Source organism: Diadema antillarum, unplaced genomic scaffold (genome assembly GCF_040938485.1).
Source record: "Diadema antillarum isolate AM-2024a unplaced genomic scaffold, OU_Dant_1.0 seq00000740_RagTag, whole genome shotgun sequence".
Lineage (NCBI taxonomy): Eukaryota > Metazoa > Echinodermata > Echinoidea > Diadematoida > Diadematidae > Diadema > Diadema antillarum.
In genome coordinates, this window is record NW_027271638.1 from 1,433,260 (window position 1) to 1,577,438 (window position 144,179).

The 144,179-nt window shown below is 37.5% G+C and overlaps 4 protein-coding genes across 4 annotated transcripts; 3 read left to right on the plus strand and 1 right to left on the minus strand.

Annotated features, from left to right (window-relative positions):
* Nucleotides 1-39,197: 39,197 nt before the first annotated feature.
* LOC139738422 (uncharacterized) lies at nt 39,198-42,903 on the plus strand. Its single transcript, XM_071649058.1, has 4 exons — nt 39,198-40,621; nt 41,213-41,371; nt 41,888-42,235; nt 42,713-42,903. Exons 1-4 carry the CDS (start codon nt 40,591-40,593, stop codon nt 42,901-42,903), a joined length of 729 nt encoding a protein of 242 aa, XP_071505159.1. The 5' UTR covers nt 39,198-40,590.
* Nucleotides 42,904-70,641: 27,738 nt separating this feature from the next.
* On the plus strand, nt 70,642-93,383 carry LOC139738423 (uncharacterized). The gene is made up of 6 exons (XM_071649059.1): nt 70,642-70,750; nt 72,952-73,041; nt 74,512-74,577; nt 78,459-81,787; nt 92,916-93,054; nt 93,257-93,383. Exons 4-6 carry the CDS (start codon nt 80,767-80,769, stop codon nt 93,381-93,383), a joined length of 1,287 nt encoding a protein of 428 aa, XP_071505160.1. The 5' UTR covers nt 70,642-70,750; nt 72,952-73,041; nt 74,512-74,577; nt 78,459-80,766.
* Nucleotides 93,384-105,924: 12,541 nt separating this feature from the next.
* LOC139738424 (uncharacterized) lies at nt 105,925-107,280 on the plus strand. The gene has a single exon (XM_071649060.1). The coding sequence runs from the start codon at nt 105,925-105,927 to the stop codon at nt 107,278-107,280; it is 1,356 nt and encodes a 451-aa protein (XP_071505161.1).
* Nucleotides 107,281-112,573: 5,293 nt separating this feature from the next.
* Nucleotides 112,574-130,830, minus strand: LOC139738425 (equilibrative nucleobase transporter 1-like). The gene is made up of 10 exons (XM_071649062.1): nt 130,714-130,830; nt 127,916-128,300; nt 122,415-122,538; nt 121,393-121,485; nt 119,426-119,756; nt 118,315-118,584; nt 116,421-116,534; nt 114,442-114,631; nt 113,283-113,406; nt 112,574-112,696 (listed from the first exon to the last, which is right to left on the minus strand). Exons 2-10 carry the CDS (start codon nt 128,263-128,265, stop codon nt 112,574-112,576), a joined length of 1,719 nt encoding a protein of 572 aa, XP_071505163.1. The 5' UTR covers nt 128,266-128,300; nt 130,714-130,830.
* Nucleotides 130,831-144,179: the final 13,349 nt, after the last annotated feature.

Sequence of the window (144,179 nt, forward strand, 5' to 3'; positions counted from 1 at the left end):
GCCCAATAAGAAATAAGTGGTATACTTTATTAATCAAGCCGAAGTTCATGTTTCATGGTATTCGTGTGCACGAACCAATATAGGGGACGTGTGACTCAATGATATCACCACTTATTAGGAAATGATGTCGTTCAACAATAATGAAAGACTGATTTCTATCCGATAGAACTTCCATTATTCTATCTTTATGTCACTCTAGCTCTCAATTTGAAGATAATGCGGTGCTGCCCTTTCAATTAAACTTTGATTCTCTTGATAATCCTATTTCACCTTCAGGAGAATAAGCGTCTTTGAAGAAACTGTGTGCGAATTGTGTCTAAGATATCGACAATGACTGCATATTCTCCGTATTTCCGTGTGAAACGACATAGTACTTCGTACAGCTTTACTCTAACACGGAAGTGGATGGAAAGGACAGCCAATTGAAAATTATTTCTCACGAGTAATGCATCACAACTGTTGCCTGTTAACAGGAATCAAATGTCCTCCAATTACAGCAAAGCAGACCCATGTCATGCTAAAGTTCCAATATTATTATCACTCCGCTAACAGCGAGATTGTCCTGTTTGCTAAATGTATTTGTCTTGTACTTCCTTTGAAATTTAACTTTTATTTCACATTTTGGCTGTTTCACGCCGTGAATGTATTATATTCTGTGTAAAGTATCAATGCAGACGAAAATCGCTCTAACTAAATAACCCTGATGATATATGGCATGACATAACTTGATCTCAAATTTCTTATCAAAACGGAAATCCAGTAATATCAGTGCTGAAAGTGTGATTGTTACAATTAATTCACATCGATCCGTCATTTATCCAAAACTTGTTTAATGTCTCTTTCTTAGCAAATATTAATTATATTGCTACCTGGATGACTGTTTCCTCAAACGACTTGGTCTCTTTCGTCGAACTGAAGGAGAATATAAAGTTCCAATGAGATTATGACAGATTTCGTAAGGTCTATTTTTGGACAGATGGAAGAACTATGAGAGCAGATCAAACAGAAATATTCAGGAAATGTGTAATCAAAGCCTTTAACTTCCTCAGTTTGTTTATTCTTCAATCACTAAATCGTGTATATAAACCGTCTTACTTCGCAATTCGGTATACCGTCTTTACTCGCTACAGGTGCGTTCTCCTCAATAAAACGTGTATTTGTAATTGATTAGTCAGAAAGTGAAACTGTGTGCGAATTGTGTCTAAGATATCGACAATGACTGCATATTCTCCGTATTTCCGTGTGAAACGACATAGTACTTCGTACAGCTCTACTCTAACACGGAAGTGGATGGAAAGGACAGCCAATTGAAAATTATTTCTCACGAGTAATGCATGTGTAGCTATCATCAGGGTTATTTAGTTAGAACGATTTTGGTCTGCATTGATACTTTACACAGAATATAATACATTCACGGCGTGAAACAGCCAAAATGTGAAATAAAAGTTAAATTTCAAAGGAAGTACAAGACAAATACATTTAGCAAACAGGACAATCTCGCTGTTAGCGGAGTGATAATAATATTGGAACTTTAGCCTGACATGGGTCTGCTTTGCTGTAATTGGAGGACATTTTGATTCCTGTTAACAGGCAACTGTTGTGATGTTTTCACGATACCGGATGGTTAGAGATCCATGAGGAAACGGGGAGAATAACAATGACCAACGCCAGCCCAAACACACTTTCTTTGTCTTTTAAAGAAACGAGATCGAATCACCATCTCACTTTCGATGCCTCGCGTTCAAGAGCTCTATGTATATGCACAAACTCCATACAGTATCATGGACGTACTGGAAATAAGAAGAATTTGGCTTATCAAAATTCATAAAGGTCTTGCACACAACTGGATGAGACATTACTGTTCATCATTATATCCATGCACTTGCTGATATCAAAACACATTCCAACACATAAAAAACGCACATGTCTGTGTGTAAACATGTATTGCATACAATTTATTTATGATGTTCATGTGTATAATCATGATATATCAGGACTGTGTGCATGTGTGTGTATTGTGTTAGGTGTGAGTTGTGTGTTAACAAGTGTACTTCAGAATGTTTCAGTGTATTAAATTATTTACATCTATCAAGGGAGTCAATATAAAATGTGCACACAACATTACCATTCATAATTATACAAAGACATTTCAGAAAATCAACCATTAATTATTGATAGTATATAGTCACATAAGTTATGTTTAGCGGAGATTTGTGTACTTATAAACAAACAAAAAACAAGGAAACCATAGATTTAAAATAAGAGTCCTGGAAATAAAGCTTCCCTTGACGTACCCCAAACTAAACGAAGCGCTCAATGATGTAGGCTTTTTATACTTCAAACCATAATAATGATATGGCAAATTGAAACATCATTGCCATTCGAATGAGGAAGGACGCCATATTGATCATTTGACGAAGCCTTTAACAAGTGAAAACATTCAGCTCACAACTTCCCGCATTCGTTAGCCGTGACGCCTTTAGCAAACGACTGCGCATGAGTATAAACAAGGATGTAGAGAGGCGTACTCAAGTCATGCGTTTCTCTGCAAAATTGATCTGTCTCTGCGAAGCATTAGCTATCTTGAATACGGACACATGTAAGTCTTCTCCATATCTGGTTCCAAAGTTACTAGGCAATGGTTCATGTATTTTTGCGTGATATCCTTAACTGGTAATTAAATTATGTTTGGTTCTTACTGCGCTACCAACTTATATCAAACCGTTTGAGGATTGTGTTCGAATACATCATTGTAGAAACTAAATGTACCAACATGTGTGCATGACAGCTTCTATCTCTATTTTTTTTTTTTTGTACCTTTTCAGGTTTGAAGACTCGTTACAGGATAGCGACCATGATGAGCCTACCACTACGTTTAGTTGCATTCCTCACGATATCCTTGCGTGTCACTGGTGAGTCTTTAATTAAATCTGCCTCATCCGTATTTCAGTTTCCAATCTAAGCTTGAAAATAGAAAACCGCTAGATAATAAAGGAAATAAAGAACAAAAGAGGAAGAAAGAGGCTTTATCAATAACACAAGATTTTTTCAGTCAGGTATTTTTCTATGATGCATTTAGTTTGAAATAGAATCCCACTACACCATGCGAGTTATCAGTATAGCATGTTACTTTGTACACAACATTGTGACATAACCATGTTTTGATTTCGTTATTAGATAATGATAAAGCTTGAAAGTGTAAAAGCGAAGAAAGGTATTTTCATTGTTGTCGCGAGATGGTCTATCCTTGTCTTCTTTATCAGGTTTTCTACTTTGTCTAGCTTGTTTTGTTCTTTATGTTGTCTTTGCTTGTTTTACTTGTGCATATACGTCTAATTGACTACGTTTCTTCTCTTTAATATTCCTATCCCCAGATGCAGTGACTCTGACTGTACCGAGTGACCTGACCGCCGATCAGGAAATCACTGCAACATGTACCGCTGACGCTGTGTATAACACACAGACAGCCAAGTGGTACTTGGATGGAGTCCAGATTACGAGCGGGGTTAATACCACGAACACTCTGGATAGACAAGAAAAGCAATACGCTTGGGACGGGACGGCCAATCCATTTCCATAATGTGACCGCAACATTATAATGCAAAATCCTAGGACATTCAAAAATGCAAACATGACAACTGGAAACCCTGTGAAACAAACAACTGTTAGGCAATTCAATTAAGAAAATACGATTCTTGAGGAAAACTGCCAAAAATATCCCTCCTAATGCAGCAATTTCTTCCAGATGTTACAATTACCACAAATGAATCATGCTGACAGTAGTTGGGTTGAATAAAATTTTCGATGTGTCTCTGGGGTAAATTAAAGTGTATACAAAACCGTCATTGATAAACCAACCAGATTCAAACAGGATTTTAATAACGTAATAGCTTCTGTCTATACGACATCATGCTTTTAATTGACACGTGATTGTCACGGTAAATACCTCCTTGCAATAATTATGATTATATACATTTTCCTTCGTTGTCTTCATATAAAACTTCATAATATTATGAAAATGATGATATGCGTAAACATCGCTTTTTCTTCTTTTATTGCCTTCTGTATGATACATGTATATATTATGTAAATAGTATATATGTATGTATATATATATATATATATATATATACAATTTACATTAAACTTATATCTTGCCTATTAGAGCAAACACCTAATAACAGTGTAACATTCCTTGTCATGCATGTGATCAAACATTAATCTTGCTTGTATAATTGTTTCGTCTCTGTCTTTCATAAGTATTTATCATAGGAAACACAGAAGTGCCATTACGTCCGGCTAAAAGACTAAAAAAACATCACCATCTTGAAAGCATCCATTGTAAATGACCTTTGTTTACATTTTAAAGTAAAAAATGAACAAATGAATAAAGTAATTTGATTATCCCACTGGACAGTTAGTCTTGGTTTTTTTTTTCTGCGTGTATTTCCATAAAGAAGAGGAATTCTTATTTTTGTTCCTTGCGCTAATGTAGGTAATATTCATGAGACGGAAATGACCTTTGATCGTAAACAGTACATCGGTTGATACGCATCAATATTACTCAACTTTCTAGTTAGATTTTCCTGTGCAACTCCTGGGACAAAATGGAGGATGTATTCCTTGTCCAAACTGCAAAGGTTCCAAACTCGTCTCATTTTCTAAATCCCCCCGAAGAAGTAATTTTTTAGACAAGTCACTAAAAACCAAAGACAATCCTCAGAGGCAGACATTAACAGGTACGTCAGCGGACGCTCTAAGGATTCAGTAGTGTAAACTTAACAAATTTAGTTCTTTAAGAGAGTGACCTCAATCTGTTTTCACCTTTCAGCCTATGCAGAGAGGAACAATATTTCATTAATATTATTCAATATCTGTTCTTTTCCAAATTTCATTGCTTGTTAACTTGGATCGGCTTCACGTACACGTTTCTGCCATGTTGTGGGAACATTGTAAAAGTGATTCAGGGCAAATTATGACAACTGCACTTTCTGTAGGAAATACTTGTTTTGTTTGTTTAACAACAAAGGGCAAACGAAATTGTTTATGCTGATGTTACTTAGAAAATAATATAAATAATGTTAAATTTTGTCACCTTTCTTGAAACGGTGCGACGGAAGTAGTCTTTGATCGTGCAGGAACCTCTGCATGATACCTATCGTCAAAGCGGAATTTGAGCCTTGTTAACTGGTTTTGTGTCGATTATTTGTGACGTAGAGTCAAGCTTTTAATGTTGGTGCCATAAACGTGATAATGTCTGATCAATGAGGCAAAAGCCGGGAATAACACTAAGAGTTATTGAAATGCAGTACATGAACATTGGACGGCAATGGTAGGAAGATGTTTAGACGTACCTGGCGGACTCCCTATCTGTATCTGGCTATGAGCGTACTTACATCTATTACCGATACTACGATATCGAGAGTGACTTGACCTTCACTTCTAACTCTACCAATCACGGAAAGATTCTCCAGTGCGTGATTTCCGGTACTGCAGAGTCATCTGTCTTAAACGTCAGACGTATGTATGGAAGCCATTCTTAATTCAAACCGCTTTATTACATTTTCATCTTTCCGTCCATAATGACACTCTCTATGTTTATGTTACAATTCAAATAATTATTGGAGAATTCCGATTTGAATATTGGGTGGTTTTCCATTTTTCATGAACTGTATCCTAACGTTCATGGACTATTTGGAACAGATAAAAAAAAAAAAAAAACAAACAAACAAACAAACAACCATGCTGTCAAACTGCACGAAAGCTAATCTACTGAAGTTCGTTCATGCTTTCTTGACACCCTCTGTAAAATCATACAATAATTTGTTGGGTTTTTTTTTTTCTTTTCCTTTTGATATGCAGAGTGCGTGCGTACAACATAGGAAGATGTTTTCGTCACTTGATACAAAAATAATGACAATATGGGGTCCTATTTTCTCTCATTCAACCCCGATACGTTCGTTAATTCCATGAATATTTAAATCTAAAAGAAAGTAATGGAACGGTTAAGCGCAATTAGATGATTGCTCAATATATAGAATGCAAAAAAAAAAAATGTTATGTTAAATTTAAGTAATGCTCTTGATGAATTGCAGCATGAAATAATTTTGGAAAATCAGATGATTAAAATAGGTAATGTAGTCAAATTTCTCGGTTTAACTGTAAATATTAACCTTTCTTGGAAACACCTATAGATTGTATAATGTATCTAGATGTATGTAGATTAATACGGATGCAAATAAATGCGTCTATTCATATCGTTATAGAGATTTCGAAAAAAATAACGGGCATTATAAAAAGTATTGTTCGGATTTCAACATCCAACACAGATGGTCCTGCAGATGATATTATATCAATCAAGTTCGACGATCAAGGAAATGCTGTGGAGATAGAATGTCACGTGCTGTCTCACAACCAACCGTATCCGGCGATCAATTCATACGTCATCGAAGCTGATGGCGTCACACTCTCCCAATCGTCTTCCCCGCGTGCTCGCCTTTCTCCGCCTCCTCGCTGGTGTATCGAAGTTTCATGTACGGCGAGCAACGGACTCGGAGATACAACGAGTGGCGCCATCTACTGCCCTAAAGGTGACATTTCCTTTTTATTTTTTTTTTTCTGAATCTATGTTCTATTTTTACCTCTGTTTTTTCTTTACCTCTTTACTATCTACTTAAGCAATAAAGGACACTCAAAAGAGACATTGATGTCACAAACTACACTCACAACTCATTCAGCTGTTGATGTTCCATTAATCGTTTTGTGCCATAATTTTAGCCAACAGAAACAGCCCTTTAAATGTCAGAGTTAATAGATAATTGATATGAACGTCAAGAATTCGCGGGGGTTTTTTATTCATAAAGGAACTAGACAAATTCAATTTCTGAAAAAGCCAATAAAAGCGTAAAAATGAAGGAAAATGAAAAATCTTCTGTCAAATCCAGATTCAATATAACCAAAAATGGTAGGATTTTGCATTGATTTCTCATATTAAAAAATTGAAAATAATATTTGACTCTTGAATTTGTCTTATGAATTCTTAAAATTAGCTAAACAAAATGAAATAAAGAGATTATGTTTATTTCATCATCTTTATGCCCTTACTATCTATGTCATTTGACGTTTGAGTTGACAGAAAATTCTTATTTCCCCTCTTAGAATAGTTTCCAACTTTGCTTCTGTTTGGGACTATATAGAAATAAAGAGATCGAAAACTTATTCTTGCTATTTCTTTCATGTTTCTCATTGTTTGAAACTGATCATTTGTTATCATTGCTATCTTAAAGGGCATTTCCAAATAAAAGACATCATGTCAATTTTTGCAATTTTTACTTTTGTGGAGGACAAAAACGAATGTATTCACTCATAAAGGTTCCTATATATTGACCCACTAGTTTGAAAGCCAATAATTAGATAAGCTTTAATATGGTATTTTATAATACATTGATTTTCATCAAAATCTTCTATGAAAAACGTGAACTCGAAAAAGTGTTTACTTTCTTTTCTTTGTTGAGTGTATATATGCGTATATATATGTTATATACAAATTAGATAAATATCCTTCGGTACATTTGTGTACAGTACCTCCAACGAAAGGTATCATGTCTGTCGTTGTCGAGGAGCTCGAGATTCGGGAACAAGGAGAAGGACAATTTGACCTTAGTGTAGCATGTAACGTCAGTCCGGAGGACCAACCTTTTCCTCCGATCCACACTTACGCTATCAAGAAGGATGAAGAATCGGTGTCTGCCTCAAAAACTGTGGTCCTTTCACCTCGGCCCGACATGTGCATGAATATAACTTGTATCGGAAACAACAGTCTGGGATTGACGACGAGTACACGCAGATATTGTCCTACCAGTAAGTAAACCGTCGTTAGTTTAACCGTGAATGATTGTCGGTAGACATTATTTTTAGAAAAGCCCCCTCCATGACAAGTTTACAGTCCACCATTAGCGCTATGGACAGGTCTTTCTCAAAATCCATGACTGCTGCACAAGATAGAATTGCCATAAGCTAGGATATGGTGAAAATCAAAACTTCCACTTATTATTACCAGCATTTGAAGGATTGACAATAGTATAGAAGATAATAGGTCTAAAAAATGAAAATAAAACCATATTAGGCACATGCAAATATGAACCGATTTTCACAGCTTGTACCTATACCGACTATTAACAAGCATCAAAGAATCATGCAAATTACTATGTTTGATTTAGACGTCCGTTTGTGTGATAATAAATTGTATAAAGAAAAAAATGATTATCACATTTAGTGTAGCAATGCGTGCTTAATGTGTAATATACAACTTTAAGTGTTAAAAAACAGTTTCATCGAACAGAACAACAACAGAGATACATCGAAGAAAATTAAATTAGTCTCCCTTCTTGTCAAACGTTTCGTCTCCTCTTTCTCACTTTCTCAGTCATTCCCTTTAATTCGATGCCATTTAAAGCAATGCCTGCAATTTTCAAGCAGCACACAGATTTCAAGTGCGTAAGAATGTTGGTGCAAAGATTGTGCATGTCAAGTAAGATTCAAACGTCGCATATTGTGATTGCATAATGGCTATTAATTATTCGACGCAATAGATATGCATATTTGGAATGATTTCATCCCAGATTCACCGAGGGTTGACGAAAGCGACATTGTGCTCGACGAGCAATTCAACCACGGCGATCTAGCTATTGTCAACATTTGTCACGTCAAAAATACAGACCAGCCGTTCCCTCCCCGGGAAAATTACGAGATCAACTCGAGTTCGTCATCAGTCACGCTGTCGACGATAGGTGTTAGGTGTACCGAAGTCATTTGCACCGCAGCGAACACTCTTGACACTACTTCGACCACGGAGCTTTTTTGCCCCTCAGGTAAAACATATTTTATATCAGTCAGCGTCAGGTCCTACTAATCAAAGCATCTGCTGTTTAATTCGTTTTAACATCTTGTAGACTGTGTTTGACCAATTTATAAAAGGCGTGGTAACGCCTTCATCGCGTAGATAATATACGACAATTATCAGCACTTCTAAACATGTTGACCCCCTTCCTTTTTCCCTTTTCCTCTGAGCCATTCAATCACTCTGTCAAGGAGTCTTGCTGATTTCAACGTAATACGAATGGATTGTATGAACCAAAGTTTGACTGGAAAGTGGTCGTAGAGATTCGTGCAAGCAACAAAACTGTTTATTCAATGAATAACAAATTCGAACAAGAAACGAAAGAACTTGATACAAAAACAAACAATGCAAACATACTACATGGTTGTTTGATACGCAATGCAGCTTTACATAATATAATCATTAATACCCCCAACCCAAACCACAAAACATGAAAACGCAACGTTTATCTTCTGTTTATTACCTTTGTTTGTTTGTTTTTAAATACCTCAAGACATTATTTTGGGAACCTACCATAATATTACACATGGGTTCGGGGCTAAAAAATTCCGGTGCTAAAACGCACACTAAAATTGGTTTGCTTTCATCATTCTAATGCATGTAATCAAGTCAGTTTACCACATTCTACATGTAAGACGACAACCTTTTCTTTTTATCAATTCATTATATTCGACGAGTTTGTGTTTCTTTTTTTTCTGATTGATATGGATTTAGTTGAAATAATTGCAGAGTTTCATCGACAACAAGGAGTTCTTTCTCGGCCGTCAACAACTTACGTTCTACTAGTTGTCGTGTTCATTATGTTTGGAAGTCTCTGCGTCACCTTCGTCCAGTGGAGGAAATTTACAATTGGAGAAGAGGTGAGAATAGAGTGAAAAAATACTAGTAAAGAGACACATATGAACAAACAAGTATACAAATTCTTTGACTTCACCATGTTAAGAGAAATGTAAATTCAACGAAGAATAATCATTACAATTTTCTTTAAATCTAGCTTCAGCTTAACTACGAACTAGTGTGAATCAATATCGGTAGCTACATAAATAACAACTTTCAATAGGCGTGCTAGGGTTGCAAGTTACTGGAATTTGATGCTACTGTCCGAGATTTTACAATAAAATGATGATTACTGGGGTAAATCAAGTAAATGCAACGGTCCAGTACTTTGGGTCACTTTGTGGGATACAGGAATTATGCCCGAAGCTCATACCCTGGCATATCTAAATGATCACTATCCTGAGGTTATTCAACCAGGAATAACATCATGTTTCAGACTTCAACGACAGAAACATTAAACCTTAGTCATTTTTTCTGTACACGATCAATAAAGAATTGTCAGGTTATGACATGGGGTTAGCTCACTCTTTACATATCCATATCCACTGTACAAAAACTGTTTTGCAGAAATTAGCAAAAGTTAATTCAGAATGTCATACTTACTTATTTTTCATCCAATTTCAGTCAAATTTTACAATTAAACTAGTAAGATTTTACTTTTTTTATCAGACTAACTTATATTTGGACTGGATTTCCCGTTTAATACTATTGATATTGATAATATAAATACATTCTTAAACATGCATCTTCATATGCTTGTATTCTTGTATCAACGTATCAAAGACAATAGCCTCGCTGTCTTCAACATTAATATATGACAATTTTGTCAAATCATTCGAGTAATGATTATAAAAGAAGTCATGGTTAGTACCCAGGGTTTTACAAATCATTTTAAGTTTGATCTCTTTACAAGTAAAAGTCAATAGTGAAAACTAATAATTGTAAATTGTATCAGGAATGAAAGATGCACCCTTAGTTCTATATTTTCTATGTGTATTTGTTTTTGGTAAAATTCTGTTCATAAAAAAAAAAGAATGCAGAAAGCAACAGAGAAATTGACATTGTTTTTCTTTTGCAGAATTTCTTTATCTTTTTTTCTTTTACAAGCTTAATGAATATTTGACAAATACCCCTAAATCATCTTTCATGATTTTTCTCTTCCAGTTGCATAGTGTCAGCCACCAAACGGACATCGAATTGTCTCCAAGTAAAGAATTTTCGTAGTTCGTCCTTGTTTGTTCTCCAGATCTGCTTAATGGACATGCCTTCCTGCTTCAACTTTCATCGTTTAATAAAAAGAAACAAATTAAGAATAACGTACCTTAATTAGCATTTTTTTTGTGTGGTGGGTATGAATGATGGTAGTGAGAAGGCCGAAATATGTCTCGATTGTTTCTTTTTTTTAGCTACTCCTTTGTAACACATTCTGTATAAGCGAAAAATCCACTCTTAGAGAAACAATGATGGTAAGAATATAATGTTCAAAATTTTCAATCATCCGCAGACTTCAGATTAAATCTTAAATGAAAGATAAAAATATCTTGTATCTTACAACTCTCCTCTTGGTTTGTACGCAAATGTATTGTCTAACCTAGATATTTTTAATCAGTAATTACGCAACTACGATATCTTAAGTAGTTACGTCATTGTATATAGGTTACTTACCACACGTCTAATACTTTACATGTAAGCTATGAGTTTAATCTGTTCAATTTCATGTCAGAGGAATCTATGATACTGAAGATTTGTAAGTAGGTCACATGGGATTTCTGGTGGTAATAGCTTTCATGGCGTGCTGAAAACTGTATTACTACTTTATTTTAAGGACACCTCTACCATGTCTACCGCTCTTCTTGTTTGGTCGGTTTAAGCATATAATACAATTGGGCTTTAATGATTTCATTCTGGAAAATGTTCAAACTTATCTTATTTGAATTTACATGTCGCAAAAGAGGAATTATATAATTGCAAGTTGGAAGAGGAAACAAAGCTAGCTCTCCCTTTAGTTCCTCATAAATGTGTCGCCAGTAACAACATTTCATTTTGTACATGAATTACTATTCAGTCTGAAATGAAATAAAATGAACATGATTCTTCAAAACAATGTGTTGATTGTGTTATTTAGAGATCGCGTGAGGCATTGCTTGATAGAACATACTGCATGGTAACGACGAAACAGAACTTTACATGAAGATGGACAAAACAGCTAAAGAAAATGCTTAAAATAAGTGAATGAACTGTTTCGTAATTCGCGAACATATACATGAAATTCTTTCAAATTTGTATACATTTTTTACGTGTTATGAAATTGACTATTTACAGACACATGAAGATTTTAAAAATCTATAAAGACAATCTCTTCTAATCCTTATGTAAATAAATTGTTATTATCATAATATTTAAAAAAAAATCTTTGCTATGACAAGAGAGCTATGGTTATTCATTTTTTAATACGTGAAATGATCACTCTTTATATAGTACAAACACCATGCCAAATACACACACACGAATGAATATAAATAAATATATATATATATATATATATATATATATGTCTGTGCGTATATGAATATATGTATACATATATATATATATATGTGTGTGTGTCTGTGCGTATGTATACACACACATTATATATATATATATATACATACATATACACATATATATATATATATATATATATATATATATATAACGCTATTTCCAGCCATAAGGGGAATTCGGAATAAATGATAGTTTGAGGTAATTTTGACAAAAAGCATAAAAACAATTTTTAATTAATCAGAAAAATGGCAAATATTCCCCTTTTGGAAAGAAAACTGATGTATTAATATGGTCTCAATGCAGAAGTGAACTGACAAAAGCACAAAATGCATGTTATACCACTAAATTCTGCATGTATGAGAAAATACAACTCTTTTTTTAGAAAAAAAAAGCCAGATATATCTTTATTCCCCCACTACTCGTTTTCAGTGCACATCCAGTATATACACTCATATATATATGTATATTTTTTCTTCTCTGCCAATCTCTCCTGAATTGTATTGATGGTACAGTCCTCAATTTATACACACAATGCCATCCTTGCCCTACTGTGGAGTAGTCCTGAGGAAAACATTGTAAAAAAAAAATACCTTTGGGACGAATTCCTCTTATTAAAGATATCTCGTTTTCAGACGCATATTCCCCCCATGGACGCGTTTATACTTTTTTCGGGGGGGGGGGGTTAATATGCAGGATTTCGTATGTTTTGCTTTTGTGTGTTTCTCTGTTTGTATATTAATCTTTTTTTCTCATTTTCTATACTATGTATAAAACAATCATATTTTGTAACTATTTGGTTAATGAACAACATTGACTCAAGAAGGACAATCTTTGATTGAAATGAGTGACCCGTGTTGAAATAGAATAAACTCAAACTCAAACTGTATTTAAATGTTACACGCCAGATAAGTTCCGAGTGCGAACTCAACCAGATCAAAACATACTAACATTTAAAGCACAAACAAAATACATTCTACTTGACTTCACGAAAATGACAATCTCGTTTTAAGCACTGGTGGTGCTTGGATCTTTAGGAGCCATCTGTCCTGGGAAATAATTCTTATTAACATGTCAATGTTGAGATGTTTTCGTCATATCGGATGACTATAAAGTCAAAGACACGGGAAGAGAAACAATGGTCCAGGCCAACATAAACAAACTTTGCATTTATTGTAAAACGATCGAGAGCAAATCATCGTGTTACTTTCGATGTCTCACGTTCATCTCAGCTCGATACCCATGCACAAACACTGTGACACATGCATGCATTGAAATAAGAAAAAAAAACACCTCCATTTCAGAGTTCACGATGACTTTGAATAAAGGTTATAATGAAACCCTACAATTTGTGTATAAGCATTATGCAAACACACACACACACACACACTGCACACATATGTAAATTTACGATGTATGTACTTAGTCTATACTTACACAGTGGGTGAATACACACAAAATTATGCTTTCGTATTATAGGCATACCGTGTGTATGTAAAATGTGTGTGCTGAACAGACGTTTGTATTTCATTTTTTGTACGTAGTTTTCAGTTCAGTTCAGTTCAAATTTATATCATATTTCCATTTTCTCAATGATGAGATTACAAAATTATTGACAATAAAACAAGAATACAAAATATATACAATCATCAGTCTTTTGATTGAAGAAGACGAAAAAAAAAACATTCTTGACACAAATGTACATGGTCATATCATATGAAGATGTCGCAAATAAGTATCAGAAATATGATGGGGCCTACATAAAAGCTTTAACGTTTTGCATAAAAAAACGAGAGTCTCTGTGTAATTTGCACTAAAGTACTAATATCCAGTGATATTTCAAGGGGAATAAATAGCCATTATCATAACAAATAGCAATAAAACAAGTTCTCGAAATTGCTGACAATGTACCTTGATTTAGTGCAAATTTATGTGAGTATAAGAAAACAAAAAGGAATAAATCAGTACATAATAAAAATCCAGAAATAGCTTGGATTGGAGGGCAAATTCTCGAAGCCAAACGGCAAAATAAGCTTTTGAATAACTCCTATTCATTTCCAGATTTCTGAAATGTAGAAGGCATTTATATAAAACAAACAGATAATCCTAAAACGGCTACAAGGAGAAGAAATCACTTAACGTTTATGTGACAAGTGACAAGTTATATTGTATTTAGCTTTGTGTGCTATACTTCATCCGTTATAAGTTGAGAAAATTAAAGGTCTGTTGCAGCCCCTTTTTCTGTTAAACTTAGCACAGGCATTCCCGACTGTAATCAACACCGACTCTTTAAAGTCGTAATGATTACGCATATTTCATGATAAAGCGCTTTCTTTCAAATCAGTGCAATACATTCACGTAAATTTCAACTATCATATTATCAAGATGCATTAGAACAAAAGGATACGGGTGTTGCGTGCCCTATATAGACTCCCAGTGAGACATTCGCGTCGATAGTCTTCACCTTATCCTGAGATTTCTCTGCCATATGAATATTCAAAGGAATAATAAGGAACAAAATACCGATCATCTGACGAAGCCTATGGTGAAATTGTATTCCAACTGTCACAACTTCCCGTTCTTCTATAGCCACGCCTTTTGTACACTACTGCACATGCGTAACAAGAATGCAGAGAGGTGGGCAGTCGCTATTTTATCTCTATAACGAGCCAAATTGTTATTTTGGAACCATTTAGTGTCCTGAAAACGGACACACGTCCATCTCCTCCTTATTCGAAGGTAATCAGTTAGTGTTGTGTGTATTAGCAGCTAATCAATATAACATTCATTTCTTATAGAAGTTGATAGTAAATTCAAATCTGGTATAGGCCTACCTAATGCACTACGGAGCTACATGTCGGATTCAGAGCTACCAAGTCTCACGCATTCTGCGTGAGACTCAAGCATTTAGGGGCCATCTCACGATCTCACGCATGACACCCATTTTTCACACGCATCGGGCGAAGTCTGCAACTTGGGCCTATTATAATGAGCATAGCTCAAAAGATTTAAGTGATAGTTGCAATTGAAGGTATATTTCCCTTTTGTCTTTCAAAATAAGTAAAAAAAATAGTCACTTAAGTATGCACCTGATCGCACCATTAAGAGCTCAAAATTGAAAAAGCTCCCTACCGTGGGAGGCCACAGGGGGAAAAAAACCCTCCCACACCCTCGCTCGCGCGCACATTCGCATGCCGAGATGCCGAGTCATGAAAATCTCACTCATAAAATCTTGTTGAACTTGGCATCCCTGCGGATTTGTTTTCAGGAGTGTTGAAATATTTCATTCTATGTACTAACAACATGTAAACTAGTTCCGAATGTATTTTTCATGACAGAGGGGAACGTATTATACGTGGTGCAGATGTTTATCATGTAAACAAGGTTACATGTCAGTCGTTATGTGCATTATTACGTGTGAGCTGTGTTGTTGTTTTTTTCTTGATTGTTTATTGCAGCTGCTGAAGGTCTCGGACCCAAGACGTGTTTCCAGATTGACACTTCAAATATCGAAACAACGATGAACCTACCACTTTATTTTATTACGTTCCTCATGGTATCAATGCGTGCCTCTAGTGAGTATTTCATTGAAACTAGCTGGTTCATCCTTATCTACATTTTCCAGTAGGTACCTATACTGACTGTATAGGCAACTAAAAAGTTTAAGAAAAGACACAACAAGAGAGAAACCAGAGAAAATGAATTTCTGTTCTAACAGCCAAAAGAATGGCATTTCCAACACCGGTTGATAGTCATTTTGTCCACTTAGTTTGAAAAAAAAAAAAGTACAGTGTCTGTGCCATGAAGAATTATCATTATGTCATATCACACCTTTTTCATTCCAAATTGTGAGATAATCATACTTCAATCTTAATAGATTTGGATGAATAGAGTGTGGAAAATAATAAGACAGATATTTCAATAAATGTTACTGTTGTCGCGATTGGAATAGTCTAGTTTTGTGATGTTTTATGGCCTTTTTAATATTTTTTCCCCGATGGTGAAAACATCTGATGGATAACGTTTTTTGTTTTCTCTCTCTCTTTCATCTTCCTATCCCTAGATGCCGTGACTCTGACTGTACCGAGTGAACTGACCACTGGTCAGGTAGTCACTGCAAGGTGTACAGCTGGCGCTGTGTTTGACACTCAGGCAGCGAACTGGTACTTGGATGGAGTCCATATTACGAACGGGGTTGCTACATCTAGTCACCAAGACAGACAAGAGGAGCGGTGGGGCTGTGACGGGGGCGCATATACTTATTCACTGCAGGATGTAACATGCAATACGGCATAGACCATCCGTCAATTATATTCCACTCCGCAAAAAGCAGTTCGTACCCTCCGGTACGAGAATATATGAAAGAAAAATGCAATCATCACTATTCAAGATACACATGAAACGTTAACTTCTACTGAACATGATCAAAAGTTTTACAAGATCTCAGACCAATTTTCTTTCCAAAATATTGCATTGACATGTGTTACCTTTAGTCACACTCTGGAAAAGGGGATATATCGTTAGATTTCATGAATGTCTTTGAACTTTGACATATTTCCTGCTCGCGTAGGTTGGTAATTTTTTTTATTGTATATGCGCATACCATTGCAAAGTCTGCAAAGGACTGACACTGATGAACTTCCTATTTTCTCTAGTTTATTGTTTATTTGTGAATTTCTTTTAAAAACAACTTTACGGACGATGTAAGTATTCTTCGCAGCATTTACAAACCAGCTAGAAGATTAAACTGTCAAATACGTAAGAAAGTACAGAAGAAAAAATAGCTTGTTTGGTTTTATACATGAAAGAACGTCTACAAAAATGCGGGTACATAGTATTAGACGTTCTCTATAGATATAGTGACACTGATCTCCAATCATGTATCAAAGATACGTTGAAAAATCCAGTGCGACCAAAAACGGATCGCTTAGGCTTACTGCGACACACGTTATTACCTCTATTATCGATACTACAACATCGAAAGTGTCTGGATCTTCTCTCCTTCCTCTACAAATCACGGAAAGATTCTCCAGTGCGTGATTTCCGGTACTGCACAGTCATCTGTCTTAAACGTTAGACGTAAGTACACACACACACACACACACACACACAAACAAAAAATTGCCTCAAATCCCTCTTTCTGGCGTTTTGTTTCTAGACAGATTGTTTCTATATATAAGCTTAATCTTTCCCTATGTTTACCTTCTCTTTGTCCCGGCCCCGTATACAAACACACACACACACACACACACACACACACACACACACACACACACAAAAGAACACACACACACACTCTCTCTCCTACACACACCAACACACAGACAGAGACAGACAGACACACACACACAGACACACACACACACACACTGACACACACCCTCTCCCGTCAGCTTTCTTTGTCAGAAAGATAATCATGGGGACGAACTTGAATGTGATATCTGCCAGATAGTACAAATATATATTGAGGTGAAGGAGGTCTTCCATACATTTTAAAACGATAATTACTAAGTTCATGGTGGTTTTATCCCCATGGCGATGGATCTAATAAGCCATTCTCAGTGCTTGTTATTTTCAATGTCAGTAGAGTCGAATTGTTGGTGTGTTTTTCTTTTTTAAGCAAAGTGACTTCGAACCTGACATGTCCTTTTCGTGATTTATTCCTTGCTAAAATTGGTATAGCTGTTCTTTTTGTCACTGACTTTGTTGGAAATGAACGGTTGTTGCGACACGGATTGTCGCCCCTACACGGATTGTCGCCTCCTGCTCGGGGCGACAATCCGTGACGGGCGTTGGCGGCACGGATTGCCGCCCCCTACACTGATTGTCGCCTGGCGACAATCCGTGTAGGGGGCTGGCGGCACGGATTGTCGCCCGCCCTCGAAGCACATTTTGCTGGGTAATATCGTTCTGGACATAATCATTGAAATACTAACACATAACTACTTACATGGCTACATCCATGCAAACATGCCATGTAAAAAGTCATGGTGAGGTTTCAAGGAAGTGTGTATGTGCGCGTGCACGTGATAATTTAGTGTCCGTTTGTGCGTATGCGTGTGTGTGTGTGTGTGTGTGTGTGTGATGGAAGAATGTGTTTATTATGTCAGTTTTTTGCGTATGTATTTTTTAGCTGCGCGTGGGGAGGGATACCTAGTAAGCTGCTGCTGGCATAAACATTGATATTGATTTTATCAGCAGCTTTGAATTTGATGAGTTTGTTTGGCAGATTTGTATATGAATTCGGAGTGGAGCTTGCGTGCGGGCGGATGCTGCTTTTCTGCATACGGTCCATTATGTCTTATTTATCAACATTGGGAAATCGTTTCATCAGGAAGGATGTGGTATCGGTTCGGGTGTGCGTCGGTATGTGGGAAGGGGGTTACATTTCGTTATTGCAAAAGTTTGTTATTCTGAAGGTTCATTCGTCCGAAGGCTCATTCGTCCGAAGGGTCATTATTCCGAAGGTTTGTTATTCCGAATTTCATTTTTGGATCAACGAACCACTAGGTATAGGGAATTGTGTGTTTCGGATAAATGAAGCCTCGGAAAAAACGAAACTTCGGAATAACGAACCTTCGTGTGTGTGTGTGTGTGTGTGTGTGTGTGTGTGTGTGTGTGTGTATGTATGTATTTGGGTCGGTGAATGTGGGTGTGGGATGATTTAGGTTTTGTTTAATCAGGGGTTGGTGGGTTGGGGATTGGATTTGAAGAAGGATAGTTATAAATGGTATGACGGATGTTGGTAGGATTTAATATTTAGGATAGATGTAGGCCCTAGATTTGTTTCGCTTTGGGAGGGGAGGGGGTGGTGGGGTTTTTTATGACTGATTTCATTCTAGATTTGTGTAATATATTTGTGTGTGTGTTTTTTTTTTATGTATATGCCCTTGTAAGTAAGAAGGTGTTACATGATCCAAACCAATATATTCAAGGAATATAGGTTTGGTAGGGCCCTATACATGTCAAAACCTTTCTCGTGAAGAAATTATTAGTAGGGTTGGTCTATAATCGAGTTATCTATGTTGCAGTGAGATATTTTGTGGTATAAATTGACAAATGGATTTGCTTTTGTTTCGAATTGCCATTTGTAATTTTTTTTTGTTCATGTTGCACCCAGAACGGGTCGATTTATGAATGATTTGAATGAAATCAATAAATATCAAGGAAAAAAGTGTTGAGTTGGTTTGTTTGCATTATGAGGTTTGTTTGAGTGTTTGTCGGTGTTTGTTTGTATTGCGTATGTATCAGCGGTGTGCAATGGCAGTTCGTTTGTGCTAAAATCAAGTAACGATTGACAAATTTTTTACGGCGTGTGGAAATTATTCGCTCATGCATAAAGCATGCCAAACCTATTCTGGGACAAAGAATAGTGGTATGGACGTTCTAGTTTATAAGACTGATGGAAGAAAATGACTGCAGGGAAAAATGAACAAAGACAAATAACATTTGGGGAGGGTACCTCCCTCGTATGTATTTTCTCTCGGTCTCTCTCTCGCCTAGCCCACCTCACCGCTGATATTTGGTTGACACACCCATACTATTTTTAGATCAACGCTGGTGTGAATTCTTTAAACACGTGCTCATACACTCTGAAGGCGTTTGTATTGCCACAGTAGCGCCACTATATTCCACATACACACGTAAGCATACAGGCACACGTATACACACAGACAAACAAACCACTACCACTATGTAACCACCACACATGCACAATTTCTACATATTATTATACTCCAAACACACACACAAACACACACACACAACAAATCATACACATCACATATCATGCAGCTCACAACACACACACACACACACACACACACACACACACACACACACACATACGCATAACTTACCAGTCATACCCATCCCACCAAAGCTTAAAGGTAGGGGATACCTTTTACAGACCTCCCAAAATGCAGCAAAACATTAAATATGAACCTCAGGGGACTTGTTTAGGCCACTGCTGAGAAATTTGGAAGTCAACAGTTATCTACAATTTGAATAATGCACAAAACTCAACTGCTCAGTAGTTCTGTGTGTCAGCCACACTTAAGCCTTTTTGTTGCAGTCTTCTGTATTTCTTATCTATAAACACAAATCTAAAAGTATAAGAGCTGATGTAATAACATATAGAGTGTGTGGCAAGAATGTATATAGAAATGTTTGTAAGTTTCGATGAACTTTCTTCACAAAATATACATGATGGACACACATGCAGTGCATGGGTCTGCAAAGGTAGCCTAGTAATGTACTGGAATTTACGGTGAGCCCCGAAAAAAATTCAATTCAAAATCTAACGGTCAAAAAAGTGTACTAAATGTTGCCTTCCACTTTCAATACTTTATGGGAGTTTCTAAAATGATACTCTCTTCAACATACCACTGTATTTATACAACTCTTCATTTAAGGCATGCAAATGGGATTCCCTACCTTTAACACCGGAGGAACCACCCCGAGCCCGGGGCGACAATCCGTGACGGGGCGACAATCCGTGTCGCAACAAATTTTTTGCCAACACGGATTGTCGCCTTCGAGGTCAAAAACTGGGAACTGCACAAGCGTCACGGATTGTCGCCAGGCGACAATCCGTGATGGGGGCGACAATCCGTGCCGCCAGCGCCCGTCACGGATTGTCGCCGCGAGCAGGAGGCGACAATCCGTGTAGGGGCGACAATCCGTGTCGCAACAAACGGTCGTTATACTTTTAACATTATAAGGCGCTGTAAGTGTTGTTCATGAATTATTCAAGAACTACAATGTTAATTGCCTAAGAAAAAAGAAAGAAAGAAAGAAAGGACCCGGATCCCCATTTCAGTGTTCAATAGTTTAGCATTTGCTAACCTGGTCTAACCCATCGCTTCGGAGCTTATGATACTACTGTGAAGACTGTTGGGGGATGATTAATCTAAAAAGAATTGATTATCGCACAATAGAACTACAGAATTTACGAAAATCAAAGTACACACAATATATTCAAGTTTATACCGTTTCTGATCATTCAACGTTCATTCATCAAATGACCGCAAATCCTATGGGAAAATAAAGTCATTACTTTTCGTACGAGATGTTTTGTATCTGTTTGTATTATCATTTTTCATATTGAATACGCTCAATATTCATACAGCTTAATATTTGGGTGATGTTACTTCATTTCAAATACCAGTTTGGTTATCTCCCCCAATTCTTTCTAAATTTCTTCTTTACCTATATTTGCATGATAACATAAATCAACAAAACTGAAATAGATAGATTTGCAAATAATCGAATCACTATCTTGTTTAAAAAAAAATGATGATAGAAAAGATTATTTCTGATTCAAGATATACCAAGTAAGCACCTTTTAGTATCTCCTTGGACGAACCTGGCCAAGGATTATGTAAGAATGGTTGTCAGATTCTGAAGAATCTAATCGCAAAGTTAGCCTGTGCATTACTTACTATTCATAGACATTTACTGTAATATTTTCGTATAGATCGTCCGTTGGATGATATCATATCAATCAAGTTCCAAGATCAAGGAAATGCTGTGGAGATAGAATGTCACGTGACTTCTCACAACCAACCGTATCCGGCCATCAATTCATACGTCATCGAAGCTGATGGCGTCACACTCTCCCAATGTTCTTCTTCGCATGCTAGCCTTTCCCCGAGGCCTCGCTGGTGCATCGAAGTGTCATGTACGGTAAGCAACGGACTTGGAGAAACAACGAGTGGCGCCATCTACTGTCCAAAAGGTAGCAGTTGATTCTTCATCTCTATCCTGTCTGAATTAACGTCTTTAACACTATCTCAATCTAGAAGTAACGCACCCCAGATATCTCAGAACGTTAAATCATACATTGGTTTACTGGGAGGTGAACGAGTAAAGTTTAATTTAGGTCAGGTCTTCAGAGATTTATAAATCACAGACACAGAAAGAAAGTAGGCTTGAGAAACCTCCGAAATTCAGTTGTCCTGTGTGAGAAATTTCTTGCCGCCATCGCAACATTGACTGGAGATTTGCGGTGTAAAACATACAATACATGTGTATTCAAATCGTCATGTTTTATTTTATCATTCTAAACTCTAACCCTAGCATTGTAACTGTTGTCAACAGCGCCTCCAGCGACAGATGCCATATCAGTCGTTCTCGAGGAGCTTGGGGATCGCATACAAGGCGAGGGACAAATCGACCTCAATATAACATGTAACGTCAGCCCTGGCCAACAACCTTTCCCTCCTATTCACACGTACGCTATCAAGAAGGATGAAGAATTGGTGTCTGCCTCGAAGTCTGTAATCCTTTCACCTCGGCCCGACTCGTGCACGAGAGTAACTTGCATCGGGAACAACGATCAGGGACCGACAACGCGTACAAGTAGATATTGCCCTACCAGTGAGTATTAGATTATGATCTTCCCTGTTTATAACATTTTGTGAAAGCTCCCTCTGCTCCAAACTTTTCTCTATTCTTTCCCGACTTTCTATGTCGATGCATTAAAATAACGCCTATTAACATATCAAGCAATCGTTACTGATTAGGTATTAGATCGCTGCATTTTCAAGTAACACAAGATTTAATGAGTTATAAAGGTTTATAAAGCTCTGAATCATCAGGCCCCTAGTTATATCAGTGAATTATTGAACTTTAAATCTCAGACTCATGGTCATAATCTCCGCAGTACAATAGATTGATAATGCAGATACCCCAAATCAAAGCCAAAGTTTACCCTACGTGACCGATCATTTTCTTGTGCAACCCCTATAGATTGTGGAGTAGATTACCATTAGACATTCGGAAATGTCAGACTCTAGACAGTTTTAAATCAAAAGTGAAAACCTTTTTTTTTTTTTTTTTTTTTTTAGCATGGGCCTGTTTCTTTTTTACTTTCCATGCAGCACTGTGCAGCATAGGAATTTAAGAGCTCTTGAAGCGCAGTAGAATATATAGACATAGTTTCTGCGCTTAATAAATGATTTATTATTATTATTATTATTATTATATTATTATTATTATTATTATTATTATTATTATTATTATTATTATCATTATTATCATTATCATTAAACGATTGTGGCGTATACGATAATTATAAGTATGATTATTGTATTGTGACATTTCATTTAAATTTGATGTGAATTATATTATTTTGAAATGACTTCCTTTAATATCCACCGGGGGATGATATAATCGACATCGAGTTTGACGAGCGACTGGATAACGACGATCGAGTAGTTGTCATCATTTCTTGTCACGTGGACGAAGCAGACCAACCGTTCCCTCCTCTGCACTATTATGATATCACGGTTGGGAATGTGTCGGTATCGAACTCGAGCTCGTCATCATTCACGCTATCGACACGTCCCAATACGTGTATCGACGTCACTTGTAACGGAGCGAACACTCTTGGCTCTACTTCGACCGAGGAGCTTTTTTGTCCCTCAGGTAAATAATTATGTATTTTATTTGACACATATTAATATTACGTCACTGCGGTGTAATTCGTTCCCAGTAGCTAACTTGTAGGCTGTGTCGGATGTATGTATCATAATAAACAGAGGTAATAACGTCTTCGTTGTGAAGATATACTAAATGCCAGGCAGAACATGGCGTTATCAGGTAATAAAATGAAACAAGCAATCCAGTCATGTATGTAATGCAATGAACATACAAACACAAACACACACACACAACCACGCACACACGCACACACAGACACGCACACACATACACGTACACATAAATGAGATCAGCGGAACGGAATCTAATGGGCATGATACTTTGATTTCCTGAGAAGTAAGAACGTCGAAAATATCTTAGTATGTAATGAATTCGTGCGCCATACTTTCGTATTATTTCATGTGTTTACGCTATCTAAGCTTCACATCATTAATTGACGTCACTATTTTTTTTAATTTTGATTTGAAATATTCTTCAGATCCTCCTGGAGAAATTGTCATGTCACTTAGGTTCGAAGAACAGAGAAAGGGTGCTGCCACAAATATTGAGATCACGTGCCACATTGAACTACGTGATCAGCCGACTCCTCCAATCGACACGTTCGAAATCTCGGTTGATGGCCAGACCATTTCAACGTCATCTAACCCGTCCATGGTTCTAGAATCTCGGCCTAACAGGTGCATCAATGTCAGGTGTAAAGGAAGTAACAGACTCGGCTCAACCTTCGCTACAGAGCTGATTTGTCACAAAGGTATATCAACAAGTGTACCAAACATTCAAATATAAATCAATGGTTAAAATAATCTTGGATGATGTTTCTCTTCCTCTCTCTCTCTCCCCTTTTCTTTCCCTCTCTTTCTTTCCTTGTCAAAGGATATAAGTAATATTTGAAAAATCTGAAAGAAAATATAACATAATTTGAAGAAAGAACAACAACAAATATTCCACACTACCGACTAGGATCAGTATTTCTTGCTTTTTATAGTAATTTTATAGAACAGTTACTGCTTCATTAATCGGTTTGAATACTACATTCTCTGTTCTGTCTGTCCTTATTGTTTTACTACTGTGACAAAGCTTCATATTCGAGCGTGAAATAAGTTACACGAGTGCTGCAGGTAGCAACTTCAATCTATCAAGTACAACGTCTGTTGATTGTCGACAAGAAAACTGACCACAGTCGAATTCGAAAATCCAAAATAAACATTGTTTGATGTCTAACAAGTAATCAATATCGAGTATTTATAGAGAGAATTAAGTCTTTCGTCTCGATGATTTTGTAACAGTGGCCTCCCTAAATTGGTAATCGAGTTCTATCTAGAATTAGAATCAAACGCTGCTTCTCTTATTATACATGTGTATTGGTTTAACTTCATTTTGTGACGTTTTGCCTACATTTCATACGCATAACAGATGACATAATCGACGTCCAGTTCAGCGAGCGCATGGGAATGAACGGGAAAATCTACATAGTAGTTTGTCATATCGACGAGGAGTACCAGCCGACACCAGGTATCCATACCTTCCTCATCACAGCCGATAACGTCACTCTCTCATCCTCCCGCTCGCCGTCGACTGCCTTCACCCCTCGGGCCGACGGGGGCACCGAAGTCTCCTGTACGGGATGGAACGATTTTGGCTCCACCACTGCAACCAAGACATTCTGCCCGTCAGGTGAGCTGTGATAAACTGTGCGTTACCAATATCAATAGTGCAAGTTCATGTATCAAGAGAACTTATGCCGTGAGTGGATAATGAGAAAGTTTATCACATCCATTGTAACAAGCTCACTATAGATGACAGTCTCCCGTACTTTATAAGTTAGAAAATGGCCATCAAATATAAACGCACATACACACATAATAAATTAAACACACATTTTCTGAAAGCATCACCTTTTTTTTTTTAACATTGAAATTTATCTTTTGTTCTCTGCGAATGAAATTACACGCGACATTATATCGTCATGTATATTACATTCCTCTCACTTCATGTGTGATGCTGAATCATGGTTGTTGTTTTCTGTTACCTCAATAAAAAAAAGAAAACAACCCTAAATCATAGTAGTAAATTGCCGTCGATACTGGAATATATCATCGAATACATTGTATAACTAAAAATATAGCCGTCGGTCTGGAGAAATTGCCAAAAAAAGTCTAAGAGTTAAACCATCATAAAAAAAAAATAGCATAATAGTATTTTGATGTGTCTTGTCAGAACAAGATATAACCCAGAATTTCTGATTCCATTTTCTCTTACAAGCTGTTGAAAATCATTTTTGTATGATTGAATGTATCGCTCATAGTTCTCTCGTGCAGGCATGACTTAATCACTTCGTGACACATCAGGTTGATGATTCATTTTGTCAAATTCAACTTTAATTATTATTTATTGCTGTTATTACACGAGCGTATGCATTCAGTTTCACTCATTCATTTAGAGCTAATTTTCTTTTTCCCATCTTGCGTCTCTATTGTGTATGTTTATTATACTTTGCAACCAGTGGAAATAATTGCGGAGTTTCAGCGGCAGCCGGGAGGTCTTCATCGGACGTCGACAACCTACGCTCTCCTGGTCGTCGTGATCATCATGTCTGGCATTATGTGCGTTGCCTTCGTTCACAGAAGGAAATTCACATTTGCGAGAGAGGTACATTTTGCCTTCCATAAGAGTGGCGTTACACTGTCCCGAAATTGATCCAAGATGGCAATACGAATATAATAAGATATCTTCAATTTCACGCGAAGTTGGCTCCAAACGTGCATGGTCGAAAGCCAGTAAAGGACAGAAGCAAGCACAGAAGTTCACATGATGGCACCAGCATCACACACGAAGGCTACACAACGACAATGTAAAGCTTTAAGAAATAACCTGCTTATGAAAGACAAGAAAGACACACGTAGGAAAGACACTGGCTACACAAAGATTTACCACGGTGACCATTCATCAAACTAATGCTCTGGACCTGAGAAACTCCAACGGCGCGACGGCGGCGCGCCAGGGCAGTCGTACAGAGGCTCAATATGCCCTCATTAATGACTCTATGTTGAACCGATCGGAGCCGAAATTGAACATTCCTTCGTCGTCTGTCCATCTTTGCTCAATTTCGGGAGAGTGTGAGGCCCGCTTTAACACTGAACTATGATCTAGTTTACAATTCTTATTATGATGGTCTAGTTTTGGGTGCGATGGGAATCAGGTTTTCATCATTTTTGTGAGGTAATGAAAAACCTCTCGCGAAATATGAAAAATTATGCAGTAATATTGTACTGTTCTAAGAGGAATTCAAAGGTCATTCGATGAAAATTGCTTTTGAAATGGCTGTGACTCTATGCAAATCAGAGAGGTCCTAATAAAAGGTGGTACCCACCCTTTATTACCATCACGTTCTTTTACTTTGTTTTTGAATATGTCAGCCATTACAACAACAAAAAATAACGATTTGAATCAAACAAACTTTATATTCCTCTTGAAATTATATGCTCTTTCATATTTTGCAGGTGGTTTCTAATCATCTCCCAAAAAGTTAAAATCTAAATTCGAAATCTCTGCTAAAACTATACCATCCCTTCAGGGAGAGTTATTCATAGTATCAAGAATCTTCCATCTTCCTTTGTGCCCTTTCAGTCTACTAAAGCAGGAAGTACAGTGGAAACTCGATATAAAGAGGTCTGATATAACAAAGTAATTTATTTGGTACCAACGAATTTATTTCCTTTGTTTTATATTTTCTATTGAATACCGATTTAACGAAATATCAGATATAAAGAACAAATTGCCTTGTTTCCAAGTATCTTATACTGAGTTTCCACAGTGCCTGTGATTGATAACCTATCGTACTTGATGACTCTCCAATTAATGTGGTGAAGAAACTTTGCCGTTATAATGAGCTTAACCGGGAAAATTATATGCGTTAAGATTAAGTGCTCTAGTCATTTAGTACAGTGGACTCCCGTTATAACGAAGTCCTCGAAACTGGCAGTTTTCTGTCGTTATATCAAAATTTCTTTATAATCGAACAAATAAACAATAAAGAACAAAGAACGGATAAGATTGTGTCCTGAATTTTTATTTCGTTGTAACCGGAGTTTCGTTATAACCGTGTTGGTTACAACGGCAGTGCACTGTAACTTTGTCAACACATTATTCTCTCACTATTTTGAGAATCCTCTTCATCAGACATGTGTCAGAGGATTAAATTTACGCCCCCGATATCTATACAATATTGTCATTGTTTAAATGTACCTTAGGATCTGTTTCTCTTTGTCGTTGCAGAAACCGTATCTTAGGATAATTATCTAGCTAGTATTCACCACAATTCTTATCATGGGCATTACATAGAATTTTACCATTGCCGTCTTATCAGTTTCATCTTGATTTTTTTTTTTTCCTGTAATGTCTTTTTAATATAGATGGAGCGTGTTGGCCAATGAACAGACGATGTTCCCGTAGATTCCGCTTGGAGATTAATCGATTGTTCGTCTTAGTGACCGTGGGTTTCTGTTAGACCGCTCTGTGCCATTGTGCATGACCCATTAATCAATAATTTCAGTGGAAATATTTGCGGACAAGTTGCATGTGATAAATTTCCTATAACATCTTTTTTTCCGTCATCATATCTAATTTATAGTTAACTTAGGTTGTACACAGATCAGGCATGTACGTGCATGTATTTGAATAATGACTACATGTAGTAGAGTAGAATTTTTGTTTAAGTGTTACTGCACCTGTTGTCACCATAATTGTATGAATATAAGAAGTGATTGTGAGTTTTGTTTTTATTTTCTTCAGAACCAAACTATTTCATCTAAACGTGATAATTGGCGGTAGAATATTGTTTTACATCACAGATAATCGAATCATGATATTCTCTGTATAATGCAGAGAACACCATATCTTGAAGCTGCTTTTATTGCAAACAAACACACATTTAAATTCAGGTCGTATCTGTGCATGTAATGTTATAATGAATATCTTTTCAGGTGATGAAATTCTGGCAATCAAGATCTAACACCTTGAGGAAACATTAACAGATTTGTTGGTCATTTTTTTTTTCCTTTCCCTCACGGTGGCTTTACAGTAATGACTTTCCGTAAGAGTATGTACTTTGTGTATGCGCTGCATGCATCCTTTTGAAAGAATGGCTATTTGACGAGTATCAATTTGTATTATACATATTGTACACAGAATAAATGACCTTACATCATTCTGTAATTGCGTATCACTTTTAATTTTTTTTCAATAATGTGCTCACTGTGTAATACGTGACTATAAATTACATTGATTTTTTTTTTTTTTTGTCTCCTGTAATAACTTGCGGGACATGGTATATCTTTTACTCAAGAGTAGACGGCTAAAAGCTCACCATGATTGTAATACATGTATTCAACAAGTTTGGTACACCGTACACCTAACTCTCCTTTCATTCAATGTTGTGTGTGTGTATATATATCGATATATATATATATATATATATATATATATATACATATATATATATATATATATATATACAATACACGTATCATTCATATATATACATATATATATATATATATATATATATATATATATATATACTTGTACATAACGAGACTATAATGAACTACGTTACTAGCGTGTTATAATTGTGTGCGAACACGATAGATATTTCAAATGTCCATATCTTATACCAATATCCCGGTTGGTTTTGCAGAAATGGAGACAAGAATTTCCTTTGTTTCATTACATTTACATCTGTTTCAAATAATTTCATACTATTAAAGAATATTAGTTTATACGATATACACATACAAGTAGAAAAAACTAGAAACCCCCATGCCTCATGTAGTCCTTGTTGTTTAAGTCTTTAAAAAAGGAGTATATAAATAGAATAAACATTTCATATGGTCTTTAATTGTTTTGGACATTCATTTCAAGTACAATAAGTATCTGAATATTATAAGTAGGCATGATCTCTTATTGGGTAAAAACTAAGAGCACCAAGCTACGGAAGCTTCAACACAAATACACACACACACACACACACACACACACACACACACACACACACATACAGCCCTCATACACATGTATCTACATACCAATATACAAGCGTATGTGTATACAATTTGTAATTATGTGTATGTGTGTCTCTGTGTCTGTCTGTCTCTGTGTGTGATGATAATATCCTTACGTCTTTCAGTCGCAATTTAATCACTTCCTCAACTTTGTTATTGCCTTGAGTATCATAAAATTGAATTTCCTGCGACTATGAACCATTTGCTCTTAAAATCGCATGTCGCGCAGGGATTTTTTTTTTGCATTTACTTTGTTTTTTATTTTAAATCAGTTAGTTTAAATTCTTCACATTTAACCAGAAGCCGCGATCATTTACAAGTCACATTCACGTTAATTATCGATGATTACTCCAAAAGAAAACAAGCTTCATTTCCGTATAGATATAAGTAGGCACTGAGAGAAAGTATGTCAGTGAAAATGAGCAGAACACATACCACCCCGTGCTTCTTATGTGACATCGTTTGTACTGACTGACACACAAACGCAATATGAATATAAGAGACTAAGTTGGCTTCACTGTGATCTTCCACATACAAGATTGTAGGTACTTTTCGTGGCCCAGATTAACTCTTTATAACGGGGCTCTGTACTGTTATTACTTCTCGGTTTTAATCACTATTTTCTAGATGGATCTACCAAAACAAAACAAAAATACAGCAATTATTAAAGATAAAAGGATGAATGTTACATAATCCGCATCTTAAATAAACTACACATTGTATATGTTTCTGGGAAAGAACATGATTTCGGATTCTCTACTTCTACGGCTTCCAATCTCCAATTTCAGAAATACATAATTGGATTATAAAAAGAAAATTGTAATTTAAATGTGATAATGCTCTTGTATCAGGCTAGCTAATACATACATCACAACTTGGTCCCCCCCCCAAAAAAAAAAGAGAAAATAGTTTGTATCAATCAACATTCAGTCTATACAAACGAAATTATGCCAAAGTACTTGCAAATTATGATTTAACATCAAATCTATAAATTGTATCAATGAGCATGGCGTTTTTGGTTGGTAAAAGTAAAATGGAAACGGTGCAAAGAGCAATCCAAAAAAGAAGCACAATGCAGTATATAGGGACTATAATTTGAACGAAATAAAAAGAGCGGCAACGTAAAAAATAAAAAATAAACATGTAAAAACATTGATACTTCTGGACACTTCTTTGTATGTGTGATTGTTTGTTTGTTGTTGGTGGTGGTTGGTTGTTGTTGGTTGTTGTATTTTGTAGGGGGGTTCGAATGTCAATAATTCACGAGATGAAAATACACTGTAAAAGAATACTAGAAACGATCACACTGACTAAAGATGGAAATATGAGGTGATCTTTATTGAAGTTACCTTAGAGATATTCGACTTTACATACTCGCTTGACACATGTCTGAATCGGATGGTTGAATTACGTTATGTTATGGAGATAGATTGTGCATTGACGAGAAAAAAAAATCGAAAATGAATTTCCAGATAATTCAAAGAAATTCGGAAGGATAACAACTTAAACAAGATTACTCGAGACATACTGTTGTTACATATTTCGTAATGTACTGTCATCGAATAAGGTCAAATGCATCGCATTCTGAGACCTACTGCAATAGAAAATGTACGTTAATACACAAGTATTATAAATGATGTATAAAACCACAAACAGACCACATTACATTTATACATTCAGCACGAATTTCATGACACTGTAAACAGTGATTTTTACCACTTCTAAGAACACTTAATATTACAATACGTCACTAAAATTATTGCACTTATTCTTTATACAATTGTTTTATTTTCTAAGAGAAGCTTTTAATCGCTGAGGACCTATCACAGCCACATGGCAAACGCTATTATAGCTGATGATACAAAGCAAAATGAAAAAACACATGCAAGCATCTACCATGCTCACCATTTGTCCAAATACATAAATACATTGTAGTGGAATATACACGTACGCGCGCACACACACACACACACACACAAAGATATATATATATATATATATATATATATATATATATATACACATATATATTATATATATATATATATATATATATATATATATATATATATACATACAGGGATCGACACTAATTTTGCATAATTGCATTATGTTCATTCTGGTCCATTCAAAAATGTTTCTACAGCAAATTTATGACAGATTTCTTTTTCGTAGTCAAGTTTGACCGTTAATGAACATAAAGAGCACTAGTACTTCTCCTATTTAATAGGTTAACTTCAGTATTTTGTGAAAAATAATGATGTTACTTGGGAAAAGTTCATCTAATGAGGATGCTACATTTATGAACTTGTATCGCTGATGTTTTGATGTTCTAAACTCTTTCAATTGGAATTCTCATGAAAAAAAAATCCCTCAAGAGCTCAAATTTGGTGTCCGCATCACATAGGTATTCATGATTTTTAACATTTGGCCATAAGATTCTAAAATGACCTTTGTTGTCTAAAATTTTTGTTGAATTAATTTTTGTAATGACCAATAGTTTCAAAGTACTTCATTAAACTTGAACAAAGTGATGATGAAATTTTGACCACTATGTTACATTTCGTGCCCCAACCCCATGGAAAGACCCATTAATGATTGGGCATTCTGGTTCCGGCAGAAGATGTACCATAGACATCTCACATATTTTCATTGCCTGTTTTCTTGCCTTCTCTACAGTTAATCCTCTCAGTTCATCACCATTAGTTTAAATGTTTATTTTTTTCCCTCTCAACAGACTGTGCATTGGTTTATTTCAATGGAAAATGAAGAGTTACAAGGATAAGGAACAATTTGCTGCTACACAAAATATAGATGCCATGGCATTTACACCTGCATTCACTATATACTGTATGTCGCGTGCCTGATCCTTGCATTCATTCAGGGGTCTTTAGTAGTTAATTTGATTGTTCATCAACCACTGTCCTATGTACTTACAAACTGAATATCCAGTAATCAGAATCTGCTTTGTTTGCATTTGAAATTGGTGTTGAATCAGTACATGTGTGAGTTAATACACTTAATTCTTACAATGTGAGAAATAGGTGCCCTGTAGTTATATTCATTCTGTACAGGATGTTGTCTGCTTAAACTTGTTTGCCCTTTCACTGACATCAAACATTTCAGCAGTTTTCGGAGAGCTATTCTGGTGCTATGTCAGGATGTATATTAGCAATATGATTCACTGATGATAATCAATACAAGTTTCTACCTGTGTTAAGACAAAAAATATTTTGTCTTGTGTTTTGAAGCTTCACTTAATGAAAATTAAGTCATGTTTAAAAATCAATGAATATCTGCTTTAGAACAAATCATTAACATTATTTTGTTATTTACAGGTAACTCTGCCTAAGTCAGATCAATTAGGACCACTGAAATCTGTTTGCTTGGGTGAAATTCAGCCTAGAAGAGGTAAAAAACTTGTCGCTCATTCTACTCTGAAAGATTGCTTTGAACAATGTAATTATTGGACTTGTGGAAGGTCAACTTACGCAGAGTTAACTATTTGATGTATCAAAATAACTTATCTTTACAGTTCCAATGGACTTGTATGATGACACCCAACAACTCTCGGAAGTCTCGGATGTGGAGGGTGGGTATTATACTGGGTGTCCCCAAAAAAGCGGAACGGTGGATTCTCAGTACCTTGCGTTCTAAAAGTGTTATATTTTTGACATCATTATGAACAGCATCTTCCGCAGAAGACAAAGATACCAAAGTCATTAAATTTTGTTCAGTACTTTTTATTCTACGCCAATTTCTGTAAATGCAGTCATTTTCAAATTTCGCCGGATTTTCGCGACTTATGAGATAATTTGAGAGCGACGCGCGATCCATACGGTGAATAGTGTGTAAGCTCGGTGATCCATGTCAACAAAAGATATAGCTTTCACAATGGGCGCGGGCCAGGAAAAAACAATGTGTGTGTCTGTAGGTGTGTGTGTGCGCGCCCAATATGAAAGCTGTATCTCTTGTTGACATGGATCAACGAGCTTACACAATTCACGGTAAGGAACCCGTGTCGCACCCAAATTATCATCTCATAAGTCGGAAAAAATTGAAACTGACTGCATTTACAGAAATTGGCGTAGAATAAAAAGTACAGAACCAATTTAATGATTTTGGTATCATGGTCTTCTGCGGAAGATGCCATTTCTAATGATGTAAAAAAAAAAATATAACACTTTTAGAACGGAAGGTACCGTACTGAAAATCCACCGTTCCGCTGTTTTGGGACACCCGGTATACAGCAGTTAATCTAACTATCCAAGGAATTATCTATACATTACTTTATTCCATGCTCTGTGTTCTACCAAACGTGTGGTTGGAGATCAATCCATGTATACGTATCGTCATCTTGGCACAAGGCAGATTATTACTCAAGTCTTACAAAATCGATCAGTCCTGTTGGATCAAACTTATCCACAGTTTACTTTGTTTTGCAATTTTATCACCAGGGAACAGCATTGATGCTGAATGATGCAACTAATACAACCTATGATGGGGAACGTGACGATAGTGCTATGGACAGAGGTAGTCCCGTACATGACACTCAGGTCGGTAAATTGTGTCCCAGTCTCATCAAACACTGTCCTATTGCCAATTCTACACATTGAGCTGGTATAACAAAATTTCATGTCGATCTGCTGAGTGTAACTCAATTGTCCCGACATCTTAACTTCAAACTGTACAACACACAGTTGTCGAAAAAGGAAAGGAGCCTTGAGATATTTAAAATATGGTATCTGCTATATTAATTGTATACACGAACAGTACTTTGGGTGTAGTCGGGGTACTATGGATTTGGCCACGTCCGCCGCAGAGATTTTCTTGTGAGCGCTCTACCGACTGCAGTTCTTCTCAAATCATTGTAAAGCATGAAGGTGCATTATTGTTATGCAACGATGCCCATTGGTTTTGGTGTGGGGTAGTTATTGTTGCCATGGCAACACTTTTGTGAAAATAGTTCAGATTTTCTTGTAACCGTCCCACGGACTGCAGTTCTCAGATCATCTTCAAATTTGGCATGAAGGTACATTATGGTAAGGTAAGGACGTCTGTTGTTGGTGTTTGCGGTGTTATCGTGTTATCTTGTGGAAATATTCTAGAACCTGCAACTTCTGCTGGTTTTACCCGATCGTTTTGAAATTTGGCACACAGAAGCAATATTCTTAGAAAGTAAAGTGAAGAGGTCCACATTGTTTTGGATGTGGGGAGAGTCATTTTGCCATGTGGTAACACTTTAATAGGAAAATGATGGTCTCAAAAGTGCTCTACCGCCTACAGTTCTTCTTCCATCATCTTTAGATTGGCATAGAGGTGCATTATGGTAAAGTAAAGACTTCTACCGTTTATAGTGTGGGTGGAGTCATCACCATAGTGATGGGGTGAAATTTTTAGTGGAGATAAATATTTGTGAAAATATTCTAGAACCAATTTTTAACTAATATGAACTATGTGCAAATTGGCACATAGTTCGGATGTAACATGATGTGAAAATCACATCTTAGGGATGGCTGCTAAGCGTTGCTATTAAGGCAAATGGGCAACCACACATTCAGATTTGAATGTCTGTTTTATTGGCCACATAAATAATGAAAAAAATAATGATAATGATAATACCTTTGGAAAATAATTTCATTGTGCCATAGCTCCTGCACTTCTAGGGGATCACGTTGCTCTCACAAAATTCATCTAAATGGGGGATGGCTAACAGGTTTTGGGATACATGAGACAGGTCCCCTAGCCAAATACTCTAGTTATCCATTCGGGAAAACACAGACAAATCTCACTTTTACGATAAGTCAGTGGGAGTTTGATTTGCAGGTTGCTGTATACAAGTTATTCTGAGTTAAAACTTTAAGATTCAGACAAGGCGAGTGCCAAAACTGCAACTTCAGAATAACAGCAAAGTACAGGGTACTAAGGAGCTTGGTATAGTTAGAAAACTCATATCTGAATGAAAAAAAAAAATCAAAATAGGCCAATAGGTAAAAGCATTCCATACACTTTGTGAATGGGGCTAAAATTCCAACACACCACAATGCTGATAGAAATAACGCATTACAATGCTATATGCCACAAATTGGCCTAGTTTGATACAGAACCTTACATGCATTTTCGTTTTGATCTGTCCTTTATATTTCAGGATAAACTAGATGTAGTTCTGATAAAACTAGATCAGATTATTGGAAAGCTGACTTCCCTTGAATAGGGGAGGAAACATCCATCCGGACAACAGCTGCAGAAGAAGAAGGCTCAGGAGAGGGGGGGGGGGGAAGAGGTTGACTTTCACATGCCAGCGGAAACTGAAGAGGAGTTCTTGCACAACGATAATAAATTGGCAGACCCTCTCACACGCCGTTTGGTGGTAAGTGTAAATGTTGTAATTGTTATGCAAAGAAAGAATAGATATTTAATTTATTTATCTAAATTATTTGCCACACATTTTTTGTAACACTCCATTTCACGCCAAGTCACATCCTTGACTTTTTCCTTCAATTCTTGTGCATCTTTTTGACATCAAGCTTACGAAGATCGGTCAAACAGTTACCTAGTCATATGACCTCTCGTGATCTCATGTCAGCCTGAAAATGAGAATTTCTGAGTCTAAGCACTGGGCGGGAATCGAACTCGGGTCCTCAGACTGGGAGTGGAGAGTCTTATCCACTATGCCCCACATGACATTATGTGTAGGTAAATGGAGTAATATCAGGTGGTAATATCATGAAAATGCTGGAAATATCGGTTACACATACCGGGTAATATTGGGTAAGTGGGGTAATTTTGGGTGGTGATGACGCGGAAACCACGGTAACACCAGTGGGTAGTAACGGGGAAATAGTAGACCAATGCTTCCCCGTTATTACCCGCACCTGATATTACTCCATTCACCCGATATTACTGGTATTATGTAACCAACATTTCCAGTAAGGTGGTAATAACAACGTTATTTCGTGGTATAACCTGGGTAATAATGTCTGGTCAATTGAGTAATATCGGGTGGTAACATGAAAATGCTGGAGATATCGGTTACATCTTACTGGGGAGTTATTGGTAAATGCAGTAATATCAGGTGGTAAAAACGTGGCAATGCCGGAAACGTCGTTTACATCACAACGGGAAATATCGGGCAAATGGGGTAATATAGGGTGGTAATAACATGACAGTGCAGGAAATATCGGTAACATCGTACTGGGGAATATTGGCTAAATGGAGTAATATCGGGTAAATACAGTAATATTGGGTGGTAATAACAAGGCAATGCTGGAAATATCGGCTACATCATACCGGGAAATATCGGGTAAATAGAGTAGGCCTAGTATCGGGTGAAGGTAATAACGGAAACTCAAAAGAGGTTCCTTGGTACACATGAAAGGCAAGCATGGTTGGTGGAAAGGGAGGGTGATGCAAATCTTCAGTGTTCCTGTTGACGGACAAAAGATGTCAGATGATGACGTAGACGATAGTGATGATGAAGATATTCCCCTCTCTGCCATAGGTAATTTGAATACATTGTTACTGATTTATTCTAGACCAATAAGTGTATTTAAAAATGTTTCATCTCAGTTTTCCTGTAGATACAGACCTTCATACATCTCAATTAACACTGAATTTGTTTGTATGTATATATGTATTATGTATGTTATTTTGCAGCTGCAGCTCCAGAAACATCAGCAGCTCAGCTACCAGCAGAGAAAGCAGTAGCAGAGCATCTTTGGACAACCGATGAGAATCGCGATGATGATGACATTTCTCTTTCTGCCCAAGGCAATCTTAGTACAGTGCACTCCCGTTACAACGAACACGGTTATAACGAAATTTCGTTATAACGAAGTAAAACTTCTGGTCCCAAAATTAACACCATTAAAGCCTATGGTACAAAATTCGCTTGTAACGAACACGGTTATAACGAATTTTCGTTATAACGAAGTCTTTTCCGAGCGCCACTGACAAAGAAAAACAAAAGAAATGTGCTCCATTATAACGAAATGCGAATTGCTTTCGAAAATACGTAGCGGAAAAAGCATTTACAGGGTCTCTGCACGGGCGAATGCTTCACGTCACTGTGTGTTCGCTCCTTGTGTCACGCACAGTTTCTGAATGGAACTTGCGTTTACAATAATCCCATCCCATTTCACATAGCTTTCGAGTGAATGATGAGTATTCAGCAAACAGAATATGATATTTATGCGTGGTTTCCTTGTTTTCGTTATACAGTTGTATATTGTCTTTGTTCGGTTATAACGAAATTTCGTTATAACAAAAGAAAACTGCCGGTCCTGAGCATTTCGTTGTAACAGGAGTGCACTGTATACCGTCGGCTCAATGGAAAAAGGGGTTAGCGCACCTTCGGGCTCAAATTTTCCAAGAAAATAAAAATTTGTCATTCGAAAGCAGATGGCATGAGCTACATTTTCATATCAACAGATATGTCAAATTCGATCTAATTTTGTAAAAAATCCCAAAAGAAAAAGGCGATAACGTGCCGTATGCACGTCTTTGTGGTAGCAAAAAGGGGTTAACGTGAATGCGCTCTTTCGCTTCTCTTGCCTAAAGCATGGTACGAGAAGCATAAAGGGGTTATCGTTCATGCACAACCACATAACGCTTTCTCGTAATTTCGCTTGCAATGCGTCCTGACAAGTGAAAAGGCGTTATCGTCGTTCTAACTGTACTGACGCGCGCGCGCGCGCCGCCTGAGATGAGCTAGCGCATCGGCTGCATGCTCAATATGCCATGTACATGTACAGTATGCATAATGGGTACGGTTAGTACGCAGAGTCTACCGGTATTAAAATTGACTTCAATATGATATCATTAATTGCATTGGACTGCTGAATTGAAGGACGTCAACTATCTCATACTCCGTAGATCTACCCGTGATCGACGACGAACGTCAGAGTTCAGACGAATCGGAAAAATGGTAAGGATAAACCTTAGTAGATCTAGATCGATCTAAGGGCCAAATCGTGAAATCAGCCACCACTCACCTCGCTCGTGCGCTCGCTCCGTATACAAAGTCGATGGGAGAGGGTAACGGGCAACAGCACTGACGAAATAAACGGCAGTGAATGGACTGGGGACTTATTTCACGATAATGCCGATCTAATTAAGTTAGACGACTTTATGTTAACACTATTTTAATTGCTGTTGGTTTTTTTTTTTTTTTGTAGAATTAGCAGCATGATTCTCATAGGATTACTTACAATTTAGATTTGCTGGACCTCGATCTAGAAACTCTAGATCTAAGTTAGTAAGTAGTTAGATAGACCTAGACTATAATCTAGTCTGAGACTAAAGTTAGATCTGGTCTATAATTTTAATATTATAGAATATAGATATGTATAGATATGTATAGACCCTAGATCTAGATGTTAGTTTGGGCGCTAATGTAGTTTCGTATCCATGCTCATAATATATGTTCTCCCGAGTAGAATTTCACGAAATTTCTAGACCTAACATTTAGAGGCTCGACTCTAGATAGACCTAACACTAGTGGTTAGATCTAGATCTAAATAAGTTACACTCGCAGGAAATGTTCTCAAACATCAAGTCAGTCTTCCAAATTTTGAGCGAGATCGGATCACGGGTAGGGTCGATATCGGCTTCGAACTTAAGTCCTACATTGTCACGTCACTCGCACAGCCCCATTCATTATTTTGTGTAAAATCTAGATCTAGCGTTAGGTAATATTTCTAGATTCTAACGTTAGAGAGGCAAAATCGTGTTTCCGGCCCCATTACTTGAATCGATCATCGCGATATAAGAGACAGATTCACGGCCTAGGGTTAGGAAGATCGCGATAAGGAGGCAGACTCACGGCCTAGGTAGGGTTGGGGAAATCCTGATATACATGTAGGAGACTGATTCAAGGCCGAGGGTTAAGGAAATCGCGACATATTGATAGGTTAGGTTTAGGGTTATATAAAAGATGCACGGTGGATATCAGCCCCACCAATGTGGTAACAGCGCGCAAACGCCGTTTGGTGGGGTCGTAAACACGAGTAGATCTATGATACTGTGCTCACCAGCCCCACTGCCGTATAAATCCTGTAGGCCCTAGCTGTAGTCTGTACAATTCACATCTGTTGGTTCTGAGCGCGATCAGTAATTTGATATAGAGAGTTATGATCGATCAGCATGTAAGGTCCCATATCATATGTATTTGTAGTGATGGGGCCTATTTCACGAGTAGATTGATCTATGCCTCTACTAGAGACTAGACAAGTAGACTCGTCTATCGCTAGCTATCTCGCGATACACAAAATACCGACTGTGGCTAAGTCAGTGGCTGTGCGAGCGATGACTCGTCGCAAGAATAGCCACTACCTCAATAATATGCTAAGTCTTTAGATCTACTGTAGTTTGAGTTTGTCTAGATCTCTATCTAGACGTGGAACACCATTCTATTTTTCTAAAAAAACGTCATTTGCATTGCGTAAACCCATCCATTTGTCCATTTGCATTTAACAAAACAAAAAATGACACTGGAGTGGACCGTAAGTACGTAACAGCACAAAAATATACAATTTTTTGGACAGCCATTATGACTGAATTTCATACCGTTTTCAGTATTCACGTTGCGTACATGACATGTCCAGCTGCCCTGAAAACTACCCTCTTTACTTGACCTTTTGGACAACCCTTAGATCTATACCATTTTCAGATTTACAGTGGGCTCGTGAATTCCATATAAAATATCAAATATATGTAAATCTTCTGTATCTGTATCCTCTTAAATCATTTTAGGACACCATTTAACTGTTACTGGAAGCCTCACAGTACAATCATATAGACGTCAGCATGGAAGGGCCTCTGGAGAACAAGTCTGATGGTAAGGGTGAAAATGCCATTTAAAATTGATCCATCGTTTGTTGCCGGATATATTCAATTTCAAATGTTAGGGGAGGGGAATGTTATATGACATTTCCATGTCATGATGTATAAGAATGCTATTCGCTCCGTCTTTTAATTTGTAATAATTTTGTAATATTTATAACATTTGTGATGTACTTTAGTATGCAGCTAAGTGGCTAAATGTAATTTAAAGTTAAACGGAATATCTATGTGTTTATTCCTTGGCATGAATGCAGATTAATATCTATTAATTTTAGAGCAAATAACTGAAATGAAGTTTGGCAGAAACTATTAACCCAATTACCGTACTCTAAAAGTACTCAAATACTTGTATGTTTCACTCCTCCAGTTCACCCTGGACCTGAAACTGACTTGTTGATGTATGTTGAATGGAAAAGTAATAAATCCCGCTATTTTTACTTGCACATTCTCAAGTCTGCCTGAGCATAATTATAATAAAGGACTAGAGCTTGGTGAAACCTATCAAACTGCTTGTATTATAACTTGCTGAGAGAAAACATTCTAAATATTGCCAGTGTTTTTAGTGATTTATTGCATATTCTTTCAGAAATGAACCACACAGCCCAGCCCAGCCAACTTTTCGAAGGCCCACTTAGGGAACCTTGTACTACCGATGCCAAGAATGAATCAGTGCTTCATCGTGGTGACAAAGACGACAGCAGTGACGACGACGATGACTTGCCCCTAGCAGTATTGATTAAGCCAGGTATATACAGAAAAAACCCCAGCTACGGTAAAGTGGTAGAGAGTAACGTGTTTGTAAATTCCCTCTTAAAAAAAAAAAAAAATCATTGACAGATATGCAATTCCATTTTTAAATTACCTAGCTTAATTCTTCAAGGTATGTTGATTACAACGAATTGCAGGATTGGAGTCGATCTCGTCAATTAAAATTTAATGTATAAATAAACATAGCCAACTTCCGTAATGCTGATGAGTTGCCCTTTGGTAGAATTTACTAAACAGGGTGTGTAATATACATAAATTAGCACTTATGTAGAGATAAGTGAGCGTGAAATTGAAAGTTCATTTAATCTACATTATCAGGGACAAGTTCATTATACCATTATTACTGCATATTCTAAAGTCTTCCTGAGCATGATTAAAATAAAGGACTAGAGCTTGGTCAAACCTGTCGAACTGCTTGTATTATAATTTGCTGAAACAAAACATTCTAAAAATTGCCTGTGTGTTTTTAGTGATTTGTTGCATACTCTTTCAGGAAAGAACCACATAACCCAGCCCAGACAACATGGTAGTGACAAAGACGTCAGTGGTGACAGTGGTGTTCACCCTGGACCTGAAACTGACCTCTTGATGTATGTGGAATGGAAAAGAGATAAATCCCGCAATGTCGTCAAACTGAGTGAGGTGAAATGTATCGGACTTCCTCTACCAGGGAATACAATAGAAATGAAATGTGGTAAAAGGAGGAAGGACATCTGGAAGGCGACAATTATAGACACTGAGGAAATTTATGATGATGACTGCAGTGATGATGAAGCCCCAAGTACCAGCTCCTACATCGAAAAAGAAGAGGAGTCTCCTCGTGCTAATTCAACCCAACAAGGTTTGTAATGATTTGTGCGAGATTGTATTGGGGCATCCCATATCAACCAATGTATTTCTTTAAAATGATAGGATAACGAAAACAAAGGATTCAATATTAATGGAACTAATCTCAGTCACCTTCGGTGTGTTGATGTGATTGTAATAATTTGAAATACAACTAGCTGAGACTGAGATGTTGTCACAGCTTGATAAGGAGAGTAAAGTGAGTATTACAATTAATATGTTCAAAACAAAAGTCATCGGCCAGTGTTAAGTAAAAATAAGATTTGAAATGGTAGAACAAGAAATTTAATAAGAATCCAAAAAAGTTGATTGTTAAAACCAGAATTGTATAGTTCGAACAATAACATGTGTAAGGACCGAGTGCAATAATTTCCTGAACAATTAGAACACGTATGGTCTGTGTACCTTGGTTAACGTTGTGCTACTCTGCCAATATTTATTTACACACTTCTCTTCTGATATACTCTTTCAGAAATGAACCACACAGCCCAGCCCAGACAACTTTTCGAAGGCCCACTTAAGGAACTTTCTACTACCGATGCCAAGAATGAATCAGTGCTTCATCGTGGTGACAAAGACGACAGCAGTGACGACAACGATGACTTGCCCCTAGCAGTATTGATCAAGCCAGGTATATACAGAAAAAAAACCCAGCTACGGTAAAGTGGTAGAGAGTAACGTGCTTGTAATTTCCCTCTTTAAAAAAAAAAAAAAATCATTGACGGATATTCAATTCCATTTTTACAACTCTACATTATCAGGGACAAGTTCATTATACTATTTTGACTGCATATTCTGAAGTTCTTCCAGAGCATAATTATGATAAAGGACTAGAGCTTGGTCAAACCTATCGAACTGCTTGTGTTATGATTTGCTGGAAGAAAACATTCTAAAAATTGTCATTGTTTTCGAGTGATTTGTTGCATACTCTTTCAGGAAAGAACCACATAACCCAGCCCAGACAACATGGTAGTGACAAAGACGTCAGTGGTGACAGTGGTGTTCACCCTGGACCTGAAACTGACCTCTTGATGTATGTGGAATGGAAAAGAGATAAATCCCGCAATGTCGTCAAACTGAGTGAGGTGAAATGTATCGGACTTCCTCTACCAGGGAATACAATAGCAATGAAATGTGGTAAAAGGAGGAAGGACATCTGGAAGGCGACAATTATAGACACTGAGGAAATTTATGATGATGACTGCAGTGATGATGAAGCCCCAAGTACCAGCTCCTACATCGAAAAAGAAGAGGAGTCTCCTCGTGCTAATTCAACCCAACAAGGTTTGTAATGATTTGTGCGAGATTGTATTGGGGCATCCCATATCAACCAATGTATTTCTTTAAAATGATAGGATAACGAAAACAAAGGATTCAATATTAATGGAACTAATCTCAGTCACCTTCGGTGTGTTGATGTGATTGTAATAATTTGAAATACAACTAGCTGAGACTGAGATGTTGTCACAGCTTGATAAGGAGAGTAAAGTGAGTATTACAATTAATATGTTCAAAACAAAAGTCATCGGCCAGTGTTAAGTAAAGATAAGATTTGAAATGGTAGAACAAGAAATTTAATAAGAATCCAAAAAAGTTGATTGTTAAAACCAGAATTGTATAGTTCAAACAATAACATGTGTAAGGACCGAGTGCAATAATTTCCTGAACAATTAGAACACGTATGGTCTGTGTACCTTGGTTAACGTTGTGCTACTCTGCCAATATTTATTTACACACTTCTCTTCTGATATACTCTTTCAGAAATGAACCACACAGCCCAGCCCAGACAACTTTTCGAAGGCCCACTTAAGGAACTTTCTACTACCGATGCCAAGAATGAATCAGTGCTTCATCGTGGTGACAAAGACGACAGCAGTGACGACAACGATGACTTGCCCCTAGCAGTATTGATCAAGCCAGGTATATACAGAAAAAAAAAAACAGCTACGGTAAAGTGGTAGAGAGTAACGTGCTTGTAATTTCCCTCTTTAAAAAAAAAAAAAAAAAAAAATCATTGACAGATATTCAATTCCATTAACATCAGGGACAAGTTCATTATACTATTTTGACTGCATATTCTGAAGTTCTTCCAGAGCATAATTATGATAAAGGACTAGAGCTTGGTCAAACCTATCGAACTGCTTGTATTATGATTTGCTGGAAGAAAACATTCTAAAAATTGCCATTGTTTTCGAGTGATTTGTTGCATACTCTTTCAGGAAAGAACCACATAACCCAGCCCAGACAACATGGTAGTGACAAAGACGACAGTGGTGACGACGACGACGACTTGCCCCTAGCAGAATTGATTAAGCCAGGTATGGAAAGGAAAATTTGAAATAAAAATTAAAACACATTGCACTTTACCAATTTGTAATTGCCTAGCTTAAATCTTCCATGGATGTTGATCACAACAAAGTGCAGGTCTGGATTTGAGTCATTCTGGTCAATGAAATATGATAAAAATGAACATAACCAACTACCGTAATGCTGACGAGCTGCCCTTGGCAGAATTGACTGAACAAAGTGTGTTTATATAAATATAAATTAGCACACACATAAATTTAAATGAACGTGAGAATTTATCTGCATTATTTAAAATACTTTTAGGGACAGGTTCATTATAGTATTCTACTGCGTATTCTAAAGTCTTCCTGAGCATAATTATGATAAAAGACTAGAGCTTGGTCAAACCTATCGAACTGCTTGTATTATGATTTGCTGGAAGAAAACATTCTAAAAGTTGCCATTGTTTTCGAGTGATTTGTTGCATACTCTTTCAGGAAAGAACCACATAACCCAGCCCAGACAACATGGTAGTGACAAAGACGACAGTGGTGACGACGACGACGACTTGCCCCTAGCAGAATTGATTAAGCCAGGTATGGAAAGGAAAATTTAAAATAAAAACTAGACTTAGAATTTGTCAACACTGACAAATTAGGTGATCCGATCTGTTTGGAAATCAATGATCTGAGTCCTGATCCAAATAGGCATGACCATACAGGTTTCATCGGTGTTGAGGGGACATTGGCCGTGTGACGTTTGGATTCTCATTTAGAAAAGGGAGTCAGGTCTGCCATCTGTGGTACCGAATTTCGTATACAGTAATGAAGATACATAATGAAGTATATAATATGACCTTTGACTCCACTCTGCACACCCAAGATGACATCTGAGCAAAAAGTGGTTATTTTGTGAAATGATTCTTGTAACATGGTCTTTGCTTGTGCAAAATGTGGAAAAGATAGGACATGTATTCACCAAGATACCGGATGAAACATTTTTCGCCTTTGACCCTAATTTACATAACCAAGATGGTGTCCGATAAAGTAGTTGTTATTTTATGAAATAATGTACGTGGCATCAACTAAACATTTGCAAGATATGGGGGTGATAGGGAACGTCTCTTTTGAGTTAAAGCAAAGAAAGTTACCAAAAGAAAGAAATATGACAATACATGGAAGCTCAGCTTTGCACTTAGTGAAGTTTTTCGACATGAATTCGACGTTTTATGAAAAAACGAAGGACGCATAACGATAGACCAAAGTCTCAGCTACAATATATTAAAATCTGAGAGAAATTCACCGAACAGTAAGTGAGGTAGTGCTCGATAAAGACAATCATGTCAATTTTCATCTGGAAAAATTTCCTCCCATTGAGATAACACGTCATAACGAAGATAGAGAAAAAAGTGCATATGACCTTTCACCCCACTTTGCAACGACAAGATGGCATCTGAGCAAAAAGTAGTTATTTTGTGAAACAATTCTGGTAACATGGTCTTTACGTGAGCAAAATATGGGAAAGATAAGACATGTATTCACCAAGATAGAGGATAAAACTTTTATGACCTTTGACCCTAATTTACATACCCAAGATGGTGTCCGATCAAGTAGTTGTTATTTTATGAAATAATGTACGTGACATGTATTAAACATGTGCAAAATATTGGGCTGATAAAGTTTGTTTTTCTTGAGTTATTGCAAAGAAAGTTGCAAAAAGAAACGAATATGAAAATACATCGAAGATAATCTTTAATTTCAACCAAGTTTATTGACGTGATCCCGACATGGTATCAAAAAACGAAGGGCACACTTACGATAGCCCAAAGTCTCAGCTAGAACATACTAAAATATGGAAGAAATTCACCGAAGCATTAAGTGAGCTAGTCTTGGATAAAGATTGTCATGTCAATTTTCATTTGGAGAAAAACTGCACTCCCATAGAGATAACACGTAATCTGGTCAAATCTGTCAAGGTTACTTTCAATAGTTGTTAGGTTATTGGCAGCTGAATTCTGATTGGATAATACTTGTTGCCATGGCAGCAGGAGAAAACTTTTTTTAACGATAATCAAAAAGAATGTGTTTTATTGCATCTAAAATATCAGAGTTTGCAGCAGTAGGAGGCATCTTGGGGGTTGCCATTCACGTGTGGGCATCCGGTTACCATGGTAACCATGCACAATATCATACTTTAGAATATATTCCACTGCATTTCTGACATCTCTAGCAACATAGTTTGATGGAGTTTTGATGAAGTCTTCATGAAATGATTGCAAAAACTGTGATAATTTTGTCATTTTTAGTGCCCCAATAGCGACAGGCGTCACTGACCCTTGTCTAATTTTTAGTCGTTTTTATTTCCTCTTTATGTCTCTGAGTTGCAGATTGTGTAATGTGGAGAAGCCCACTGCATTGCGCTAAGCCGAGTGAGGGCACATACTCAGTGATTGCGACAGAAAAAAGAAAAACGGTTTGGGGCTCGCAATCACTGGGTATATGCAGAGACTCCAACCCAAGCGCCTTCTGATCTGGAGATTCTCCCGCCTGAAACCCCTAGCAAACGGGAGACTCCAAGTTGATGTGTGAGAAGCGCGAAGTTCCTAGGATTCTAGATGTTCTCTGGTGCTATCAAAGGCTTGTTTTTTCAACATACGATAGAAATAAGTAAGAAATCCTTTCCACCGGGAGACACAGAGCCAGGGCGGGAGAAATCAAATCTCAAACGGGAGAACGGGAGATTGTGCAAAAATGGGCTTTCGGCGGGAGATCTCCCGTCGAAAACGGGAGAGTTGGAGTCTCTGTATATGCGCTCTCACTCGGCTTGCTTCCTGTCGGAGAAATAAAGACGAAATAATAACGGCTAGAAAGTATGCACTACACCCACTCCAGCTAGGCGTGAAAAGTTAGTTTGCAGGCAAAACCCTTGTTTGTCGAAGAAAAAGTCTGCGTGCGCTAAGATTACTATACGCACCAGTGGTACTGTTGCCTGTTGCAGTGCTAGTGGTACGTGTGATAGTCTTGACGTGCGCAGGCTCTTTCACGTTTGTTCCATCAGTAATCCTGAAAAGTGGCCTGTAATATTCTACTGATACCACAATTTGGAATCACATACTACCTGGGGATGTTTATGGAGGTCCCATTTACCACCCTGTCGGGTTAAACCTCTTCTGCGGGGTGGGTTGGACGAACTCCTTATAATTAAGCTCTTTACCTGTTTACAGGAATTAGCGCCTTTACTAGATTTTAGATCGACGCGCGGATGTTCAATGAGGGGAAAAAACAGTAGGCATGTTCTGAGCCGGTGCGTAGAACCGTGCGTCATCTTGTTCGTTTCCATTTGAATGTCCGCGCGCGTCGCGTCCGCGCGTAAAGCTCCCTTTTTTATGCACATTCGGTCCTGATCCACACATTGTTTCGTTAATCACGTTCAGGAGCTTAACAGTAAAAAATTAAAGTATACGCCTTGCCTTGTTGCTCATTGCTCAATCGACATCATGGGTGTTGAAACAATGCAGGTCATGATTGTGGAGAGGTTCACTGAAAGAAGGAGAGGTGGTTGCACTGAGTCCTTTTTGGTGGGTATGGTGATTGAGAAGACGCCGGCCTGCAGTGACAGTGTGGCTGCTGGTGCCAGTAGCAGTGTCACTGTCAGCAGTGAGGAGAAGGTACTTCCGTGCTTCTATAATGTTACGGCTGACACAGAGACCAAAGTCAAAGAGAAACTGGTCGGACTTGCCTTGAGGCAAAAAGCTATCTTGACGAATGTGCTGAGATATCCCAACAGCATTCGTCTAACGAAGGAATCTAAGGTCAGATTTTGTTATTTTTTAGTTAGTGTTAGGAGTAACGTTACTTTTTAGAGTGTATATTATAACGTTAAAACAAATCATTCATTGTTTGTGTCATTTGTTTCTTACACTAAAATTGTATATACCGGTAGGCCTAGGCCTACTAGTCTTATTGGCATAGGCCTACAGGTAGTTCTAGATCTACTGTAGATTGTTTGATGGGTGGCGTCATAGGAGGGTTTCTTTTGCTTTGGCGGGGGGCGTGTTTTTTTTTTTAGACGGCGCAGATTGGGGACCCTAAAAATCTATTGGGGACCTTATCCCTAAACCTAACCCTAATCTTAATCCTAACCCTGGCAAAATCGTGAAGTAGGCCCCACCGCAGTGCGCGTGCACCCGTGCGTTAGCAAGCAAGGGTAGATCCTAGGGTTAGGGTTAGGGTTAGGGTTAGGTAGGGTTGTATAAAAATGGTTCAATTGGCCGTTAAATTAGTCGAGAGTCCTTCCGAGAATAAAAAAGTTGAAGACGAATATAATGCTGTGGAAATCGGCCCCACCGCTGTATCAATCTCGCGTAAACCCCGTTTGGTGGGGCCGCATTCACGAGTATTATACTGTGGAAGGAAGCCCCATCGCCGTGCTTACGGGTACCAGCCGATGAACACCACACGGTGGGGCTGAATTCACGAGTATAAATAGGCGAGCAGTCGTAGTATACTGTAGTAGTACGGACACGCAGTGGTGGGGCCTATTTCACGAGCCAGGTGCCCACACCTCGTGAGGGGCCCGAATACCGTCACCCCGCTTAAAATCGTTTTGAGCGCACTGAACAAAAATGTATGCCCGGGACTGTGTTCTGTACGCTTGAAACTTGGCAGGACTACCACAACCAAGCAAATTGTGGTGACAACCGAACAGTTTTTCGCGAAAATCTGAAATTTGAATAGGGCTATAGGAATACGTGTTAGGGCCTATATGTCACCCGCACGCATCTTTTACGTGTATGTCTATGGGAACATCACGGTCACCCGCACACGTGTTTTACGTGCTAAGTCTATGGGAGAGCGGGTGACGAGTTGCGGGCCTCTTCCTTAGCGCGCAACTTTTTCGCATCGTTCGCCTTTGACGACGATAGCTGCAAATTTTCAATATCGATCAGTGAACTTGTGATTCCATTGGAATTTTCAGCATTTTTCCTGTATGTGAGTTGGATTTCAAAGAATTTGAGCGGCGAAATGTGATTCAATTATGGGCAAACATTAACTATGACGAGGTGCGGGTCACCCAAGTATATGCCCTAACCCTAACTACACGCAGCCGCTGTCGTTCGCGACAGCGCTGCACCTCTACTCCTTCACAGACGTCATGGGCGTCACCAGGGGGGGTGCGTTGGGTGCGAACGCACCCCCCTTCAGCCCCTAAAAAAAAAAAAATAAAAAAAAAAAAAATCAGTCTGCGAGCGACGTCAAAGCCGGACGCTAAATAATTAATTTTTTCTTTCTTTTTTTTTCTTAATTATGCACCAGGGACAACAAAATCGTGGGCAAAAACAATTCGCACCCCTGGCTCTGGCAGCACTGATTTTATACATATCTACTAGTATTCTATACAGAGTTTACTATTTATTGACTGTATACTGTACATCCGTACGGTATGGAGCACGTACACGTTTGCAAGTACGTGAGCTACCTAGGGTCTATATGTACCGGTACATTACTTCTGACCAATCCATATTGCCAGCCCAAGTGCGAGCCTTAGCGTCATTGAAGAGAAAAAAAGAGAGAAAAAAATGGAGGGGCAATTCTCGCTATCGCCAATGACGTAAAAAGTACCCGGATGTTGATTTAAGCGTCATTTACGGTGCATTATGGGATAGTCCGGTAGCAAATTCACTTCCGTTCGTACGCGCGTGATACGTGACTAATGCGATTTACACACACAACCGACTGTATTCTACGTGTACTTCCGGTTTTCTCGACTTGAATTACAGCTTTAATATGATTTGAAATTTCTCCATTCTTAAGAAATTGCTGTTAATACAACTATTGGTTGTTGCTGCGAAGCTGCCATGTGTTGTTCGCACGACAATAAATGAAAAAAATCTGCAGAAATAGGACCCTTACTGGCATGCGAGACGTGACGTGGCTGCGTGGGTGAAGTTTGCGGGTGACTCCACAGCGCAGTACGTGTACGCGCGACTTACTAGTAGTGGTACTGTAGTATTATAGCACTTAGGTAGTAGGCCTAGTGCCTACGTACATTGTACGTACTTACTTGGAAGAAATTGCTTCGGAGACAGGATAAGTTCGAGATCACTGTTCGTTCCCGATTGTGTTCGCGACATTTCGACAGAGAACAAATGAAAAAAAAAGATGGGCATTCCATGACGATATACTGCATATCCAGGTGGGTGAATATTTTCCAGCATATTTTCAGCGTATGCAGAGATGACTGATCTGTGATGTGCACATCGATCGCATGATCAAGCAGTACGCTACACGCCGTACCGGTATGTGTTATGTAATTAGCTTATGCGCTGCGTGCAGTGGTGCATGTTGACCGAAATATCGGTCTGTATCTGTCCGTCGGGGAATGTTCCGCGGAGACTGCGTCTGGCTTCACCGATCCCCTCCGTCCAAGGAGGACAGCGTTAATGGCAAAATATAAAAGAGTCCTCCGGACAGACGGATCTTTCTGTCTATGGTGCATGCTAATGCAAGGCCGGCCGCCGGCGGGGACTACAGTGTACGAGTATGACAGGCCTGGCCACTCGCTGGCTCGGGCGGTACAGCGGCCTACAGTACTGACTAGTATCCGTGGTTGCCGCTGCGCTATAGGTAAGGTACACGTACGCGCACGCTAGCGTTGTGCAAATTATGCCCCGCGCCGGAAGTGCCCTTGCTACCAAGTGCACTAAATCTTGACGAAAAAGCCACATCCGGGTACTTTTTACGTCATTGGCGATAGCGAGAATTAAGTATATAATTTTGCCCACCCCCCACTCCATAATTCCAGAGACGAGAAGATTTCCTCGCCCCCATAAAAATATTGGAGGAGCAAGCATATTATAATTTTGCCCCCCCCCCATAATCAATAATTGACAATTAGTGAATGAGAAGATTTTCTTGCTTTTGAAATTAAAAAAAAAAAAAAATGTTGCCCCCATAAGAATATTGGAAGGCACGCGCACCGTTTGGTCCAACCCACATAATCATAATTCCCGCGATGAAAAGAAATTCTTGCTTTTTTTGTTGGAAATCTGTCCAATTATTTCATCCCAAAACAGTGTCGTAACTACGGAGGGGGGGGGGGGGGGCAATCCGCTGGTTAAAAAAAAAAACTTACCGAAATGGTAATTCAAGGGTTAGTAAACTGCTTTTGAAATCGACATGAAAGGGTTATCAAGAACTATTTTTTTTAATGATTTCTTTTAACCATAATTCAAGAAGTATATAGTGTGAAACATTGTTCAAAAAGCCCGGAGCCGACAAAAGATAGTGATTCAGCGTGATTCCTGGTTGGCATTCTGAATATAAGCAGGATGTGCGCAGCGTCATACGAACGGCAAAAAGAGTAGCTACAATGTTGCGCAATGTGGTGTAGAATGTACACCTTTGTACCTTACGCTTCGTTATATCAAGGCTAGATCATTGATTTTGCAGTGTTGCTTTACATACTAGTCTATATGAAAATGTCTCGCATTGCCAATAAAAAGACTTGACCAGGGCTAATTCCTAACTTTTCCATGTATATAATACACACAAACAAACACGCACAATTAGGGGATGCTCTAAAGTGCAGATTTTGGACATCCTTCCCCCGCTTGGTGACTTCGACGCAATCTCGCTGGCCATACCTCCCCCAATCATGAACATAAACCGACATCCTTGACTTCCAGTGGCGGATCCATGCAGGGGGGGGGGGGGGGGGGGGAGGGGGGACGCACCGGGCGTCCCTCTCCCCTTAATTTCCAAAGCGAAAAAGTATAGCTACAAACGTCAGTTCTTGGACTGTAAAATGTCAAATTTTTCAAGCTCGCTCGCTCCGCTCGCTCTTAGTCGTAATGCCTTTTTCCTGAAGTTGCTGCCAGTTATTGCCAGCAGTTGCGCATGGTGCTTCCAGCCCCTTTATGTCTAAAGCGAAAAAATATAGCTACAAACGGCAGTTTTTGGACTGTAAAATGTCAAAATTTTAAAGTTCGTTCGCTCGCATTTAATTGTTATGCCATTCTCCTGATATTGCTGCCAGTAATTGCCAGCAGTTACGCCCGGTGCCCCTCCCCCCTAATTTCGAAAGCAAAAAAAAAGATATAGCTACAAACGGCAGTTTTGGGACTGTAAAATGTCAAAATTTTCAAGCTCACTCGCATTAATCTTTATGCAATTCTCCTGATGTTACTGCCAGTAACAAGTCAGCAGTTGCGCCCGGTGCGCCCCTCCCCCCTTAATTTCCAAAGCGAAAAATAAAGCTACAAACGGCAGTTTTGGGACTGTAGAATGTCAAAATTTTCAATCTCGCTCGCTCCGCTCGCTCGCATTTAATTGTTATGCCATTCTCCTGATGTTGCTGCCAGTGCAGTGATTGCCGCCAGTTGCGTCCGGTGCGCCCCCTTCCTTTATTTCGAAAGCGAAAAAATATAGCTACAAACGACAGTTTTTGGACTGTAAAATGTCAACAATTTCAAGTTCGTTCTCTTCGCTCGCTCGCATTTAATCGCTATGCCATTCTCCTGAAGTTGCTGCCAGTAACAATTTAAGGAAACCTATTTTTGGATTAAAATTGAGTTAGTTTGAATTTGAAAACATGTCCGAATATTCACATATAACATATCAAAGGATTTGACAATGATAAAATGTGAAATTTTAGCGAAAACCTGGCGAGCAAAATTACCAAAAATATGCCTCGAAAATCATCCTAAGATTCACGAAGTGTGATTGCGGAACAAAAGCGCCATTCGGACAAAGTACACCGACATTTATTTATCTGCTTGCATTTTAAATGTCATACCGTAATATTCCCGGCCATGGTTGTGTCGGAAAAAACCAGAAGGTGATGTCAAAAATGACACGAACGCTAAGCGTACAGGTCGGTCCCATGTATATATAATCGCGTCACTGTAGCGTTGCATGTCACAGCACACACAACGCATTGCTGCATGTAGCGTGCGCGGCAGCAGCTCAGCAGTCACCGCCGTGCGACACTCGGCCACTGCACTTTTATTTGATTGAATAAATGTAATTTCTTACCTTCTACGAAGGAGATATTTTAACAGAAACAAAAACACGAGAAAGTAGAAGTATGCAGACTGAACTGAGCTGACATGTTAATCTAAAAACTGAGAACTGTGTTCTGAGACAATATAGATCTAATTATGCAAAAAATCTACTCCTGTGTCACATTATGGCATGTGTGAGGAAGAAGAAAATTTGGCGTAGGGAAGTGGGAGGGGGGAGGAGGAAAAACTATTTGTTCATAAATATTCGATGACACAGAAAATCCAATCTTTATCATTTTTTTTATATTTATATGATTATTATTTAAATTATTTTTTTTTGATTACCTTCTACTGGGTGGATGGCATAGTTGGACGAAAGCAGATGGGGGGCCAGTTTATGTAAATCTGAATTATTTTCAGCGGCCATGTTCTTTATTGATGTACATGCAGGTAGGCATTAATTTTGTGTGTGTGTGTGTGTTTATCACTATCATGTGTGTGGTACTGTCTTTTTTCCTATGTACATTGTTTTAAAGTGTTTTTATGCATTAAGTACTAGTAATTTTTGCTACAATTATGTGTATGCACCTTCTTCCAACAAATCCTTCCATATTTCCTCTCAGATGTTGTCCACATTTACAAAATCATGTATCATCCTCAGGGCTGCCAACTCTCACTCATTGAGAGTGAGACTCACTCATTTTGATCCTTTCTCACTCTAAAACTTTATTTCATTTGCATGCATTTCTATTGATCTCACTCATTTTGACTCCGAAATTATAGCATTGGCCTATGGGAGTCTCACTCTCAAGTAGTTTCCAATGTTGGCAGCCCTGCATCCTTCTCACACATTCCAATAGCAGCATCACTTTCCTCCATGATTGCCTCTTCCAACTCGGTGCACATCAATCGTACAGAAACGCATAAACAGAAGTATGCATCCCACTGAAGCTACGGTCACAGAAGTCCTTACGAACACTGTAAAAAGGACCGATTTGTACAGCCCCAAATGGACAAAAATCTTTGTACGGCATTTGCAGGGATATCTGTGACCGTAGCTTTAATTCCGAGAGAAGTAATATTAGATTCTAGTTCACAAGTTAACAGAGGGATGATCTGCATGATTGAGTGCTTTGATTTCTACTTGAATTTTATTATAATTTAGAGTTTAAATGTTAGTGTTACTTAAATACGGTGTTATTCATTCAGCTTTGCTGGCCATGGTCATTGCTGAATTCATAACTAGGAATCGAAAATTTCATAACAAACACATTCCTGCTTATGATTTTTATGAAGAAGTTAATCGCATGTGCTACCAAAATCGCAAAAACAACGCGCAAAATCACAAGCTTCACACCCGGGCCTCACACACAACACATTCACAAACACAATCACAGGCTCCGCTCAGCTTTCTACCAACTGCTAAGGTCCACCGCCCGGGCCGGCCTGGCCGGGCCGAACCTCGAGCTCGGCCTCGACAGAGACGCGCCGCAGAGTCCGATCAAAACCACATCATGTCAGACCGTTACATTGTTATGATTATTTTACTCATTTAAACGAAACATTAAGATGTTTTTAAGAAATACAACATTCAAATATGATTATCACGAATGAAATTTCATCAAACTTCCTACTTACCAAATCACACAGCACGAGAATCCCAGCTGGGAAAATTAACTGCGGCCGCACAGCGTCACATGCAAACCAACAACAACGCACGAAATCCTGAATCTCACGTATCCACGCACGCATCCCCATGTTACGGGAAAAGAAATGACGTCATTTTCAAATGTTTCGCTGACTACAATTTTCTATTCCAAACCCTGTAGAAACAAGTTGATTTCTCAAAAAGTACAGGTGGAATCAAGCGAAAACTTTCACCATACATGGATTGAGGCCTGATGAACTTATGTTGCCAATTTCGGACACATTGGAGCCCGGCCATGGTCCAGTCGAAAAAAAAACAGAGAGCATGTTCAGTTGCGAGAGGTGATTTTCAAAAAGCTTTAATATCTCAAGTTCTAGTGCAGCAAATTTCATAATTTTTTCATCAAAAGGAAGATTTTTAAAAACTTAGATAGTGTGGGAAGTTTGAGTTTACTAGCGGCACGCATAGCGGCACAAGGAGAAGGTAAAGATTTGACTTTTTCATGCACTGAGTTTCGGGCAGCCGTGGATGCCCGTTGGAAATTCAAATAGAACGGGGCGATAATGAGATGCAAATTGGGGTGCTCCACCGCGCCTGTACCGGGTAAGACGCAAGTACGGAAGTTGCCAACATCCTTCTTCGCCCGCAGAAAAATTTCCTGCTTGCTGGAAAATCCATACTCGTTTCATGCCGGCGTAGCTTTCCCGGACGGCCGTAATAAGGCAAAACAACGTAATTCAGAATATCATGTTCTGAGAAAAACGAGTTTGAAAATTCAATTGGTTCCCATTTTTCCGTCATACGAGTAAAACACTTTTGAAGCAGCGAAGTTTCTTAGGCAGTAATAAAGAATATCTCGGGAAAATTTCAGTAAAATAGGACTTCCCGTTTTAGAGTAATTGCACTGTTTAGAATGGATACAACACTTTACGGAATCAAAGCACTGTGCTCATGAGTGATTCTAGTTTGCCAAAAGAGCGTATCCTCACTTACGTTATGCGAGAATCTTCACGCGGCAACATATCAATTAGGCAAAAGAACGTATCCTGACTTACGGCGCGTAAGCATTCTCCCGCGAAACGATTTTAGTATGCCAAAAGAACATATCTTCACTTACAAATATTTCATCAATGCAATTAGGCAGAATGACGTATCCCGACTCAATGGCAACAATCTCTATCGCTTATTTACTTTGACAATTTTGTTAACTGGATGATAAAAGTCCCGTTGTATGTTTTTAAATATATATTAAGAATTGTAAAACACAGTAGCTTGCAAAATTATCGATGCAATTGAACATTTTCATTTTTTTTCTGGAAACTTACCGAGTATATACTAAAATGCAATTAGTTGTTATCTACCAATTACCGTAAATTTCAGTTTTACTTCATTTGCATATAAACAGTTTATTGAGATGTCCATTCTTTTTTATTATCTTTAAGTGTATGTTTTTTTTTTTATCCCTTGATGTACGATTATTCATTGGGAACATAATTACATTGGTTTATCATTCATGTTGATTTAAGAAAAACATGGATTTGGATTAATATTGACAACTAAACTACGAGTTTAGGTAAAGTCTGTAAAGTCTATGCCATGTGATACAATTAAGATGAACTTGAAATATGTATAACTTTTAGCATGACAATGCATGAGTGGCAACTATTATGACTGTATGAGAACTGGCAAAAAAAAATAGAATAAAATGGGTATAAAAAAGAATTGTATAGACATCTGTACATACACTTCGTTTCAAAGACACTGTTGTGGACAAAATGAAGTATGAGTTCGTGATAAGTTTAGCATTGATTGTGACGTCATAGGCGGGCTTGTGAAGCAGAAAATTGGGTATTGGCCTGTGGGGGCGCTATAAAGGTGTGCTCCTCAGTGCCGTATATTAAGAGCTCCTCAGTGCCGGTGCTCCCTGATCCTCAGTGCCGTATGAATTGGTCTGAATGTAGCTAGCGACACAGCGGATTTTTCTATGGTGTCGTTGAAAAGCTAATTTTTTTTCCCCCTTGTCCTCGGCCAAGTCTTCCGTTAGCGGTTGTAGCTTCATGGCGGCAGTTGAATGAGCGCGTGCGCGAGTGTATGCTGTCACTTATATCTTTCTCTTTCTTTTCTTCTTTTATTTTCAGGTCGAATATATTCCCCCTTCCTTCCTAGCAATCATTTCTTTGTGATTTTTCTCTTCTCTATCTTTCTCAATTTCCTTTTTAACTCAATTGTATAGATCTATTTTCTGCCTGTTTTTTGTTTCCTTCATGGGTTGTTTTTCCCTCCAACTACGAGGGCCTTACCTCTCTCTATCCTCTCTTATCTTTTTCAAACAAGTTTGACATGACATGACACATTTATGCAGCAATATTTGGGGTAAATTTTTCACATTGTGCAATCGAAATACTCACAGTAACTCAGTTACAAAGCAGAAATTTAAAAAAAGAAAGAATAATATTGTGTACTTTGTTTATCGAGCTATGAGTTGTTAATGTTTGGTTGATTGCATGAATTGTATCCGCAAGGTTAAAACTTCTAATGATGATATGGCTCAATTCTTTGAACAACCTCAATAATAACAATGATTTATCAGGTAATTATGAATCCAGGTTTTAATGTTGTTATGTGTAACTTGACCACTCACACACACACACACACACCGCAGACTTGTCAGAGGTGCAAACATTCTCTCAGTAGAATAACTTTGAGATAGACATGACATAACGTAGATGCAGAGACTAACTTACATCTTCTGAAAGGTTTATAGGGAAAAAAATGAGTGTACATTTGTTTCTCAAAGACAACAGCATTACATAAATCATTCGATTATTTGCAAGTCTTAAAAATATTAGATATCTATGCTTTCTTTTTACAAGTAAAAAGAGAGTTTGATATGCTATTATGCTTTTATCACATTGAAAGCAAATCAGCAGTAACTAAACATTATCATGATGGTAAATAAGAAATAGAAAAAAGAATGCAATTTACTTCCCGGGTAAAGTAGCTTACATACCTACCACAGTTGAACAAAACCCTGGGAACAAAATTTTCAATTTCAATAGAACAGAACATAATTGTTTTGTTTTTTTTCTGGAGATTAGCTATACTATTACCATATCAGACCTTCGCATCAGTTTTTACCTTGGAAGATCAGAACATCTACAAATACCAAATTATAAATAGCACACATAACATTTTTAATCCTTACTGTTTTTGAAGAGTATTAAGAAGTAAATACTTAGGTAAAGAACAATTATTAGGCAGCTGAAACGAAGGGAAAATTTACATTCAATTTAAACATAATATATAATTCTATGAGGAATTCAACGTTTATGTGATGAAAATTGGTTATGAAATGGCTGAGATATCCAAAAAATAGCAATTCTAATAAGATGTGGGACCCACGCTTTATTACGATAGCTTGGTTTTACTTTGTTTTTGGTTATTTCAGTCATTCGAAACCTGATTTTCATTATATTGTCTTTGAATTCTTCTTAAAATGATTTTTTTTTCTGTACTTTATCATAGGTGTTTTCTTGGTATCTCGTGAAAAGTTAGAAGCCCAATTCTTATCTTCACCAATACTGTACTATCCCTTTAAGGGTATCAGATGTTTATTTGACGGAAATCGGTTTGGAAATGTCTGAGATATCGAAACACAATTAGGGGAAAACATTGGGAGCCCAATAATGTTGTGGCCAGTCGCTTTGTATTATCACTTTTTTGTTATCTCAGCCATTTGAAAACTGATTTTCATCAAATGAACGTTGAATCCTTTTTAGAAGAAGAGAACATAGAAGATAAGTTTTTTGGGGAACTGTTGATTTGTTGTTATTCTTTTTATAGTCATCTGTTTGTATTTGTTACATATAGAAAGGTGGAAGCACTGTCAGGATTTTTCAAATATCATGTTGTGTGCTAGTGTGTATATTTGATAGATAGAAGCACTTATCGGTCAAGCCCCCAGTTACATATCCGAATTATTAGTGTTTAAATCTCATCGACATACTCATAATTTGCGCAGTTCTAAGGACACTCTTCTTTTACAGATTCCAACATGTAAAACAAAAGTAACATTGGGAGACAGAGCATTTGCCTGTGCAGCTCCCAAACTCTGGAATGATCTACCACTAGAAGTCCGGAAATCCCCAACAGTAGCAGTCTTTAAATCACGACTCAAAACACATCTCTTCTTTTAACTGTTCGTTATTATCAAGCACATTAGAAGCTTTTGCAGCGCAGAAGAATATATGTCTATAGGTTTTGCGCTTTATAAATTGATATTATTATTATTATTATTATATTGTCATGATGCTGGTGTGATTGCAGAGGTGAATAGATAATGATGCTGCTAGTGTTTGTTTGGTTTTTTCACATTTGATTTGGATTGAAAAGAATTTTATGAAATTGTGAGAGTGGTGACTGAGGTTGTTATTATTGTTATTATTTTTGAAATTTGTTTGTGTGTAATGTGGCAATTGCTTGATAGAATTTAGAATCATTTTGTGTTTTATTTTCTTTTTGCACTTAGGTGATATCGAAGGTCAGCGAGTTCAATGTTAATGAAGAGGTGGTTGGGAAGTTCATCAGGCCTGAGGTGGTGTCTGTGGCGGAGGCGAGGGGCTCACCATCCAAACGAAGACTGAGTGTGTCGGGTGATGTTGTGGAGGTAATAATGATCAATGTGCAGGGTTGTAGTTAAATAATCATATTGAAAACTTTCGGTCATCTGCGAAGCCGCGCTTCCGCGCGAACGCTACAACACGTAAAACGGGTCAAAAATCGACGCATTTTTCCACAAAATCTGCCATAACTTTTAAACTATTTAAGAAGCAAACTTGGGGCGCCCGGATTCTGAATGTAGACACTTTAGGGATTATTTATGTGTATATATCATTATTGTAACATTTGTAGTCGTGACGCAAATTTGATCAGAAAAGTACCTTATGAGTAGATTTGTCTATGGCGAACAGTCCAAATTTGACGAATTTGAGCACATTTTGCCGTCTTGCAATTCTTCCACACGGGATATCTCGAGAACGGAAAGTCGCACGAACTTGGGGGCGCACGGTTTTAGAAAGTAGAGATTCTGCCCATTTTTGTGATATAAGAATCTTGTTCATTGGTTGAGCAGTCCTGACGCAAATAAGCAGTAAAGCTAGACTACCCAGTCACAATTGCTGTCATAGGGAACGTGTACAATCCACACAGAGCTATCACGTGACGAGACTGCCAACGAAAATTTGAGCCGTTGACCTTCACTGTCTGCCGTCGTCAGCAGTGTGAATTCCTGTGATTTCAAGCTTTTGTTTCTCGCCAAATATCATTTTCAATGCAATATCAAGATACATTGTTGTATGTGAGACATTATCTAGATACGTAGCAGCCTTATGAGCAACATAACTGCTAAGTTTGGGAGCAAAAACAACCAAATATATTTCACATTCCTTCTCATTTTTCGATGATGGCTCTAGTCGGACTGGTGCATTTTCTTCGGAGGTTGGTAATAATGTAAGTAGTTGCAACGGTTGCTTGCCACCTGCTGTCTGCAATCGGGTGCTTATATACACGTGTTGTGCACAGGTAATCAACTGAAATAATGTTGTAAAGGAATGATAAGGTCCTAGATTATATCTCAACTGTAGATTTAACCGATTTCTGCCGCCTACACACAACACACTACGCGCGAAATTATGTGAACATGATGTCCCTCCACGCACGGTGCTGCAGGCCACCCCCATTAACGTGTCGACTAGCCACTCGCCCCACAGGCACTCACTTTCTCCAGCGTCTGCTACGTCGGATTTTCTGCGTGAATTAGGGCGAAAGTTTTCAATATGAATTTCGTGTTCATGTTTGTGTTCATGTCTCGATCATGTTACAAATTGTTTCGTGCACATGCGTGCACACGGAGTCTGTGCAGTGCTTTGACGGCTGACTGAGTGATCGAGAATTCATGTGGATACAACCAGAGAATGAGGGGATTTGATGTGCATATACATTGTATCTTAGGAATAGGGGGAGTGTCTCGGTCAGTGAAAAATGGTGAGAATGATATCCCTTAGGAACTGCTGGCAGCCTGTGAAAAGGGGGGCTTTAGGGCTGCTGATACATGTGTACCGGTACATGCTTTGCCTTTCTCCTTGAGTGTCCCCCCCCCCCCCCTTTCACACCCCTTTCCCTAGGGAGATAATGTCCCCTGTTCTTGAGCTTACATTTGTTATTGTAGAAACAACAGTTTCTGATGTTACACTGCATATTTCGCAGCTGACAAATTAGTTACTTAGTATATGTTTAGAAATCATCATATTATGTACAATGTTCATGTATAAGGTAGCAAAAGAACATTTTGTGGTGTTCAAGTATAAATATCCTTATTGTGAGATACATTTTATCTATGTTTGTGACTATAAGGAAGACTTTTGCAAAAATGTATATTTTTCATCATGCTTCATATCTAAATATATATTTAGAAGTTATTGTGATGGTAAATAGCAATAGTTGTTGGATGTGAGTGGGTCAGTGAATGAGTAGCAGTTCCTGATGTAATGTAGAATCACCATCTTTTCTAAAGGTGGTATGGTGGATTTTGTTATAGGATGTTCTAATCTTGTGAAGCAGTTGAGAAATGGAATATGGAATGACAGAATACGCTTGTGATAGTTGTTTGATAATCATTTTGTTTTCATTTGGATTAGTGTTATGTATGATAAGAGTGGAAGCAGTTGTTTTGCATGTACATTTGTACGTGTATGTAGGTTAATTGTCATCAATTATATGCTGAGATGGATTTGTGCCTTGTATATTTCACTATATTGTAATTTGTTGTGTTTTTTTTTTGTCTGTGTGTTGCCTTTGATTTAGGTTGGAGACTGCATCAGGGGACCATCATATAAGAGGAGGAGTCTACAGATAAGTGGGGAGGGGGCATCTATGGAAGTTGTCCTATGGGGGAATCTGGCAGAAGACAAAGTGGGATGTGGTCGATCAGTGATCACCGCCCTTATTAAGGATGGTGAGAAGCTGACGTCGACGGCATCGAGCCAGGTGGAAGTACGTTTATGATGTTTTGATGCGTTCATAAAGGAAATTTCATATAAGAGTATTGGTATGGGTTTATATTAGAGGGCTTCAGGGAATCTGGTAATCAATATGTTTTGAGGATTAAAATGGAGATGACAGTACTATGAATTTGTGCAGAATTCATTAGTCGATTCTTTAGTTTTGATTATTCAGAGTTTCAGTAGTTCTGTGTGTTGTTGAAATGTTTAATGTTTAGGTCTTAATAATTGAGATGAATAATGCAGGATAGCCTCATGGTGTATGAAATATACCAGCTATGTCACTGTTATAATCATTGAATAATGATTCAATAAATCATTTTTTGCTATTTAGGAATAGGTATTTAAAATAACAAATTTGATACCAATTTAGAAATGTAGTCATCAGGAGATGGATATTATTTTCTTATCCATTTGTTACAGAAATTTTGAATTTCATTTTGGTTTACAATGTTGTCAGCTGAGAATGATAAGGGTGTGAAGTTGCCACTAAACCCATAGTGTTCACAACCACTTAAAGGCATGGTACAGTATTGGTGGAGATGAGAATTGGGCTTTTATCTTTTTGTGAGATACCAAGAAAAGACTTATGATATAGTACAGACTACAGAGCATACAATTTTAAGAGGAATTCAAAGTTTATTTGATGAAAATCAGTTTGGAATGAGTGAAACATCCAAAAGACAAAGTTAAAACAAATGATCGTAATAAGGTGTAGGTCCCACACCTTCTTAGAATCGCTTTTTTGTGGATATGTCAGCCATTTCAAAACCAATTTTTATCAAATAAACGTTGAATTCTTCATAGAATTACATGCTCTTTCATATTTTCATATGAGTTTTCTCGTTATCTCACCAAAAAATGTTCAGAAACCTGAAATTAGGTTTCAACCAAAACCATATGATCCATTAATGCCCTTCTCATTCTGAACAGTCGATATGCGGTATTCTTTTGCTCTAGTTTGTACACTGCAGATATGTAAGTGCATGAACATACATGAAATACTTATCATTATAGTTGAAAATAATGATTTTTTTTTGTGAGAAGGATTTTTGTCACATGATTATGGTTCTATTTAATTTCGCTGCTTTTTTTTGTGCAGAGTACAGCATGCGCTGAGGAATCTGCGCTGGTGATTGGGATCGAGGAAGATGGGGTACGATTTTGTTTTTTTTATGCCTTGGGCCATCAATAGTGGTCGTTGGAGACACTATGTTCTGGGGTGTCCACTTGTCGATCCCTGTCTGTCCCTCCATTTTCATTGTTATGATAACTTTAATATTGTTCGTTGAATCAGCTTGAAACTTGGATCGTTTATGCACTGGCGGTGCCAAAGATCTGATTAGTTTTGGGGGTTATTAGGTGAGATATCATGGTTTTGATAATTAACTGAAATCCATCAGAAATAGATAGAAAAAACTGTTTTGATAAGTTGTCTTTTATCACATCAATAAGATGTGATAAAAGGCGGTTGTAGCTGTAATTTGAAGCTGCAATATGGTTCATGTTGATGTTTGGATCATGCGTGCATTGGGGTGATGATGATCTGATCAGTATTGGGGGTTATGAGGTCGATGGTCAGGTGACAAATTAGATAAAAATACATAAGAGATAGGCTGTTTCTTGGAATTGCAATTAAATCATTTCACAATGTCATTTTGAAACGGATGATGTCATGCATTGTGAAGCGACGATGATCTGATGAGTTTTTGAGGTCATGTGGTTAGAGGTAAAGGTACAGAGAATTTGAGACATTCATTAAAACTGATGTGTTCTCACTGTAATTTAAAAAGTGTTGAAGGATCATCTTGAAACTTGTGAGATTATCCAATGGGAGGGGGGCGGGTGATGTTTTGATTTGTTTTCTGGGATAGTGTGGTGATGGAGAAGGGCACATAATTCAGTAGAAAGCATAAAAATTGTAATTTTTGTGATAAGCAAAAATTGTTTCACAGATCATGTTGAAGCTTGGAACATGTGTGTTTTTTTTTACTGCCTGATCGAAGGTTTATCTGGCTTTTATATATGTTTGTTGTTTCTTAGGTCTCCGATTGAAATCATCCTCGAGAATGGGACAATCGCTGTTCATAGAGGAAGCTCTGTTTGATGAGCATCTCAGCCTTGATATGGATCTCCCTGTGAGAATAAAATACACCGCCACTCTGGGAGGACATGTTAAGAGTATTTCTGTGGTTTGTTAAGTATCGTGATTACGTTGCAGTTTTTCTTTGCTAGTAGTAGTGGGTTATTAGTCGGTGTTATTTCAAAGCAGGTTTTACATATCTGATTTGATGCAGCTTGTTTTTCTGATCAATATGACACCTTTTTCCTAAAGAAAATTGGTTGAAAAATTGGGATAATGTGGGCTGAAAATGATTTTGAGGGGGCAGGGCCAAAAGGTGCTGAGTTATCGTCTGCTGAGAATTGGGAAAGTCCTTATTTTCTTATTTGAAGACCTATGTGCTGATTTCAGTGTTTATTTATTTGTTTTCTAGTCTGATCAGGGAGCTGAGACTTACCTGCCTGGTCTGATGAATCCATTGGTATTAGCAAAATTTGCTAAAAATATAAACAAGTAGACAAAAGGGCCTAGTTACATTATAACCCTGTAAATGCCAGGGGGTTATATCGACCCTTTCCCCCTTTGGGAAGATTCTATGTGGAGTTAAAACTGCTCTGTATCACACTAGGCCACTTTTTGTTATCTTTTGCCTTAATTCTTGCAAATATTTTGATATCTAGTTCATTAAATTTGGTTATTGCCTTAAGGGGTCAGGTGATATCTTGTGATTTCATGTCTGCTCCTAAACAGTGTGTTCTTAGAGATTTGTGTACAAAACATGTTGTTTCTAATAATCATATCATATCAAAATGACCCCTGCCCCCAGTTGGATATGGGTTAAATAACATTTTGCTGCTTAATCACCGAACAAAATTGTTTGTTTTGCTTCATTCCACAAAATGCTTGAAAAATGGCCCTTTTGGCTTTACAGCCCACCCCCTTCGTATGTATAATGATGGGTATTTCTAAACCTTGTAACAAAGCGGTGAGAAACATTGTACATTACATCAGCAACACCCCAGATTTTCTGTGAACATTTATAGATGTAATTGAACTGACTGTTCGTTTAGTCTTAAAGGGGATGGCTAGTAACCGATCAGTGGGAATCAGTGGGAATGCTGAGGGATGATTGTTCCATTCCTTGTGGGATTCATTTAAGAGTACATTATATATCTACTGTTGTGTGAAAATTATTTGCTTCAGAACCGTCTCATATTCAAGTAATGTGCAGATTAATGCCCCGTCACTGACCAGGGACGCTTACCTGGAAACATTAAACTGCACATTACTTGAATATGAGACCATTCTGAAGCAAATAATTTTCACACACCAATAGATATATAATGTACTCTAAAATGAATCCCACAAGGATTGGAGGAATCATCCCTCAGCATTCCCACTGATTCCCACTGATCAGTTACTAGCCATCCCCTTTAAAGAGTATTTTGAGTAACTCACATTTATTGTCTGATTTTTTTCCCCCTTTTTTTTCTTGCTCATTGTTTTTGGTGTTTTTCATTTGCTGGAAGGATATGTTTGTGTGTTTTCATTTGGCATTAGGTGGGTGTTGTGTGTGCAAAAATTTAATGTTTTCGAACAAAATTGTTATGTGTTTTAAAATGGTTATCCCGTTTGTTTGTTTTTGTATTATATAGTTATATGTGATATGTTGCTAGTTTCAGTGAATATCATGCTGGGTAGATTGCAGTGGTGATCTATTATATCTCAATTTTGGAGTTAAATTAAGACATTTTTTTGTTATTTTTAAGAATAGAGTATGAAAGCCTACTATAATATTGTGGAATAATTTGTGGCAGCAAAAGAGAGTGGTATCCATCAGCTTAATATGCCTGTGATCATTAGAGTGTAATTTCACACAAATTTCTAGTTCTGCTAGTGTTGCTGCTGAAATGTCCATTGGTAGCATCCATTCAAATAATCGAAAGGTATGAGCTTATTCTTATGAATCTGACATCATAGTGTGCTAGGTATCATAGCCGTAGAACCCATGTGACATGTTTTGTGTGCCGGTATGATTTACATAAAGGAACATGTGAGCGTGTGTGTGTGTGTGTGTGTGTGTGTGTGTGTGTGTGTCTTTGTGTGTATGTGTGTGTGGGTGTGGGCGTGGGTGTGTTCTAATGTGTCTGGTCAATTTCTACCTGCAAACTACTCTGGGTCCTGGGGTATACTGGGTAGTGGTACAAACCCTTGTTGGGAGTAACAGACTCTGCGTCATGACTACTACATGTACTCATGTGGCACTGTTCATTCGACTGTTGGGAGACGCTACAGTACAGGGCCTATGGGAAAGTGTAGTTTTGATGCAGACCAACAAGGGTTTGTGTTTACAAACTAGTGGTCTGGCAACCCCTTTTTTGACCAGATATTTTGCAGGTTTTATATTTTTATGATGCACATCCTTAGAACATTCTTTTAGATCAAGTTTGGTTTGTGGGCTTCATCAGGTAAATGACACTCGCAAAGGCTTCTTTTTTTTTTGGGGGGGGGGGGGGGGGGGTCCCTAGGGGTTGAGCCCGCCTTGTGGGACCAGGCTGATGTGCATTTTGTTATTGAGGAAGGTGGTCCCAGCAACTCTGAGGGGTCAGATCTTTTGGGCTTTAATTGATGGGGAAATTCAGTGGTCGCTAGCTCTCTATGGCTAATGCTATATGTATACCAAAAAATGTTTGTGTGACCAAAGGCTGCTGAAGATCTAGGCAATGTTTCACTGCTATAGTAGGATTTGTTTCCAAAAGTAAATCATGTTTCATCTGTATGCATATATTATCATCCTGCATTTGGTTTTTTAGCATTGGTGAGGTGAGAAAGATTGGTGCCAGTGTGTGGATTTGTTCTGCTTTTTAGTCTCTTTTGCAAGATGGTACATGGACACCCATGAATCATTGAAGTATATTATGCTGATTGGATACATTCTCAAACCTGTTTTATAATGGTATTCATCTATCAGGTATTGTAATTGTCAAATTCTGTTGAATGTGTGGAGTTTGTTTTGTATGAGGAAAGATGATTAGACTTAGAGGTCATTAATTAGATATTGATTGGCTTGAGATGTTTTGAGATTTTACTTGTGAGTGATATAGTGATTTGTTTTTAGACATTATATTTGTTGGTTGTACATGTGTTAAAATGATTGTGAAATGTTTGTGATCTTCTTGCCAGCTTTAAGCCTTTTTTTAGAGAATGTCATATGATTTATAAGCCATTTAGTGTGACTAAGAGATTGTCAGTATACAGAAATAATAGGTGACTGTGTCTTAGTGGTATTGTAGCGTAGTCAAGAGTATGTTATCGCAACTAATACCGAATATGATTCACCATTAGCAACACAAACTGAATCTCAGCATTATTTCATTATACATGCTATATGTATATGTATAGAAGATCAATGTGTGATGAAAGGCTGTGAAGAATTTGGCTGTGTTTCACTGCTATACATGTAGTAGCATTTGTGGTCAAAAGTTAATGCTTCATGTGTGTACGTATGGCATACTATCATCCTGCATTTGGTTTGTATGCATATGAGAAATGTCAGTGTTGCCAGTTTGGGGATTTGTTCTGCTTTTTAGTCTCTTTCGCAAGATGGTACATGCACACTCATATATCATTGAATCATATATTGATTGGATACATTCTCAAACCTGTTTTATAATGGTATCTACTTATCACGTATACTGATTGTCAAATTGTGTTGAACGTGTAGAGTTTGTTTTCTATGGAGAAACGTGCAAGTGTATGTAGACTTACAGGACAATGATTAGGTATTCGTTGGCTTGAGATGTTTTGAAGTTTTAGTTGTGAGTGATGCAGTGTTTATTTTTTTTTATTTCAGACATTGCCTTTGTTGGTTGTAGACGTGTTAAAAGGATTAGAGTTTGTTCTGTATCAAGAGATATGTATCTAGACTTAGATTTCGACTTACACTTGGGATGAGTGATGTATGTTTCTCTTTTTTTTTCATTTTAGGCATTACATTTGTTGGTTGTACACATGTTAAAAGGATTATGAGATGTTCATGAGCTTCTTGCCAGCATTAAGGCTATTTTTAGAGAGAAATATATTTTTAAAGAGAGGAATGAAATCTTTTGTCATAGTTTTACATTTTTTATGATGCGTGCAAAGAATTGGAAATTGTGGATGGTGATTGGAATAGTGACGGGGTGATCATGATGATAATTGTGATTTAAGTGATAATTGAAAGAATGGCAGGATGATGATGGTGATGATGATCATGATGATGATCATGATGGTGATTGACATGATGAGGTGGTATGGTGATCACGATAATGACTGATGCTGGTAAAGATCATGATAAAGGTAATGCTTGAGATGATGGGATAATGAAGGTGATGGTAATGAGAATGGTGATTGGATTACTTGTGGGGTGAAGGTGGTGATTGATACACTTATGGAGTGATGGTGGTGATGATCATGATATGGGTAATAGCTGATGATGGTGATCGAGGATCATGATAAATGTGGTGTTTGTGATGATGGGATTGTCAAGATGGTAATGATTGATAATGATGATGATGGTGTTTGAGATGAAAATAATCGCCCTTATGAACACGGTGATCGGCCTGGTGCATGAAATAAGTGGTAATTATGTTAGAGGTTATGATAATATGATTATCATGACCTAGTGATATGATGATAATGATAGTATTGATTATAGATATAATGGTGAAAATGATTATTAATTGGTGGGTGCAGTAGTCATACCAAGGGGGGGGGGGGGGTCAGGGGCATCAGAGGCTTTGCAAGTGCATGCATTGTGGGATTTTCTACTGAGAACTTCAATAAGTTTAAAAATTTGACTATAAAGCCGATTAGAAAATGTGGATTCTTAATGCGCTATGCAATGTTTGTTTCCAAATTTGTTGAAAACTTTAGGTGAGTGGAAAAAAATGAATACAATGTACTTTATCTATTTTATTAACTTTTATTGAATTTCATTGTCGTTAGTTTTATATTATTTTATTTATTCGTTTATTTTATTTATTTATTTTTTTTTGTTTCAAAGTAAGCAAATGATGAAGAAGAAGAAGAGGAAACAGCGATGGTGAATCTTGAAAAATTCAAATATGGCTGGTACGTATGGTGCGTGCATAGCCATCATCTCAAATAACAACAATAGATCAGAACAAAGATTGTTGCTGTGCTACTATAAGATTATGTATGCATGCAGAGTTGGAGGTCGATGCGTGTGATTTCTGAATGGCTTGGCGTTCGATAGTATGCGCAGTTTGATGTGGTATGGTAAGCACTATATTTGGGCACCCGTCCCGCTTCATCATGAATATTCATCAGGCAGTAAGTTACTGTGCTAGTAAATGGCAGAACGCTGGATATTAAAACGTATCGCCGGGAAATATAAAAATCTCGAAAACTTGTATCAACGGGGAATGTTAAAACGTCTCGCCGGGAGATGGAAAAGTCTTTAGTTTTGTCGGGAAATGTAGAAACGCTGCCGGGAAATATGATGAGTATTCATGATGATGCGGGGCGGGTGCCCAAGTAGTGCTTACCGTTTGATGTTTGTTCTATCCATACTCATGTTCATGTATATTGACCAGTATCGCATAAGTACGGCACGTGTCAAAGAGGGGGTGAGCCTACAGCTTTGTTTTCATCTTATGCTCTCCTTTCGTTCACAAGACAATGGTAGAGGGCCAGCACGTTGAATTTTGAATGAGCATATTCCATAAATCATAAAAGATTAATAGAATCATAGATTTTTTTTTTTTTTTTTTTTTTTTTTTTTTTTAGATTGGGGCATGCAGACGGGAAATTTTGTCTGCTTTCAAGCAAACAACATATTTGGGGGGATGTTTTCCATCAACGATAGCTCAAAACGATAGAAATAGCAAATGACCTCATACATATATCAGTAATAATCTATAAAAGATACGAACCCCGTGATTCATTCGACTTCTTTATAGATTGCAGAAGCACCTGTCCTCAAGCAATGTCAAACACTATTAAAGGTGGCAATTTTTTTTTTTTTTTTTTTTTTTTTTTTGTAAGAAATAACATTACTGTACCTCATGTATGTATTGCCTTCCCTGCATGCAATGTGCGAGTTGAATACAGGAAGGTAGGAGCACACAGGCTGTGTACTAACTATACACAGCCCAGTCGCTGTACATGGTACGTCGCGTTTTCGCATAGCGTGCATAGTAACAGCGTCTGGTCAGATCGGGCTACTTAGTAGCTGTGTACGTACGGTCACACGTGTACGTGTGTGTGGTAAACTGGTACACGCAAAGAGATTATACCTATTCTGCTTTGACGTCGAAAGTCGGCGCGGCACTGGTTCGTAGTTGAGCAACATTTTGCCGTTTGACTATCTCTTGCATCCTTCTGACGATTTCGTGTGGAGTTCTGGAGCTATTAGTCATCATCTTCCTTTGCTCATATTACTAGAACAAGTAAGTTTGGGCGCTAGTGTCAAATGACCTCCAAACATGCACAAAACTTGCATCTGATTCTGAGTGAGATTCAAGTCCAGTAGAAATGGAATTTTCACCATTTTGTCACTTATATCCTTCTCGGAATAATCTCGATCGCAGCTACTCGAATAACCAGGGTGAGTTTGTGCATGTTTGGAGGTCGTTTGACAAACAGGTGCGAAAGTACACTAGCTAGGAAGTCTAAAGACAAGTTCCATTCAATTACAAAGAGATAGAGAGATCGTGATTTAGGGGTAGAAGTACTAGATCTAGTAATAGTACGTCAGTAGGTTCATGGGCAAAATACGGACGCCATTTCTTAGCTAACAGATCGATAGAGGGCGTATTTATGTGGTGTAATAGCAGTGATTTCTGTGCATGATATGAATACAGAGCTACCAAGTCTCACGCATTCTGAGTGAGACTCAAGCATTTAGGGGTCGTCTCACGATCTCACGCATGGCACCCATTTTTCTCACGTATGGGGCAAAGTCTGCAATTAGGGCCCATAACAAGGAGCATGGTTCAAAGGATTAAAGTGATAGTTACAATTGAAGGTAGACATAAGGTCTAGGCCTATATTTTCCTTTTGTCTTTCAAAATAAGTAAAAGATAGATCTAGACTAGGTCTAGTCACTTTATTATGCACCTGATCGTGCCATTAACACTATAGTATTAAGAGCTAAAAATTGAACTTGGCATCCCTGTGAATAGATGCTCTGTATATAGATGCACTGCACACACTCCATTATGGTGGAGGGAAATTTATCTTTTACACTGCCACTTGACAAGGGATGCCAAGTTCAAACAATTTTTATGAGTGGGATTTTCATGACTTGGTATCTCGGCGTGCGAATGTGCGAGCGAGTGAGGGTGTGGGAGGGTTTTTCCTTCCTGTGGCCTCCCACGGTAGGGAGCTTTTTCAATTTTTTGCTCTTAATGGTGCGGTCAGGTGCACACTTCAGTGATTATTTTTTTTCTTATTTTGACAGACAAAAAGGAAATATACCCTCAATTGCAACTATCACTTAAATCTTTTGAGCTATGCTCATTATTATAGGTACAAGTTACAGACTTCGCCCTATGCGTGAGAAAAATGGGTGTCATGCATGAGATTGTGAGATGGCCCCTAAATTCTAGAGTCTCGCGCAGCATGCGTGAGACTTGGTAGCTCTGCTTGACAGAGGTAGGCACGTAAGCAGAAACCTAGAACAGAGTGAGCGTGACGTGATCAACCTAATATGATGAGCTCAGTCATAGACTCTTTCATGGACTCCTTAGGGTTAGAGGATGATGTGGCGCAGATAATCAGAATGATTGAAAAGTGGTAATAAAATACGAAAAACAACATTTCTCCCTTTCATTTTCCTTTTTTTTTAGGGGGCATACAGGGGAAGAGACTACATTGTACTTAGGTACGAGTTCTTAATGTCAGAAATGTATCTTTATTGGAATTGGGATAATTACCGTACCTAAGATTCTTTAGGAAATTTGCAAACTCCGTTCCAGTCTTGAACTTCCCCTTTAATGATAATGGATAATTAGGGTAGTTTCAGGGTGGTACACAATTTCTTGTTGTTTTTTTTTTGGGGGGGGGGCAATTGCCTGATTAGGCTAGGTAATTTTGATACTTGCAAAACACTTGCCCGAAAATAGATATCATTTGCCCGAATTTTCTACTGTAAAACAAATTTTTGCGTGCACTTTAATTTCGGGAGCGCCAAGAATCGCGAAATTAAAATGCACGCGAAAGTCCTTGTTTACACTACATGCATTGAACGCCAGTGGCACTTCGCGAAAATTTCATGCCACGAAAAAGGCTGTCGGTTCCAATTCGCGAAAAATTCGTGCCGCGAATATATCATGTTGTACAGTATTTAAATATTATTAATAATCATGAAACAAGGTTTTATTCTTTTCTGTTTCTGTTCATGCGAATATTGTCAAGTCAGAAAGGCATGAGTTGCAATACTGTTACTTCATGTGTTTCAGTAGCAAACATTGTAGAAGTTTGGGCCATTCATCATGCGATACATTAGAGACAGTCTGTCAAAACCAAATATGCTGGAATGTTAATTATTTAGGATTGTTATGATATTCAAAGATTACTTATGTTTGCATGTTATATTAGAAAAGATATATATTTTATTGCATAATAACATTTTTGTTTTTTGTTTCAGAATTCCTAATCATCATTTGGATCTGTGGAGGATTTGGTTTTTCTTTTTGTGGACGGAGCAAAGTGGTCATTTTCCTGGTATAGTGCTTGGGTAATTCACTTTAGCGGGCTAAATTACTGTGCAATGCCAATTATCTTTAACACTTCAGGTACAAATGTTTTTTTTAAAGAGTTGGGATTTGGTAGTCTACTGTGGAGATAGCAGTATTTTTTTTTTAGATGATGATCTGATTTTGATGTGAAATGCTTTTTCCTTAGACCCCAGATTGTGTATACTTGGGACTCATCTTCAAGAGGCTAATGTATGAAGGACACAAGTGCATTTTTGGACTGGGGTACACGTGTTAAAAGACTGAATAAAGCACACAGTGACATCATATTAGGGGTACAGATTTCGATCTGTGTGCAGCAGTTGGATGTTATTTCATCAGTCATCATCCTAGTGCCAAACTGCAGTAAGGTCTACATGGTAGCTTTAAAATACAGGCAATATAATGTGATGTAACACTGTACAATATGTAGTATTCCTGTGAGGGAATATGTCTGCCATTGGTGTTTATGATAACTGGCATTGCACTATAGTACTTAGTATATCCCACCATACCTGCGTATTGTTGGTAGTGACTAAAGGTTATACAATTATTCACTTTAGGAGGGTAAGTTATTGCAGTTTTTTTTTTTTTTGACACGAATCGGGCTTGTGTGGTCTATTGTTAGGATACCAGTATCTTCAATAGACTAATAGTGCAGTTTTTACCTTGGGTTCATGAGAGATGGAACAGAGCACTGAATGATTTCATTTGAGTTGTACGTGATTGCCTATTGTAGGTTTTTGTCGAGCCCATTGGAGGTGAGGGGCGGGACTAAGGGATTGTGTGCAGTGTCTGTCCCTCCTTTATCCGCTCGTCTGTCGTCTGTCTGTAACGCTTCAAAAACTGGAATATCTGTACTGAGGGCTTCAATTTTAATCAAATTTGGAGGGTACTGTGGTTATGCAAAGTTACACATTTTACCAAACAGCATGGTCACCTTAAGATCAAAGGTCACAGGCAGGGGTCAGTGAACTTTAAGGGCGGAAGTCAAGTTTTTTTTTATGGCGTGTTTCGATGATGGCTCATAACTTTTGATGGATATGTCTGTTTGCAACCAATCTTAGGTGGTAAATGTTTCCTTGGGAGATGAAGGTAACCACAAGGTCGGAAGTCACAGGCAGGGGTCAATGAACTCTTAGGAGCCAAAAAGTTGTTTAGGGTGCATTTTGATAATTTCTCATAACTTCTGACGGGCATGTCTGTTTGGATCCAAATTTAGGTGGTATATTGTCAAGTCAGAAAGGCATGAGTTGCAATACTATTACTTCATGTGTTTCAGTAACAAACAGTGTAGAAGTTTGGGCCATTCAACATGCGATACATTAGAGACAGTCTATGTCAAAACCAAGAATACTGGAATGTTAATTATTCATGATTGTTATGATATTCAAACGTTACTTATGTTTGCATGTTATATTAGAAAACATATATATTTTATTGAATAATAGCATTTTTGTTTTTTGTTTCAGAATTCCTCATCATCATTTGGATCTGTGGAGGATTCGGGTTTTTTTTTTTGTGGACAGAGCAAAGTGGTATAGTGTTTGGGTAATTCACTTTAGCGGGCTAAATTATTGTGCATTGCCGATTACCCTTAACACTTTAGGTACAAATGTTATTTTTTGGCAGGAGTTGGAATTGAGCAGTCTACTGTGGAGATAGCAGTATTTCTTTTAAAGGGGAAGGCTAGTAACTGATCAGTGGGAATCAGTGGAAATGCTGGGAGATGATTGTTTCAATCCTTATGGGATTCATTCAAGAGTTCATTGTATATCTATTGTTGTGTGAAAATGATTTGCTTCAGAATGGTCTCATATTCAAGTAATGTGCAGTTTAATGCTTCCAGGTTAGCGTCCCTGGTCCGTGACGGAGCATTAATCTGCACATTACTTGAATATGAGACCTTTCTGAAGCAAATCATTTTCACACAACAATAGATATACAATGAACTCTTGAATGAATCCCACAAGGATTGGAACAATCATCTCCCAGCATTTCCACTGATTCCCACTGATCAGTTACTAGCCTTCCCCTTTAAGAAAATGAACTGATATTGATATAAAATGCTTTTTCCTTAGACGCCAGACTGAGTATACTTGGGACTCATCTTTAGCAGGCTAATGTACCAAGGACACATGTGCAGTTTTGCACTGGGGTGTTAAAAGACTGAATAAACCACACAGGGGTTCAGATTGTGATCTGTGTGCAGCAGTTGGATGTTATTTCATCAGTCATCATCCTAGTGCCAAACTGCAGTAAGGTCTACATGGTAGCTTTAAAATACAGGCAATATGTGACGTAACACTGCGCAATATGTAGTATTCCTGTGAAGGAATATGTCTGCCATTGGTGTTTATGATAACTGGCATTGCACTATAGTATATCCCACTAAAGTAAATACTTGCGTATTGTTGGTAGTGACTAAAGGTTTTGCAGGATGTACAATTATTCACTTTAGGAGAATAAGTTATTGCAGTTTTTTTTTTTGGACACGAATCAGGCTTGTGTAGTCTATTGTGAGGATACCAGTATCTTCAATAGACTAATCGTGCAGTTTTACCTTGGGTTCATGAGAGATGGAACAGGGCACTGAACGACTTCATTTGAGTTGTACGTGATTGCCTATTGTAGGTTTTTGTTGAGCCCATTGGAGGTGAGGGGCGGGACTAAGGGATTGTGTGCAGCGTCCGACCGTCCATTGTCGGCTTGTCTGTCGTCTGTCTGTAACGCTACAAAAACTGGAATACAATTGTATCTGTACTGAGGGGTTCAATTTTAATGAAATTTGGAGGGTAGAGTGGTTATGGAAAGTTACACATTTTACTAAACAGCAAGGTCACCTTAAGGTCAAAGGTCACAGGCAGGGGTCAATGAACTTTAAGGGCTGAAGTCAAGTGTTTGATGGCGTGTTTCGATAATGGCTCATGACTTTTGATGGACATGTCTGTTTGCAACCAAACTTAGGTGGTAAATGTTTCCTTGGGAGATGAAGGTCACCACAATGTCGAAGGTCACAGGCAGGGGTCAATGATCTTTTAGGGGCCAAAGTCATGTTTTTTAGGGTGCATTTTGGTAATTTCTCACAGCTCTTGACGGACATGTCTGTTTGGAACGAATCTTATTTGGTAGATATCTCTTGGAGAGTTGAAGGTCATTACAAGGTTAAAGGTCACAGACATGGGTTACCAAACTTTGAGAGTTAGAATTTTTTCTATTCTGTGCAAACGGACAAGAGACATTTTGGCAATTGTCTTGTTTATAAAGGAAATGTTTCCTTCTTCAAGTTGTTTACGAGGGTTTTAATGTACTCTAAGGACACAAGTGCAAGTTTTGCAGTGGGGTGATGACAAATGGAATATAGCACACATTGACATCACTTAAGTGATGTACACTGTGTTGTGTGTAGGCCCTACACCAGTTGTGCTTGTTTTCATCAATTTTTTATAGCCTACTGCCAAACTACACTACTGTTGTATGGTTGATTCAAATTACTGGCAATGTGTACTGACTTGAGATTACAAAATCCCTTGTTTATAGGGTTAGTATTGCTGTAAAGGAATAGGGAAGACTGGGGTCAAGTGGGACAAAGGGTGAAGTGGGAGACTTGTGTAGCTCTAAAACCATTTGGCTAATTAAAAATTATGTCATATTAATTAGTAAAAAGGTGTGTGTAAGCACAATTCAGAAATATGCCAAGAGTTTGTTCACATTCCTGCTGATATGAGTAGTACAATCCAAATGTATCAGCACACTGCTTCCTAGTTTGCTGTGTGTCACTTTGGATTGTTCAGATCCGTGAAGACTACTGTAGCACTCACAATAGATGCATTGTAAGATGGAATATACTTGCCTTTGCCATTATACCAATACCTTTTCCATTGAGACCAATTACCTTTGCCATTGATACGAATTACCTTTGCCATTGAATTGATACCAGTAACCTCTGCCATTAAATTGATACCAATTACCTTTGTCGTTGATACCAATACCTTTGCCATTGGTACCAAAAATTTTGATTGAATTGTTAAGATTGTGACAAAAGGACCTTATTTTTACTTTATCATTTTGCATAAAAAAGTACTTTGAATTTGTCATGAAATTGGCACTTTGTTTAAGGCCTGTCCTTAGTATTCATAAATTCCATCAAGGTAGCATGTCACCATTCCAGTCTATTCATATATTATTTGAATGTTTATATCTTAAACAACTGTGAGGGGGATGAAAAACAAAAATGTGTTTACGGGGTTAGATTTTGCAATTTTATATAACAAATAATTTTTGCTGGCATTTCCAACAAAAATAATGAAAGCTTCTCTTTGCCATAAAATCAGTTCGCTTGCATGGAATGCGTTGAAAATTACAGAATATAGTCTTCATGTAACTTATGATATTCAGTTGGTAAATTTGTAAATAAGTGCATTGATGTCTTTAAAATATTTTTAAAATACCGTTGAGAGAGGGCGCTAGGGTCTGGAAGACAAACTGTTTCAGTACCTCTCAATTATTTATTTCTGCATGAATCATGTTCTAATGTGGTACGGTTCCATGACATTTGCTCTCGCAACAATAGCTCCGGTCTACTTTTGCCATGATAACCCTAAACCTAACGCTAACTGTAATGCTAACCCTAATCCTAAACTTTGCATTGTTCTGAACAAAAAATGAAATCATGTCCTTGACCTTACCCTTTAATGTTTCGAGATATGTAGACTGGAGCAAATGTCGTGTCACCCTTGGTACATTGGTATACATGATCATGGTCATTATATCAAGTGTGCTGATGAGGATGAGGAAAAAAAGTCATGTTGAGGTCATGTGTTCCCAATTATTTGTTTATTGCTATGTCAATTTTGTTCACAATTGATGAGAGTGATGAAGTCCACATTTAGTGTCCTGCCAGTCAGAAGTCAAATTTATCTATTTTTTTATTTTTGCATCAGATATATGTCAAAACTTTATGCATCTTTTGGTAATACTACATGTATATTGATGAGGAATATATTGTCAAAGGAGATCTAGAAGACAAAACATTATATTGGAAGACAGCAAGTGTTATTGCGTAAGAAAGTCTCGGAAAATTATGCTTCCCTCAGGTCACAAAAGGAAGTAACTTCGAAAGCTAACTTTGAGTGAATGAAGAAAATGATATTAGTTTTTCCGCTCTAATATAATGGCTACCCCTCCCGGTTATATTATAAAAAAAAAAAAAATGAAGAGCAGATATCATCAGTTTGATTTTGCCACCATAATTTCGTTACCCATAGTGACCTCTTAGTAATAGTGCAGTCAAACTTGAAAATTTCAGAGTTTTAGATCGTAGGGCAGCATAATTTTCCCCTGACTTTGGGAGGCAGGATCAGAAACCACAATATAATTTCAACAAAGCTAATGTTCTTTTTGTTTTCTTTCTTTACAGGTCTGTGAAACCCCTGGATAAGAAAACAGGATACAGGTGAAACCCCTGTAAAACAAAACAGGATACAGGTGAAACCCCTGTAAAACAAAACCGGTGAACAGGTGAAACCCCTGACAAACGAGAAAACAGGTGAACAGGTGAAACCCCTGACAAACGAGAAAACAGGTGAACAGGTGAAACCCCTGACAAACGAGAAAACAGGTGAACAGGTGAAACCCCTGACAAACGAGAAAACAGGTGAACAGGTGAAACCCCTGAAAAAACAAGAAAACCGGAGAACAGGTGAAACCCCTGTGTATATAACAAGAAAACCGGAGAACAGGTGAAACCCCTGTATATAACAAGAAAACCGGAGAACAGGTGAAACCCCTGTATATAACAAGAAAACCGGAGAACAGGTGAAACCCCTGTATATAACAAGAAAACCGGAGAACAGGTGAAACCCCTGTATATAACAAGAAAATTGGAAAGTATATATAACAAGAAAATTGGAAAGTATATATAACAAGAAAACCGGAGAACAGGTGAAACCCCTGTATATAACAAGAAAACCGGAGAACAGGTGAAACCCCTGTATATAACAAGAAAATTGGAAAGTATATAAACGAGAAAACAGGAGAACAGGTGAAACCCCTGTATATAACAAGAAAACCAGAGAACAGGTGAAACCCCTGTATATAACAAGAAAACCGGAGAACAGGTGAAACCCCTGTATATAACAAGAAAATTGGAAAGTATATAAACGAGAAAACAGGAGAACAGGTGAAACCCCTGTATATAACAAGAAAACCGGAGAACAGGTGAAACCCCTGTATATAACAAGAAAATTGGAAAGTATACATACAATCAAGAAAACAAGAAACGAGTGAAACCCCTGTATATAAACTGGAACAGAAGCGCAGAGAGTCATAATAAATAAATGCAAAGAGTGATAGTACACAAAAAGTGCAACCAGTGATTTAACTGAATAAGTAGAAGGGGTGGAATTGCAGAATAAGTGTTAAGAGTAATATTGGAGATTAAATACAAAGAGTGATATTACACTAAAAAGAGGAAAGAGTGATATTAGGGATAAACAGAGATCTGAAAGTACGAGTACTAAAAAACATTGTCATTTGTGAATTTGTCTTGGGATATAAATTGTGATAGAGAAAAAACGGGCTTGATTAGAGTAAATACAATCTTATAAAATTGCTATTACATACTTTAGAAATAGGCAAATTTGTAAAAAAAAAGGGAACCAACCTGGGATATTTAAAGTTGCACAAATAGAAGACTGTGATTACAAAGATAAAACTCTATCTGCTCTAACTGAATTTGAATCTTCAGCAAACCTGAATCTTTGATCCTACTCTATCTTGAAAGAACTTGAAATAATTTCAAAGAGAATCAGAGAGAGAGAGAGAGTCTCAGAATCAGAGGCAGAAAGAGTCGGAATCAAAGACAGAAAGAGTTAGAATCAAAGAGAGAAAGAGTAATAAGAGAGGAAGAGTCAGAATTGAGGAGAAAAAGAGTCGAAATCTAACAAAAGAGTTTTAAGGAGTGTTGAATAAAGAGTGCATTCTGTAAAGGAGGTGAAAACTATAAAGCAATCAGAATTGAAGAGAATCATAATTGAAAGAGAATTCTCTTACAGGAGGCGAGAAGTTTGCTGAAAATTTAAAAATAGAAATATAGTCTTGCATCACTTGAGAAACGGTGTCTTGAGTGGGGAATTTACGGTAAAAGAGAATTGAAGAGCGCCATCTTAAGACAAAAGCATTATATGTGGTAAACGTTATTGCGGTAGACAATTTATAAGTCTTCTTCTGGTGGCAAGATAGGTGTACACAAAGATAAGCAAAGGTGCGAGTGCTATAATCGCATTCCTGAAATTGCCGCAGTAGCCATTACTAGCAGGTAATAGACAAAGAGCGTCACCTGTTGGTAGAAACAATTAAGAATACACACATTGCACAAAATAATTTTTCTTGGCAGACAAAAAGCGACACCTATTGGTAGTAACTAATTAAACAACACACCTTGTACAAATAATTTTTCTCGGTAGATAAGAAGCGCCACCTGTTGGTAGAAACATTATAAGGACTGGTGTCACAGCCTCATTGCAAGTACATTGTACAGTGTAATACAGTTCACGTATATATTAGCTTTCAAGGCAATACAATTCTACAATTTTGTTGTCAATTGCAATACAGAGTACCAGGGGTAGACCTGATTCATATAAGTATAGTGATTCAAGGAATATATTGATTGAACAGTACATTTATTTGGTAATAGGTACCTACTTTCAAAGCCCTGTAGTTTGACAATGGAAGCAAGTGAATTCAAGAATGTTATTGGTGATATCCTAGATATCCTCCATAGTTGCGACTTGAGAAATGTAGAGGTCAGTGAATGTGATGCATGTTGTAATGTGATCAATGAAAATGAAAGCAGAGTACCATGTGAGGATTGTGGCAAGCAGTTTCATGTGATGTGTACAGGAACTATTTCTGAGGCTAGACTGTGTGATGCAAGGTTGATTTGGATATGTTCAGCATGTGGAAGCAATAATATTGCCCACCGCATCTTTGACAAAATTGGCATTCCCTGTCATTTCAACAGATATGAGGTTCTCAAAGACATTGGTGATGAAGATTCTGGTGCTGATGTTTCACATTCATCATGCAAGAGCAACCAGAGAAGGAAACCAAGCAAGAGACTGAAAAAGAGGTACCGGTATGTGAAAAGAAAGGACAATGGAATTCTAGAAATGACAAATGTGTGTGTGCAGAAAAGAGCAGATTGTGAGAGAGATGAATCAGATTCGACTTTCATGACAAATCTGACCAAGAGCCAATTTCAGCCATTAGAAACTGCAGTGGATGATGGTTGGATAACTGTGAAATCAAGGAAGACAAAAGTGACTACATCCCAAACAATGACTGACAATCCCAAGACCAAGACCTTTAACAAGAGCTCAGTGAGATCAGTAAATGGTGTGCCTCTCCAACCTGGTGTGACCTACATTGGCAAAGCAATGAAAGCATACTATCTTGAAAAACAGAAAAGAGCCAAGACCAGCAAGGGCAAGAAATCAAAAGCAGAAACAAAGCAAAAAGAACCTGGTAAACTCGTGAAGCAAAATGTGAATGCAAACTTGGACACAGAACGAAATGATAGTCTGCAGGTATATACTGAATCTGTATTGAATGTATATTCAAAGTGTGTTCAGTCACCTCATGTGATGGCAAAATACACTGAGCAGATCTATGCAAAAACACAGAGAAGTTGGGCTGATGTGGCTAAAAGCACTCCGAATATGAGTGATGAATGTTGTGTACCGAATGGTGATCAGACTACATGTGCCTCTGTCCCTTCCACAGACATTGAAAAAGAAGTTTGGAATGTGAACAGGCTCTATGGAGGTGGAAATGCACGGCAACCAAGAAAGAAAGGTTGTTTCACGAAGATCAACAGACAAAGTGTGCTACCGGAAACAAATGCTGACTCACAGGTGCGTAATAATGGAAAGGTCAAACCTGACATTCCTGAAGGAGAACATGTAGCAAAGAATGAAAAGTTGTGTAAGAATGAAACATCTGACCATGAGGACAGTAATTCCACAAGTAGAGACAACACAAGCTCGAATGATATCTCCAAAGTGAAATGTGACAGAATGCACAATGTGCATGAACTAAACCCATGTTACAGTGGAAGAAAAGATGTTGAAAGTGACAGACAAATATCAGTGAAGGAATTGTTCCCTGTGAATTGTTGTACAGATGTAAGTGTTCACTCTCCATGTCAGAGACCTGTTTCAGCTACACAGTGTGCTGAAGTTTGTAATGAATCAATATTCTTGCCTGAAAGTGAAAAAACTACTAATCCATCTGACTGCATAGTAATGAATGATGATTCTGCGAAAAGTGCTGACCACCACAATTCATATGATGTACAGGAATCAATAGTACATGTATTAGATGATGAACCAGCTGCAAGTGATTTAGAGACTGAAGAACGTGTCTGTAAGCATGTTTCACTCTCAAGTTCTGAATGTGGTAGAAGGCAATCATATCCTATGACCAAAACAATCGCACAAGGAAATTTTAATCAAGGTGATCAACGATTTGGTTACACTGCTGGCAAACAATGTGCATGTAATTCCCTTGTGGCAGTTCTATACACCCAAACAAAGAATGGAATTGAAATGAGATCTCGTGATCTTGATCAGATTCTGACACTTGGGAATGAGTTGTATTATTACATAAAGAAGGATTCACCACTGAATGAAGAGCTTGTAATGATAGATGAATTACCCAAGGAACTTCATATTCTGGATGAAAAATTTCAAATAACCTATGCTGAATCAAAATATGGAGTGTTGGATGGAAATCAAAACAATTTGTCAAATTTTGGTGCTTTGTCATTGAGCCAAGCCTTAGAACAAGAACTATGCAGATATGATGCATGTCTTATGAATTTTGCTGAGAGTACATTTGCAATCATTACACATGACAATGGTTATTATGTATTTGATTCTCATTCCAGAAGTCATGATGGGTACTTGGTACAAGATGGATGCAGTGTCTTGCTTAGCATTTCATCATGGCAAGGTATACAGGTACACTGTTTGAATTTGGCAAAATCAATGGCATGTGATTTACGTACTACTCAGTTTGAACTAACCGGTCTGGCATTAGAATCCAATTCTAAGAAAAATGCATTGACAACTAGTGGCTCCAAGAGATCAAACTCAGTAAATACTGCATGTAGGAATACAAATGATCACAATAGCAACATTTCAAAACATTGTGATCATGTTAAAGGAACTAACAGTGATAGCTGTAAGACTCAAAATGAAACAAAGAAAAACAGAGTAAATGTAAACAGTGATGGCTATGGGAATGAGAATGAAGTTGAATTTGTTTCAGTTGAAAAGACAACAGAAAGAAGAGATCGAAATTTCAAATTTGTGCCGATTACATACGTAGACAAACAGTCTTTGTGCAATAAATTGAATTTCAGTTACAGTGGTACTGCCAATGAATCAATGGAGGATAGAAATGAAAGTTTGTATATTGGGAAACCTGTAAATATCAAGAGAGTTATGGGTGATGGCAACTGCTTTTACAGAAGTATTGCTCATGTAGTTACTGGCAGCGAAAGAAACCATTTCATGCTCAGGAAATCCAATGCGGCACATTTGCTGGAAAAGGGTGATTTATTTAAGAATATAATAGACACAATGAAATATCAGAGTGTCAGGGATTTTGTACTTCAAGAGAAATTGATGGATTTAGGAACATGGGCTGGTCACACAGATATTAGTTCAATGGCACATATGCTAGATCGTGATATATATGTGTATGATGATCGAACAGAAAATTGGCAAATATTGTCTGCAAGAAAACCTGGATACTACAACAAAGTAACAACTGAGAGAGGCATATATATTCTGTTCACTGGAGGCAATCATTTTGACGCAGTGGAAAGTGTAACTACTGTTCTGTCTAGTACTTTGGATGAGAAATTACCTGTATTTCATGTGACTTCAAATACAAGTGTAGAAAACAAGAAGGAAAGTCATGATTTATCATCTAAGATTACTAAAACCCTGACATTAAAGAAATGCAGTGTTAGAATGAGGAAAATGACATCAAAACAAATAATGGCAGCAAACCTGCATGAGGCACAAATTCCATTACAAAACACATGGTGAACAGACAGTAAATGTCGATATTGATGCATCTGAGGTGAAACAAGTGTGGGAGAAATAAAAAGTATTAATCTCAAGTACAATCCTGTGAATAATAAATCTGATAGAGAGAAGCTTTGTTGCAAATTAGGTATTAAGGTTAATGACGAATGTAGCAGTAATGATATGCAAAAAGATATGGTAGAAAAGGGTGATATTACTATCCTGTCACAACCATTGACTATCTATAGAATTACTGGTGATGGAAATTGCTTTTACAGAGCTATATCATATGTCATATGTGGCAAGGAAGATTCACACCGTGATGTTCGAAAAGCAATAGTTACGCATATTTTACAAAACAAGCAAGATTATGTGAGCCTTTTAAGATCGGGATACACAGATATTGTAGAATACATTGCAAAGGAAAGAGTATTCAACAATGGCACATGGGCTACAGAATTGGAAATAATGGCCTTATCAAATTTACTAGATACTGATATTTATATATATGAAAAATTATGGTTCAAAATGGAAAGTATTTGGTGCGAGCAAACTTCAGTTTGGAATTGTTACATCACAAAGAGGTATTTACTTGCAACACACAAATAGCAATCATTACGATTGTTGTAGAATCTGTATGTCCAAGGATCCAAACATCAAGTTCATGTCAAAAGCTGTCAAGATCGCAAAATATTACTGATATGAAAACACCTGTGACAAGAAATAGAAAACTCTCAACAAAGAGGAAAATTGCAAAACAAGTCAATGATTGTCAAGTCAATGTATTGAACAATTGAAATATTACAGCATGTCATGGAACCTGCAGTTAAAATGAGTAGGCACTCTGAAGAATCTGAAGACATTAAAACTACTATGCAAACTACAAAAAGGAAAAAACAAAGAAAAAAAAAGTAATGTTAATGTTACCAAGACAAAAAAATAGAGATCGAATGAGGGCACAAAGAAGGATGAAAAAAGATGAGCAAAGAAGTTAGAAACTGAATTTTTTTCAGATGATCAGCCTTTTCTATTCCGTAAACTTAAAAAAGCAGCTGCGGAGAAAGTAAAATATCAAACAGATATGCCTTACAGGGTAGGAAAGAAAAACAAACTTAAGAAGAGACAAAGAGACAAGTACTCATTGGATCCCACATACAGAGAAATTATCAGGAAATCCAATGAGCACAAAGATGAAATCCAAATACCAACGCAATGCCCTATTAAGAGAAAAGATCAAGAAAAGGATGAGGAGAAAGATGAAAGCCAAGTATCAAAATGATGCTTCATTCAGAGAAGAGATCAAGGAAAAGGATTGGAGCAAAGATGAAATCCAGATATCAACACAATTGCTTTATAAGAGAAAAGATCAAGAGAAGGATGAGAGAGAAAGATGAAAAGCCAAGTATCTAAATGATGCTTCATTCAGAGAAAGGAGATCAAGAAAAGGATTGGAGCAAAGATTGAAATCCAGATATCAACACAATGCTTTATTAAGAGAAAAGATCAAGAGAAGGATGAGGAGAAAGATGAAAGCCAAATATCAAAACAATGCTTTATTAAGAGAAAAGATCAAGAGAAGGATGAGGACAAAGATGAAAGCCAAATATCAAAACAATGCTTTATTAAGAGAAAAGATCAAGAGAAGGATGAGGACAAGATGAAAGCCAAATATCAAAACAATGCTTTATTCAGAGAAAGGCTGAAGAAAATTATGAGAGAAAATTTCAAACATTAAGTATAAGAGAAATTCTGAGTACAGACAGCAGGTTGCGATGAGAAACATGAAACGAAAAAAGCAAGAAAAAATGAATATGAGAAATTGTGATCATGTTTTGAAAAATTTAGGGAAATTGTTTCACATGGTCCTGAATATGTATGTTGTGTATGTTTGAAATTATTATTCAAAAATCAAGTATTGAAGTGCATAAAGGCAAAATATAACGATTCGAAATGCATAAAAGAGGAGTACTTGCATACATGCAGCGATGACTGTGATGTTGACTGTCAAATAGTAAAGTCACCAAGAAATTTTTTATGGATTTGTTACACTTGCCACAGGAAATTATTAGCTGGTAATATGCCTGCTGAAGCTAGCAGAAATAATTTAGAATTACATGCTATCCCTGCGGAACTTAGAAATCTGAATCGGTTGGAAACGCATTTGATTGCACTAAACATTCCATTATAAAAATTTTGAACTTGCCTAAAGGAGGACAATATGGAGTACATGGTCCAACAGTTTGTGTACCTTCACGCACAGATGAAACTGTGAAAGATATTGCCTCGACCAGAGACTTGATGATCAATTAATTCGCGTAAAACTGAAGAGGAAATTGTCTTATAAAGGACATCATGAATATCAGATTTGTCAAGAAAAAGAATGTGCTAGCTGCATTGGAATATTTGAAGAAAAATAATAAGTGGTATTCTGATATTGCTATAGATAATGAGTGGAAGCTCTGATTTATCAGAGGAAAATAGTCAAACAGCTTGTGTTAAACCATTGGATTCAAATGAAAACTAATGACTGATGACGATGATATAGAGGATGATCAAGATGGACGAATACAAGGCATTCAGTTGGACACATGTTTACAGAAGGTTGATATGAGGCAAGAAGTGCTTGATCAGTTTTTTCGATGATATTATATGTTGTGCACCTTGTGAGAAGAATAGTCCTGTATCACTGCTGATGGATAAGAGTAATGAGGCAAAATGTTTTCCTGCTTTGTTTTCCAACAGGCCAGCCAACATTTCATGATACTAGGTTCATTGACGTAACACTTGGTCGTTATTTGCATAATCGTCTGATGCATGTAGACAACAGATTTGCAAAAAATACAGAATATATCTTCTATGCTCAGTGTATTTATGAACTGCAACAAATACTTTCTAAATGTTTCTATAGCTCTTAGAAAAAGCTCAGAGAAAGTAGATAATACCATATCCATGCAATGTTCAGATCTAAAAGATGCAAGAAAACTTCATGAGATACTGGATTCGAATAAGGGCTACAAATTTTTAAAACAAATACGAGGAACACCTCCATACTGGCAATCTACACAGAAAGATTGTATTAGCAATGGTTAGACAACTTGGAAAGCCTACATGGTTTGCATCATTTTCATCAGCTGAATGAGATGGCCTGAAGTTATTAACACATTGCTAAATCAACAAGGTGATAGAAGAAAGGCAAATGATCTAGATTGGACAGATAAGTGTAATTTATTAAAGTCAAATCCAGTAACAGTAGCTCGTATATTTGATAAACGCTTTCATGCATTTTTGAACAAAGTGATTCTTTCTGAGGCAGAACCTATTGGCAAGATAGTTGACTACTTTTATAGAATTGAATTTCAACAAAGAGGATCTCCACACACACACTGTTTATTCTGGGTTGAAAACGCACCTAAGTTGGGTATCGACAAAGATGAAACTGTCATAGATTTTTTTGATAAGTACATTTCATGCAATATTCCATGTGAGGATGACGATGAGGAACTACATGAAATAGTGAAGAATGTTCAGCTTCACTCAAAGAAACATTCAAAATCATGCAAGAAAAAGGGAACTACCTGTAGATTTAATTTTTCCTGAGACCACCTTCTGAGAAAACATTTGTTGTGAAGCCTGATGATAATCCAGAAGTTACTGATGAAGCTCAAGATATTCTGTCTACAGTAAAGAATTCATCATGTATGGAAGAGAAATATGATAATGCTAGACAGCTCTTTTGAAGCTCTTGGGATGTCTCAAAAGGAATTTGAAGATGCCTATAATGCTGTAGCTACAAAAGAAAATATAGTCATGAGAAGAGATCCTAAAAGATATATGGGTGTGAATCAATATAATTCATTCTTACTCAGAGCTTGGAATGCCAATATGGATTTGCAGGTATATAACAAATGAGTATGCCTGCATTGTTTATGTTGTGTCATACATGTCAAAAGCAGAAAGGGAGATGGGTTTACTCCTGAGAAATGCAGAAAGTGAAATGAAAGAGGGCAATGAAGATGCTCGGTAAAAGTATGAAAGAAATAGGACATGTGTATATGCAAAACCGTGAAGTTTCAGCGCAAGAAAGTGTGTATCGTGTTTGTAGCCTGAGACTGAAAGAGTGCTCAAGAAAAGTAGAGTTTATACCTGTTGGACCAAACCCTAGTGAGAATGAGTTTACCATTGTGTGTTATTCAAAGCAGACGAGACGATGATGATAGGAGTCCATGGATGCCAAGCAGAATTGATAAATATAAAGACCGACCTGATGGTTTTGAATTTGAAAATAGTGTTTAGCCACATTTTGTTCAAAGTATAGACTACTCAGTGAATCTGATATAAAGGGTAAGAAACAGAAACAGAATGTGTTTAAATTGAGAGATCAGACTGGGCTATGTCCAAAAACGATCAAGAACGAAATGATGCTGTAGTGAGATACCCTCGTTTTTCACTGACTGTAACCCCAGAAAAAATACTATCAGAGTATACTGCAACTGTATTTGCAATTCCGTACCGATAAACAGTTAAAACCTGACCAATTTTTGACATATCAGGAATTTTATGAGACAGGATCTGTAAGAATGTTTAATAAGAATCTGGAAAGTGTCAAAAGAATTGTCAATTGAAAATCTTGGGGCAGTATGAGAAAAATGCTGATACAATTGATCAAGCACAGGAATATCTTGAGAAAATTTGGTCCACAAGAAGATGCATGGGGATTACTCTGTCCAGAAACAGAAGTTGAAAGGTATGAAACAGCTAAAATCCATGAAGAACTTGAAGATGCTGACAAATGAATTTAGAATCCCAGATCTTGAGTCTAAATCTCAGGAGAAAGAGTCATATGGCTTAGAATTTCGATCATGTAGCATTTCAAGAGAAGACAGTAATGTCTTATAAGAACTTTAAATAGCAAGCAGCAAAAGGTGTTCTACAAAATACGACAATGGTGTCTTGACAGAGTTAACGGAAAAGAACCTACAACATTTCAGATATTTGTGACAGGTGGTGCTGGAACAGGAAAAAGTCATCTAGTGAAATGCATATGTAATGAAGGGACAAGAATTCTCAGCAGAATGATGCATATCCAGATGATATTTCAATTATGAAAGTAGCTCCAACTGGAATTGCAGCCTACAACATTGATGGTAGTACTATTCATAATGCTCTGTCCATACCCATTTCTGCTACACTACCTTACCAACCCCTTGGGAGAAGAAAAGATAAGTCATTTACGTAATCAGTTGGGTCAACTACAGATACTAATAATTGATGAAATATCAATGGTTGACCAGAAGCTATTGTGGTATATACATGGACGTTTAAGGCAAATAAAGCAGACGCGTGATGATGCTCCATTTGGAAAGGTTTCAGTCATTGCAGTTGGAAGAATTTCTATCAGTTACCCCCAGTAAAAGGTACTCCTTTGTATAAAGAATACACTGCAAAGTTCTTTATGGACAGACAACTTCTCTATAATTAACTTGGATGAATAATGAGACAAAAGGATGATGCAGAGTTTGCTGTTCTTTTGAACAAATTAAGGATTAAAGGAAAGAAAGATGAATTATCTAGTGATGAGTTATAGCAGTTCTTCAATCATGCCAAACTGGAGAACAGTGTGAGGATGCATTGCATATATATTCTTCAAACAAACAAGTAAATGACTGGAATAAAATAATGCTTCACAAGAAATGCACAAATATCATATGTATTGATGCAGAAGATACCGAACTCAGTGATGAGGGTAAAAACAAAACATGTGACAAACCACGGAGATGTACTAATGCTTCTTTGCCTGCGTATCTTTGGATTGCTGAAAATTCTAGAGTGATGCTTATGAAAAATGTGAATGTGTCCAAAGGTTTATCAAATGGCTGCATTGGCACTGTAACTGACATAGTAAGAGTAAATGAAAATGCAAGACCTACAAGTGTGCTGGTGAAATTTGACAATGAAAAAGTGGGAACACAATCAAATAGAAATGCAACAGGAATCAATGGGAAAAAAAGTATACTAGGAAACAATTTCCCTTGAAATTAGCATACGCATGCACAATACATATAAAGTACAAGGCATGACAATGGAAAAAGCTGTTTGTTTTCTCTGAAAAATATATTTTTGCCCCGGACAAGCATATGTAGCTCTTAGCCGTGTTACATCATTATGTGGACTAACGATTTGAAGATTTTGATCCAAAAGTTATGTATTGCAATCCAGCTGTTAAAGAAAGTTTAGAAAACATGCCAACATTTGTTGATGAAACAAACATTGACAATGATGTCTCCATTGCAACTATGAGTATAATGTTACATAACATTCAAGGTCTTAAAGCACATTTCAAAGATATCCAATCAAATTTCCTATTAAAAAATTCTGATATTATTTGTTTAACTGAAACTTGGCTTAATGATGACATTTTTGATGTGACTTTAGATCAGTTTAAAATGTTCAATCAGCCTCGGTCAAAATCTTATTCAGATGAAAGTCCCTTATTTTCTGCACTGAAAAATCAAGCACATGGTGGAGTTGCAGTGTATAGTAAAATCAAGTATATTAGTAGGCTGGATTTACATGTCAATAATATGGAATATATTTACATTTGCAGTAACTTGTCCTTCATTTCTTATTTCAGTGATATATAGGCCTCCTCGATATGACAAGAAACAATTTTGTAAGAGACTAAAGAGATTACTCATAGAATTGCAGCAAAGAAGTGCAAAATTCCATAGTTATTGGTGACTTCAATGAAAATCTCAGACAAAATTCTGGTGATTCATGTGTGTATAAATTGATGTGTTCTTATGGATATCAACAACATGTACTTGATGCTACGACAGAAGGTAATACATTGATTGATCATGTATATAGCACAGGTATCGACACTCTTCATGCTGAAGTTATTCCCTTTTACTACAGTTACCATGAAGCTATTAGAATACAGTTTTGATGAGTGCTAGCTGTGAGTTTATGCAAAGTAATGTGGTATAGTCTCAAATCAATTAACATTTATTTTCATTTGTCATATTTCCTTTTATAACACAGAATTAGGTGAACAGAACAGTATGATTACAATGTCAGTAGGAGAGAGTATACAACAATAAAAAAAAGACTCATGTATTACTTTAAGTGAGAGACTTGAATATCCTGACTGTAACTGTATTGCCAAGCATTATCTTTATGGAATTCGTGGATCTGCCTCTGATGAGAAGAAGAAAATCAAGGCAAAGGAGGGAATGAAAATGTTTAAATAACCGTGAACAAAGTTAAGAGTTGTATGTGTTTGCAAAATTCTAATTCACATTGATGTGTTGTAATTCATATCAATGAATACTTCATAATAAAACACAGAGTGACAACTATGACTCTCTATGTTTTTAGCACAAGATTCGACTCTGTCATGTATGTGGGTGTATACCACAAGTTTTGAATCCTTTCATACAAATCATTTTAACTAGTGCTCAAAACCCTGTTTTCCTCAAAAGTTTGTATTGATTTGATTGCTATCAATTTATTAGTGTTTGGCAACCATTGTGCAAGCAAAGATCTGGCGAAATAACACATAAGTCTTGGATGATATCCATATGATCAATATCCAGTGGCTTTTCTTTTGCCTGTTGAAGGTTGGACTGGCCTGTGTTTGTGCCTGACCTGTCCATCATTTCATCCAAGTGTTTCAGAGGTAAGTTTTTTCTGTTCTTAAATCCTTTCCTGTTTATCGCACTCAAGCCAAAGGCTCGAGTGAGCTATTGTGATCACTTTTCATCTGACATTTGTCGTGCGTTGTCCATCGTGCGTCATGCATAAACTTTTTAAATTTTCATCTTTTTGAAAATTCCATGACTAATTTTTACCAAACATTGTTGAAAACATGCTTTGAACAATAGACAATTTACATGGAGCACCAAGTGTCACATGGCCTAATTTGTAACAAAATGCTGTAAGACATGACATATTCGCGGTGCAAAATTTTTGCGAATTGGGGATGATGGCCTTTTTTTTTTGGTGGCATGAAATTATAGCTAATTGCAAGTGGTGTTCTATTCATATAAAGAAATAAAATTCGTGATTTTAAGATGCATGTGAACATTCCTCTGTTATGGTAGACCATGTGACACTTAGCGCTCCATGCAAATTATCCATAGTTTAAAGCACGGTTTCAATTGTACTACCTTCGTGAAATCAGGCCAATGTGTCTGAAATATACACAAGAAAGCTTTTCGAAGTTAAAGGTCCCTATCATTAACAGTTATCACACTGATATATGTATAGTTTTCTGCCAGTACACAGCAAATATCATTTTTATGCTAATATTTCAGCAATGTTGAAATAGGAATTTCCAACATTGGTAACTGTTAGTTTTTCATGTCTTTTTTGCCAGGCCTCGCTGAATAGAGAGAACATGCCAGCTTTGCAGTATTCCTTTGATGTGATACAGGGGCTTAGAGTCTTCTGGTTGAAAGCCCAAATGAATCAGACCACCTGTGGATCACATCTATCTCTACTGTGTAGATGACCATCAACCCTACATCAAACTGTGTGGTATGCAAGACACTCTCACTCAACTTTCCGTCACCATGCCCTAAATGTAGCTGGGAAAGCATCTGCTAGAGTGTGCCTTCTATGCAGACTATGTAACCATGATTGGGGTGCACATTTTACCACCTCCGCTCCACCGCCCTCGCCTACGCTTCAGCTGAATACTGTGTCTACCTGGGGGCATAGGTGCCATACTAAGAAAGTGGATGCCCAACTCAACTCTGCTCTCCACACCATCACAGGCTGCCTGAAACCAATGCCCATCCGCCAGCTCCCTGTGCTAGCAGGCATTCCACCCCATCACCTTAGAAGAGAAGTCGCTACAAAACGGGCAGCACTGAAGGCTGCCACAGAAGAACACCACCTCCTCCACACCAAGATGTTTGCTGTCCTTCCCTAAACAGTGTCTTCAAAAGCAGGGAACCTTTTGTTAAGACTGCACAAGCCCTCTCCTCAGAGAATAGGAATCACAGTTGGAAGGTCTGGCTCAAAACCAAAATGGAAAGAACAACAGCCTGCAGGCAGACTCACCAACATGCTGCAACTTACATCCCATCCCCTTTGCTGCAACCTCCCACGAAAGGACTGGTGCCGCCTTAATTGACTCTACACTGGAGTTGGACGCCTCCAAGAATGCCTACACCAGTGGAAACTTTCTGAGACAGACAGATGCAAATGCGGGGAAATACAGACAGCAGATCACTTGTTAGAGGACTGCACTATCCATCGCCTGGCAGGAGGATGAACTGCCCTTCGTAGCCTCACCCCTGCTAACCAGGTCCTGGCTGACGGACGCAGTCTTCACTACATAGGACTCAAGTTTACAGATTAGACAGACCACAAGCTAGAAGAAGAAGAAGATAATACTAAATGAGCAACTTCATAGTGTCTTGAAATGTCCTGCTTCTTCACTCTCTGGTATTTGTGTTTAAGAGCAGTCAACAATATTTGTCATAAATGCAAAAGCAAAAGTTGATAAATCTTATGTGCAGTAGAATTACTTATGCAATATGAAAAACCTGAATGATTACTTATTACATTTTAATGTACCTTTGAACATATGATGCATAGTACTGCAGTTAGGGGAAAATTTTGAAGAATTGTGAGTTTAGTCAAACAAGTGTGGAATAATTCAGTCTATAGGTATAGACTACACGTCTGTGGAGACTTTTATACCCCATACACAAAATATAAGAGGTGATATTATAGGAATCAGTGTGTGGTTGGTCCAGGGATGTGTTGCAAGTCTTGCATCACAACTCCTACAGTTGTGAAGTAATTTAGATGAAACTTATGGTACGTGATAACATTGAGGTCTAACTGTGCAAGACATGTACTTTGCTGCAGAAAGTGTTGCCATGGTAACTACAATTTTCTGAAAACTTCGTGGAGTGAACGACTCCCACGGTAGGGCTATTTATTAGCAATTTTATTTCATACTTGGTGTATATAATGATGTGTAGGTGTAGTTATGGAGGACACCCTTTGTATTTGTACCCAAGAAAGCATTACCATTGTGACTTCATATTTTCTTGGAAATCTTGTGGAGTGAATTACTTCCACAATTTTAAGCCATTGAAATGAAATTTGGTGGACATTATGGAATTGAGGTATAGATGTGCAAGATCTGATTTTTTGTGTTTGCTTGACAAGTATCTGCCAGAGTAACCATGATTTTATTAAACCTTGTAGACTTGGTATATGTAATGATCTAAGGTGTAGTCATGCAAGACATTCTTTTGTGTTTTTATTCAACAAGGTCTTGCCAGGGTAACTACACATTTTCTTTTAAACTTCGTATAGTGAGTTGCTTTCACAATTTTGACACCGTTGAAGTCAAATTTTGTGTACATTATTTTATTGAAGTATAGATATCAGATCTGGTTTTTGTGTCCAGCAGACAAAGTGTTGCCATGATAAACATAATTTTGTTAAAGCCTTATGAATTGTATTACTCCACAGCATTCAAGCTATTAAGGTCAAATTTGGTGCACGTATGTAGGAGCTATAGGAATAGACAAAACTTCCTTGTGTTAGTATGAGATATTAAGTAAGCATTGCCATGGTAACACACATTTTTTCCCCCTATCAGACTGAAACATTTAAGCTATTAAGGCCAGATTGGGTGTGTATGAAAATCTTTAGGTGTGTTTTTTTTTTTTTCATAGGAGTCTGAGGTTCTGGAGTGGGGTGTTAAAGGGATCGTACAGTTATGGTTGAGACCTAATTTCAGGTTTTTTAACATCTTTTGGTGAGATAATGAGAAACCTCTTATAAAATGTGAAAGAGCATGTAATTTTATGAGGAATTCAACGTTTAATTTGTTGAAAATTGGTTTTGAAATGGCTGAGATATCAAAAACGAGCAATTCTAGTAAAGTGTGGGACCCACACTTTATTACGACCGCTTTGTTTTACTTTGTTTTTTTGATGTTTCAGTCATTCCAAACCCGATTTTCGTCAAATAAACTTTGTATTCCTCATAAAAGGGTATGTTCTGTACTATATCATAAGTGTTTTCTTTGTATCTCGCAAAAAGTTAAAAACCCAATTCTCATCTCCACCAAAACTGTACTATCCCTTTAAAGATAATATAAAGTTTTTGGTACTTTAAAAGTTTCCCTGAGTTTATTTGTCTTAGTTTGTGTTTCAGGTTAAAGTACCTTTCATATAACTAACACTGTGAGACTTACTCGCCCGAAAGTGCTCTGATGTATTACTAGTAGTAATCATGCAATAATGGTTTCGTAAAATATGTGTATACTGATTGTCGCGGTACTGCGTCGAGTCAAACAAACGGGTCTTTCAAATTTCTGAGAGCCCGCTCTGCCCTTGTACAAAACCATTATTGCATGATTACTAAGACATGAGAGCACTTTCGGGCGAGTAATTCTCTCAGTGTTAGTTATATGAAAGGTACTTAAACCTGAAACACAAATTAAGACAAGGAAACGCAGGGAAACTTTTGAGGTACCAAAACCTTATATTATCTTTAATCACCTTCAGTGATAGTTTTACTTAGATACATGTAAAGGGCCATCTCAGATTCGACTGATAACAAACATTGCCATTATGTTCAAGGTGGCTGCTATGTAATTATTTGTAGAATTATATGATAGTGGAAATTAAATCAAATCAAGTACTTGGAATATTTTTCTTTTGTGTAATAAATTAATCATTAGTTATTATAGTGCCCACATAATATCTGTTATTTGCTTTTGTTACAGAATGATGACCATTTTGAAAGTGACTGCAATCGCGTATATGACATTTTGTGTTATTGTAAATTAAATCCATTTCAACAGTGGGAATGCTTCTCCTTTATGTTATAAATCATACATCAGTATAATTATTGTCCACATGAATTTTGACCTGTGACAACAATATATACAGTGTTGGCGATACAAGGTGCCTATCATCTTCAAGATGGCTGCCATTGCTAATTGAATTTTTTTGCTGTTACAGATCAAGCAAATTCCGGAAATGAGGATATTTTTTTCGGTATTATAAATCGTAGATTAGTAATTTTGTTTTCCACATATTCAGCTGACATTTGATTTGTAGCAAAAAAGTGACCCTTTTTCAAGGTAGGTGCCATTGCTTATTTAAAGTTCTTTGATATTAAATATCAAATCAATTCTAGGGTGAGAATGTAGACACTTTTTGAATAAGCCATTTTATTCTCCATATAGTTGAAATGGTAAATAATATAATTAAAAATATTTTGAAAAGGCAAATTTCTTAGCTATAATATGCCACTCCATGGACATAATGAAGATTCTAGATGATGTTTTAAACCTTGACATACAGAAAGACATAATTCAATGGATAAGTTTGTGAATCACAGGTGCTTTTCACAGACCACATCAATCAAAACAATCTCCATCTGTTTAGCTATTCACTAGTTAGAGAGATGTCTATGAAAAGAGTGCTAGAGATGTCATCTCTGGTGAATAACTGTTCGCTGTTTGCCTGGCATATATTGCATCCCAGACATTGACATCAACAGAGATCTCATCACCCGATGAGATAGCAGCATTCTTTCCTCCAATTGCCAGGACATGTCAGGTATAGTGCTATATACACAGGATCTAGAGGAGGCTGATACTGGTGTTCTTGTGCACGTATAAGATGCAATGAAATAGGAGTTTAGCAAAGTGTCAATATGCGAAGTAGATACAAATTTTGCACCCTTGCAATGGCATCAGCCAATCACCTGAATATCTGTGAACAGTGGATTGCCTTCAAAGCTGGGAAGGATTCAAGTTCATTGCTTCTCATGAGATTGCAAAAGTTCTTAGTTTAGACTGATGTGTTGTTTACCTGATGTTTCAAGCCTTCACTGGCTGTGACATGGTGTCCTTAGTTTTATTTTTATTAAGTGCTGTGAAAAGTGGCTTGATTAACATGATTTACAGAAGTAGGCCTACTGGTGGCCATATTGGAAAAGATGGTCATGTTGGTCACAGTCAAATTTGAGATGTTTAGTGAACACTAACATTACTGTTAGTATGATTTAGATGATGTACTACAGGAAAACATTTGCATATCTAGAATTTAAGTTAACTTCACATCAACAATTAACTTGCAAATAAGCAAATGTGGCAAATTTTTATTTCAGGTGAAATTTTCGTAGCCCTGTAATACCTTATTAGAAATAACTTAATATTTTCATGTAATGCATAAGCTATGTTTTCTTGTATAGATATTCTCAAATTATAAGATCACAGACACTTTGGCTTGATAATGTTTTCATGAATTGATACTGATACTATAGGGAGTGTGCTAATATCCTGATGCATGGTGACATTTTTGCATGCATGTTGTTAAATTTGTGGTTGTACTGTTCCGATAGAAAGGTTGGACCAGTAAAAAAATAGGTTACTGTGCAGCCCTGTCAGTATAATAATCATTATACATTGATGTTGTGTTTCTATATGATGATGTGCTTCATCATTGATGCAGGTATTGTTCTTTGCAGTGGAGAACATTAAATATAAATCTGCTATATATTTTTTTTGTAATGTGATGCGCTATGTAGAAGGTTAATAACTACTTTATGCTGAATGAACTTGTGGTATGTACAGTGTAGGCTACTATAAAACGATGGTATGCTTTGGATTATGATATAGATTTTGAGTTTATGATAAAGATTTGAAGTTTTCGTGAGATGATTAAAAACCACAGAAATGGAATGTTGAAGAATATACAATTTAATAGGAACTAAAAGTTTATTTGACCGTTAACCAGTTGTGACATTACTCAGATATTTCATAAACAAAGCAAAACAATGGATCTAAGGGAAGATGATTCACACTTTTAATTAAAACCTATTTATTTTGGGATATCTCAGCCATATGAAAACTGGTTTTCATCCAATAGATTTTTAATTCATGCTATAATTGCATGCTCTTTAATATTTTACATCTGCTAATTATCATGCAAAAAAAGGTTACAACCTGAATCACCACCTCAATCAAAACTATGCCATGCTTTTCAGCTCGTAATCATCATTAATACACTGATGTCATAAACAGAAAACACTCATTGATATTCCATTTACAAACTTGAAATGGTTGACAACAAAAACATGATGTTTCCCTGAAAACAATACTGTTGACATGGATATTTGGTGTGTGACTTATTAATCAAAATTTAGACTGCTATAAAAGGGATTTCGGTACAAGGACTGGTGATGTAGACGTTACTGCCAACAGCCATGTTGTGATCTGAGAAGTATTGCAGAACAAAGAATAATATGTGTAGGATAATGAGTGATGAACTGTTTGTGACATTAGTAGATGCGAAGAAAATAAAATGGTTTGTCGATATGGTAGGATTTTAGTGAACATTCTCATATTGCTAAATTACACATACTATCGTATGTATATACAGGCAAATATTTACTAAGTTTACATGCAATATGCACTGAGATTATAATGTGTATGGTATCTGTATTGTTTTTGTTTTGTTTTGTTTTTTTGTTTTTTGCCTGAGCATGACATACCTTTTTGGATATGGAAATTCTGAGAATGCACACTAACTGTATGCACAGTTCTAAGGAATATTTCATGATCATAAAGGCATACATAAAAGAGCATAATGAGACATGGAACTTTGCTGGTTTTATCAGAGTGAGTTAAATAACAGGAAAGGGTTAGTTTGCTCTAAAAGTTGTCCTCATCTGTAGTTTGATATATTTATGATAGAGGTGCTGTTCGTACTGTGAGCTGAATCAAGCAAAGAAAGGTTTGAATAGCCATAAGAGATACTCACATGTGTATATCATGTTTTATATAACATACGCAGTTCTTATTAAGATTACAATGTCATGTAAAATGAATGAAGGATACCAAGTGGTAGAAATTGACCACCCTCATTGAACTTCAGAGACAGTTAAAGGGATGGTACAGTATTGGTGGAGATGAAAATTGGGCTTTTAAATTTTTGCAAGATACCAAGAAAACACTTATGATATAGTGCAGAGCATACCATTTTAAGAGGAATTCAAAGTTTATTTGATGAAAATCGGGTTTGGAATTACTGAAACATCCAAAAACAAAGTAAAACAAAGTGATCGTAATAAAGTGTGGGTCCCACACTTAAGTCAGTTGGTTCAAGGTGGCCAGAAGTGAGTTAAATTGATGTGTACTTAGTATACTATGTGAATGTCATAAGTATTCAGAATGTATTGTTATCATATGTATACGCCTTGGCTGTATGCAGTTTGTACAGATGTGCATGTTAAGAGGAATAAATTCTGTGTAACCAGTGACCTAAAACCAATGACTGCTTTTGCCTCATTTTTGTTTCAGCAAGTACAACACCTAACCATCTTCACATGATGTGTGTGTGTGTGTGTGTGTGTGTGTGTGTGTGTTCCATGTACTATCCACAGCTAGACATGATTTTAATTAAGACCAAATTAAAAAAGTGAACTTGCTTAGAATGAAATATACTGGGAGAAAAAAAAAATCTACGAATGAAGTTGTTACTATAGTGTCAAAGGGTTCACTGATTGAAAGTCCCTTAGACATGAATGTGAGAAGTCATTATCACGTGGCCTGTTATGACATAGGAAAATATCTTTATCAGCATTACATTTTAGGAATGGAAAGAGACAGGTATAAATGGAAAGGACAGGGCGAGAGAGAGAGAGAGAGAGATAGGGAGAAAAGGTGAGAGACAATGAAATACAAACTTTTTTTTTTAATAATTGATGTTTCATAACCATGATTTTTTTTTCTAGTCTACTTATTTTACATTTCATTACAACACACATAATTAGACGAGGAAGATTCCATGTAGGCCTACACAGTCAATAGGTTCATGGCGTCCGATCAAGTAGTTGTTATTTTATGAAATAATGTACGTGATGTGAACTAAACATGTGCAAAATGTGGGCGTGATAAGGGCTGTTTTTCGTGAGTTATTGCAAAGAAAGTTGCAGAAAGAAAGAAATATCTCAATACATCGAAGATCAGCTTTTAGATAATTTCAACGACTGTGCTTTGTGGTCTATAATTGACAAGTGCGAGAGAAAGCTAAAACAGAATGAAGTATATTTGACCTTTGACCTCACTTTGCACACCCAAGATGGCGTCTAAGCAAAAAGTGATTATTTTATGAAATGATTCTTGTAACATGGTCTTCGCGTGTGCAAAATATGAGAAAGATAGGACATGTATTCACCAAGATACAGGATGAAACATTTATGACCTTTGACCCTAATTTACATACCCAAGATGGTGTCCGATCAAGTAGTTGTTATTTTATGAAATAATGTACTTGACATGTACTAAACATGTGCAAAATATGGGATTGATAGCCATTGTTGTTGTTCATCTATTGCACAGAAAGTAGTAGAAAGACAGAAAAATAAAGAAAAAATTATGTTATTTTATAGAAATTTGAAGGAGAAGCATAAAAAAATCAGAAAAAGATAAAGTAAGGAAAGGGAGATTAAGATTAACTAAAGAAAAAGAAGAAAAAAGTGTTTAAAAAATTTAAAAAAAAAATATTGGCAGGGGTGAGGCTCGAACCAGGGACCTTAGGATTACGAGTCGGATGCGCTACGCAATGACCTATTTCATTCTCCATAGGCCCTGTGTATTAAGCAAAATGACGCTGCATCGAAGCCTCGTGCCATTTTCAACCAAGTTTTTCGACGTGATGCCGACGTCGTATGAAAAAATGAAGGGCACACTTACGATAGCCCAAAGTCTCAGCTACAACATACTAAAATCTGGGAGAAATTCACCGAAGCATAAGTGAGCTAGTGCTCGAAAAAGAGAGTCATGTCAATTTTCACTGCCAGAAAAACTGCTCTCCCATAGAGATAACACGTAAACTGGTCAAATTTGACAATATTACTTTCAATCCAATTTTACGAAGTGATGCCGTCATCCAATCAAAATGTTGTAAGGATATGAATGAAAGATCATTCAATAAGCTACAACATACTGAAATCTGGGTGTAAATTGGCAAAGGATAAGTGAGATACGCTCGAGTGAACTTGAAATTTGATGATGTTATTTTGAAAATTTACTTTTTTTACTTTATTAAGAAATTTGATATCTTTTAATCATTTTGCCAGCATTGCCAACCCATGAAATAACATGTCCAACTCATCAGCTTTCAGAATATGTAAAGAAAATGGGGGGTTACCGTCCATCCTGACGAGTAAAATCGGATTTAAAATTGGCGTTTTTTTGGCATCGTTGCACTGTATATCGCCATTGACGCGCGCGCGGAATTTCAACTTTGACGGGCCCGTATGACGTCATATTGAGTCGGATTGACTTGAAACTTGGTAGAAATATTCCTTGACATTTCCGACATCCGATTCTTGTGAAAAAATTGAAAATTTCTATTTCATATTAGCTGTGCGTGCAAATATGTGCGCGCGCGTACGCGTCCGTCCATTTTTTTCAATTTTTCAAAAAATGCTTCAAATGGTCTGAAACGTGTGCAAAAAAAATTTGAGCTCGATTCGAGCATACAAATATTTCAACGCGCGCGTACGCGCGCTTTTTGAAATAAAAATGAATTTTGAAAATATGAGTAAAATCCGCTTGACTTGAAATATATGTGACGTAAATTTCATTGAAATATTCCATTTCATTAATGAGATATGCATGAAAATGTGTTTTCATATAATGACGTCATAGTGACGTCACGGTCGACTGATCACTATGATTTTACTTGCGCTGTCGTCTTTGCGACATGATACATATATGGTATAAGTTTGACATTGGTAGGCAATGCACTTTCTGAGCTAACCTCTGCACAACTTTTGTCCAGAAATAAAGAAAGAAAGAAAGAAAGAAAGAAAGAAAGAAAGAATCCGTACAGATACAATAGGTGATCCGAGAGGATTCTCGGATCACCTAATTAATTTTGGCGTTCCACAAGGAAGTTTATTAGGGCCACTTTTATTTATTGTTTATATCAATGATTTTTGTCAGGCATCCGATGTAAGTGTCCTTTATCCATTTTGCTGACGATACCAGTGTATTTTTTTGCCCACAATGATGTTAATTTTCTTGTTCAAAGAGTCAATACGGAATTACAAAAAGTGAATAATTGGGTAAGAGCCAATAAATTATCATTGAATACCAAAAAAACGAAATATATGAATTTTAGTAATACTGTTGACACTTTGAGTACAGCTATAGTTTTGAATGATTTTCATTTAGAACGAGTTTCACATTTTAAATTCCTTGGAATTATTGTTGACGATAAACTTTCCTGGAAGTTACATATTGATTATATATCAAACATAATCTCACGTAATATAGGTGTTATAAATAGAATGAAATTGTATATCCCACAAAAATCATTACTTATGTTATATTCGTCATTGATATTGCCATATCTTAATTATGGTGTTTTAGTTTGGGGCAACACTCACCAGAACCTACTGGATAGAGTTGTCCTTCTACAAAAGAAAGCTCTCCGTGTCATCAGTTATCCTTTCATACCCTCCCACTCCAATATGTTATTTGCCGCTAATAAGCTGCTAAAAATTAAAGATGTATATTTATTTAATTTGGGGCAATTTATGTATACGTAGAGCAACAACTCACTCCCCTCCATTTTCGATTCAATGTTTCAAAGAAATCAATCATTCCATGAATATCCCACTCGACGTTCCAATGAATTTCACTTACCTCTCTTACGAACGATTCTTGCTATAAAGAACACACTTATTTATACTGGCCCACCTTATTGGAATTTTCTGAATAATGACATTAAAAATTCACCTTCTATATTTTCATTTAAAAGGAGATTAAAGTTTTTTTATTGCAATTTTATGTTCCTACAGAAGTGAATCAGCCTGTTGGCTCATTTTAATTTTTTTCGAAGAATTTTGATTACCAATAATAATTATACTGTCACATATTTTCTCGTCCCTGTTGTCCTGAGACACTTACTGAGTAGATTCAATTCTACTTGTATTACCTCCGCATCTATTTCTCTCTATTTTTCCATATTTCTGTATCCCTTCCACGCATCCCATTATTTTTTCGATATAGTTCTGTCGAGGATCGCTGGATCTGTTTTTCCTTTCTGTCCGATGTATTGTCTTCCTATTATGTCAATCTTGTCTCCCTCTGTCTTGTATTTAAATCCCCTTTCATAAGTTTTGTCGTCTCAGTCTCGATTAATGTTCATTCGCCTGTGTATGTGTGTCTGTCCGTTACTCTGTCTTCTTATTGGGCTTCAAGACCTTTTTTTAAAAATCTGACTTTATTCCCAATCTTTTTTCCCCTTTTTGCATCAGTCCATTTTCTATTGACATTCTGTACCTTAGGGGCCCACATTCTACAAGCATTGCCTTTCTAGTGGGTCCCTCCATTTTTCGATATTTTGTGTAATGTTATATCGTCTATATCACTTCAGTCAATTTTCATTACAACATTATTTGTTACCCCAAGATTCCACATTTATGTTCTCTTTTCAATTTTACTTTGTTTTGATTATATGTAACCTTATTCTCTGTTACCAAAGAAAGTGAAATGTTTGTTTTTTTCGAAAAATGAAATAAAGTTTGAATTGAATTGAGTTGAATTGAATGTTTTACAACGATAACATTTTGTTATGTATGTAGTATAAATTGCACTTTTATTGCTCCATTTTCTTTTCATGACGTTCACTCATTTTCGAAATAAATGTAAGGAAGAAAGTATAATTGAATCGATATTCATGCTTAATATGCAACGGAGTGAGGACACAACAAAATGAATATTCTGGGCAGACAACGAATAAGAAAAAGCACATACAAAGGTACCTACGAAAGGAACAGGTCATTATAGTCAGTATACCATGCCCTGCATGAGATTGACTTTTTGTTTCGATAAAGGAAAAATATTCAGGTAAGGGTAAGATAAAACGGCAAGATAAAAGGGAAACAAAATAAAAGTAGGCTTCCTGCACTTTCGATGGGTAATGAAATGAGTCCTAATATTTGTTGTGCAACCAGTTATTTTTGCTTTTATGATAAACCCAAGCACAAGAGGATAAACATCTTATAATATGTCGACTGTAGACATGAATCGTTCATCCAGAGGCAAATACAACACTACACCTTACAATATGACATTTCTACTGGTCGTATACCTGTCTGCCTAACAAGGGTAGACCTTGTAAAAAGCAACCATCTAAACAGAATGTTGTTCGACATATAACGCTCCCCACCTACTCCTCTTCTGATCTAAATTGCTTTTAGATGTAAGATTAATGAGGCAAAATATCAGTTGCAAGTGTCCCTTTCCCAATCAAATTAACCTGAGAAAAACAACAAAACTTTTTAATAGGTGAAATTACAGAGAGGTACGTGGAGCAATTGACCATCAGCCGATGTAACAATTGTTGTTGCAGTCGTTCCCTGTAAGCCTTTATTATTAAGAATATCATTTCTACCAACGGTAGATGGAAACAATCATCAGCAAACACTGTACCTCGGAGTTGGTTTAGCTGTCCGATCCTGTCACCACGGTGATATGGGTTTGTTTGCCCCTCATGGTCGGAATAGGCTGCTCAAGAATCAAAGGTAATTTTCAACATCCCGGCATAGGAATCACGTCACTCATGCTCTGTGACATTCGTGCAGTGTGTGAACAACATTAGCAGATGAAAACATAAACCTTGCATCCAACCAGTTAAAATTGGGTAAGTACATGTATGACTCTCGATGACCATGTTGCGATGTTTCCACATTGTAACACGACAGTTATTGTATCATAGTTCTCTGCTCCTAGAGTGGTTTTGACTATTTTATCAAACCCTGAAATTTGAGATAGGTAAATTTGGTGAGTAAAAGCAGTTTGAAGAGAATGTTTCTTCTAGATGAATAGGATTAAGAGCATATTGTACACGTAAAGAGATTTCCCCCTTCCGGTTGATGACTACCAATAAACATTGATTTAAATTGTTATTCAACACCTAATCTGGCCATCCTGAGATGTACCGAAAGGAATTATGCCATGGGACATTAAGTACACAGTCGGTACTTATTTTTATTCTGTATCACGAGTGAAATGCAGTAGTGATGGTCTGCCAATAACCTTCATCATGTTTACACTAAGTATTAAAACTTTTACAATTGAAAATCCGCTTTCACATTTCACTCCTACTTTTTTTTTTTTTTTGCATTGGATTTGTAAATATCTCGTTGCAGTGCATTTTCTGACCATAAATATAGTTAAACATGTGCTTAAAAGTGTTGAAGCAATGTCAACAGAAACCACGAATTCCTAATGAAGATGATGCATGATGGCCATGTGAAACTGGCGTGATATAAACATGGGAGATGAATTCTTCCCGCCTTTCATTGATGATTAACCATCAGTAGGGGTATTTGTCACTACTAGTCTGCACCGTTTACCTAACAAATTGATCGTTAAATCTGTTATTAGTGAACGAACATTTCATTTATCTCCTCCTGATGATACCCTGAAGGAAACCTTGTCACCACAATGCGTTCATTTAGGACAAATTCAGGAATCATTTGATGGCATTGACCTCCACTGGTTGGGTGTGGCGGAAATAACTTAGTTTATAAATAGCGGATATGCCGTCTTCCAAGTTTCTCATAGCCACTAGGTGGAGAGGTTCATGCCGCGTATGATTTTAACAATGTCATTTGATAAAGAAATTTGTTTGTAACCTGAGGAACTATCTCGACAGTTCGAGTTGACTCATCAACGTACTGAGTAAGTCTTTTCAGGGGCATATGAAGACGTTGATGATGAGTGGAAGTTTCGCACTAGTGGAAACTGCTGGTATTTCACTCTATTTTACTATCTCCAATGCGACTGAAGAATTGTATGTGTTCGAAAATTATCCTCAGCGTGTTGTCATAGCAATTGCCCTCTGCATTGTGACTACCGTCGGAATCATTGGAAACGGCCTCGTCGTGATGTCGATCTTGTGCTCACGGAAACTGCGATCGCCGACGAACTGGTTCGTGGTTAATCTCAGCGTTGCCGATTTCGTGACATGCCTCTTTCTTCCTTTCGACATCGTGGCGATGTTGGCCCGGGAAGGTTGGCCCCTTGTCGACTGGCTGTGCACCGTAACGGGAACGGTGACGCTGACTTGTCTCGGTACTAGCGTCGTCACCCTCGCACTCATCGCAAACTGCAGGTGGTATCACTTAACGCATTCACCGTACCACTTCTACGTCCATTACAGATTGCGTAACATCTGCATCATGGTCACCATGTCATGGGTGTATCCGTTTCTTCTGGTCATCATACCTCACGTGGCCGGGCTCGTCCATCTGGGTTACTCGGAGAATTATAAGACCTGCCAGCAGGACACAACTCTTCCGAACTCTGATTACTACAGCCTGATTCCAGCCTTTGGAGTAATAATGCCAGTGTTTTTTGCGATTGTCATAATTTACCTCCGAATATTTAGGTTCATCGAACGCCACAACAAATTCATGAAAAAAAGATTAAATGCATCAGACGATAATGGGAGTCGATGTTCCGACGGCAAAGTTGAAAATGTGAACAACGCCTCCAGGAAGTCCGATGCCTACTCAAATAACAATTGTAAAGACACGGAAAAGATCATAGATTTGCAGCTTAGTTCAGGTAATATTTCTCATTCTCATGTCTTCACCAATTCAGCGTACTTTGAAGAGAAGTCAGACGTGACAATGGAAAAATCAGATGCTCATCAATCAGAGAGGAGTTCGCCATCTCCACGAAAAGACAATGCCTGCTGCTCACAACCAGTAGACGTGTCTCCGAGGCAGTCAGTTCCTCCTGAACCTCAGCTCAGCAAATGTTCTTCTAGCCTTTCTAGAAAGTCGTCGCGGAGCGAATCTCACCATCACATCGCCGTTACTAAACGCCTGGTGCTGGTGGTGTTCACATTCTTTGTCTGTATGTTCCCTTTTGCTCTCTGCATGATGATACCAAACAGCGACCCCGCCATTCCCTGGGCCAACCTCCTGGTCGTGGCGAACAGCTGCATCAACCCGATCTTGTACGCCTGGACCATGCCAGCTTTCCGTAGGGTTATGAAGAACATCCTGCTGTGTCGATTCCGAGATATTCCGGAACCAGTCCAGTCACTCCGAAACTGTTTATGAAATGGTCTTACTTGTCAAGGATCATTAGATTTGGAAAGGAGTAAGTGATTCTCTTTGACAGACCAGCTACATTTTGGGATGAAAAGATGAGGAGTGATAACAGTACCTCCTGTTTTAGGTCTGATATTTCCTATAACCAACGACATTATTCTCTTGTTTCAAGTGAAAGTTAATAGCTCACTTGGAAAGACATTGTGGAGATGGAAATAACAGAGGGGTGTTGGCCTGTGGCATCCTAATTTGATAGGTACTTGAAATCTTTTAACATAAGGAATAAAAATCAACTCATGTGGTTTCAAGCTTTATTTACTTCTATTTCCCAAATCTACAACAAACGATAACTATCGAACATTTTTCAAACGGGGTCAAAGTTTTCCTGAATCTTTAAAATGCCCCCTGGCTTCATATATTCTACTTTTATGTATTTTTCTTCACATTAATAGCTCTATGTCGTCATGTGTAATCTTTTTTTTTTTTTAACTCCGTATGTCTTAAAGTCATTATTTAAAATTTGGTCTATCTTGTCTATCTCTATATGACAAATAAAAAAAAAGAAGTTTATATTGTAATTTCAAAGCTTGCCATACTATTATTTTTGTTTCAGTTAAGGCACACTAATTCAGCAGTTAAAGAAAAGATCTATACTTTGGTTTTGAACGTTTAAATTCTTTTACAACAAAAATCCTTTAAAAAATCAATACAGAAGGAAAACATTAATACATCACCACGCTATATCAAGAAAATGATCATGATATAATTTCCGCATTGAGTTGCTTAAGACGAGACATCTTTGTGTTTGGATGAAAGAACTGTGCAAGCAGTCCATTCTAAAGAATTTGCCCAACATGTGCTAGATATCGGTCTCCCGCATTGTTTATGATACAGTTTACTTTTGGAGGAATCAGCAAATTCATAATTCAGGACTTCTAGCAGGGCCATACTGCTTGAAGAGTGATGTTGTGCTCAGAGGAGCTCCGAACATAATGGAAGATCGATAGAAACAACTTTAATATGATGGGACCTCCTATAGCAAGCAAATGCACAAAGTGAAGGATGTTCATACTTATGGTCTACGTAATCGACGTTGAGTATCATGACAAAAAAAAGACAATACTCTGCTTTTGAACTTTTCACGTGTCTGTAAATTGTTGTCACATGGCTGATCACGTTAAGTACGCACTCATCCAGGGAAACCGCTTAGCTCAACCAGCATTTTCAATGCCGATAACTCATTTTCAGTAATTCATTTGCGATAACGTGTGTTAACGTATGGCACTCTCCCCTCATCCCTCCCTAGAGAGAGAAAGAGAAGGAGAGAGAGAGAGAGAGAGGGGGGGGGGGGAGGGAGGGAGAGGGAGATAGGAATAAAAACATTTTCGTTTACACTACAGCAGCTGATCTGTGATCCAGTGATCCACTCAGTTTGAACACCTGTGTTGCAGGTAAATATGCTAGCCATTAGGTCAGTTTCTGCATTTATTTCCGTTCATTTGTGAAAAGAGAGAGAGAGAGAGGGGGGGGGGGGGGCAGAAAAAAAGGGAGAGAGACACGGGACAAACGACATTGGCTTGTTTTCGCTTTTTTGTTCAGACTTGATTGCATTTTTTTTTTCAAACGAACAGAATGGAAGTACAATGTTCGTGTATAATTGCAATAGAAATTTAACACAAATATCATACAGTTCTGTTGTAGTCAGTAAAAAAATACTTCGTGTAGAGGAGGGTGCATCCACTGACAAATATTGATTTACCAAAGAAAATGTTGGCACAAGTTTACAACTGGTTAACATTCTTCACTAGTGTGTACATCTCTCTTTTGGAGTCCTTTATAAACTCAATAATGATTCATGAGCTTCCCTGAAGTCCCATTCATATTCAAATTCAAAAGTGTTTCAAAACAATTTGAAAATTAAGGATCATACATACACAAATACAATGAACACAGTACTTCAATTATCAGGTTCCAGTTGGGTCCTCTTTCTTCTCTTATTTCATGACTATTTAATAACATTAGACAATTAAGTCATTCAGGACAGAAGACTAGACAGTTACAATATGTTTTTCAAGTCATTTATCATATATTTCAGTCTCAGGTATTTATTTAAAATATGAACATTAAACATTGTAAAAACTGACACAAGTGAAAGCAATAATACACCTTCCCGGCTGTAGGGCTTAACAGGGATGGCATAGTTTTGCTTGAGATGGGGGATTCAGATTTTCACTTTTTAGAGATAATTAGAAACAACTTCTGAAATATTAAAGAGCATACAATTCTAAGAGGAATTCAAAGTTTATTTGATGAAAATCGTTTTCGAAAAGGCTGTGATATCCAAAAACAAAGTGAAATAATGTGGTCTTAATAAAATGTGCGCCCCACCTTTTATTAGGACCTTTTTTTTGTTATGTGAGCTATTTCAAAACCGATTTCAATCAAATAGATGTTGAATTCCTCTTAGTATCAATTAATCTAATTCCTAAGAAATTTGGAAACCTGTAGCCCTACCTTAACCCGAACTATGTCATCCTTGTAAGTATAAAGCCGCAGTTATATTCAAGAGGAGGCCACTTTCCGCGATTTGCTTCACTGCACATACACACGGTCCTGGTTACTATAGATGTATATCGAGCCCTATCTATCCGCATTTTTTTTTTACGCCATCGTTCTCCGGCACTACGAAGTAAATCGACTTTGTATTTCATTTATGTACGCAAAAACAAATTCAGAAATCAAATCAAATCAAATTGAATCAATCAAGTTATCATGAGACATCCATGCGGCTCTCGCAGTGCCGAATATCGCAATGTACATACTGGCATTTGGCAGTCTTCTTCAATTCTTAACAAGGATAAGATGTGATTCATAAAGAACACATTCCTCCCATACACACACAAACACACGCATACACTCACACACACACACACACACATTATGTACGATATGTGGTACAAAGAGCTACTTTTATAGCAAGCCATATGCAAGCCATATGCTATATAGTGGAAAATTTGTAAGATTGACATAATAGATTGACAATGTTTGTGTATAATGTTGTTTGTGTTTGCACAATGTTTTCTTTTGTGAATGTGAATGTGAATTTTGGGGCACTGAACGAAATTCGAATAAAGAATCACTGAAAAAATATCTTTTCCAACATTTTGCTACCAATTCAAACGCACGGCGTTCATTAAAATACTGTAATAATGAATGCTAATATCATATAATTATGATTATTATTTTTTTTTTTTTGCATTTCTTGTCAGATGCATTCGGGGAATTATTGCCGTAATTGCTTTCTTTTTTTTCAGGCACCTTGGTGTTGATAATTGGCGTGTATACATTGCATAATTTGTAGTCGATTGGCAAATCACAAATAAATAAACACTATTATTGTAGAAATATACTGGCAAGAAATTGATGGAGTGATTACAATGATTCAGATTATGCTTTTTCAATGACATCACAAAAATACATCATCCTGATAAAATTGACGAGGAAAACTAAGTGAAGAATTCTTTCATGCTGAATATAGCTAATAACATGTCCTTGTGAGATCACTGTAAAGCTATCGTATTCCATGTACAAATGTAAATGCGTCTTTGTGATTGATCTGATCTGAATGGAATAAATGTGTTTGAATTGACTTGACTACAGTTTCAATGGCATCTATTACAGCTGCCTTATACACAATACATAAAACATTCTAAACAGAAAACATAAAAACAAACTGAAGTTGTTGTTTTTTTCCATTGTGTTAAAACACAAATGTACCTCAAGGAAGTTCAATATGCTTTGATTCTGCCCGTCAGTGATTTCGTTTCAGAATTGCCTGAAGGCGAGCTCTCCGGTATTCGGAATCCGTCTTCTTTACGGCACAATGCTCCCACTTTTATCACAAATTCGTCACACAACACAAGTGAGTACACATATCGTAGTATTTTGCAAACAACACAAAAAATCTTTGCTCGCTAGACAAAGTGCTTCTCCTTAAGGCCTGATTGTCATGGGGTGCATAAATGCATCTTCGGCACGAATGTTTTCTACATGAATAATCTCAGCTCGTTATGGACTACCAGTATCTTCCGAGTTATTGTGCGAGATGACAAAGAATAGCCAAACTGGAAATGTTATGAGCCAACGACCTCAGTTGCAAGGAGCTAAACTTGTAAGGTTGTAAGGAGCTATACTTATTCAAACTCTATGCATCTCTTCATGGCCTTAACACTTTTCTATTAGGTACTTAGCTTAACAGGAGCGCAGTGAAGGTAGAATGCTGCTTCGTGCCTTCTGTGGGTTCTGGTAAAATCGTATACCAGCAAAATTCGAGTCTCCTGGCGAGCAATTGGTGACTTAGCGTTCTCGTGAAATCTTAGCCCAGACAAACTTCGTAGCATTTTTGTGAAAAAATGTCAAGGCAAACTTCGTAACTGAGTCTCCTGGACACAGGTGAGTTAGCGATCTCATGAAATAGTGTCCTGGCAAACTTCGTTGTTGAGTCCCCTGGTATGAGTTAGCGTTCTTGTGGGGAAAAAAATTCTGGCAAACTTCGTAACTGAGATAGTGTCTTTATGAGCTTGGGTTTTTTGTGTTCATTTCCATCTGAGAAGATTGCTGGATAGCCCATATTCAGCTACACTAAGCTGGTCTTCCATGGGGTCCAGTTGGATGTGAGGTGGGGGACCACTTCACTGGGTTAAACACCCTGCTCTTTGCGATGAATAAATGAAGCGGGATCTTTTACGTGCATGAGTTGTACTCTCTCATACACGGGACCTCCATTTTATGTCCTATCCGAGGGACATAGTGTTTTGCCTCTTGCTAGAGGGGATGGTAGGCTTATACACAACATTGCTCAGTCCAGACTCAGGTTCGAACCCGGGGCGCGTGATCGTGAGGCAGACGCGCTACCGACTGAGCCAACTCACCGCCCTAGCGTTAGCGTCCTTGTGAAAAAAAAAAAAAAATGTTCTGGTAAACTTCGTAACTGAGATAGTGTCTTGGTGAGTTAGCGTTACGCGAAATAGTAAGCGTTCTAATAAAATAGTGTCTTGGCTACTTCGTAACTGGGTCTCCTGTTGAATTAGCGTTCTCATGAAATCGTGTCCAGACAAACTTTGTCTTTGAGTCTCCTATTGAGTCTAATAGCGTTCTTGCGAAATAGTGTCCAGGCAAACTTCGTATTTGAGTCTCTTGGTGAGTTAGCGTTCTCGTGAAATAATGTTTTGGCAAACTTCGTATAGGTGAGACCAACAACACTTTCGATGAAACAAAATGTCAACACACCAAGCAGTCTTCATTAGATTTCACCCTGGCTTCTCGAATCTTCCCTATTCATCTTTTCTTTCTTCGTTGTGTAATAATAGATGTAGGCCGGATATGACAATGATATGACGTTGGCGATCAAAAATCCAGCAATAACCTGTAAAAAAGTACACAAAGTAAGCACACTTGTAGTTATGCTGACACTCAAGGAAAAAAAGACACGAAATAATTCCTGATACTGAATTTCAGGTATCATTAAGACGTAGAACATTTTCAGAACTTATTACGAGCATGCTCAGTGAACCGATGTCAGCGATCGAAGATTTACCAATACATAGAGAAAAGAAAGAAAGAAAAGTGTGTAGAAATTCATCAAGCGATAAAAACACCTTCTTCATAAATTGAAGGAATCTATTTGACTCTGCAGTTTAAGAGTTGCTATATAAGCAACTGAAATAAATCCTCCTTCGTAATATTAGTCATGTATAACCACACATACCTTGCGCTGAAAAAGCTGAGAACATTCCTATTGTTTAATTCAGTTTGTCTCCTGTTTTTATCACTCTACGACCACAACCGGAATCATAACTTGTATTAGGGGTCGTATTCTGAAGATGAAAAGAAACAAAACGTGTTCAGCGAGACGTGTACAAAGCAAAATGCTTCGTCCAATGCCGGAATAGGCCTACTTTCGTGATGAAGCATGTGAGCGACAGAAATGGATGATCCTAGTTTCATCTTACCCATCTTGGGTCGTCATCCAGCTCTTCTTGGATGAGGATGAAAAGAGGATACTGGGTGAAGGAGAAGACTCCGGCCACAAAGTTCACCATGCCGAATATGGATGGATATAATCGCATAGGAAATCTACAGATTCAAGATTTTAAAGCAGTGGAACACACAGTCATAATATGAGCCGTTCTCCATCCGCAAGTATCATTTCTTATTTATCACCAGTGAAACGTGACCAAAAAGTAATCTATTTGATGTACAAAATGACTAATGAGAGTACTTGATAATCAATTATGAGACTAGACTTACTTTACATCCCAACGTGTTAAAGGAATGATGAAGTTTTTTTTTATTGAAACCTGACTTCAGGTTTTTAACTTTTTTATGAAAAACCTCTTATGAAATATGAAAGAGCATGTAATTCCATGAGGAATTCAATATTTCCTTGATGAAAATTGGTTGTGAAATGGATGAGATATCCCAACCAAGGGATCCTACTAAAGGATGGCCGGGACTCACCTTTGATTAGGATCGCTTCGTTTAACTTTGTTTTTGGATATCTCAACCACTTCAACACAAAAACATCGAATAAACTTTGAATTCCTCTTAAAATGGTATGCTCTGTGACATTTCATGGGTGGTTTCTCAGTATCTTGCAAAAAGTTACAAGCTCTATTCCCACCTCTACTGATTACCATCCCTTTAAAGGAAACGAAGTGAAGCAAGACAGGGATAATGATAACTTAAAAATGATAATTTAAAAATGATAAAAAAAACATAGCTTCCATCTACACAGCTCGGTAACTTCAAGAACATTATGCCCTGAGCGCTAATTGGAATTTTGTAATGAAAACTCTATCAGGACGTATCTATCCACCTAATAAAATCTAAAATTATTAAGTATAATGAGCACTCCCCAAGGCTATCATTATGATATGCCTTTTATGTGTACATAAAAGTGGAAAAGCGAATTTTAGCTTTTTGTGATAACGAATTCCTTACCAAAGTTCATCCCCAGTTTTCAGGCTCGATACCTTTCTCTTTGAATTTAAAGGGAATATATTCATCAATGGCTCATTATTTTATTACAGTTCCAAAATAGTCGGTGCTTAAGCACAGATTTACGGGATAGAGGAATAAAAGATAAAGGAGTTGATATTTCAAACTTACGTTATTGGTACTATCGCTCCGGAAGCTCCGTAGAAGAAAGCCCTTGACACCATAAGGAAGAAGAATGTGCCGTATTGAACGGGCAGACTGGGCACCATCATACAACAAGACATGGCAATGGCCGTCAGAGTGGCCAAAGCGATGGGGAGCCAGCTATCCTTAAGGTCTGCGTACGGTCCTCGTGCTGCCTCTGTGCGGATATCGTGTGAAGAGAGTTTGAGAAGAGTAGTTTGTGTGCAAACAAAATACATTGCATTAAAGGAGTATCGTATGAAGGTCATGCGGCAGTTTGAAATGTCAGCAAATATTATGCAAATGATGCACAGGATAGAGTGCGTTAGTGAACGCAACGAAATAATCCTGTGCATCATTTGTTTTATAAAATGGGTCTATGATTATGTTCTTCACCTGCAACACTCAAACAATTATATCTAACACTGTACTGTACTGTACTGTACTGCATACCTGATTGTCTGAATACTACTAACAGTAATATTTAGATCTAAAACAGTAACACTGTACTGTACTGACTACTACTGTACTGTAACTGTTACTGCATACCTGATTGTCTGAATACACTACGTTTTGCTGACAGTAGCTGATCCAAATTTTCACGGGAAATATCCGTCAATTAAGTCTTGGTAAATATCACAAAGGCCTCAAATCTTTGCCATCCGAATTTCAGAGATCGCTTCGTGCTCGCCGAAGCAGATCCATTGATGAATTCATCAAATTCCTCGTCATTCTACAGTTCAATCTGCGCCTGCAACGGATCCGAGCTGGATGCAGCCATTTTTTCTTTCGTTTCGCTGGCAATCGATATCGCGATATCAACCTTTGCATATTGATCGATTCTGTGACGCGCTATGTGTATTTTTGGCATGGGCAGCGCCATTACGCGGTGTCTTAGCCGACCCCCCCCCCCTCCCCCACTCCCTTCCGCGCACGGAATGACAAAACTGATGCATGGTTGTTTTAGCCAATGGGCGTGTCGTACTGAGTGCGCGAATACTTGCCTAGTGCGTGAACCTTTGTTACAAGTGCGCGATAAACATGTTGCCCGGGGGTGGGGGGAGGGGGGGGGGGGGTCGGCTGGGACACCGCAAAATGAGCTAATGGCTGCGCCCAGTGCCAAAAATTGTCTGCTGCCCTCAACGAACCCGAATCAGTCAATAAGCATTGCATGCAATTCAAAGGAGCCGCGCGCACAGACAATCGGCAATTTACCATAGGATAACACGCAGGTGCAATTGGACTAAAATAAACAACGCCCACGTGACTCATTTCAGCGCTTCCTATTGGCTACATTCTTGAACCCATTTTATAAATCGTTTTATAGCATTAAGTTGTGATATCCTATTTACATAATTATGTATGCGCGCAAATGTGTACGCATATAATATTACACCACAAAGTTCGTCCAGCTGCAACTTGATTTAGAACTGCAGCTTACTCAAAATACGTTTTCCTTTTGAAGATCAGACTACTCTTTCATGACTTATAGCTCATAATAATGTCTTTCAGATACTGCAAGACAATTCTTCGCAAAAAAAGTCAAACTCAAGAATAATACTAAGAGTATAGCCTGAACTCTAATTGGCTTGTCTTATTAAGGGTAGATAAAAGAAAACCAGTGAACAAATTTTCAGCATTGGAAACAATTTTTTTAAAATTCGTCTGTGTGATGATCAAATCTAACGACAAAGAAAGCTCTGTGCATTAAAATTTAATTGCTTAGGATATTTTGAAATGCAGATTGACAGTAGAGAAATACTAAATAAAACAACATGAAAACACGCTATACGAAGCTTAAAGGCTATAATGCTTCAAATGGAATGAACAATAATGATATTAAATAGAAAAACGCATGCCTAATTTCACATCCTTTGCATGACAATGGTGCTTTGTTCATGACTACTCTTTCTACGACCGATGAGTATTAAACAAACAATGCATCCCCATCCTCCGGGCTTGCCTACCTTTTCCATCGTTGTTTGACCGGATTTTGTTCCTCTGGAAAAGCAGACCCAACATAGGAGATACAGCCACGCTTCCTATGCTTGTAATGGCCAAGATGTTTGTATATGAACTCACTGTGCCAAAGGACAAGAAAAAAAAAACCCAGTGCAAACACATGAACATCTTCGTGTCATTTGTTATTCTCCCATACGTTCTCATACAGATGCACTGTTTGCCTCTAATAAGTTGTTAAAATTTAGAGATTTGTTTTTATTCAGTTTAGGTCAATTTATGTATATGTACAACAATAACCTTCTTCCTGATGTTTTCCATTCCATGTTCCTAAAAAATCAGTCATTTCATAAATATCCAACTCGACGCTCTAACGAATATCATTTACCTCTTTTCCGTACGATTTTAGCAAAGAACACATTTGTTCACACTGGCCCGAGCTATTGGAATTCCATTCATCCTGATATTAAAAATGCCCCCTCAATATATTCATTTAAGAGGAAATTGAAAGTCTCTTTGTTGCAACCTTATTCTACTGAATAGAATTAACCAGCTGTTATAACTTCTTTTCTAAGAACCTACGTTTTCACATATTGATTGCCAAGTATACTTTAGCTCTTGTATACTACATTCACATAATGCTACGATATTTCTCCGATCATAGGCATGTCTACTGCCCTGTTCTTTCTTGCGTCACTTTTTCTCACCTTCTCGACATACTTCTTACGAGATCGCTGTCTGTAGAACGTTTTTGTCTGTTCTGTTCTTTTCTATTATGTTAGCTTTGCCTCATTTTGTCTCGTCTCATAGTCAACTCTCCATTGTATTGTTACGCCTACTCCAGTCTCATTTCATGTTTATTTGTTTGTATATCTGTCTGCTTTTGTTGATCTATCTTTCTAGTGGGCTTCCAGACTTGTCTATTACTTTTTTCTCAACTGATGTTTTTCCTCTGAGGGGCCCACAATCTACAAGCTTTGTCTTTTTAGTGGGTCCCTCCATTTTTCGAATTTTGCATACTGTATAATTACTTCTAGTCACTTGAGTTATATGATAGTGTATGATTATTATAAGGTGGTACAATCATTGTATATACATTCTTTCATGTTATACTTTACGCACCTTAATTTCTGTTATCAAAAAAGTGATGTTCATATCTTTTTGTCGAAAAATGAAATAAAACATTGAATTTAATTGAATTATCGATATCTTTGGACTATTCCATTTTGCGTCATCCATGACTGAAAATTCCCAAAGCTTCTTCTTTCTGATTGGTCCTCTTTGAGTTTGGCATCACTGTTTAAGTGACGAATTCATTTTTGGAAATACAGTGTACATATTATGTGGACATACTGATGAAGGTTACTCAAGATGGCATTGGATCGGCTACTTCGGGTGAAAATGATATTCGAAAAGCAAAATGACTGGGCGTTATACAAATATTGGTGTACGAGTTCCCAAGCAATAATTTCATATAGCTTTCATGAATACAGTTGTGTCCTTGTCGAGGGAAAATAGATGATAGTTATATCGTAGTAGCATGCACCAACAGTGAAAAATGTGATACAGTGTAGGTGTATTGAAACTTGACGCTGCATTTGTAACTTTGCAACGAGCAGGAATGACAGCGGTAATGGCATCAGACATAATAATCATACACAAATGTAAAAGTGTCATAACCTGAGCGTGGTCTTCCAAGGGACAGTGTTTTGCCTCCTGCTAGAGGGGACGGTATATGATTGCATACAAAATTGTTCAGTGGAACCCGGGAATCGAACCCGGATCCTCTGGACCGTGATGCAGACGCGCTATATCGACTGAGCCAAATCACCGTCCTGAGGTAAACCATGAGACTGACCTCATGGGTCCCTCCTCCCTCCCCCAAGTATTCGGGTAATCTACCTTCTTCGATGTTCCCATCTGCGATCCAGGTCAGCCAGGAGTTCATAACTCCGATGACGAAGAAGATCTCACCCTGGCAGGAGATGGTCCAGATCGTCATCAGGATGAACATGGGTGAGCGGCAGCTGGACCAGAAGCTGGGGAAGTCGAGGAGTCTCTTCTCCTCGGCCAACGACTCGTCCATGGACTTTCTCTCTTTCTTGCTGATGACGACGTCGTCAATCGGTATCACCCCGTTCTCCGCCGTCACTGACACTGTCTTAGCGTCAGCTAAAAACGAGTGTAGAATCATGAACATAATTGAATGTAAGTGGGAGTCGATTACATTCAGTTTGCCGTGGTGATTTGAGACATTTTGTTCACTTCCATTTGAAATTTATCTCCATCAATGCTTATTGAAATAAATTGAAATTGAAATTGAGATTGTCCATATTATTTATACATCGACTGGGACTCTCGCATTAAAATAGTATGATAACAAAACAAACCAAATGAAGATAATGAAAACAATGATAGTACACTGTCTTGAGGAATTCTTTGACAGAATGATTGATTTCTTTTGCCTCTATGTAAAACAAGCAAAGCACGACGTGACAGGTGCTTCTAATGATTTACTATAACAATTTTTATTAATGAAATAACAACTCGCTTCAATATGATTTATACTATTTGTGCAAGGTACAAAGTATAAAGAGTCGCCGAACTTTTTAATCCTATCTAAGCTACAATTGCTTCTTGCGATAGTTCACACACTTCCTCTAAGAATTTATCGAATACATAGGCCTGCATCCTGTTTTCCCGTCCAAAAAGAATTGACATCCACTGTGACACCGTGGCAGTACATTTGTATTGATTATTGTACTGACACGAACAGATATAATTGCCAAATTGTTGACGCTTCCTCTGACATATGCGAGAATGGTTTCCTTCATGTTATTATCAGAAATGTAATGTAGATTTGTCTGCTGGTTAACGAACTTAAGCTACACCATGTCCTTTTCTTCCAGATTCTCTTGGCTGGCCGCTATAGGCAGTTTTGATTGTCTATGTAGTCATTGAACATTCTTCAATCAGTGCGTCATAATGCAGATGGTCTTCAGGTGACACTTACCATCAAGATTTTCGTCACCTTCAAATCCTTTGTTTTCGAGAGCCAGGTTTTCCGATGGCGGTTCTTTCTTGTCTTCGTTGTGGTTTGTTAAGGAGCGATCGTCTGCCTCGACCTCCGTGATTCCAGCGTCTGTTGCATCTTGGGTTACGGGGTTGTCATTTTTGCCATCTGCGCAGAAGCAGCAACAGCATCTGCGTAATTCGTAGTTCGGCGGGAGTGGCCACGGGATGTGCGAGCGCGGTAACAGGGCGGTGTTCACGAGGAAGAACAGCGTCGAAATTGCCAGGACGTAGAAACATGCGTTCATTGATACTCCGTTGTCATAGGCAACCTTTTGTGTTGAAGGGAAATATGATTACACAACGAAGAAAACAAAAGGTCACCAAAATCCATCCTCATGCGCTACACGTAATGGGACAAATCCATATAGGATTATGCTTAAGTGCGATAAAGTCATGGGTGATTCTAGAGCAAAAACCCTGAGAGCAAAAACTCGAAAACGTATAAGGTCATAACAATGCAAATTATTTAATGTTAGTTTTGAAACTCTTTGAAGATTTTTGATTGGAACGTTGTGACGTTATCACTTTTAAGTTTAACTTGCTTAAAGATATCATAGAACATCGGAACATTGGAAATTAAAACGTAAATTGCGTGATGTATTATCCAGATAATTGACTAATGTCTCTCGATTCACTGTATATCGAAATTGCCCATGTAGTTAGATTTATGAATACTGAAGCCATTTCCTGTATTTTCGTGGTGTATTTTGTTTTTCATGTAATCTAGTGCATTTATATTCTCACATTTTTAATTTGCAGAACTTGAACTGCTAAACGTCGAATTGCGAGTGCACAGAACCACCCCGACGCAGCAAATTTTGTCAAAGATGCCAACGACAATGTATGCTTGTATTTGGTGCAGTGAGATGGTTTTTGCTTCGCTGCAAATAAGTTAGCGTTTCATCTTTGAGTCGACTTTGTTTATGGAATGATGTGGCTAATTGTTTCTCCCTCGGACTCTAACTTTGAATGTAGTCTGTTCCTTGTTGTACTGTTTTGCGGATAATGATTTTATCTTGTGAAAACTAACACTTAGGCAGAGGATATTATTAGATTGTTAAAAAACTGATGTAGGTTCTTCTAATTCATCGAGTCGAAGTAGGCAATATTTAAATCAAAGAACTGGAAATAAACTCACTTGAAACGTATGAACCAACATCGAAGCTCCAACGATTCAAATAGTATCCTAGATTGGTTTACACTAATATAAACTCGAGTGTTCCTTTGGCACATGCAAGAACGTAATAACTTTGGGCAAGGAGCTCAGATTCCATTCCATCTTTTTTTTTCTTCTTTTTTTTTTGTTGATCAAACGTAATTATGCCTAAATTTCATATAATATATATCTGACTGATAATTTCTGTGGAGTTATTAAACGAGGAACAACATTATCTTTTACACCTTTAGATCTGAAAAATGTAATTTTTGTCATCTTTTGGGTACACAATCAGCGAAAATTGAGGTGATGACGTTTCCAGTTCATGCATACATACGTGTAATTCAAAATCAACTGTTCAAGGATCTGTGAAATTTCCTGACTTTTTTATTTTTCAAGTTGTGATCAAGTTTCCACTGTTGTGCTTGTCATATTTAACTCTTTCTTTTCAAACTAACTATTAAGTGGTCTGGAATCCCCCTTTATATTGTCGTACACGTGGGACCGGACCATTTGCAGGATTCAGAGTCGAATTCCGCGTGCTGGACAAGGTCCAATGCGCAAACACTGTGTATAATTTCACGCAAATATAACATGATGTTAAAGTTCTACACTTCCAGTGACTTCTGCGGAATCCTAGGAAGTCAATATTGGTGATTGCGAAACGTCGCTCCTAGTGCATTTTCTTTCCAGTTCATTCATTTGAATAAATGCATCGTAGATTGGTGGTATAAGAGTTAGAAATATACCTTTACAAGTAAAAAGATACACGAAGAAGAATCACTGGCCCCTGCCAGAAGACCGATGAAGACAGCTCTACCTGAAGGAAATAGGTTTGAAGCCTGAGAGAGAGAGAGAGAGAGAGAGATTCGTAAAACACAAAGAAATGATGAACTAATGTCAAGTGTAATGAGGGAAAATTAGAATAGAAAACAAATCATTGCATCTGGAATTATAGTTTTACATATTGCTTTCTGCTGCCATATGCATGTTATGTATTATTTTATATTGTTATAGTACTGTCACATAATCAATTATTTGACGTTACCTGCGTGAATCAGAATTTACATTAATTGAATAGAAAAAAGGGCCACATGGGCGTCATTATGTTGCATGACTATGTATGTATAGTACGGTTCTTTCAGTATTCTTTTGTATCAAATGTTTTTGTATTTCATTTGATTTCGTCTATTTCATTTCCAACAAAAACGTGATTGCAAATGAACATTTGATTATACAAAGTGCACAAAATAAATACAAAATTGTAATCAAGGAAAATACTGTGAACGAAAAACAAGGAATGTTATGTCTTTTATGAAAAATATTAGATAAAAATTGATCGAAAATGGAGGGGACTTCTAAAGGGCAGAGCTTTTGTGTCCTAGCCAAGAGACTGAACGTTTTGCCTCTCAATAAAGGGACGATTCATTATGATTACGAAACACATTGCTCAGCTATAAAAGACTTTGGAATCGAACTCCGTTCATTTGTATCGGGAGGTAGACGCGCCACCGACTAAGCCAAATCACCAACCTATAGAATTCAGTGCCATAATCAAAGAAAAACATCCCTTTGAATTTTTATAGAGTCGCCGTCGTTACAGGACCGAATAAATTCGATTGTACATTCATAATCCTTACTCATATTATGCGCACACAAAACCAATGATAACGCATTTGGTTTCGACCCAAACTTGAATCTCCGAATCTTTTGGCTTATCGCAATTTTATGGATCATCACTTGATGGTATTTCTTCGCTACTCTGTCTCACCTCAAATGTCGACACCAAAATGAATATTCCTCCCAGACCAAGTAATATAGTTCCTGGAAAAAGGAGGTCGGGGACTTCGGGCGAACTGGTAGCAATGCAGAGGTAGGCAACAAGGAGCAAAATGCTAAAATAAAACAAAAAAAAAGAGAAAAAATGAGGGAGAGAATGAATGAGGTCTTGATCATCAAATCAAATATGCATTCCAAGATCACGGTCACTATTCGTTGCAACTGCCACCATATGCCTTCATCCACTGTTCTATACATTCCGTGTAAGAGTTTATATGTGTCTAGTTTTCATTTCCAGGTATTTATTTCGAAGGCGATAATGACCGAAGACGAAGAGAGTTGAAAATGAAAATGTGAAGAAGCAACTTTGTTGCAAGAAACCAAAGAAAACAGAAACTCTTGGAACGCATTCTACGTCTTTGTCTCTTTTTCTTTTTCTTGTTCTCTTTGATAGTTGCCAAAGAAAACACGTCATCCGTCATTATGTGACATCAAAGGGGTTGAAACATTTATCCCCACAATCTCTATTCACGCTATGAATTTCGGTATTCTCCTATACAAAACTGTACATGATGTAAACGGAATCTCGAAGATGCACGTGTGTGCATTTTCTTTGAGTCACTTACTACACTTACTACCTTTTTTGCATATGTCTCGTCGAAAATTGTTCACCTACTACTGGTATGTGAAAGAAAACCGGCAATCTAAAATTCGAAATATTTTGTCCGGTTATTGGTTACGTGATATTTGTCCTCAGCGGAATCTCTTGATCGCAAGTCTACACCAAAAATTGGGCATGGACCTTTAATTTACGGGAAAACCAGAATAGTCCAGTTTTTCTCGCGCATGCTCATTTTTCTGCCAAAACGCCATAAAGCTCCTATGTTTTTGTTGTTCTGATAGTGTAATGGTGCATTGAAAAACTCCTATTTTTCCTATTCATGTGTATTTTTTCTATTTTCAGTGTAAACGCTCCGAAATAATCTTAATTTCTCATCTATTTGGCTCCTCCCTCCCCATCCGTCTTCTAATCGCTATTCATTCACCTAATTAGAAGCATTAGTCCGATTTTTGGTCACATGATACATGTATTATTTTGTCCGCGGCGGAATTTCTAGATCGCAAGCCTGCACCGAAAGTTGGGCATATAATTGGACCGGGAAAACCAGAATAATCCAGTTTTTCTCGCGCATGCGCATTTTCTGCCAAAACGCCATAAAGTTTCTATTTTCTTTCTTTTTCTGATAGTGTATTATGGTGCATTGAAAAACTTCGATTTTTCCTATTCATGTTTTTTTTTTTCTGTTTTCAATGTAAATGCCCCGAAATAACCTGAATCTCTCATTCATTTGGCCCCTCCCTCTCCCATCCGTCGTCTAATCGCTTTTCATTTACCTAAATCCAGTTTGAGAGTCTCCACGTTCCCATCGATAAGTACAATGAAATCTATTCTTCTTCTCTTCGTGTGGCACCACATTTCTGGCTGATTTCGTTAGCTGACTAAATTGCTTGTCACCTGAAGATAACTGGATGATTGCCATTATTATCATTAAAGACGCCCCAAGTGTGACACATGGTAATTGCAAAAATTCAATCTATTTTTCGCTAATTGACAATGAGAAATCAATGGGAAAAATGGAACAGAACGTACAGTTCTGGTTGAGACCTAATTTCAGGTTTCTAACATTTTTAGGTGAGATAATGAGAAATCTCATATGAAATATGAAAGAGCATGCAATTTTATGAGGAATTCAACGTTTATTTGATAAAATTGGTTTTGAAATGGCTGAGATATCCAAAAAAGAACGATTCTGATAAAGTGTGGGACCCGCACTTTGTAACGATCGCTTTGTTTTACTCTGTTTTTGGATGTTTCAGTTATTCCAAACCCGATTTTCATCAAATAAACTTTGAATTCCTCTTAAAATGGTATGCTCTGTGCTATTTCATAAGTGTTTTCTTGGTATCTTGCAAAAATTCGAAAGCCTATTTCTCATCTCAACCAAAACTGTACTATCCCTTTAATGGGGGAAAATAATTGAAAGAAACAGAACTGAAAAGCCGCCGCACTTACATTTCTATGATCAATACTAGTATCAATCGTGACGACCATGGGGTCGACAAACAATAAACGCGGGAATGTTGCATCTATACTCAACTGTATCTGTACTCTGTACTCACTTCGAGAAATTATGATTTTCTCTCCTGTGAAATGACTTTTCCCATTATGACAAACATGATTCAGCATTACACAATACTGTAGCGAATGGGACTGTAATTATAGCTTCATCGATTACGAGGTAAAGCTTTATTCAAGTGGCCTTTTTGGTCAAATACTCTTCATAATTAATATCCCATCTAATGATGATAATTACGTGCGACATTTATTGCTTATATATTTATAATCATCTCACAATTTTGAGACATGAATTGTGATATTTGCTTCAAACAGAAATTTTTGAGGTCGGTTTTTGGAGTGTATACAGGTAACGATAATCATGAGAGAGGCGGTCAAACTGAGATCTATTCATTAAAACGGAAAGTGAAGGAAATAAAAAGGATGAGAATAAGACACATATCAAGATAACAAGTGGAAAACCTTGTAAAAATGTATTATGTAGTCTATGGATAATGTTGAATGGAACTTGTTTTCTACGTTTATCTTTAAAGGACAAGTTCACCTTGACAGACATGTGGGTTGAGTGAATGCAGCAATATTAGTAGAACACATCAGTGAGAGTTTGAAGTAAATCCGACAATCCGTTCAAAAGTTATGAATTTTTAAAGTTTCTGCTCAGTCATGGCTGTATGAGAACACTACTTATAGCTTGTGATGTCACACGAGTACAACGTAATAAAGAAAGTATAACTTCACCTTATTTTCACTTTTTTCGCATAACAAAAGAACACTCGACTTCTCTCTTTCAGAAGGCGAGGAGAATAATATCCTTGACATACATCAGTAAAAAGTCCAAGAAATGTGCACTTTATTCAAAAAGTAAAATTTTGTGAAATTCTCTTTTTATTTTCATTATATCGTTGTACGCATGTGACATCACACACTGTAGTAGTCTTCTCATCCAGCAGTAATTGCGCAGATACTTAAAAAAACTCATAACTTTTGAACGGATTGTCGGATTTTCCTCAAACTTTCACTGATGTGTTCTACTAATATTGTTGCATTCACTCAATCCACATGTACATGAAGGTGGACTTGTCCTTTAATAAGGTGCATGTCTCACAAAAAAGAGGAGCGCAGCTCGCTCGAAATCTTCCCATGTCTCGAAACCATTATCATTTTGAATTCTGCCATTTTATATAGTGTAAAGCGGCTATTTTTTCATCATTGTCATGTCGAGCGATTGCATGATTTGTTTTTCCAGAAAATTTCTGATCACGTGGAAAGCTGTGTGGAATGTCGATTTCAGAAACTTGGAACAGGAAAGGTAAAATAGATTATCATACTTTGTTGGAGACACATCTTTCTGATATTGTAAAGGATGAAAAAGCGTCAAGAAGGACAAGACTGTGAGGATAAGCATGTAGGCGGTTTTAGAATAGCATGTTGGCATGGTGCCCCCCTTTTTTTTAAGTATCCATACATCAGCTTAACAGTCGTCATAAAGTGTATACGTTTTCAAACAGCTCCTCCTGTTCGTATGTTGTAATAATTAAAACAGTGTTCCATGAAGTGTTATGTATCTTTGAATTTTTGAGAGTCTCCCTATTCCCACTGATAACAACAAAACGAATATTCCTCGTGTGGCACCACATGTTTGGTTCATGGCGTTAGTTAATTTTTGCTTGTCACACCTTAAGCTCCCAGCTGAAATCTTTGGATATTACTTTAATCAGTTGTTCCATGTATCTTTGAATGTCAACGCATAATTCTGTTTGTTACGTTTTTCTTCATGTCATGACTATCATCCTCAGATTGTTGGTATATAATATATTTTATTCTATCAGGGAGGTGGGAGAGCTTATCCGACTCCCTGCTTCATCAGGATGCCGTAGCTGACTGACGCCATCAACTCCATCGTAGGTCTATTGTCAATGTACGAGACTCTTTCCTCTTTAGCACACACACACAAAAATCTCCATTCCTATGTATACTTAACGAGTTCATGCATAACCGAAAAGAATATAGGCATGCATTTCTCCCATCTTGCCTTCTAATATCCTCGGGATAATTACACTTTAAAAGATTCTTCGGCGGTTAGGCTCTATATAGCCACTTTAAAATGAAGAATGAAGGCAGAGCTCATCCAGTTAAGACCTAATTATATTTCTCTCCCGATCTTTGCCGAAATTTAAGCTACCATCTGTGTTGCTGAAAAGTACGTGTCTGAAGCCTTGTTTCAGTGCCTTGTTACAGTGACATCGTCTGGGTAGCGTCCGGGTAACTTTTTTTAAACCTTCCCTGTTAAAACGGTCCCCGCAAATTTTTTTTGCGAAATTCTACCCTAGCCAGCTATAGGGTGATTACCGCGACATTACCCTTCTCCTACGCAAAACATTATCCTGGACCGACATGACTTTAACAAGTCGGAGGTAAGAGAACCACGCGTTCAACCTAACCAAACGGCCACCAGCAATGAATTGCTTAGCGAAACATCGAACAAACCGAACGCATGCATTTTCAGTTTGTCTTATAAATTTTGGCGCGAAACCGCTATAACAGTTGGAGTTAATTACAATTTTTTCTCCATGAAACAGGCGGTACACTCTGACAATTCAGAGTTCGCAACGCCAATTATTGGCAGTCAAAGCGCTCTTGATTATTGTCATCGGCTTTGACAGTTTCATGTCCGACAATTTACATCTAAACATCAAGGTGGAGGGATATTTTACTCACATTGGATACGTGTTTGAAAAAAAAGAGGATACGATCATTCCATGACCACTCCTGCCCCCCTCCATCATTTAAGTATGCTGCCAACAATATTACAGCACAACACAATGTCGTCATACCTATAATACACACATACATGAATATAACGTCAGCTGAGAACCAGACGGGCGCTATAACATTCTACGATTTGAGCATAAATAAAAATGAAGCCATCAACTTTCATGATATTAAAAGTTCACTTAATCAAAAGTGATATGAAAAGTTCACTTACTCAAAAGCGGGTAGACTTATAAGCATTGTTCCAAATATCGAGTAGGCCTAAAAGAGTGCCATTGTGGTTTTGATTTTTAACATTTTACTGAAAATGAAAATGATTTGAAATTGACACTATGATGTAGAGGAGATCAAGCTCTGCGACGTGATACCAATAACTCAATACCCCCAAAGATTGTGATAACGCCATTCTGGTTCTCATCCCATGACATAACATATTATTACGAAGGGGTACAAAATATAACAAAATAATTTTGTTTTTGATTAGGCCATGTTAAATGATTAATCAATCTAAAACATATTATTCATGTACTATATAGACTCATAGACACAATTTTAAGCCTTCTTAATACAAAGTGCATACTTACTGGAATATTACTCGGCATACCAGCTGTCCGCAGCGTTCGAAAAGGATCCCCTCGAAGAGCATGCTACAAGGAACCATGCTCGACGAGATCGTGTAGATAAGTTGCAACCTGGCATCCTGTGTCGCGCAGACTACCGGAGAACTTGTCGGTGCCATCGTGGTACTGTTCGGTTGAGTGTCGTTGGCCGGTTCGCCCGTCGTCGGCGGGCACAGGTCGCGGTAGTAGTCGAGATCTTTGAGAACGTAGACGAGGGAGGGCCAGCCGTAGATGGGAGCGGTGTGGACGAGGTTCTCGAGCATGGTGAAGACGAGCACCACGACTCGTTCCGTCTTTGTGATGCTACAAGGCATGGTGGCGCAGGGAGACGTTGCTGGAGACCGTAGGCCTGGTATATAGATAATACAGGGAGAGAAAGGAAAACTTGTTTCGATACAGCCTGCATATAGTTCCAAATCTTACTTTCACGTAATTTTAATTGATTGACTTGATTTCTGTATTTCATTTTTGATACATAAATGTATCGTATCACAAAGTCATTTGAATAAAGTACTTGAGTATAATATTGTTTGAATATAACAGTTGAAACAGGTGAGTGATTGAAAATGTATGACATTATTTTGTCATACATAACAGCCACGTACATAATTATCCCACTAGACAATCTAAAGAATTTCATCTTCCCTTAGTTAGAACTGTACACACTCAAAATACATTTGTTTATACCGGACCCAGATTTTGGAATAGCTTAGATAATGATCTAAAAGAATCAGTGAAGTTAATTACGTTTAAGTATAAACTCAAAATATATTTGTTTTCTAAATATACCAGTTAATTCAGTTAATGAAAAAACCAGTCATGTTTCACTTTTCCTTGAGATTTTGTAGTGTGTCCACAAACCTTTTCCATCCCTCTCCTTTTCCTTCTCTATTCTTCCCTGCTCCTTTTCCCTCGTTCTTCGTTGTCCAGTATCTGTCTGAGTGCATTTCCTCAAATTCTGTTATTTCTGTGTATTGTGTTATTGTTGTTGTTGTCGTCGTTATGTTTTTTGTGGCCGATTGCATATCTTCCTTTCCGTTCAATTTTCCTGGCACACCTGGCCCCATAGTGTCTGTGCCACAAATGTGATATGTTATATAGTTTATACGTTTGCATCCTAAAATCCTAGTAATGTATTGTTCATAGTATCAACATCATTATATCAATGAGTAAAATGTACAATAGTATATAGAAGAATATAAAATGAATATGTCTTATTGGTATAACAAATTGGTGCTGTTGTTGTTTTGTTCCAGTGTTCCACGTTTTACAAGCGTGGCTTTTTTAGTGGAACACTGTTTTCCATCATTATGATTATTTACTATTTTTGTTGCCATGACAAAGTGCATTGTTTCTTTTTTACGACATCATTCGTGTATAATATACTTTATATTGTATTGAAAAAATCCTTTATCGGACGAGTGTAAGAGAAATGAAAAAAAATTGTATCACTTTGGATTATGTCAACTTTTTCTTTTCTTTTCTTTGTGATGATGGAAATAAATAAACTACTGAATTGAATTGAATTGAATTGAATAGAGTGAAGACGAGCCGGTGTTATTTTGTATATATCATGCAAACTTAAGAATCACATGGACCGGGCGTTCCAAAGAAAAACATTAAGAAAAATCAGAAAAATGGGAGACCATCAACATAAAGAGACGCTTAACGAAGATAATGGCTCCAGAAATAAGATTGGCTTACAGTACGACACATTTCATTTCATTTCATCTCATTTGTTAAGTTTCCACACAAATTACATTTGTAACATACATACAGGGATCAATGAAAAGTAACAAATACTATTTGAAATTTCAGTGTATTATACAGACTTTCAAAAATATTAATTCTATAACACAAAATGGATTTAAATCAGTCTAGAGCACGTCACATTTATATTGGATAACTAAGATTATGTGCAGGGAAACCTATAACGGATGCGGGGGGGGGGGGTCCCCAAAAGAACACAGTCACATACACACGCATACATACACTACACGCCCGCAAGTCCACCTAGACTAGCATGCACGCGCACACACACATAAGAGCTCATTTGCAAAAGGGGTTAGATCCATTTTTGATGAAAATTGAGTTAGTAGCATCACTGCACAGAATTCCAGTTGAGTTAGCTACAGTGAAAATTTCGACTGCAGACAACCATTTGAATAGAAATTATTGCAAAATTAGATTTAGATTTTCCATACACTTTACAAATTCTCACAAATAAACCTATTTTTCTTTAAAGTACTAAAAGTGGATCTAACCCCTTTTGCAAATAAACTCTTCAAATTATAAAGAGAAGAGAAGAGGAGAAAATACTGACAAGACTGTCGCAGGAAAAGTACAAAATAATAATGTGGGTGCCTGCAGCTGCGCGAGAATATAAAATATGAAAAAGAAAAGAGGTTTGAAATGAGACAATGTGAACCTGTTCAACAGCCATGCCAAGGAGTTTAAATCAATGTTAGTTGTTATAATCATCTATTGATTCATGCTATCGCCAGATTATTCATTAAAGATTATCGTAAGAATAGAAGGACTCTTGAGCTGCCACTCACTGAGTGATGGCAATAAAAAAAAATAAACAAAATGTGCATCGTGCAAAAAAAAAAATAATATGAGGAGGTTTTCTTTCCATGTATTTTCCAAACTCTACATGACTGCATAATGATGATACCGTCGTTTTTAATAATATGAACTGCATGGTCACTACTTCATGTTAAGTAAGTGCCTAAAGGGCAGAACGTCGCAATGAGACTTACCTCTGCAGGAGTGTGAAAAAACAAACAAAAAGACCACGGTCGTCAAAGGAAGAGCGTAGTTAACAACAATCCTTGCCCATTAATCTTCAAGGAGAAATGTTCCATCCTCAGCGACCTTTGCGTGTCCATGCAGTGCAGGTATACTTCGTATGTGTTAGTCTTCTAAACATATCGGAAGCGTGGGGTCCCTCATTCTGTATTGAGACAGCCGAGAATATAAATATTGCCGTTAAAAAGAAAAAAGAAAATCGCAGTCGTATGATCAGGGAGAGTCTGTTGGGGTTATTCAAGACTGCCCTACAGAGTGCGACCTCCTTAAACTGAAACCGAAAATAAACGATTTCTGATTCAACCTGTATACTTGCTGTGGAATATATGGGGCAAATTGTATTCCTTGTTCGAGTTTCTGCTTATACAAGGAACTTCAAACACATGTGTTTTCATCTCCTTGCTTTATATGTAACAATCGTGCGTTCAACTTAGGAAGTCACCAGGCATTCAGTGATTCGTTCGTTGTTTTCAAAGCTATTTTGGAATTTTGCCTTGCCGATTTGATACGCTTGAAAAACGCTTTTCCGATTTCGTGTTGTATATAAATCTTCATCTTTATCTCATCCTAATAAAACACGGACTATCAAACAGAGTAATTCTCATGATCTAATCTATATCAAACTAGAAAGTAGTCTTTTCCAGTGCACGCTATAATATGAAGAGCTTTATTGAAAACGAGATAACTCCATTCTTGTAAAGTTGAGATACTTAGAAAATGACATGTTAAAGATGCTATAAAAAAAAGAAAATTTCAAGAAAATACGAGTTTTTTTTTTTTTAATCATAACTTCAAGAATGTTCATGGTTATAATACAAGTGAGGTATCACTGGAAATGTTTACTTGTGCTCTGTCTGACGACGGACGACTTAAAAATATCTAATAAGGGCGTTTAGCCCATTTTCAAATGAATCTTTTCATGTGATGACCTGTAAATAGGTTTTTTGTGTGTTTTGTTTTCTTCAGTCTTATTTTCAAGTTATTTGCTTATTCATCGACAGCCTTCTGTATTCATATTCCACAGTTCATTTTACCATAATGCAGTCAGACCACTGTTTGTTTCTTTATCCTGAATAGCTCTAAATCATTTTCCTTTTTTCATTATGATATCAGTCTATTGTACAAGTGAACTTAAAGGTAGGGAATCCCATTTGCATGCCTTAAATGAAGAGTTGTATAAACACAGTGGTATATTGAAGAGAGTATCATTTTAGAAACTCCCACAAAGTATTGAAAGTGGAAGGTAACATTTAGTACATTTTCATTGACCGTTAGATTTTGAATTGAATTCTTTTCGGGGCTCACCGTAAATTCCAGTACATTACTAGGCTACCTTTGCAGACCCATGCACTGCATGTGTGTCCATCATGTATATTTTGTGAATAAAGTTCATCAAAACTTACAAACATTTCTATATGCATTCTTGGCACACACTCTATATGTTATTACATCAGCTCATATACTTTTAGATTTGTGTTTATAGATAAAAAATACAGAAGACTGCAACAAAAAGGCTTAAGTGTGGCTGACACACAAAACTACTGAGTAGTTGAGTTTTGTGCATTATTCAAATTGTAGATAACTGTTGACTTCCAAATTTCTAAGCAGTGGCCTAAACAAGTCCCCTGAGGTTCATATTTAATGTTTTGCTGCATTTTGGGAGTTCTGTAAAAGGTATCCCCTACCTTTAAGTTCTGTTCGAATGCATTGATATTACACCTTATTGTACAAAAAAAAAAAAAACTGACTGTATTTCATTGATTGTATTTTGTAATGTGACGTTCAATGTAGCAATGTATGAATAAATTGAAATTGAAAATGACATGAAAAGGTCATTACAACACATTATTTTACCGATCAAATGAAAATTATACACGTTTGTACGCGCAGACACGTGTTAATTTATTGATTGACCCCAATGAACCTTGTTACTGAGGATTCGTACCTTGCTGTTTCGTCGTGTTTAAATCCAAACATTGACTTCACGTTTTTGTTATTGTTATTTTTGCTGTAAAAAGAATGATAATCATGCACCATCTGTCAGCAATGCAGAACGTTGACCTTTGCTACATACAGTCCAAGTGATGTACTTCAACCACTCTCCGAAAACAACAACAAACAAAATTATCAATAGACATGTTCTGTATGTATACTCCCAGGTGCGAAGAACTACTAATTGCAGCCCATCCAAATAGACCTGTGCAGGAGTGTCCTTCTGACGTAACACAAACTATCACTGCAGAACTTAAGATTACATAACTATTGCTAAAGGGGTGCAGAGGATGTAGATAAAGTCAGTGAAAGTATTAAATGACTATCCAGTCTATGCAAGAGACATTAGCGTTTCGATCTATTCTCATGTTTATAAGCAATAATTGAAGTGTAGTGTATCCATTTAATCATTGATTGATTGATTGATCGATTCGTTCATTCATTCATTTTTATGTTCATTTCCAATCAATATACAGTGTAAATGGCGTGCACCCCAGCCGTGTCTCATAGCAACTAAATCTGTCTATGAGTGTGCGCTTTACGTGTTCAGTTTTTGTTTTGCTTTGTCATAATACCGTCATTGTCAAGACTCGTGATGAAGGCGTGTAGGACGCCGAAAATTTGAGTCAAATAAACTCATGCTTTATTGACCAAAAATGCATTACCAGTCTGGTTCTTCATATAATTATATATAGGTCCCTACATATATGCATATAAATCTCATAAATTCCTTATTTCATGTGCGAGTTCCAAATATTCCAAACTCCCATCCCTTTTGCGTGTGTAATTTCACTCTTCATCAAATGGACTGTATAGGCACGGAGTGGATTTATACTTAATTGATTAAGGAATTGTTTTGATTAACCTTACTCAACCTGGACCAGCGCTCCATTTCTATGAAAACACCTCTTACTGCAATACAATGTCACGATACTGACAAGAATCCTTCTTCGTGATTACTGTTGCCACACACACAAAAAAAACTGTTTTCTTCCAAGAATTGTTATCCTATAACAACTTTTAACGAAATGAAACAAGAGGACACATCCTTAGATAACAGTAACACCACGGACTCCATACACCATATACCTCGCATATTATGCAATTCTTTGTGTGCCTTGATCAAAATGAAAACGGATTTCCTGAATTATCATGTTTCAATGTATAAAAAGAATCATTCGCCAGAGCCAGATAGCTTAACATATACGCCAACATGTGAAAAACTAAAATGCGTGTTGGTGACAGACTGTATTATCATCATGTCTGACTGACTCATGCGCCGGTCGTTGATTTCGCTGTGATTCTACTCAAATTAATTTCATTCACTGCAGTTCGTTTCGGTGAATCTAGACTAAAACTGTTAACCTGTTCATATTTAACATTCAATAATATTTCGAAAACGCCAGAAACAGATGAAATACAAATTAATCTTAATGCAATGTAGTGGCCACTAACAAAGATTGATATTATGTACGCAGCCCCTCCCTGTAGTGTATCGTCTCATCGCGAAAAACCGAAACTAAAGATAGAGGTTTTGAAATCCTCTGAAAACGTCAAAAAAAAAAAGGGGGGGGGGACGACAGGAAAACGATAAAAGATAACGGCATTGATATCACTGAAATTCATAGGAAACTTGTTCTGTTCACCGAAGATGTCACGGAAGGTACGTTAGTGGAAAAGACGCTGTGAAAATATCAACAATTGTTATTTATTGTTACAAAGAGTAAAAACGTTGTATACAGCTGTATATTTCTACCTTGCAATCGACTGTAACTATCGGAGCCAGGAAATCAAGAAACAAGTGAAATGAGAATGCCAAAATAACAACAAAGCGAATAGATAGTGAGATTCTACACTAGTTTGTGCACTGACTGACCACACGAGTCCAACTGTACCTTCGTTACAATTACAATCTCTACCGTATTTATCACATTCCGACTTTTCAACATAGCTCGTTATGTCTGTTTCATATGAGTACGGCAAGTAATGCACTGTTTACGTTTATGAATGAGGTAATGCTTCGATGAGTCAATAAGGCCTAAAATGTACAATGCGAATTCGTCCAGATATCGCCCGTATGCCGTGCATTTCACGGCGTTTATCAGTCATCGCATAACAAGGGCCGTGTTCCCACACTCGACTGCGCCGTGCTGAAAGGATTGTAAATGGGTAAACTACTATCCACATTGACATGGTGGATGGAAAACAAGTGGCACTATTGCACGGAAAAGAAAGAGTAATGAATACTGGAGGATTATTCTTATTACTAGAATGCACAGAAGTTCGTGTGATGACTTTGAAAGCGGCTTACCTTAGAAAGTCCATCCCGACATTATGAAATAACAATCTTTCGTGCCCACCACACCTGAAAGCGTTCGGACAGGATGAGCAGCCGGCTGGTTGCATCACATTATCGTATTATTTCATTCCTCGTGATATTCTTGCTCGAGTATGCAATCATTTAAGCACTTGTCGTCATCAGTCAACCGAAGGATTTCATGTAAAGGTAAAAGAAAGGCGCAGTGCTATTTGCTCTTCGTAAACAGGCTATAAACCTTGTCCTCACTGGACGTACTTTGTACTATGAAGCAGTCATTTTGTCAGTTTAAGCTTGCCTCGTCGGAATGGAAAGAAAGCAGGGAAAATATGCTTATTCATCGATTCAGCGGCTGGTTACCTGAGGTGGATGGTGGATCCTCTACGAATGTCATTGTTATGAAAACCTTTCTTCACAGTTTTCCTGGCTGTACATTTTTTTTTTTAAAGAACTGAAACGTCATTGAAAACAGCTTATATTCTACAGTGTATCACCGCTGCGGGCAACCCATTTCAATGAACCATCCCATAAGAGTGCGCAGAATGATGGTGCACGTGTACGACACGAACTAGTCAATAGCGTACCGTTTCACATGATCACTATGATGTCTCAGCGACGCTGTGTATACTTCAGTCATGGACTCAGGTCCATGGTTCAGTTTAACGTGGGTATATAGTTTGCCATTTTATGTTCCCCTGTGGCGCTGTTTGCTTTCGAGCAGATTATGGTTTTATCTTAGGTCGTAAAATGTAGCTTTATCTCCACACCTTACACACTTCACCTCTTTGGAATCAGTAATTGTTGCGCACAAACTGTATTTCTTTGATTATGAAACCAGTTGATTAGACAAGGACACACCAATAAAAACGACAATAAAAAACAAATATTAAGGCAAAGATGCGTTCAGTTGATTAACCAAGTATAACAATGCGCTTTGTTTTGAATCAAATAATTTTCATATTCTTCCAGATTTCATTTTCTTTGTATGTGTTTTTATGTGTATATTCGAGGAGGTTCATGGATGCTAGGCTAGCCTAGTACCACTCCTATCTGCATCACGTAACAGAAATGCATTTCTGTGAAAAAAAAATCAACTTTTCATCCCAAATCTAGCATACGATTCCGCATTTTGAGTCTCAAAGTCGCTTTCCTTTTCAACGTGTTCAGAAATCCTTTGTTCCATAGGCAGAGAAATCAAAAGATGTGTGGCCACCTCTGTGTCATTCTGTCCATTTCTTTTTGTTAATATCAATCGGATGGATATTATATGTTTACAATGTCTCTACCTTTGCCTACAGTGTGAGGCCGTTAGCAAAAAGGTAATAATAATGATGATGATGATGATAATAATAATGATAATAATAACAATAATAATAATAATAACAACAACAATGATAATAATAATAATAATAATATAGCGCATAACTCATAGTGCGTTATGTCCCTATGCGCTCAAAAATGGAAATATTATACGACATACAATTCCAATTACATTCATGTCTTTCAGCTAAACATGAGACTCTACACGTTTGCAAGAGTATGAAATGCAAGAATTAAGATAACTGCTGATCTATCTCTTTTTTTTATCGAAAGAGCAGCATGATTTTTTTTTTTCCCGCTAAGGTTGTAAAAGACGGTGCGTGAGGTGTAGGAGATAAGAACTAACTATTTTATCATTTCTAAACGATGCCAAATGAAAAATTTATTGAATGATTTACATGGGTGTGTTAAAGAACGAGAGAGAGAGAGAAAAAAAAAAACCCTGTTAAAGATACAAACGATTCAACGTGTTTTATTACTGACATTCAAATAAACCGCCATTCTGACCGAACTCAGCTTTGAGGTTCTCTCCTAGCTGTTCCAACAAAGTTCCTTAGTTTTGAAACTCGCACTCTACCGTCAAATCGCTCTGTGGAACTCGTATGTATAAAGCCAGTTTTCGTTTCCTCTCAAAACAAAGATTTCGTCATTCTCGCGTCTTTAAACAAAGTCGTAAAAATACACGTACACACACATACACACACACACACATACACACAAGATACTTCATAATCCTTTTTTTACGCAGGAAAGGAACGTGACATGTTCGTGTTTAAGCTATATCAAGCGCCGATTTATGACTATCGCCCTACTGAAAGCTCACAAGTAAATTTGCACAAGTAACTGGCACGCTGTAAACAGTACAGACAAAGAAAGCATATACACTTTTTTTTTCTTTTGATCAGCGGTAAAACATCACATCTTTTTTAAAGGCAAATTCCGATCTTGCAATACCACCACCAGGCCTACTAGAATACATTTTGCCTCCCCAGCTATGAAGCATGCATATGACTCGGTGTGTGCTATATTAAAAAAGGGAGTTACTCTAATTATTGTTCACACTAGCTAAAAATAAGTCTGAAATGAAGGAGTACAATTTTATCAGGACAGCATTGAAAATTTCATCAAAAATCTGAAATTGTCACTTTCACGGATCAGCTTTCCAACAGTTGATATAGATATTCAAATATCAAAGGGACTATGCCATCCCCTCACAACTTTCCATAATCAACTTTGTATGCAAATTTTATTTCATTTTGAATTCTCAGTTTTCATGTCAAACGCATTATGCCCCAGTCTTAAAGCCTGATATATCTCACTGATCACTATTTTGATGTTATTCAAATTGGAAAAAATAATGTTTTACTCTTCAATAACAGAATAATTCTATTTTTGTCACTTTTTAAAGACAATCAATGTAAAATTGTGAAGTAATGACACCATCAGCTCATCATGTTCCTTTGCTGTATCATTTCGTCTATCCTTGTTTGTGTGTGTGTATGTCTGTGTCTGTGTTACGTATGGGTATATGTACTATGTCTATATATGTGTTCGTGCAATGGTGCCTAGTTTATCCACTTGACTTCATTCTGAAGTACTCGTAAGATATGTCGCGATTGTAAAGTACAGTATTTCCATGTATAGACATCCTGACGCAAGCACGAGATATTTTCAAGGCTCTCTTTTACTGTAAACGTTAATGTAATATGCTTTTGTGTTTGATTTTGTTGCCACAGCTGGCCTCAGTCATTCAATAATCTGCTTTAATACTTATCATGATTATTAGAATCATTATAATCATTCATTTGGATTTTCAACTAGAAAATCATGTTACGTGATAACATAAAAAAATGTGCTGATTCTAGGTGTATACCGCTGGCTGCCAGGGGAGGAAGTCAAACTTAAGCCGTGGTCACAACTCGCCGTACTTGCAAGTGCGTGCTGTCTACTTGCAAAAACGGGGGCAAAATTTGGGGATCCGTACGTAGTAAGTACCGCCCTCAGTGCGGATTTTGGAGCACGCAGACACGCCGTAGCACTTTTCGGACACGAGGAATTTCGCTGCGTTCGGGCTACGGATTCGCCCTAAGTGCGGGCAACGTACGTGCCCTCTACAGCGAACGTGCGTACAACGCACTGACTCCGTGCGTCTTTTAAAATTTTCCCACCGTCACTTGCTCGACGGACGGCGCACGTAGCACGTACGTGTTGAGCACGTAATAAGTGCGCAGCCCGTGCTTATTCGACACTTCCCTGAGTTCAACTGTTCAATAGAGCACGCAGACCGTACCGAACTTGCCGAATGAGCACCTGCTCCGCATTGTTATATCATTAGAAAGGGCACATAAGACACCGTAAAAAAACTGCTTGAAGAAGCAAAGCATATAGAAATCTTGAGCTCTAAGTGGTCAGTACATGAAGTGACCACGTTTTTGAAGTTTTGAAAAATTGTTACATTTAAGAGCTGCACAAGCGTGGTTAAAAGGCATTGACCATCATTGTGTATGCAGAACAGTGATAAAGTCAGTACCATTCTCTGAAATTTAGAATGTGTTTATTTTGAAATTAAGTAAGGAAAAAATTTGTGTGACAGTATTACCTTATATAGGGCCTTAATTGCAAACGTGACACCTTCAAACTCAGATAAAACTGTAATACCATAGGCCTCCATATATTCATTGTTCTAGTAATATGCTGATAAATCTATGCTGATAAATCTAGCTAAAAAATGCCTCCATGGCTGAAATGCCACCACCTCTGAAACTGGGTATAAAGATGGTAAACTTAACAGCAAATCATATGCATCTCACCTCCAGCGCCAATGTGTTAGGATGTTTCAACCAAAATAATGTTATATAGATACAATGTCATTGTATACCTGATATTGACAGTAGCCTATTAGCCTACATCAGGTAATACAATGCCATTTTATACGTGACGTAACCTATGTCCTGTACCTGATGATTATAGTCTATTAACCCTTTCTCTCTCAGTGAGTCAAATATGCACACATTTCACATATTTCATTTAGTTCATTTATTTCATTCTCATTTTCTTTCAACAAAATATAAAAACCTATAGACATGAAATGAATACGACACACAGAAGGTTAAACTATATATCATTTACACGTATGGAGAAGACGTATGATTATACATCTGAAGAACCTCGGAAGATGGTCCTATAATTAGGCCTACCCCTAGCATCTGACGGGGAAAAAAAAAAATCATCGCACTTGCACGCACTTACAACATGCGACAGAGTAGGGATACCGTACGTGAGCAGCACGTGTAATTACAGCCTCCGCAAGAGAACGTGGCAATCGCACGCAGATTGTAAGTGGTAAGCACGTACAACTCACTTACCACGTGCACAACGTTTGATGCACGTAACCCCTCATGGCGCAGGCGTGGCGTGCGGGCCACGTACTTACACCCTGCGCAACCGTGCGAGTGTCGTGCGTTGACGTACTTCCTCCCTGCGCTAGTCACTTCCTCCCCACGTTTTTAGAGAAAACGTGAATGCCGTGGCCTCCGCCAAGAACGTACGGACGAAAAGCACGCACGGCGAGTTGTGACCAGGGCTTTAATCACCGAGGCTCGAGGCCTTCCTACCCGACCAGTGTATCCACCCAGAATCAGCTATATATCAAGGTAAAAACATTCCAAAGTCAAATAATACATTATCTATTACACAAAGAAATATTGCCCTGAGGTACAAATTAGAATGAACGGAAATAAACCTGCAAATGGAATCAGTCACTTAAAAATATATGTACTAATATACGCGTGTCACTGTCCGTGCTTTTGCTTTATACTTGTTCTTTAAACTTCTGCTGCTTTACTAAAGAAACCTCATACGATCGGTTGCTACAATCGACAATTCGATAACGCCAGGTAAAGTTCTGAAGGACATTGATAATGACGACTGTTCCGACATTGATTTTACATTGTTTGATAAAGAGGCCAGAACATTGGTGCACCAGGCACCCTGTATGAGTTGTCGAAATCATAATTTCGTTCATTTGTTTGGTAGATATCTGTACTTTCTTTCCTCAGCTTTCACGTGTGTGTAATTCATAATAAAAAAAATAAAGTTATGAAAACAGAAAGGGGGATTTGGAAGGTTGAGACCAAGAAATGTGGAATGGGGGGGGGGGGGGTCAAGAAAAAAAAAATCTTACGGATGATCATGTGAGGGGGAGAGGCCAGGGAAAGAGGGACACTGGATTTGACCGGACGGAAAAGCATGACTCATGAGGTCTTGTGTGTCTATATTTGTGGGGGAGGATGATTTGCAAGAAGATCTGCTCGTGGAAGCTTGTGACTGACTTACCGGAAAGACAAATTCTTTTGTAGTATTTTTGTTTCCAGTTCTGGTCAGCAGCTGTTAAAGAGATGAGATGCGGGAGGGAGGGGGAGGGAGAGATAGAATGAAGAGAGACAGGCAAGATAGATAATGTCAATAATGCAAAGTTTAAACTTTGACGGGGGACTTCTTTTTAACTGCTAAAAGATAAAAAAATCATCAGCAAAAGGGGGAAAGATCATCATGAAAAAAAAAATATACAAAGTTGATAATTAGATGAAAATGAGATTTCAAGTTGCATGATAAACAATCAACAGATCAAACCATCAAAAAAGTCGTGACAAATCGAACAAACAATCATGACAGGTACCGCAATCACATTAATGTAGTGACTATAGTTCTGAGATTTACAGTCACGTGTATTCACTGGCAGAAACTTGTCGATTATCGTCGGACGTCAGACAGAAACAATGGGCAGCCACGTGTTGAAAATTTCTCGTGGACCTTGTTTGTACTGGATTTTATGGCTGCGAAACGTAAGGAAGTAACTGGTGTTATCAGTATAGAGATTACGTGACTTTAAGGCAATCAACGTTTGCAGTGCTATAACTGCCATTTACTAGATGTTTCGTAGAAGTGGTTAGTGGTGTGAATATAGTCTTGACATCTTGGACATTAACCCCATGAAGCAAATCAAACAGGCCAGTAATTTGTTGAGGACGAGTTGGATATCTTTTGGTCTCAATTTGGGCAACGTCAGATATCAAACCTTTTGATTAACCCTCAAGAATTCTACTTGAATACTTGTCCTACTTCGGCATAGACAAAACTGAACTAAAGTGGCTTGAATCTTACGTAATAGGGAGAGAGCAGTGCGTTTCTTCTAAAGGCAAGAGATCAGAATTTCTCCCCGTTCAAACAGGAGTCCCACAGAGTTCAATACTAGGGCCATTGCTCTTTTGTATGTTCATCAACGATGTTCCTGTTAATAGCTTAAACTTTAGTCCTTGGACTAAAGTATCTCTTTATGCAGACGACACGGCAATATTTCACCCAGGACGTGATGCTTATAAAGTATAGGAACAACTCCAAGCAGACACTCTACTCCTCAGTAAATGGTTTTCAGATAATGGTATGATTGTTAATTTAGAAAAAAAAAACCCGAAAGTCATGTTATCTAGACCTCGCCGAGTAAAACAAAGACCCTCTTTTCAAGTTTGTATGAATGGCAGGCCTTTGGAAACTGTCACTAGACTAAAACACCTTAGGGTAATCTTTGAACAAACTCTTGACTTGTCTCCGCACATAGATGAAGTAGTCATGAAAATTTCTCGTTCTATTGTGTGTATGTGAAGAATCAAATCGTGTTTGACACGTAAAATCATGAATCAGCTGTATTTTTCTTCCATACTTCCACATATTGATTACTGTTGTGCTGTATGGGGGTCACTAACAAAGACAAATTTAAACAGATTGCAACGCTGTCAAAATAAGTATGCTCGTGTAGTATTGAATGGAGGTTATTATATGTCAGTGCAAGCTCTTACTCATGCTCTCAAATGGCAGTCAGTTGAACAAAGAATTCAATACCGTTACTGTGTCCTGGTGTACAAATTGTTACCCAATTAGCCCCACCGTACATAGCCAAACTTGTGACCCAACGCCCTACTACTTATACCACTCGATATGCCCCTTCTTGCCAATTACATATACTCAGACCTAGAACTGAATATAAGAAATGCTCCTTCGCATAATTATGCTGCAAGCAAATCATTTAATGAGCTGCCCACTTTTATTCAAACAGCCTCCTCATTGCAAACATTTAAGAATCGTGTTCGCCAACATCAATCTCTCATTTGATATGAATCATTTGCACTAGCTATGAATTATTCAGATATCTATTTTCTCCGTTCGTTTTATGTTCTTACGAACCGATTGTTCTTTAGCTGTATCATATCTATGTTCGTTTTGTTCTTGTTTTTATTGTGTGCACATGTAATGTAATGTATATCAATGCAGGGCTCCCTTGTAGAGCAGGCCTTTGTGGCACTGAATGGGACTACCCTGCTTTTAAAGAAGACTTAATAAATAAATTAATTAATAAGGATTACGTCTGTCATGTTGACTATGTAATCGATTTTTCGAGCGAACACAAGATATGCCCATCTCCCTTGTATAAATAACCAGTCTGACAGTCGCAAAGACTGATCCATGTTGGTATAGCGCCATCTATTGGGTAAGCAGAGACAGACAAGGTCGATGTATACATTCGCAAACACGAACGTAGACACACACATAGCATGTTACCACATGAATTTATACATGCGTACACAGGTCTACGTACAACCATACATACAAGTTTGCCATGATTAATAGTCACCATTAGTGAAATGTGTCAGATCCACCGATCTCTATTGGGAATATCCCTATAGAGATCAGTGACAAGACCACAGATTTGGAATGCCAATGTATTTTGCAATTTTGCTGGCATTGACAGGTCGAGGAGCCACAGTTGCAAGCATAAAATTATCGCCGGATGATTGGCCCCTTTAACATCTTCTCTTCTCTACACTTCGTAACAATTTATCAGTTGGTATTTTCGTCGAGTAAACGTAACATTATATTGTTGCCTGTTGTTTGTGCGTGTATATGTGTGGGGTCGTGTGTGCGTGTGTGTGAGTGAGTGTGTGTGTGTGTGTGCATGTGAGTGTGTGTGTGTTTACCGGATGGACGTAATCTTCTTCATTTCCGTACTGTAGGCCTGTCTAATGCATTAATAGGCCCAGTTATCTCTATCTCTGCCCATGTATATAAGATTATGATTGTTATTACAATCATAAGAAATATAAGTATATGGTTACTACAGTGGGTAGCTACATTCTACATTGGATATTTGCAGGCTGCGTCAACATGTGCAAATGTGATTAGAAATACCCTGTGAGATATTTTCCCCCCTCACTCACATTATCAATTTTCATTGTGACGTTTATTGATACGAAACAATGATGTAAATTACAGCAGGAACTACACTATCATCAACAACTTTTACAGGCAGAAACAACCCAGTTGATGATGAAATCTGAAATCGTTTGAGGTGTTGACTAATGCAGTCAGTTTGAGATGATGGTCTTTATTAATTTGTCCTGCGTGAATATGAAAGTAAAGGTGATCCAGTGAGCAAATGGCAAAATGATTAAACAATCAAGCCACACGAGGACTACACATACGTAGAGAAGGTAAGACACAATGGCTGAAAACAATGATCGCCGAGTACTGTATGCCAAATGTACGCATGTACTAAGGTCATTCCTTACACATCTGGGCTCTCGTCCGATAACAATGGCACAAAAATAGAAATGACTGTTCGTGTTTTGCCTTTTGTTCTCTTTGTATTTTGCGGAGAAGCGGTATTATAAATTTACATTCTGGATACAATAGCAGTGACTTCATCCCATTAGTGGAGCTATTTGTAGTAATCAA

What these genes read in the sequence shown, in the direction of transcription:
- LOC139738424 (XM_071649060.1), top strand. Translation starts at nt 105,925, where the DNA reads ATGAGTGGAAGTTTCGCACTAGTGGAAACTGCTGGTATTTCACTCTAT.
- LOC139738422 (XM_071649058.1), top strand. Translation starts at nt 40,591, where the DNA reads ATGGAAGGGCCTCTGGAGAACAAGTCTGATG. An exon ending in AGCAGTATTGATTAAGCCAG is followed by an intron (nt 41,372 to 41,887) that starts GTATATACAGAA and finishes ATACTCTTTCAG; the next exon opens with GAAAGAACCACATAACCCAG. An exon ending in TGCTAATTCAACCCAACAAG is followed by an intron (nt 42,236 to 42,712) that starts GTTTGTAATGAT and finishes ATACTCTTTCAG; the next exon opens with AAATGAACCACACAGCCCAG.
- LOC139738425 (XM_071649062.1), bottom strand. Translation starts at nt 128,265, where the DNA reads ATGCCTTGTAGCATCACAAAGACGGAACGAGTCGTGGTGCTCGTCTTC. An exon ending in GTCAAACAACGATGGAAAAG is followed by an intron (nt 114,632 to 116,420) that starts GTAGGCAAGCCC and finishes ATATCCGCACAG; the next exon opens with AGGCAGCACGAGGACCGTAC. An exon ending in GGAGCGATAGTACCAATAAC is followed by an intron (nt 113,407 to 114,441) that starts GTAAGTTTGAAA and finishes TTGAATCTGTAG; the next exon opens with ATTTCCTATGCGATTATATC.
- LOC139738423 (XM_071649059.1), top strand. Translation starts at nt 80,767, where the DNA reads ATGGAAGCAAGTGAATTCAAGAATGTTATTGGTGATATCCTAGATATC. An exon ending in TGAATGTTGTGTACCGAATG is followed by an intron (nt 81,788 to 92,915) that starts GTGATCAGACTA and finishes ACACCATCACAG; the next exon opens with GCTGCCTGAAACCAATGCCC. An exon ending in CACCTCCTCCACACCAAGAT is followed by an intron (nt 93,055 to 93,256) that starts GTTTGCTGTCCT and finishes CTCCCACGAAAG; the next exon opens with GACTGGTGCCGCCTTAATTG.